The sequence below is a fragment of the Corvus hawaiiensis genome, chromosome 8 (assembly GCF_020740725.1).
Source record: "Corvus hawaiiensis isolate bCorHaw1 chromosome 8, bCorHaw1.pri.cur, whole genome shotgun sequence".
In the NCBI taxonomy this organism is placed as follows: domain Eukaryota; kingdom Metazoa; phylum Chordata; class Aves; order Passeriformes; family Corvidae; genus Corvus; species Corvus hawaiiensis.
In genome coordinates, this window is record NC_063220.1 from 5,669,211 (window position 1) to 5,779,522 (window position 110,312).

Sequence of the window (110,312 nt, forward strand, 5' to 3'; positions counted from 1 at the left end):
AGCATTAAGAATGGTCTCTCCATCCCTGATTCCTGCTGGACAGTTTGAGCTGGTCCTCAGAGGATGTGCTGCCCATCATGGGACTTGCAGAACTCATTTACCAAGGGTGGCTTAAAGAGTGAAATGCTGGGAGTAATCCAGGGAGGCTGCTGTGTGGAGAGAGCCTGCAGGAGCCTGTGATGGAGCCACTTCTACATTTTAATTACTCTTGCTCTGAATAACACAAAAGGCTCCTGCCAAATTTTCATTAAGCTCAGACCCCCCCTTTACTAAGTCCTTTCTCCTAACTGAAATCACAGGGACAGGAATCCCCTTTTTTACTGCATTTTCCTGTTCTAAACATGAGGGGTTTTGCTGTACAGCCAATCTGGATATTTTGTCTCTTCACACTAAAAATGAGTACTTATTGTGAGAAACATTTTTGTGTATCCTAAACCTGAGCCAAGCTTGATGCCATTTCAAATCACTGATTTCTTTTTTTGAACACTAAAAATGAATATTCATGATTTCAGCTGACTTGTGCTGCATTACTGTGAAGTGAAGCAACAAATACGAGGAAGAAAATGAAGTCTCTCTTCAAAAGGCAGCTGGGCTGGAATGCAGAGTTGGGTTCTAAGATTGCCTCAGAGGATGGTTTTGTGCACATAATCATCTCCAATATTTCACAGCCAGGGATGGGACAGTTCCCAAGCTGGAAGGACATTGAGCTGGAGAGGGACAGGGACAGGACAAGGGCTGCTGACTTCAAACTAACAGAGGGTGGATTGAGATTAAATATGGAGAAATTCTTCCCTGTTATTGTCGTGAGGCCCTGGCACAGGTTGCCCAGAGACGCTTTTTAGAGTTGTAGCAGCACCATTTTAAAAGGATAAAGAACTGAAGCCATGGCTGGATCCCTTGACTGCCAGGGGCTCGTGTCTGTAACTTTGAAACAAACACCCAGAGCCCTGCAGTCCCACATCCCTTAACATCACATACCAAACCCATCTTTTGATTCCACTTTTTTTATTAAAATATCTCATGTATATTGCTCACATTAAAATACAGCAGTAGTTTAATTTTAAATATAGCCACAAGTATAGACACTCAAAAAAAACCCAAACCCACATCACTTTAATAAAATAAATAAACCAAATTTGTTTATCAAAGTTTCAGACCATAGGGTTAGGTGATAAATGATTTCAGACACAGTACAAGTCCTAAGACACAGAGCTACCCTACCCAGGACACGACGTTGTGGGGACACCACGTGCAGCCTATCTACAGTACAGGGACGAGGACAGAGGCACTGGGTCTGTCGGGGTGGTTATAGTCACAAACCACAGCACAGGAAGGTCCTGCTTCACAGCAGCTTTTGGACAATGTCCTAGACTAGAGCATGGCATGGCAAGGCATTCCTGGGAAAGAGCATTTAACAGATGGGATCCTTTGACACACCGAGAGAAGGGATTTTTTATCCAGTTCCCAGCACGAGCAGATGCTTTACCCTGCGAGTTGCAAAGCTGGAGTTGGTCATGAATTTGGTCTTGAGCAGATGCTGACAGCTGTGCTCTAATGCAACACTGATCTTACAAAGCAGTGCACTGGCCTCCTGCTCTAGATGCTAGCTGGGATTTTGCACCTGGGCAGCTAGGATACATTTAAAGAGAATCCTAGCACACAGGGACACAGTGCTTGATGGGCAGGTATCTGGCTCGTCTTGCTTTACACAGAGACAAAAAATTAGAGCAAATTGGCAGAGTTTGGAATTTTAAAAAAACAGAATTGCTTTTAACACGGGCAAGACAATTCAAAGACATTTGCTTCATTTCCCTCACCTCAAAACATGTGAGGAAAAAACCCAATCTACAGAAGAAATTTGCACCGCAGGATTGTGGATATTTCAGATTGGGTCTTTCAGTTTTATTTATAATGAAAGTGTCCCAGGATGTCTGGAAAGAAAAGGATAGCAAAGAAATCTTACTTTCTGGTTAACATACTCAAATTCAACAAAAACACATCGGTTCCCATTGTAGAGGCACAATTCATAGAGCTGCATCTAGAACTTCAATGAAAACAAGTAAAAATACTAGTCCAAAAATAAATAAAATGTAATTTACCGGTACTTTATTTTGCTGGTGTAGTGCAAGGTAAGTAAGGTCAGAGAAGTGCAGTATCACCTTTTGAGTATAAATACCTTCTACATAATTCAGAGGAGCTACAAAATTAGTCTCGAAAAAATAACTGTGCAACACATCTAAGACAGACAGCATGCTTTATTGAATCCCAGTGTCTAAGCTACCTGTTTAAATACGGTTTACACAGGTTCTGTCTCACCTGCCTGAGGGAATTCTGAAGCTTGATCAGAACCAAATTCATTTGCATCTCTCAGTGCCTGTAAACAAATTACCTGTTATCAATCCCAGTATCCAGTAGCAGTTCATGCCACAATAGTCCTGATGTCATTGTGTTACTTTATTAGAAGCCACAGCTAGAAGAACACTTCCCAAATTAGCAACTAGATCTGAATTATTCGTGTCTGGCATTGCGTAAACATTTCTCTCAGTTCTTTTTGTTTGATTTCATTTAAAGCTTCTGGTTCTGCAGGGCTCTTCTGGACCTTTGCCACAGCAAAATTAATCCCTTGAGTCAATCCTGCCTGGGTGATGTTGGCAACCTGGACCATGGAGCTGCGGATTTTAGCAAAGGGAGACACGGCCCTGCTGCCGCTACCGTCAGCAGGGGAAGGAGTGGTGTGGAGTCCTGGCTCGTGGTTCCCAGACACAGATCCCGGGCTTCTGGGGGATTTACTGAAGTCAGGCCCACCGACAGCCAAGAGCTGAGGATTTGGCTCAGAAGACTGAACATCCAGCTTGGACGGCCTGGAAGGAATGTCTGCAACAGCTTCAGCCTTAGGTTCTGCCCTCTTGGCTGTGTTCCTGCTGGCTCCGGTCAGTGTGTGATGGGGCTCTCGAGAACCAGCCTCGGGCTCCAGAACATCGGACCCCTTGCTCTGGGCATCCTGCACGAACCTCTGGCAGTACACATCCATGGGCTTAGCAAACTGCAGCTCTGCGCTGTCAGCAGAAGGCATGGGCACGTCCTCGCAGTCGGAGCGGCCGGCCGGGCAGCCCTGGCCCTCAGCCGGAACGGGAATGCTGATGCTCAGGTCCGTGCTGCTGATGGACTGCGAGCGGCTGCCCAGCCGCGGGGCCGAGGCAATGATGCCACAGCTGGGCAGCACATAGTCTGTGGGGCCAATGTTTTCCAGGGAATCCGTCAGCTGGGTGTCCTCATCCGATTTGGAGTTAGTCAGGAAGTCATCGGAGTGGAACGAGTCATTGTCCGAGCCTTCTGTGTCAGATTCACTGGGGGCTTTAGCATCTACCCCTGGATTATCCAGAGTTTCAAGGCTGCTGTCTGATTTCCAAAGATTCACTTTCAGATTTGGCTTTAAAAAATTGACTTTTACTTCAGGTTTGGCAAAGCTGCCCAGCTTCCGAAGGTTGCTGATGTTTACATTGGATTTGGTTTGTTTCACCTTTTGATTGAGAGAGGAGAACTTGCTCAGTAAATAATTCTTGCCTTGGGCCAGGGACCCTCTGTTCTGAGACCGAATGCCAATGATGTCTTCATGAGGTTTGCTGCTCCTCCTAGAAGAGGAAGAAAAAGATCTTTAATGTACAATCAAAGCAGTCTTTTTTATAAGCACCAAGTATTCATTGTCTTCCAGTCTATTTCTCTAACAGACATGGACATTTGCGTTCCTAAGTTACCTCTTCCTTAGATAAGTAATAAATTTAATCCTTTTTTTACATAATAACATTGTACCCATATAAGCTAATCAAGCTCAAACCAACAAAAACAAAGGAGGGCTGATACAGAAGAGTAGCCAAACAAGGGGAGCAGGCAGTTTCTCCAGTCACTTTAGTTTTTGATGAAAAAGGATTTGAATTCTCCATTTTTGTAACCCTGACTTTGTGTATGCTGTACTCGATAGCCATATTTAGCAAAGGTTCAGTCTGCAATACCTGTAAAAAAAGATTTTTTTGCTACACTTTCTACTCAGCTGGGAAAAGCAGTAGAGTTGAGAGCAAAAGTGGGATACAGAAGGTTCACATCATTTAGGTACTCACCTCTCCAGCTTCTTCTCAATAATGGGCACATCCATTCCCATTGCTTGCTTTGTGATTCTCAGCATTTCTGCAATGCACTGAAGAGTGTCTGAAACCCAAGCAGCAGCCTGTCAGACCCTTAAAAACACCCTTAAAAACCCATATTCCACAATCTACAAAGTAACAGGTCTAATTTTAACATAATTTTGTTTGATTTTATTGGTTTTTTTTTTCCTTTCACCTCACAGAACGGTTGTGCCCTACAAATTGCAATTCTCATTTAAAGCTTACAAAACAAGCCTAAAGAATAAACTCTCCTTCAGCCCTAAATACTCAGCATTAAGTGGATCACTGCCACGCTGCTTCATTTGGGGAAGGAAGAGAAGCAATTTTATTTATTCTAATCCTTGTTGACAAAACTCAGTGCTCCAGGTATGAAGTAATATTTTTTCCCCTGCTAGTGTTCATTTAATCTAGATAAACAACAAGCAAGAACATTTCCAAACATTGATTTCACTAAAGAAATCCATTTCTTTACCTCTTTAGGAGCTAATTTTAACTTGATTTTGTAAGTTTTTGGAGCAGTTAAGACCTGGACAGAAATTCTTCCAGCTCTAGAAAGATGTATTGCTTCAAAGCTGTATCTGAAACTTATTTTCCTTTCTATTAGAACAGTGAACATCTGAGTGATTTTTTTAAATTGTTTTCCCACTTCACACAAATGGATTTTATTGGAATGACTTCTGAAGAAGGATAAGAGCAATGGAACAATTGTTTTTTAGGGAAACACTGATACCCTGAATACACTTTTATGTCTAAATCTTTTACATAGGATACAAACCTTTTCCATCCTCTTCTGGGCTGCGAACCACAGCCCTAAGAGTGTGAAAATATCCACTCATTTCTTTGTATTTGTAATGCAGCCTCATGCAAGAGAACTTGGGTTTGCCAAAGAGAGTAGGCTCAGGCCCTGAGAGAGAAACCAGATTAGAAATCTTTAACCAAACACTGAAAGAGATACTGCAGAGTCTGTACCTAAAGGCATGACTGCTGACAGTCTTTTTCAGCCTAAAAGGCTTCATGTTTTCATTAGAGCAGGATAGACACTTTAAATGAAAGATTTGCACACTAACTAAACAATCAATAACTTACAAAAAGCAATTAGACTCTGTGTGTCTATTACAATCCAGCCTGATTGTTTATTAAAGATCACCCTTTCAAACAGAAGGAAAAAAAAATTTTACACTTTTTGCATCCTGTGGGTTTTTTAGGGAATGCTCCTGCAAGGATTAAAGGGAAAGCTAATATATTTTTATCAAGAGGACATAATTTAAGTTTCAAGATTTAGATCAAGTACTTCAACTCTTCAGTGCACTGCATCATTTACAGCATTAAAGGAGGTGTAGATGTAGATGTTTCTCTCCGTTCTGTACCTCAGGATACAGCTCTCCACAATACACAAGTGAGGGAGACCTCTCCCCTGAACTCATAGAAATTGCAGAGACACAGTGAAAGTTACAGTCAGGGGATGATGACATCACTGTGTATTGTGTAATGGAGGATTAAACTCCATCAGGGGGCCACACACTCCCTTCTCTCCAACTGGATCACCTTTCTCATGATCCAAAGACATCACATCTTTAATGCTTCCAGCAGAAAATGCTGAATTTAGCCTGCAGATATTACATTCTATAGCAAATAACTTAAATCAGCATAACCAGGTGCTTTTGTAATAGCATGTTTGTTATCAGACCTTGAGAAAGAAGTTTTACAAAGCTCTGAAACAGATCTAAAGTCCAATTCCAAGCCAGCTGCTGTGTTTGGATCAAAGGAAGAGAGCACTGAATGCACAAACCCATGACTCATTGCAGAAGTTGATCAAATTGTTACTGCCATGTGATAAATAATGAAATCTGTTTGGATAACTCTGTGGTTCTTTCCGTTTGAAAGAGGGAAAACTTGAGAACCCTTCTGGTGATCAAAGCTTCCACCTGCAGCAGTAGGAAGAGCCTGGCATCTGTTATCAGCCACAAGGGCCATTTCTAGGTGGGCTGCCCAGGGTATGTGCCACACTTCAAGGACTGCTGCTTCAATGCAGCTGCAGGATGCTTTGGTAAGTGATCAAGCCATCGTTAAGAGCACTCAAAAAAAGACACAGAGTGACTGTTTTCTTACCTATCTCTATTTTTTCCAGAGCTTCAAGACTTAACCTTTGGTACTGATTCACTTTGTCGATTTCATCATCATAACTAGAAGAAAAAAACAGAATTTAGTGCTTCCTGCTAATCTAAAGCAAAGCTACTAAAATAAACTACACACAGTAAGGGAAAGTGGTAACTTACTAAGCCACATAGTAGGCAGAATTTGAAAGTAAAAGCAGCACATCCACATCCCTGTGAGTGGCATCGATGAGACTGAAGGGAAGAAAAATAAATACAGGGTAGAAGGTTTTATCTGCAGAGCTGTAACCCATGCCCAGTGTGTTCTGGGGACAGTCTTTTACAGCTGACCACAAGTTACAAGAAGCTTCAATCATGGTGTGTTATCAAATGGATCCATGTGAGCAACACTCTCTCTCAAACCTGAAGTTAGCTCAAATACGTCACCAGAAGGTCCAAAAATAAATAGCCCACAAGCTATTAAAAATGCTACCAGAGAAATGGAAAAATACCTCAGACTCAGTGAGGGTGATGAGTCTGTGCCCTGAATAGCTGTTGTAACAACCAGCTCTGTGCTGGTTTTAGGTGCTGACGTTTAACCTGCAGGAGATCTAACCACTGTTTTTCTCTTACAGGCTACTGAACTCTGACCTTGATAAGGAGTGAAATTCAGAGTTTATGCCCATTACTTTCCATGAACAGAAATCTAGACTGACCTACTGCTGACTCATTCCCCAGGGATTCAATCTGATCAGTCAAGGTGCACTTCCCCTATAAAGCAATAACGAACAGCTCCTCAAGCACTCCCTTCTAACCCTTCTTAGTTCCCCTCATGGTACCTGCCACATTTTGGCAATATTAACCAAATGCATCCATTTCCAGATGACATCTCAAAGGTAATTCCAGCATGCACCGTTTTTACAGCACTTAGGGAAAAGCACATGTTCAGAGGACCTTTTCTTTTATAACTTTAAGTATTCAAACCCTTCAAGCATTCTTGTCCTTCTACAGGAACTGTCCACTTGTTTTCTGTTTACACATCAGCTATCAAAACCTTTTAACATCAGGAGTAATTAACAGAGGTGTCAGAGCAGCAGCTGATCAATTTTAACTTTGCTCAACAAACCTGGGATCACAGTCAATGAGTGCCCAACCTCCATGGAATTTTTCATCATCTGGCAAGAGCAGTTTCATGTAGCTCTGCAGCAGCTGGCTGATCAATTCCTGGTGGCTCCTCAGGCTCTCCTTGTGCAGGGCTTCGTGCTCCTTCTCTTTTGTAAATATGGAGTACAGGTCCTCTGTCACAGGGATACCCTGCATCAAATCTAAAACAATCCATAACATACCAAACAAGAATGAAACAGTTAAAAGTGATAGATAGCAACAGTTCTGTAAATTCCTTCCAAATGTTGCATTTTAATGATGCTCTTGGTAGTCTTTCTGAATAGAATGTTGCCTGAAACTGAAAGCTCAGTAGGTATAACCCTATTTTCAGTGAAAAACAAAGAGTTCCTCATCATTTTAAGAGACACTTGCTACATAAATTTAACTTTGTCTTAAAAAAAAAGAGATGCTACAACACATTTAATGCTAAAATGAAGTTGAGGCAAAGTCTCCAATGAGTCCCACTGCATGCCATCACACTGAATTGAGTGCTGCTTAAATTCCAAAGTGAGTGAGACTCTTCCTTATAGTGCCCAGCACAGACATGAAACACTGTACACACTCAAGGTGCTTTTAAGCAACAGGGAAAAAAAAAACCCAGTCAGAAAGATGCCAATATGATTTAATAATCTTTTCTAAACACCATAGCTCAGCTTGGTTGAAATTGTGCTCTTACCTATGACTGCTTGCCTGTAAGCATCCCTGAAACGATTCAGGTAGTATCTGTTTGCAGAGTTCACTCCATCCTTCATCACCCCTGCCAGCTTCCTTTCACCAGTCCTTGTGAAGTCACCCTGTCACACACAACATGCAAATACCATGCAAATATGAAACTTCGGAGCAGCAGGCTGAGCTCAAAGGATCTGGCACTCTGAAACTCCGAACTGAACAGATGGCAACTCAGGAATTATCTTCAAGTAACTATTTCATATAGAAGTTCAAAATACTGATTTTTTTCAAAGAGCATCTTCTGGCATTGTTTGACTCTGCAGAGAATCCTGGTTTTGACAGACTTAGAATTTCAGTAGGAAATTCCAAGAGAAAACAAATCTGGACACATCAGCCAGCTAACACTGAAGCAGGACTTTCAAGACATCAATCACTGTGATGCTTCAATACCCCAAAAAGAAAAAATCCCTTTATTTTTCGGCCTTTAATGTAACAGGAACACTACTGGAACAATAGAAAAGCCTGAAGCTTACTGAAAAACGGTTTTCATCTTCTCTGCTTTTGCTACCAAAACAAGACAAGCATAACATACTGAGGGAAAGCAGCACATATCCTCACAACCCCAGAAACAAAAGAAAGTTTCTAGGCCACAGAAGGCTTAGAATTTGAATAAAAAGCTGTTTTGGTAGTTACACTTCATTAGAGGATTCTATTTTCAGAGACATTCTAAACACTGGCACAGAGCAGTTCTAAAAGCCACATCAACTCCTATGAAGAATATTTCAAAGTGTGTTTCACTTTCAAATTAAAAGAAGTAACACAATTAAAATTAATTTAATCCATGAAGCTCAACAGTGAGTAGAAAAATCTTCCAGCAGAAGGCCTGAAAATGTAGATCTAGAAATGGAGGTCTGAGCTTCAGATTTAAAGTTTAATATACTCAATGAAAACAAGCATGTCAGGCTGGTTTTTATATTTTTTTTAAATATTAGTGCAATCAACTAATCAAAGATCAGTAAAGATACTTAAAGAGAGATTTAAGTGTTAAGCATGTCCACCATAATTATTTTTCTTATGCCAAATGCAAATACTACTAAAATTTGTTCCACCAGTTATACACAGCAAATTTGAGTAAATTCTATGACTTTTCAGAGCAGTAGAAGTACAGAGCAAGGAGCTTTATGCTTAATCTTGGTAGACAGAGTGCATTACAGCTAATTAAGGAAAGTATTTAGAAAATGTAACTAATTAATATCACCCTACTACCTACACAGCCTGATCTCCAGAACTTTGGAGAATTTAAGTATTGTAACTGCTTAGAAGTACTACAACCATGCTAAAATTTAGATGGATGTAATAATTAATATATATCTTAAACTCTTAGCTCTGCTTTGTACCCAGACATGAAGGGAACAGAATGCAGGTAAAGTGCAGGGAGCGCTCAGCTCTTCTCCGATTCACACCAAGTGCGACACAAAACATTCTTCTGTTGCAAAGCCTCATCTCTCCAGAACAAAACCACACAGAATATTTGGTGAACTTTTAAATATCCCAGGGTTTTCCAACGCACATGAGCCCTGTAACACAAGACATTCCTGAGGGCAGGTGAGGTTCTCTCCCTTACCTTCAAGGCTGCAGTGCCCGCGTACTGCCGGCTTATGGCATCGCCGTTGTTGGCCCACATGATCTGGTAGATCCTGTTGCATTTCATTGGCAAAGGCTGCTCTGGTGGCATCACACCCAGTTTTTTGAGCTGGAATTTAACATGTGTATTAATTCAATGCCCAAAGTAAAAGTCATTCTCAGTATCAGAGCTTGGTAAAGAAAATGGAAACGCTTGCCAAGCGTTTGTTAGATTTTGTGTGATCGGGGAAAGGAAGCCATTGTGCTAATTTATCAGATTAAATTAATGAATTGGTGATTTACTGCTGAACATCGTATCACTGGAGGCAGCAGTAACATGAATTATGGATGTTAAGTCAATCATCAAAAAATTAGCTGAAGGCAAACAAGTTACTGTAGATTCTCAAGATACATTTTTTAAAAGAAATTTTTTAATAGAGAATCCTCAAAAAAAAGACATCACAATTTTAAAATAAACAAGTTAATAAGTCTTCCATTGCAAAAGCATTCATGACGTCAAGGCTCTGAAAACAAAGAAAAATAACTTCTGTTGGTTTATTAGTAGTGCTTGCACATTTTGGACAGTTACTGTTTGACACTGATACTAAAGTAAGATATCTCCCTCTCAGAACAACCAGCCCTTCAGTTTTCCCCAGATAAGCCTGGGGTACAACACCAACATCAGGCTTTGCACACACCCTGAGTGGATGGAGCAGCACACACACAACTGCAATGCAGTCACTAAATGACAGGGATAACTTGGAATAAATCATGGGCAAACTTCAATCTACAAATGAAACCAAATGTTCAAGCACTCTTTGCAAGTTAGATGAAAATTGACACAAAGCTGCTCATTAACTTTGAAAGCCCTATCGAGTTTCCAGATGAGAGAGAGCAGGTCCTGTGGTTCCAAGGAAGAGAAGGGTCAGGTAGGTGCAACTCTCAGTCCTTCACTCCACGGCATCGACCCTGCAGTGCTCAGGGCATTTCTCAGTCATGAACGGCCTCCCAAGGACTTCAGCTACAATACAACAATGATGCAGCACATCACAAGCTCACACTTCAGCAATGATTACTGAAGCCTTTTCACAACAATCTATCACACTCCTGATTTTGAAAGAATTGCCTTGCAACTCAAGAGTTACCGTGGATAGAAATCCTATTCTAAAATAATGACTGTGGGATTGCTGATCCCTCCCCTTGTCCTCAGTACTCCTCCTGTGTCAGGAGCTCATAACAGCAGATGACAAAGAGGAACTGCCAGATACAATGGTCAGAACCATTCACTTTTCATCCTAATAAAGGATCCATCCTTTCTCCTTCACTTTAACCACAATCAGGTTTGCTCATTTTGGGCTGTGACTGGGGCTTTGAAGTTTCAGTTACAGGACATTAAGTCTGCACTTTGTCTGTAGCAGTACAGTATCAGTGAAGTCTTCACAAGGGAACAGAGTCACCACTGAGCTTTTGGAGCAAAAAAGCAAATGGGGCCAGGGCAAAGAGAAAAACTAAGGGAAAGTACTCTCAGTCTGCTCTGTACAGGGAGAATTCCACAGCACAACAGTCACAACCATCACAGCTGTTTACATCATGAATTAATTATTCTTCTACACACAGAAGGGACAACTAATCTCCCTACTTGCTGCATCACAGTATTTCACTTCAAAGCACCTAAAATAGCATCCAACTTGTTAGATGTTAGTCCTTTAACATCATTCCAGCGAGGGACTTGGCAGGGGAAGGTGTCTTGTTTCTGAACTCTGTATTCCTACATAACTTAAACTGAAATAACTAAATCCAAACAAGACAATCCTCTCCCAAGGTGTGGACAGTCAGTCCTTTCTGAAGAAGGACATGAAGCATCATTGTTCTATAATGATTTCAAGTCTTGCATTTGTATGTATTATTCCTCTCAGCTTCATGGCTCTTCAAGCATTTTGCAAAGATTTGTTAGTAGATGTTAATTTAGCATTTTTCAAACACACAGATTTCTCTGTGAACACTAACTAAGGTGTGAGGCACTCAGTACTTGACCCAGCCCCTCAGTGATACGTGCCTGCTGCTCCATGACCACTCTGGCAATAGCAGCCTGCACAACGTTGGTCCGATCCAAGCAGTCCATGCAGTTAACCCGGAAAATTCCTTCCTGCTTACAGATCACTCCAGCTTGGTCAACCCTTTCAACAGGAAGAAAACAAAAGCACATTGAGACATTCAAAATCCAGTGTAATTTGTCAGCTTCTATCAACAGTAGAACATTTTACACTGGGAGCACTATTTGTGGTTGCACTCACCACCCCAGCCACACCCCACTCTCAATTAACTCCTCTTGTTCCAACTTATCCTCCTCTTTAATCTAGGCTGGATGTCAGACATAAATCCTACTGGGGCCACAAACTTGAGATGCAATCAGATGCTGAATTCAACTCATGCATACATAAAACAAGCTTTCAAGAGCAAAGGCATTTAATTTCAAGAACAGAGAAGCCAATAATAATGACAGCAATACAGAACAACAAAGAACAATTGACTGAGGCTGCAGCCACACTTGTTACCCAAAGGTATGAACTTTAATCAGTTCAAACCAAAGGTCACACATGTCTACTTGCTGTGAACAGTAAGGCTGCCATTCTAGAGTTTCTGGGTCAAATAAAAAGTGTTTCACATCAAATGTGAGTGACCCTAAAAGTGTGAAATGCAACAAATCCAGGGCAGGAAACAGCACCTGAGAATTTTTGAGTTCACATGGGTTGAACACCAACACTTCAGAACACAAAATCTCTGACAGACAAGCTGGACACCAAAAGAGGAATATAAAACACACTGGCTGGGAGAAAATTAAGGCCTCTGAATATCTACTCTTTGTTGGTGTTTTCCTCTACAAATGTTCCCTACTAGTCTAAAAACAGTGAAGTACCTACCAGCACCACTTCATGTCAAGAATAATATCATGAATGGCATCAGTCAGTGTTTGAACATTTTCAAATTTCATTCCTCGGCTGAAACACAGAATTTCACAAAAGTTAGTTTGAACTAGAGCAGTGACTTTATTTAATAACTTTATCTTATTTGTAACGTTAACAAAGAATGCTTTGGCTAAATGAGAGAGACAAGCATTCCCTCCTGCAATGAGCTTTAAACAGCAGCCAATATTCAGAACTATTCTGCAGTACAGTTCAACATCCAAGTCCAAGGCAAGAGGTTAAAAGATCATGAAACTCTCAAGGATTTGCACTTTTTAATGCTGCTTCCATTAGGAAGAATAAGCGTGCAGCTATTCAGGCATGTGCAACATTCTGTTCTCATTTTAGTCTCAATAAAAGTAACTGCTGTAGATTTGGAACTGGGATGGTGAGTCCTGCTTTGTCAGTGATTGTACAGAGAAAACCACCTATAGACACATCACCCCGTCCTCCCCCTACCCTATCAGGTTATTTTTCAGGATTGTTCTCAATTCACTTCTGCTCACAGTGCAGAAACAGTCCTAGTCACTACAGCTGTTCATAGGAGAAAAGTGAATGAAGGAAAATGAAAGCTCCTTCATACAAAAGATTAATTATCAAATCAATCCAGGGTGCCAACAGCCCTACAGAACTCTCAAAGGCCAATTCTGTTCTGAGAGGGGTTTCACTTCCCACCACCCCCTCTGACAAAATCTACTAATGCCATACTCAGTCAGCCAGTAATGCTCCCCCAGGCCAGCTGCAATCCCTAGATTAAGTTTGGAAATGAAGATTAAACCAGTTTAGACCCCACACAAATGCAGCCTGCTTGCGGGGAGCAGGAGAAATACATGCCTGTGACAGATGAGATGCTTGGGCACGTGAGCACTGCTCTAGAGCATGGCAGCATCAGAGGGGAGTCATGATAACAGCAACTACTCACACCAGATTAAGATAAAATCCAGTGTATTTTATATTGAAATAACAGCATCGGGCTCCTGAAAGATCCCATCATGTTTTTATAGGAACAAGGAAGAGAAACAGAACTAATGAATTAAAAGCCAAATACTACATAGCTTGAAAAAGCAGGTCAGCCACAGCTTTACATCCATGGCATGTTTAAGGAAACTCTTTAAAATGTGTGAGTCAAACTGCCCAATAAGTGACTGCATATTTAACAGGTCAGGGACACAACATCACAAACAGCAGTGCTTGGTTACCCAAACTTTTAAGTTTTATAGTGCTTTAGTTTAAAACCTGTATTCTTGTTTAAAGGAATTATTTCTGTTTCATGCAGAAGTAGAAATAACAATGGGTTTTCTCCTCCCTTATACTCACCTTCCATTCCAATAAAAAAGATGCAAAGTGACATTTTTTTAAAAGTTTCTTACCAGTGCTCATGGAAGTCAAATGAAACATAAGTCAGATTTGCATTGTTGTAGAGAAGAACTTGTTTAAGGTAAGCATCTCCAATAATCTTCTCTCTGCCTGTCTGATCCACCAAATTAATAATAACCTGTTCAAAAGTTTAATTATTTAACACTCATCATCTGCTACATAACTTGCTTAGATTTACACCATGCAATAACAAATACCTCAGGAGCTAAAGATTTGTAGCAATCTTGCTGAAGTTACAATCTTTGCTAGATTGTACCTAAAACAAATGAGCTCCAACAGCTCCCTGCCTACACAAATTTTCATACAGAGAAGCTCTGAATGCACCACACAGGTACACAGAAATAGGGTTTACACATTTCCATAAGTTATTCCTGAGTTTTACTGTTTACTTACAAGGATATTTGAAAAACCTAAAGTAAAATTCTGTTTATGTACCAACCTTCCAATTGTCAACAAGCTTCTAAAAAAAAACCCACAACACATCCCCAAGAAAAACAACCTAAAAACATCAACCTTCATCCCCTGCATTTTCACGAGATTACTGTTCTGTCATGTAACACGCACCTGCTTTTTGTAATTTTTTAGCTGTTCTTCAAAGTGCGCACGAAAACAGGACACGGTTTCATTTTCACCTGCAAGGGGGAGCAGTGTTAGACAGAAACAGCCTGTTCAGCAGTAAGTCCTGTTTGATGTATTAAATCATGCCCAGATTTGTATTCTAAAAAACCAAGACAGCTTAGCTTAAAGATAATAACACATTGTACAAAATTACTTTAAAAGGCCTTTCATTAATCTGCTCAGCTTCAACACTGCTGTTATAATCTAGTGTACAGCAAACACATTCTTGAATTTTGCTGCATTTTGCCTTTTGTGCAGAGGAGATGGGACAAAAATTTCACTTTTAATGAACCTGCTTCATCCCTCTACACATGCACCACACACCCACATAAACACCTCTTCCAAAAGAAGAGGAGTGGCAAGGGACCCCTGATTTTTAGGTTTTGCACCCAAATACTTACTCTTGTCCAGCCGGGGCCGTGGGTTATATCTGTACCCAACTTGGCTCCAGAAAACAGGCACAGAGCCTCGTGTTTGGATATAGGAAAGGGTGTGATTATGGACATGGATCAGTTGCTCTGTCTCAACATAATTTGCCACATTTCCATTTTTATCAACACCTCTCCGCTTATACCGCATTCCTAGGGGGAATGAGAATGGGCAAGTCATCCTTAAGTATTTGTCTTAAACATTAATAACTTGCTGTCTGTGACCATGCTAACACAAGACAACAGTTCTAGCCCAAATCCGTGACCAATGGCAGAAGTCACTCCTATCCTACTTCATTCCCCAGAAGTTATCTTGACTACATGGATAAAGTTTATTTACTGATATACTATGAGCAGCAGAAAGTAAACTGACAGGGCAAGGCAGTTTAATGGCACTATAAAGTCACAAATACTTCTGGTCCACCTTAAAAAACACATTTCTGCCTGTTCTGTCACATTTAGCACAAAGTTTTACTTTAGTACTCAGTATTTTCCATGAACCTAAAGGCCACTTTTAGTGACAGAGGCTCCACTTCTCACAGAGATCCCACAAGCAGCTCAAAAAGATTTGCATGTTCCACTAAACAGAAGGCTTCCCCTCCTTGTTTTAACCTGTGTAACGAACTCTGCACATTAAGAAGAAATAATGCTCCTCTGACTACAGTTTTATGCCTGCCCAGCTCTGCACTGCTCATTAAACAGAGAAGTTTTTGCATACATATCCTTGACTCAAAGGAGAGTACATCATTATTTCAGAAAGAATGCACGTGGTAGCAAAGGATGGGGAAGGAATACGAGAGTTGGAAAAATATTCAAGGTCATGGAAATTCAGTTCCAATTCCTGAAGTAGCACTGAACTAAACTTTTGATCTGAACCATGACAGCACAAAGGGGAAGAGATTAAAAGTAGGGAAGGGAAAGGAATGCAAAATACCTGTAATAGGGACCTTTATAGAGAGATTGTCAGAGCAGCATCACAGCCTTTAATCAGACAGGGAGAAAATTCTACACAGTTTATGCTCTGGACTAGCAATCAGATGAACAAAGTGATATTAACAGTAAGAAGGAATCAATAAGAAATTCTCCCTCTAGAATTCAGTTGCTGTATCTGTGTAACAATTTAGTATTAAAAAAGCAGACTGCAAACTAGATACTGCTCTGGAACCCTCAAGTATTTACTCCAAGTTGTTCTGACAAACCATTTTCCTTGGAACTGAATTAAACGCATCCAAGTGAGCAGTGGTACGAAGGCACAGTCCTGTAACAGGGCAAGCTCAACAGGTTTTTTTCTAGATTTTCTGACATGTCAAAAACCTGTGTAACAAAAGGAGTTGGAGACATTGAAGAATATCATCATAAAAATCAGACAGACTGAAAAGCCGAGTTGAACAGGACCTATTAAAAAGTAAAGTGATTCAATCTTTCTTTCTGAGATCCTGAGGGCAGGGAATAATTTCTGTTTGCCTTGCTACTCTAAGTCAAAGAAGGTACAAGCCCAAAGCATGGTCACATTTCACACCTTGCCCCTAATAAACATCTCCTGGGACACAGGCATGCACACACATGACTTTTCAAGTCTCTTTAGCTGCTGTCAAAGCCCTAAAAGACATTGAAAATTTAGCTCCCATCCAAGCCTACCAAAATATATCAGCACAGAGCTATAAGCAAGGTCCTAATCAGAGGGATCTCTGTAAAAATGGAACTTTATCTCAGGAATGTGACCTGCAAGGATGCATATCTCCTGAGCAGACCTACTCACTTAGCAGCCACCCCAAGTACCAGCTGTGCAGTGTCGTGGGCACTGCAGCCTCTCCTCTCCCTCTTCCCAAGCAGTGCAGGCTGCAGTACAGACTCTGACAGGGGCTGACCATCTGCTGAGCAACTCAGCACTCTCCAGTTTTAGCATCTGCATCCCTCTCCAAGGCTCAGAGAAAACCCCAGCACCCTGAACTGTGCTTGCCTACCCGCTCTGTGCCGACTCCGGCGCGAGATAAGCGCCACCAGAAATGTTGGGTGAATGTCATCTACGCAAGATGATTCCTGAGGAGGAGTTTCAGGACTGCTCTTATCATCATCAGAAGATTCGCTATAGTTTACTACAAGTTCTTCAATTTGCACAAATCCTTGAATGATGGGGATAATCCAGAAGTCCACTTCAGCATTCTGAAGGTTACAAAAGACAATTACTCTCCTGTTGGTCTGACATTATCTACAATTATTTCTGCCATTTCTCATGTTATGTTTATAGAAACAGTTGCTTCACATGTTTTCCATGTTTTAATTTTCACCATATCCTTATTTCTGTAAGAGGTACCAGCATTCTTCCTCCATCAGTCATAGGGCTTTTAAATCAGGAAGAACAAAGCAAGCAACTTTTTTACCTAGTTCCTGCTTTAAGGCAGTTTTAAAACCTCTGTGTGGACACATACTGTATCACATTTATACAGGAAGGTAGATGTTAGCCTGTTTTCAGCAAAACATACCACCAGAAAGCTTCATAGGGGCTAAGTTAGTCCCCAAGACAACTGGTTCAGGGCTCTGCACCCTAAAACACCCATTTCCTAAACAGCATTGAGATCTGAATTCCCCACTAACTCAAGGTTATTCATTTATATTTTGTAACATGAAAAATACAACTCATTAAACTCCTGCATTACACACAACTTTTCACAGAGGGCACAGGTTTACCCTGCTGTGACTCCATAGCCATTTCATTATGGATAATTATCAATGAAAGAGAAGCAGGGCATAAGGTAAGATGTTTCCTGTCATCCCTAAAGAAAATTAGACTTGGCCTAAACTGGCATACAGAAGTTAGCAACTTAGTCCTTGATCTACAAGGTCAATTTAAAGTGATGGAAGATCATACATTGAAGGAAGAGTGGTGGTTTTCTGTTTCTTTATGTGCTCATTAGCCAGGAAAATGTTTTATTTACTCTGAGAAGCTGTTCAGAACAACTTGTTCTACACTGTTTTTACACTGATCAGCTACTCTGCTCAAGGAAAAAAAACACTATTCTCCACTGTGGAGGACCAAAATCTTATCTCAGGGAAACTTTGGAATTCAGAGGTTATTTCTCTTCTGGCTCCTCCTTATTATCAAGTTCAGCTCTGTTCAGGAATAATCTATTTCACATAAGACTACAACTCAAATTTACCTTCAGAAATCAGCACAAACATATCATACCAAGTTATTCTACGCTACTTTATTGTAATAAATTTTTACATTTAGCTGAAGTTCACTCCTTAGAAATGATCACAGGCTGACTGGAAGGCTGGCTGGGGGAAGAGGGCAGTGCCAGCTGCTCAGCTACAGAAGGCACAGCCCTGATCCTGACCTGTCTGCCAAGCAGGTTTGTAATCAAACTTCTACAAGGCCTTAAGCAAACATTTCAACTAAAGCTAAAGAATGGTTCTCATAATACACATTAGAGATAAGACTCACATCAATGCTGATGAGATCCTCAATCATGTGCTTGTTCCAAAAGAATCTGTCATCCACCTGTTTAAAAGACAAAAGGGCAGTTTTTGCACGGCTGTACGGACAAGTCAGTGCTTTTAATAAAACACTCCAGGTCATGCTGCTGCAGACTTGTGTCTCCTTGCACCTGAGCTGGTGACAGGACAAGGGGTTCAGCTGCTGTAGAATGTGACCAGCCAGGTTTGGACCATGCCCATTACTGGGCAGCTCATCTCCCAGGTGCAAGAAGCAAACACAAAGCACTCACTTTTCGCCACAGGGGTAAGTTGGTTTTCTCACAGGCGCTCTGCCTCTGCACAGAATTTGTCAGGTCATAGCTCAGGCTGTAGTAAAAGGAGTCTGAATCCATGAACATTTTGAACAACTCCTCCAATAATCTCTTCTCCAGTCTCTCTTTCTCTTTGCTTTCTCTAATCTGAAAGAAAAAAAATGGCTTTCTTATGTCTCTCTCTGTGAGTGAAAAAGACTCCAGTCATATTTTCCATTTCTAACCTTGCAGGACAAGCATTTTCCCAGTGATGAGTAGGACCTTAAAATTCCCAGCAGAGATAAACACAAGAGACAGCAGCCTCAGAAATATAATTCTAATTTTAATAACTATTGTTTTGACTTCCTAATCTAAGCCACTATTGTGTTAAAAGCAGTTAGATGAGATTGTATGGTGTTCTCTGAGGAAATAGGCACCAAATTTTGAGTCCAATTCTACATCACAAGAGATACTTAGGCAAAGCAATTTCTAGAAGTTTAGAACTTCACTAGAAGCTAATCCTGGTAGAAAAGAACTCTATTAGCAATTCTGCCAAAATTATGTCATTACAAAATGAAAAACCACAGAAGAGCCACAGCTAAAAAATTTAAAAAATCAAAGTGGGTATCAGGACAGTAGTTCCACATTCTGCAGTTTTTCACTGGGGTTTTTTTTTAAAGTCTTTGTATTCATCCACCACATCCTCTGAACTGTAAACTAAACATTTTGGGAAATAAAACCAAGTAGAAAACTTTACCTTCTTTTTATTTGGAGCAGACACATTAGATTTAATTTGAGTAAGAGTCTTCAGCAGAAATTTTGTGTCATCTGGGGACTGTGTAATCTTCTCTGGCTTGTTTATCCCAAAGTGGTGCTTTTTACAAAGCTAAAATAATGACATTGAATTAAAGCCAACATTTAAATACTCTTTAAATAAAAAGTTCAAAGAAAACTGAAAGTCTACAAAAGCAAGATTTTGATGTCCAGAAACCTAGGGGAGACACTGAAATAGAGGGGAAACATCCAGGTTTCCATCTACAGCCTAATTGTCACCATTTTTTGTAAAAGGCATTTCCTCCTGTGGTTGTGAGAATCTCTGCCTCAATTTGACATCACCTGAGTGCCCAGACCCACCTCAACTTCCCATCCAAATTACATTACCATTATTCATTTTTATTTTTGCTCCTTTATCCATTCTCTTCTGGGAAAAAAACATTTGCAACATCTGAAGTAAGGATTTCCCTTCAAGCCAAGCTATAGAATTAAGATTCCAAAATGGGATGAAAGCCAAAGGATTCATTAAAAAAATATATACTTTCTCCAGGTTCAGTACATCTTGTTCTTGTGTGGTATTCTCAGTGATCTTTATGAAATTTAGGTATTATTTTGTTGCAATTTCCCTCCCTAGCAGAACCTGTGATTTCTGTTTAAAAAATAGTTTTAATCAAAAAAAAGTATTTAAAAAAAAGCACAAAATATTCAAGATGTCTGCTTATACCAGGAAAAAAAGACAAGAGGCATTTAACTTTTATTTCACTGAAGCAGGAGGGGGACAGTCAGAGTTCCTTGAGGACAGCCATACCTCCAATTCCAGATCCTGAGGTTCTGTCTCAGAAAGTGGAATCACCGCAATCTTTGTTATTTTGCAAACCTCATGATCTCCTGGAAGTTTGCCAATCAATGCTTTCTGACGAATTAAAAGGAGCCACCATGGTAAATCTGGGAAAAAAGAGATCAGTAGATGCTTTTATTTGTCTTGCCAGGCATTTATTTTGATTAGTGTGCCAGAAACCATTTGTCTAGAAGAATCCAATGAATGATGATTTGTTATTATTGTGTTTTGTTATTATGCATTGCAATAAAATAAAGAAAAAAAAAAAACAAAACTGAAAAATATTTATTCAGTCTCTAATATAATAAGAAGATTAACTATTTCACAGACTTACATTAAGGTTACCCCTGCTTCCCCTACAGCAATCAGCAATCTCTAGGATGATGGCCACTCCACTAATGGCAGCACAGTCTGAGAACAGCTGCAGCTCAGACAGCAAGTGAAGAATTTCCCTTTGCTGTCTGATACATGACAGGAGGTACAAACAAGAGAGACACAGGTAACATCTGATTACGAGACTCATAAGTGAAGAAATCTGATGAGCAGTTTACACATGTTTAAGGGCTCATTAAATCATTCCTGAGGTGCATAAAGTGGTGGAGAAATTAATGAGATTAAAGTTAATGAAGATATTGGTGACAGGTGCACTCCATACACACATCCAGCCCACAGCACTCGCAGGTATAGCACCCACACTTTAATGAGACAGGGAAACAGAGCAAACATTCCCACTGGCTGCTGAAGAGTGCCTGGACATTCCTAGATTTCAACCCCTTGGTTACAGCAGTAGTTGAATGCTGGGCTTTTAGGAGTCAAAAGCAAAAGTTTTGTGAAGGGAGATGGAAAAGGCAGAGAAAGCCTTAGAAACAAACATACACACTCACGGCTTCTCCCAGCTGAGAAGCAGCCAACTGAGTTGAACTGAAAAGGTGATATAAATACATAAAAGGCTGTGGTAGACTTAAATATGCTCCCACACTTGTGATGGCAGATTGTGTCATGCATTATACTCTGAATATGATATACAGCCTTTGAAAAGTCTATTTAGCAGCTCTACAGCAAATACAAAGCCTGTTCTCCTTGCTCAGTAAATTCTAAACAGTATTTTATCCTCTGAATGCTTAAGAAAAACACAGAAAACCCCAGCAGTTGCTTTTATCTAAAGAACAGGAACAGTCATTGCCAACAGACAACTGTGCTATGACACTCCACTCCTCCCTCTGATTCTGTATTACTGCCTTTAAAAAAGAGCTATGTTTATGTTGGGTATTAAGAAGCCTTTAGAAATTTCAAATCCTCATAACAACACACGTGCTGTGAGAGCCAGAGGGTGCCTCTCAAAAGGGGAGGAGGGGAAGGGGAATGAAGACATGCACCACCACTTCTTTAATACACATGATCCTGTAAAGGGAGTCCTGTGCTATTCCTGAACACTGCAGCAGAATCATAATCTCTGCAGGATCAGAGACACTTCAGGTCAGGAGGGATCTCAGGGCGTCACCCTGACCAAGCAGAGCCAGCCCTGAGGCTGGACCAGGTTACTCCAAGCTGTCACACAAGCACAATCTCCTAAAACTCATCAAAGGATACCAAATCAAGACAGGAGTGTCAGCAAATGCCACTTAGACAGTGATCATCACTGACGAGCAGGTGCTGGAACAGCTCCTCTGTGCAGGTGTAGGGAACATGCCTTGGAGAACACCTGCCTTTGCCCCCAGCATCCCATCTAGCAGCCATGGGAAAAAGGAAGCTGAGGAAAATGACAGATTTTACGCAACAGTGAGAAGACCAATGAATAGGTTAAAAAAACCCTTTTGAAAAAGAGAAACTGAAATGCTGCCAAACCCACCAACAAGAGATGCCTATCAGTTCATATGAGAAGGAGGCCTACCCTTTTTATGTTGCTTTCTAGTAGGCAAACCCAGCAGTCTCTGGCAAGCCAGGGCAATCCAAGCTTTTAACAGAAAGGAAGTACAACAGGGCATCCAGGCAGATATTCCTGCTGGGCAGTCCTATAATCTCATCTATTCCCACCTACAGAAAGTTAGCCACGCAATTTATTCCTAGGAGATCACCAATGTATGTCAACAAACAAAACAGACACTCTTTTAAGAAAGGTGACCATCTAGAGCTCCAATGAATTCTTCAATAGGGTTCTGTTAGAGATAAGTATAAGGTAAAGGCACTTCTGAGCAGATATGCCACAGTAAAAAACCAGAAAAGGAAAAATCTCCACCCAATCTTCCCTTTACCTAGATTAACAAACCCTGGCAGCAGTAAACAAGAACTTAGGAGTTTAATACAGACAAGTGAGTTGAGTATCCTTTTGTCATTTTGCAATGCACTGAAATGTCATGGTGTACATTGCAAAACTCTTTGTATTATCGCCAGAGCCACAGAACATTGAAAGAAAACAGGAATTCCCCAGCAGATCAAAAGCAAACAGTCAGGAAGTAATTATGCAGATAAAGTATGCCCTGAAGTAAAAGCTTCAACAATAACCATAAAAGCAGCATATTATAATAGCCAGCAATTTTTAAGTAACTGAATCCCTAAATATAGAGCATGTGCTTCTGCAGTCAGAAAGGAAAAAAAAAAAAAAAAAAAAAGGCAATTCCACAGAAGATTAGTTATTGCCTGCTCAACATGTGAGGGATGGTGTGCACAGCAGAACAGGACAGTGTACACCATTCCAGAAAAGTACGTGTTTCAAGTCATCTCTCAGGATCTAATGTTCATTTTCAGTGTTTTATGAACTATGGCAGAGCAGATGGCCACAACTAGTTTGATGTATTGCATCCAAAGGAAGCTATCACCTCTCATTCCTCACTAAAATGGAAATTCACTCCTCTGTTGCTTCAACACTGTCAGCTGTTTTTCTCTAATGCTTCCCAAACAATCTAGCATTTACTTTCCCCAAATGCTTTTGCAGTAGCTTTTCTTAAACTGTACATGAGTTTACTAACAATGCTGCTTTTTGCAAGTATTTTGATTTTAGCCAAGAAATTCTATGCTACCACTTTCATACTTTTTGTTACTTGAACAACTTAAAAATTGGCAGCATGCAAAAAGAATGCTTTAGTTTGTTGATTGCAGGAAATTCAGTTGTATCTCAGTGAAGAGATTTCAGATGCTGAACAGCCTGTAGTTTCTATCAAGATTCAGTGGAATGCTAACAAAAAAAAGCTGGGGATAAGGAAGAAAGAACCCCATTTCCCTCCTGTTTATAGAGTCTGTGGAAACTTGTCAGCAGCATTTAACCTGGGTCATAATTAACCAGCACTGGAAGAATGCTCCAAATGAATACAAGTACACACACTGCACTGCACAGGGATGGGCTCTGACCAAGAAACAGAAGAAGCTGTGGCAGAAATGATTGTGTTAAGTGGCAGCTGCTGGAACTGGTTACAAAATCCAGCTTTGGTTATAGTCAGATATACTGAACACCAGAATTAATACTCTATAAAGGAGGTGCTTTATGCAAGAGATGTGTTTGCCTCTACATGGGAAGATCATGCAAAGACAGTTTTAACTGTGCATCTTACCAAGAAAATGTGCAATTATCTGTTTCAGTAACATTTCCACAATACATCCTAAAACCTTTTCCTTTTGTTCCCCTTGCTACTCTGCATTTTCTTATAAGTTATCTTAGGAAGGACCAGAAAATGGTAAGTGATCATATTCTTACATTCTGATATTCAACCAAGGTTTTATTGTTTGGGTTTGAGCTCCCCACACACAACAACAACAAAAAAAGTATCTGAATGTTTAAGAAAATTCACTTTGGGGAAGAACAAAATACTACTTTAAAGAGATTTCAATCTCAAATGTGAGCATACTGTTATGTTCAGAGGTACAACTGCTCCCTCATGTCAAAAATTCTTTAAAGAATTAAAAAGTAAACCATGTAAAATTGGCTAGCTGGTTTCTACGAGACAGCTTCCCTGTCACAGCAGCTTTCCTACAAATTCTCCTGTATGAGGCAAGCAATAAAACCAGCAAGATTAAAGAGTAAATTAAAACCCATTCCTAGTTACAGCTCATTGGCAAGGGTATGCCAATGCTAAATTACAGACAGCCCATGACTGATTACAGGGACATTTCAAGGTCACCTTAGACAATTCCTGCATTCTTGCAATAAGCAAATCTTTCAAGCCCATATGAGGATCTATGTCCAAAACGTTCAAGTGCATACAGGCTTAGTGACAGCTCTAGAGTGCACCAGTAGCAACTCCAATACTTAAAAAGGCATTTGAAGATTCCAGCACTTGTGTGTGCTAAGGACTTTTAAAACCTCTTTTCAACAACAGCTGGTAACAAGGCTCTGAGCAGGACAAGCCCAAATTCACCAAATGAGCTTCAAATTAAGTTTTCTGATCCTCATAACCTGGGGGCAGGGGAGAATAAATCAGAGCAGCAAGTCCTCCTGTTGCAGGTCAGCTCTGTGGAGAAAGCATTTCACCCAGCTCCTGCAGCACAGTTCTCCTACTGAGTCTGGACAGAACGGTCCAGCAATGTTAAATATTTATACAACTTCTGCTGATAAAGTTTCCAGGTGACAAAGATTGATACAAGAATAAGTAATGAAGACAGGTTACTGTTACAGACTGCTGGATGAGTCAGCGTGAGGATAACATCAAGCTGCACTTGAATATGATCAAGTAGGAATTTTTTACTGAAAACAGCAGGTTTGAAGAGACCTATGTAAGACATCTCAGTCAGCCCTCTCACTGTGACTGCAGCCTGATGGATGACAGTCATCAGGAAATGTCAGCAAATTCAAGGAGTTCTCAGAAGAAGAGCAAGGGTAATAGCTGGAGGCTATCTTTCTTCAGACATTTAATGGTAGAAAACAAAACACCATTTATAGGACAGCTGCATCACTAAGTACCAGAATATCTACGACAAAAAGGATGAACAGTTTGTGATGGTGTCATCTGAACAAGGCAGAGACAAAAGAAAACACTTCCACTGGCCTAAGCAGCAACTGAGTGGAATGCCTGGATGATCTTAATTGATTCAGTAGCTCTATAGGACACATGGAAAGAAGAGATATCAGTCTTATTACCTGATAATCTTAATTTACCTGACAACAGCAAGCTGACACCTATTGAAGTGTCACAGTCTGGGGAAAGTTTCAACTCGGATTTCATAAGCAGAGGAAGCAGCTCACAATAAACACACATGCAAGGATCTTCAGTGGCCACAACATACTAAAAAACCTTCCAGAAAGCATTTGAGGTCTCCCCTTTCAAAGGCTTTTATAACTAGACTCCCTGGAGAGAAGGGGAGGGAAGGCTTTTGTGTACCCAAGGGACTGGTCTTAAAACTAAACACCACACCCCACACAAACACAAAAAACATGTGTCAGAACCAATCACTGAGCATTTTCCCACAGCAGAAAAAGGTCATTACTGGAGTTTAGCCATCATTCATCATGGACAGCACGTGCTGAATAGCACAGACAACCTGGATGAAGAGAAGAGAAAGTGAGATGGCAGAGTCTGAACCATTCCATATCACCAGATCTGAAAAAGGGTGGCTGAATAAATCTGTAGACTGAGCACAGACAAAAATATCAGGTGAAATTCAAAGAAGATGAAGTGATGCAACTGGAAAGATGATGTGGTCATGAAATTCATGGAGAGATGGGCTCTGAACTATTACTCCCAGAAACAGGACCAGGGGTGTCAGTACCTCTGGAGTCACACAGTTCCTACAACTAATCTGCCCTACACTCATGCCAGGGTGTCCCAGTTCCCTGTCCTCCATCCCATTATTGTCAGTAGGATGCTGCCATCCTGACCAATCTGTTTCTATTCAAGGGACCACAAACATCTGATCCATTTCAGCATTTAATCCATCCCGCTCTCCTGGAACACACTTGAAACTTTACCTGTATTGATCATATTGCCAGGCACTACTTTAAATGCAGGGTCTAAGCACTCCCAAAAAGAATGGCACACAGCAGGAGTTTATGGCTACCTTTCCTACCTGCCAGTAAATAGACAGCCAGAGCTCTATTGGCAGAGGTATCTTTCTGGACAAAGCTGGTATATATCAAAATAAATATTTATTATGGCTACAGGAATTTGCAGCTGATAAAGCAAAAGGAGTACTGAGTTTATTTTACAGGAAAACATTACTACTATCAGTTAGAGACAAGCTTATCATTGAAATAACAATGAATTCTACACCTGCTTGAATTGTATAGCTGTCATTTAATGGCAAGCAAGCTTAAGTGTTTCTTTTGCTTTCAAATATTCCTCTAGCAATGTAGCAATTCTTATTTAGGTTTTTATACAGCATCAAGAATTCAGGCCTTATACTTTTGTGAAAACTTCCTTTATTAGTTTTTGTACAGGAATCTCCTTGAATGGATTATTCCAAAAAGTTTAAGAATTTTATAAATCCCACAGAGCTTCAGAAAGAACTTCAAACACAAGCTTCTACTATTTATGAATGCAGTTCTCTATTTTTACAAGACAGTGTCAAATCAAAATACATACACTGGAGAGCAGAGTGAATTTATATGTGCAGCTGTAATACAATCACTTTGACAAGTCCACATATTTGAGGAGTGCTCCTCCAGAGCAAAGAATACGACATCATTCCACTTGAGCTGTGCAGTATTATTTGCAATATCACAGAAGTTCAGCAGTAAACAAAACAAATAAAAACCCACCAAAACAGAACAAAGCACATACCTGTATGAAGCTGGACTTTACCAATGACTCCCTCTACCAGGCCCAGACAAATGGGATTCCAAGCCAAAAGAAGATCAGTGGCTGCAAAAAAGAACAAAGTTCCTGGTTTTAAACAGTAAACTCAACAGGACAATTAATCCAGGGACAGTCACCCTCTCCACTTTCCCCACCTTAGAGGGTAGAACATGTGCAATGATTCCAGCAATAATAAGATGATGCACACTTCCATTTTTGCTTGTTACCAAGTAGCTATGACCAAATGACTAAATATCCAACAAAAACCCTTATCACAGATATTTTCCAGATTTTTGAGGGGGGAAAAGTAGCTTTGGGGTACAGTAATTGAATTTAATGGAGGCTTAATTCTCCTAATAACCACTAGAATTTTTGACGTAAGCAAAATTTTACATGGCTGTAGTGAAACTGAATAGCGGTCACTGAGTTCACAGCACAGCTTCAAAACCCAGCAGATGTTGACTTGCACTCCCAGCTCTCTCCCATTTGTATCCAATTACTATTACTTTCACATCCTCTTTCTATAAACATGCACACACAGACACTTCCTCTTTTGTTAAAACACTCTCCACAACTACAAGGAATATCGAAGTACACAAAGTTAAGGTTTAGGTTTCTAGTTCTACTCTTAACAAATTCCAGTGAACCACCTAGGAAGTAGAAGAGAAAGCAGGAAGAAAATGAGTTTCTAACAGTGGTGCAGTACCTGTTCAAGGATTTGAGAGTGGGGCAAAGAATAAAATTCCTAATTCAAATCTTTAAAGTGAAAACAAATACTTACAAGCAAATAACAACTGTGTAGGAGAGAAAAATCTCAAAGGAAAAGAGGTTTTTCTATACCATGAAGGACAAGCTTGTTATTATTCACCAAAACACACTTGTTCCAAGGTAAAAATTTCTCCAGTTTTAACATCCAGACAAATAAATATCTTAGCTATTGGTGTAAGTAGATGAACATTTGAAAGAACAAATGCACACAGCGCAAGAGTATAAATCATCTACATAAAAACACTTATCTACAATACCTTCATTCTTCTTGTAAATCTGACATCTGCAGGTGACAGCTGATAGTATGATTATTTTCTTTACATACTTATTTTAAAACACTGAATCATCCTTGAAACATTTGTAACTAAGACCTTGATATTCTAAGAACATTCTTTTCCTAGCTTCCAGCACAACATTTAATAGTACACTAGAGTCAGCTAATTTCCTCATTAATACAAGTACTTCCATGAGCTACAACAGAAACGGTTTGCAGTCAGGGTAGATCTGGAATGAACTCATTAAATGGGATGGATCACATGTGCCTGGACACAGACAAGCAAGAAATAAAAGCCCACAGCAGTAGAATTTAAAGCAATATTTGCAGCAGCAGTGCAGGGCTGCAATTAATGTGTGTAACCAGGCTGGACCAAGTTCCTGGTTCTTCCTTTCTCTGTAGGAGTGCTCTGGACAGTGACTTGATCTGCACAGAACCTTGTGTGACCCATGCCAGAATGAAATGGACTTTAAAGAGACTAACACAGTTGAGCATCAGGAAATCAGTGATGCTCGGTACGACAGAGCTGAACGGTTTGATGTACCCTCAATCCCTGCTGAAGTACTTGAACACATCTTGTATCCTCCTGACAGATTTGTGCTCAGACAAAGTTCTAGAACAGCCTGAGCTCAGTTTCACTCCAAAAAACACATGGGAGTATCTCTGTGCTGAGTGGGAAATCTGCACTATCAGCAAAGAGGAACACAGGCAGCCTTCCTCACTCCCAAACCCTCCACCATCTTTCCCAGTTCACCCACACAATCCCAGTTTTGTCTTCACCCTGGGACTCTTCTAGAGCTGCACTGTCTCACACTTCATCTACTTCTTGCTTAGTAATTAGCTTTAAACTCATATTTCCACCATGATAGCAAGCATAGTCCCGGAAGGGACGTCCGGTTCGGTTCAAACCGAACCCGCGACAAAATGGTGGAGAATGCGGGCTATTGATGAGAACTGTGAGATAATGATTAATTAGGAGGAATACTGGGCAAAGCAAGTATTAAGTCATAAGTTAAGTAGCACGATAGTGAGAAACTTATATTGTAATTGTATTGAACTATCTAGGGGTGGAATATGGTAGAAGTTGAGTGTAATTTTGATAATAATTCTTAAATGTGTCTTCACAGAGGTGAGGGGTGGAGAATGTCATAGGTTAGCAAGCATAGTCCCGGAAGGGACGTCCTTGCTAAGGGGTGCTTACAGTTTCCTCTGGGAACTGAAAGAACCTATCAGCTGGCCAGTTTGAATATGGACAATTCTCTAAGCCACTTAAAGTTGTGACCACCTCTGTGATCCACACTTAAGAATAGGCAAACTCCCCCTCCAAGCTCTCTCTCATTTCCGGCACTGGCACAGGTGGCTGCGGGCCCCATGTGGGGGCCAGCGGGCCCGGCCAGGCCCTGCTTGGGCCAGGCCGGGCCACGGCCATCCTGGAGCCATGGACCTGTTCCAGCCGTGGAACCCCCCCCACTGCCTTGCTGTGGGCAGCCGGAGCGGCTCGGCTCTCCCCCCTCTCCACTTCGACAAGAAAAATTCAACATTCCAGCTGCAAAGCTGCAAGGCCGAGGTGAGATTAACCCTTTTATTGCTGTGAAGAGCTGAAAACCCTAGGGAAGAGAGAGAGGAGATGCTTAAAGCTGAAATTCTGTTGTGAAGCTATGATATATCAGAGTATCCCGCTGTAATTTCATGAAGATCTGGGGGGTAGAGTGTTCAACTCGTAAGCAAAAGCACCTGTGCTGAGATAGGCAGATGCTGATGCAGCTGTAATTTCATGAGAAGTTTGGGCAGGGAGAGATGGACCAGATGAGGACTTTTGCTCCAAATGGGAAAGGAGAAAACCTCAGTTCCTAGAGATGCTCCCAGAGATAGTCCTAATGATGAAGATGATGAAGACCCTTTGCTCCCAGAGAAGGAGAAGGGCCTCTGTTTTTGTTTCTGAACGGCTCAACCTTAAAACTGTACCCCAAAAAACTTCAAGAGTGGACCCTCGAAAGCAGTTGCGGGAAAAGCTGCAAGTCGGGGGAAGGGACTCACATGCGAGCAGAGAGACTCCTCTTCCTAAATGGACTGAACAATATTTGGAAGTGGGCGGCTGTCTCGTTGTGATAATGTTTTCATAGCATGAGCAAGAAGAGACTTCTCTTTCTAAATGGACTGAACAAGGTTATTATGGCAGTGGTAAACAGACTGAACATCTTAAGGGTTGTCTTTTTACATTGTCAGTGGGAGAAGGGAGGAAGGTGGGGGGAGGAGAGTTCTGAAGGTGGTAATTTTTTTTTTTTCCCCTCTTTTAGGTCTGTTAATAAACTTCTTTATATTCTTTCAAGTTTGGTGCCTGCTTTGCATTTCTCCTAATTCTTATCTCACAGCAGATAAACAGTAATGAGTATTTTGGACCAAACCACTACAATATCTAAAAGCCAGCCAGAGGTATCAAGCAGCAAACAAAGCCAGGCACAGGAGGAATTTAAAGAACCAAATCAGTGGAAGTTAACCGTGGCTACTATAAGCCTAGTAATCTAGAAGACCTTCTATGTCTTTCTAAAACACTGATTTCCTGCTGTGACAAGGTATTAGCAAGAAAACCTCACTTGCTATCCAGAGCCTTCCTCTAGGAGTTTACAAGAGATTAAAAAATGAGGAAACAAGGTTTTGTTTTAATTAGAGGAATAAGGAAACAACACTTTAGACCTGCCTGTAAAAGGACATAAGAAAACTGGTGTTATAACGGGACTGTACAGACAAGTGAGTCTTACACAGCTGCTCTATTGTGGGTTCCTCTGACAGAGGCAGCACCAGACAATCCAAGACTTCTACAGGAATCCTACTACGCCAGCAGTAGAGACACAATGAGAAAAGGCTCTAAACTTTAAGTACAGACAAGCTTTGGAAAAGATGAGAGTGCATTTGGAAGCAAATGCATATTCCACCTTCAGAGTTTAAAGGCAGCAAATATGGATCCACCAGCTGGGCAGCACTGGCTCTTGAGATAAGTGTGATTATCAAGCTACTAATGGTAAAGGCTGACTGCTTTAAGAAAATTTTCCATGGGGAAGGCAGAGCATAGGGGGAAAAAAAAGATACCTATTTAGCAACATATAAGGAGACAAACATGTTTTTTTCAATGTCCAAGAAAACCTAGATCCAAAGAAGTCTTATGGGAGAAATGCCTACAGGCTGTGACCAATTGCAGAATCACACTGACTTCCTTTTGGTGACAGCATCACAAAATTTGTTTTTCTCACACTATTTCTAGAGGACGTTTTACAGGAAAGTTTATGTGACAGCACAGAAGCAAGCCAGTTGTTCTGACTAAATAAAATATATCTGGTTCCGACCTTCTGATTAGAACTTTGTTGTTGGTTAGAGTTCGATTTCCTGTGTGACAACCCCAGCTCAGAGCCAACACCCAACCATGCTGAATAAATACCACTACAGTAAATACCAACATGAACCTCTTGCTCCTGTGGAGTGCACTCTGGAAACAGGAAATGGATGAACTAAACAAATTAAATTTAATTATCATTCTCTCATGAACCCCCAAAGATGGGCTTTCATGCTGAGTGCACTCCTATTTACTCTGTATAGGAAGAAGCTGTCTCCAACTTTTGTGTAACACTAAAATTGTTCAAGACTGTTCCCTTGCAGCCATTTGGTCTGTCTGGTAAATCTGGCAGCAGCAATCTCCAGTCACTATCTTGTATCCTTGAGAATTATAACCACTCTATATTTAAAATCATTACATAAGTAAAGATTCAGAGACCCAAGTAAGTTAACTGCAAGCCTGTAGGTTAGTATTTAACTGTAACATATTTTACCGAATTTAAGAGGCAGCCTAAGATGGTAGACAGTGATAATGTTACAGAAGGTATCCACATCCTCTTAAAGTCATAAAAAGAAAATAACCATACAAAACAAAACTGAAAATCCTCAGTTAAAAGTTTTCAGATAGCATACATGAGACCTGGCCACATTTCTGACTGTTGAATGCTGAAAGAACTCATGACAAGTTTGATTCTTTTTTCTCTTTTAAGGAATCTATCAAAAAACATTAACCACCACAAGGCTCTATCAAAGGAAACACTGAACTTTCCTTACACATTCAGACAATGTTTTGAGATATAATGTGAAATACAATTTATCAATAGTTACTCTTATTTCCCTATTCAAACTTATCTTCCTATAAATGTCATACTAGTCCTCTTTTGAACCTCAGCGAGCCAGGAATAAAGACTTATCAGCTTTAAACTGCAACACAATGATGTTGAAACAGACTTCTTACAGTATTGTGCTGATGATAAAAGAGCAGTGTCAAAACAGTCATTGTTCCTCATAACAGAAAGTCAGAAGCTGTGTCCAAAAAGAATCACTACGAGCAGTGAGATGAGTCCCACAGAAGATCTTTCCTGACTTGAGGCATTCTCTGCTGTCCTCAGTGTGTTTAAATTTGATAGAACTGCCAGTGTTTGACAGGCCTTAACACTCTGATGTATACACTTGCTCACTAAGTTTCCATCCTGAAGTACAAAATTGCTCATTCCTTGCCTTATCCTACTAAATAAATTCAAGCTACTGAAACAAATATTGGGGTTTTTTGCTGATTCCTGTCAGAGATTAATGATCACTGCAATGCATTTACCATTCACAGCGATGGTATCAGCATTCAATTGCAGCACAACAGAACTTCTGCCCCAAATTCAGAACAAAACCAGCTTTGATGTGATTGACTTCCACCACCACCCTCAGCGCTCACCAGCAGCGATGCAGAGCCGTGCAACACCAGATAAAGTCTCTTTAATTCTTTGTGTTTACAGCAAACATAACCCTGATAAAGGTGATACAAAAGCAACTTGGAAGAGCATCAAAACCCAAAACTGCTTTCTGGCTCTTTCTGCTGTCTACCCACCAGCTGAGTTGATCCAAGGTCAGGCACAAAGTCTGATAAGAAAATAAACCGCTGCTTTGGGATAAACCACTTGCTCAACACAGAATGGCTGGAGGCAAGCCTGAAGAGTTTGGGGAGGCAGGCTGGCAGCTTCCTTTGGAAAAGGCAGGAAGAAAAAAGATTAAATTTTTTATCATTTGAATCCAGCCCATACTACTGAGCTGCTGCCTGGTTCAATCCATTGAGCAGCTGTAACTATTTCGCTTCCAATCTTGCTATAGGTCAGAGGGCATAGATGCACCCCTTATCTCCCTCTTTCTTGGCCTTTGGGAATGAACCTCAGCTAGAAAGTGTTTATATCGACAGTGTAGTCGACATAAAAACATACACACCATCACTGAATTCCCCTCAGGTTACACCTAAGTGTATAAGCACAGACATTAATGGGTCATTTCTCATAAAGTCTTCCTGGAGTCTGACAGAGCACTAATTCTCAATCATTTTCACCATTCGACACAAGCCATAGATATCCATTTACAAGAAATAAAAGCAGGATAACTCACTATATATATAGCCAAAACAAATCCCTCAGCTCTGCTAATGTAAATTTTAACACCAGAAGTGTTAATTTTCAGGAAGAAGCTTCAATACTATTTTTAAATAGATTTCGGGTGTTTTTTTCTTTAAACCGTGTCTGCTCTAGATCAAAAACAACTGTAAGACTTTATTATTAGCATTACTTGACCTTTATGATGTCCTGTGGCTTTTCAAAAGAAAGTCTGCTTCCAAGTCCCAGCTCATCTTTGAATAGTGTTCTGGAATTTTAGCCAGGATTAAGAGATTACAAATTAACTAGGAAGTCTTAAGAGTATAAAGTTGAACTTCTTTCTCTTGGAGGAAATAAATTACTACTTATGCAAATAAAACTTAGGCTAATTGAGCTTTCCTTTCAACACAGATTTCCAAAACTGTATTCAAGCTACTTGCAGGAAGATGGAGCATTAAGACATTTAGTACTACAAGCTCTTAATTGTCATGAACTGTTAACTTTATTTACTTGCATATTCCCCTCCAAACTTTGAACAAATTATCCCTTCAGCTAATCACCTGACTAAATATAATTTGTCATTTATACAGCTTGTGCTGTCTGTAGGTGTTATAGTCCCAAGAGCCCTCCATCACTTAGAGATGAAATGCTTTGCTTTGGAAGAGAAATGGGATCACCACTGCTCCCCAGTCTGGCCCTGCTGTAAGGAGCCCACAGAAGGGTGACACTAGGAGGATTAAAAGAAAAAATCCCCCCTAATTCTCTCATTCCTGCTGCACCTCACAGCCTCCTTAGAGCACCCGTTTATCCTCCCCTCATGGAAAGCATGTTTTCCAAACAGGAATTCAGTGCAAGGTTTACAGTGCCTGAGTCAGGAGCCCGGCACACTGCAGAGCACACACCGCCCCAGCTGAGCTCAGAAAAATGAAACAGTTTATTTCTTTTATTGGGACACTTCTCTCCAATATCTCAGCATTAGACTGGATGAACACAAACAGGTCAAGCACAATTTAGTGACAGATTTAAAGCAGTGGGGATGGGAGCATACAATACACATTTGTACTGCTGCTGCCAAGGCAGGATGCAAGTCCCAGAGAAAGCACCTAAAAAAGAATTCCTACTACTCATCTTGATAAAGAAATACTTCTTTGTATTCTGGTGCAGTCAGAAAATCCCTTGAGTCACCAGGCATTGCTTGGGAAACTGGAAAACATACGGGAAATGTTCAGTTGTCTGGAGAGTATCCAATGTTACATGGAATTACACAAGGAACTCCTGTACTAGAAGTGGAAACAAACTGCTGTTACCAGTGTTTGCTCCAAACAGAATCTGACCCTGTGCATCAGTGGCCTCCAAACTTTCTTATCAAGTACCACACCAAGAAAAAATAAATTAGGACGTGTCCCAAATACGTATATTTATTTATAAGTCCAGTAGAACATGTAACTCATTTACATTGCATACATTATAAAACACACAAAAGATTAGATGTTTTTAATGGGTGAATAAACACTATTTTAAAACACTGTTTATTTTTATTAACGGTACAAAATATTTTCTTCCAGCACCCCCAATGGACTGCCTTGAGCACCCACAAGGTGGTCTTTAGAGAGGTGGCTAAATATATGCAACAAGTAGTAATGTGCATTTCTACCACTTGAACTAAGAATCAGCTCCTCACATCCCTTCCACAAACCTGTAAATACCATTCAGAAAACCACCCAGCAGGGACTCTTAAAATGCAAATCAGTGCCAAGCCACTGGAGCTCAGAGGGTTGGTTCTTCGCTTGGTTGGTTTGGCTTTTTTTTTTACTTTAGAGCTTCCCTTTATTGTTCACATTGCTGAACTCTGTTAGCAAACTCATTTTCTCAGAAGTGATACAGAAAAGGAAAAAATATCTTTTATCCTTCCAAAAGCAACAACACTGCACTAATTAATATTATTCCACACCAACACACATTCATTCCCATTTTTAGCTGGTATTTCAACAAAGCTCAAGTTGTTTGAGGATATACCCTTAAAGCTAAGAAAGCAGTAGGTTGTCTGCATTTTTTTTTTAATCCTATTTACTCTTCAAGAAGGAAACTATCAATCAGGCAGGAGAAAGATTTTATTCAAACCTACTTACAAAACTGTCAGCTTAAACACTATGTTCACTCATTCTGAAGATTCTCTATTAAAGGTCTGCTCAGCTACAGCTATACTGAAAGAAGAAAGCAAGAAAGCTATTCTATCCTCAAAAAATTACAATATAAACAATAACTGAGCAGAAGAATTTCCCAATTATGGAAATTAGTTTGTTTTACTAATCACTGAGCTGACTTATGCTAATGCTTCTTAAGAGCCATGAGAGAATTACAGTGTGAGCCAAGTCTAAGCAAGGTAAAGCTTTCCCTCACTGTCACCTGTTCTTCTGACTCCATAATTAACTTTTCTCTCTAATTGTCCAACTAATCAGGCTCAAAGCACAAAAAGAGTTATGGATTGGAAACAACCACTTCTAACACTAAATAAGGGAGTTATACTCAAAAACTTGGCACATGTTTCAGGAACAGACAGGAGTTCACACCACACACCCCCCATATATTCCCCCCTTTATTATTTTTTTTAACTGTTGGGAACAATTTGACTACTCAGACAACAAGCAGCAACATATTTTTTAAATGTTACTGGAAGACATGCAAATACAGGGAAAAACTTAACCATCACACACCCATATGTGCAAAAGTTGCTGTTTTTCCTTAACTGAGAAGCAGACAAGGAAAAAAACTGAAAGATAACAATTAATGACAGACCAGCATAATTGCCATTCACATTTTGCAATTACCTCTTGGGCAAGGTCATTTACTTTTAAATTTGGCTCAGAATTCTGTTTTCCAGTTCAAAGCATGTTCAAGGGCCTTGTTTTCAGTTTTTCAGAGACTCAGCAAACACTGCTCCAGGGCTCTATTCAACTAAGATTTCTCCCTTAAAAGGAAAACCTCAGTGTTCCAAGTGGTATTTCATTCATTTGGGTTCAGCTTTTCAGGCAAAAAGTCCTCTCCCAGTTTTTATTGGGGAAGATATTTGGAACAAGAAAATAGATTAAGAATTAATATCCCTGTTTACTAAAGCCAAACTTTAATAAAAAACAGTCTTTGCACTATTTCCAAATTCTTCCTCTAGAAATACAACCAAAAATTTCTCCTCCTCTTGATACTCCATTCCTACCACTTGATTTTCTATCCCATTCCAATCTGCAACAGTTGTTTTGAAAGAACACAAGCAGCATATCAAACAAGTGGCTGCCTTTTCCTGCAGTTCAAAGTTTAAAACTTAAAATCACTAAAGTTTTAATGTTTCCTTGCATATACAGCTGAAATATTACCCACACCATTAAACTGTGAAACAACCTAACAAGAAGAACAGCATTCTCAGATGAAAAAACCACAAGCCCTTGGTACAGATGCAGACCTTTCTTAATTGAAATCAGTGTCTTCTGTTCTAATTATTTTAGTTGCAGTTAGTCTGCAATTTCCTATTCAATATTTAGTTAATACTAACTCATGAGATCAAAGATGAGTCACCTCTGCCAGCAAAATACAAGCCACAGAAATCCACTTGAATTAGATTCATTTTAATTCCAGGGGGAAGGCAAAAAAAAAAAAAAAAAATTAACCAGCCACACCAGAATATCAAGATATCAAGCATTAGGAGCTTTCCATGTGTTTAAAACCTCAGGTCATTCCAGCACGAGCAGGCTTTCCAAGACATCTACACATCTGAGTTGGGACAAGTTTGGCATTTTCAGAACTTTTCATAGAAGGAAAAGGAGACAAAAAAAAAAAGAGACAGGAACACCCTTGTCATATTCAACTCATCACCTGCTAAGACTCAACAGGAAAGTAAACACTTCACCTCAAAGTTTATTTAATTCTCACCAGGCCAGGCTGTAACACACTGTCAACCCACTTAAGTCTCAGTTTTGGGTTTACCATGCTCTATAAAAAGAATCATGGATGGAATTACAAAAAGTAAAAAATAATTTCCCTCTGAGAAATATATATGAAGATCTTGTCTCAGAGTCAGAAGCTACAACAGTGACTAATGTATGCAATATTTAACCAGACGAAGGATATAGAGCAGCCCAGCCCACTCCCCTGGTCCCCTCCGTTACCTTTCACAAGAAGGAAAAAGCAGCAACAGGGACCCAACTGCTGAGGATTTTTTCAGCCTACGTTCTCGCTGGGCTGCAGCTAATGCAGATCAGTTCTGACATCTGGTTTGTCACATACGCCACAAGTACGTGGTGCTGACAACCAAGAAAGAGTAGGGAAAAGAGGGAACAGAATGAGCAAGCAAGGGTGAGAAACAGTGCAGTACCCATTGCAGCTAAAAAGGCGTCAAAAAACAGCTTGAGGTTCCTTATGAAGTAACTTGAAATACGGAGAGAATATTTCTAAAGCTACAGCCTCCTGTGGAATTCATTTCCCAGAATAGACAGGCAGTTTCCAAGACATACTACTGAAACTCAGGAAGGCAATTTTGTATGAAATAATTCAGTAGCATGACTTCACACTCAGGCTGTCACCCCTCAGAGCCATGTCTAGAACTACTCTGTAGACTTAAACTTAGCAATACGTGCTTTGGTGGCAGTGGCATCACTCCTTACACCATTCATTAGCTCAAGGCCTTCATTGAGCACTTCCAGACTTCCCACAAAGAAACTTCCTCCTCCAGTCTACAGACACGAAGAACAGCTCAGGAATTCTGACAAGTCATTTCTACACAACTCCTGCAATGCCTTTGAGGAGTAAGGCGAGCACACAGCTGGAATATTAGACAGCCTTATAATTTGTGATTCAGACATGATTTCACGCTATCAGACTAAGACACTTAACCTGAAATCTGTCCCCTGCTCCTCTGAAAATACTGTTTGGTAACATGTCCCTCACTAAAAGTATTTAAAATGCATTGCTTCAGTTGCTGACTCACAACCATTTTCAACAGATAAAAATGAAAACTGTAACAATAAATTCCTAAAGTGTTTGAAACAAACAAATGCTCATTTGCCTCTAGTTTACAGCTCCAGAGGTAAGATACAGCTTAACCTATCTCACTCTTACTGGTGGAGGCAATGGAGTCTTTGAGCATGACACCCCCAAAAACTGTGTTAGATTAATTCCAATCTGTGTATCCTTCAAAATCTGGTAGGTTTTTTTTATAGAGTGCTGGGAATCAGCATAACTACAAGAAATAGTTTTAGTAGCAACTGTTCCCAATCTTATTTGACATTACTGCCTGGAATATGATCAAGGCCAGCACAATGATAATAGAAGCTTTCACACCATAACAGTCTCAATCCTTTTTGTGCTGCTAAAAAAACAGTGAGAAGAATTTTGTGTCTTCAATGCTTTTTATCCTTTACACACACACATATAAAGATGTATACATATGCAGATATAAATACATAATTTATCCAAACATCATCAATAAAACGATGTTTGTAATCTGTATAAAACTACCAGTCAGGAGAAGCCACACAGAGCATAAACAGAGTAATCCCAGAGTGAAATCCTGACCAAGACCTGATGTAAGGCATTTAAGGCATGATTGAACAGCACATGTTTTTTCACTACACTGAAAAAAGTACACTCTAGACAGCCAAATTCTTTAAAAAAAGAAAAAAAAAAATCTATGATGCCAAAGTGATTCATGGATTTCCTGCAGGTGACTCATTAGTGCTTTCACTTTAGAGAATAAAAAAACCCCAGCAACATCTTGTAAACACAGGCTGACAACCTTCAAATGAGGGCCAACCTCAGACTTTGCTTACGGCAAATATTTATCAAGATTATTTGCCTTTTTTTTTTAATTCAAGCTGTTAATCTGCATGATCCAAAGAGGTCAGAAATACAGCTTTCAACATTAGCAAATTCCTGAACATGCCTTTACAGTTGAGGAAGGAGAGTATTTTAAAGCTTAGCATCAGCTCTTTAGATTCAGACCTACCATCTCAAGCAATGATTTGCAAAGTTTATCAGTATTATCTATTTCAACCCATGAACATGCAAAGATTAATTCAAAGCAGCCCCTGTGAGACAGAATAAAACCAAAGCCTCCAAAACCAAGCAGAGACAATAGTTAGATCACAGCCTTTTGACAGATTATTAAACATGTCAATGAACACAAGTTATGACTTTGGTTTTTTTTAACATGGCAGTGACTCATCACACAGAAATCCATCTACTCATTTCCGGGCAGTAGCCTCGATAATAAATGGTCAAATGTAATAAAATTGCAAACTTGAGGATATGCAGTTTTGTCTTAATACAAGAAAGAGCTATTGATCCAAGAAACACTTCCTGTGAGAGAACTGTTTCTTTCTTGGGCTTACTTTCAACCCTAAGGATTTCAGTACTAAGGCACTTCATTGCACAGCCCTGGAGTCCACTGTCAAGAAGATGATCCACAGACAGGGCTGGAAAAACAAAGCTGCAAACACGTGGAAATGGGAAAGCATTGCTACCAATTGAGAGTTTCAAGCAGACCAAGGGACTTCAATATCACATTACCTTCCGTTAATCTGCAGGTCACACACAATAGGGATCACATGTAAACTGCCTGAAAATGCAGAGGCAGCCTAAGGACAAAATGCTGCTGGAACAGCAGGCAGACAAACTGCTGGGCACTGGCAAAGCCTCCAGGAAGTAAAGGGACATCAAGATAAAATAAAACACAGCAATGGCTGCATGAAAGCAAGGGATTGATGCTTTCAAAAGTTAAAGTTATCAAACACCAGCCTCCAGAACTACAGTTCACTACTTAGTGTTTTAATTACTGTGGGTCAAGTAAGAGCTTTTATGCCCACGCAGATGGCTGTAACCATCACAAACCTAAACCTGAGGGGTTTTCCCCCCCGTGAAAGCACACATTTCAATGACTAGCAGTACTGTCTGATAGCTTAACATCAATTATTTTCTAAGATCTCTTGCAAATCAAAGTATTGCTGGATTAGCGAAGTTGATGGACAACAGTTAGTCATGCTAACTTGAGACAGATTGCAACTTTATCTGAGACGCAAACAAATTGCGCTGAGAAGACACAACTCTAGGATGAAAATATAACAAGAAAGCGCTGTGCAAAAAACAGTTCTTTGGAAAAACACAGATAACAACAGTATTCAATGTTTATGTTTAAAGATTGTCCAGCCTTTCACAGAAGCTCATAAAGCCTACCGTACTCACATAGCCAACCTGGCCATATACATGTTTAGCCACCTTTTTTGGCCTAACACAGATCCCAGTTTTAGAAAGCTGTAAGTAACATCTGTGCAGCCTGCCACATGTTTGGTGAAATACCCAGCTATTTGGAATTTCTTTCATATATAAGCAGGGTCAGCATGGTCCGTTGCATCAAAGCTATGCATCAGAAACACAAAGAATGAAAAAACTCACAGAATGCTTTGGCTTGGAAGGGACTTTAAAGATCATCGTGTTACAACCCCCTGCCATGGGAGCCAATATTACACAAAGCAAGATAATTTCCACGGGTGGCATTTTATTTTATAGACACCTTTACTGACTAACCTCCTAGGTAGGATAAGATAATTACCATTGTTTCAAAATTCCCTTTTACACAACTCATCTCAATTTCTGTTTGCCTTCCCTTCAGTCTTACCTCAATACACAGTGGAGCTCTGTGTAATTGTCGCTTACACAGCCTGTAATCACCGAAAAATTTAGAAGCACTTTAGAAGCCACAGAATCACAGAACGTCAAAAGCTTGGAATGGACCTTAAAGCTCACCCAGTCCCTACCCGGCGTAGCCACCTGTTCAATTCCTCCTGGAAGAGGCGACCACGGGACACATCTGCCCGAAGACGCAGTGCCCATGCACCGGGAGCATTCCTTATGTAAGGCTGACACCGGCCCCACACGGACCTTCGCACCCCGCGATGCTCCCCGGGGACGCCCAGGTGCCTCTCGACACCGGCACCGATTCGGGTCACGCCGGGCGTGGAGCCCCGGGCGGGGACAGCGCTGCTTCATCGTGCGGGAAACAAACCCGCGGAGAGAGAAAGCAACGCGCCAGCCGGGACCCCGGGACACGCGTGACCTCCCGCGGCCCGGGGGGAGCCGGGGCTGGTCCTGCGAGCTGCGGGGCGATGGGCAGCGCTACCGAACCTCCGCGGTGCCGCCGGGGACACGGCGCCCCGGCCCCGCCGCCCCCCCGCCCGCCCCGGCGCTCGGGTGGGTCCCAGCCCGCCCTTCCCGGCGCAGGCAGCGGGCGCGGCCGCGGGGGTCTCACCGGCTCGCAGCTGCAGGCTGCCGTCCCTCCGGCTGCACCACAGCGCCCGCTCCCCGCTCTGCAGGATGTAGTGGTCCTTGGCTTGGAACAGCTCCATCCTCGCACGCCGGGAGCCGCCGGGAGCCGCCGGGAGAGAGGGTCGGAGGGACAGAGGGAGGAAGGGGCGCTCCCGCCGCTCCCGCCGCCGCGCGCGGCCCCGGGGCGGAAGGGGGAATGGCCGGCACGGGGCGCGCGCTCCCGAGCAGGCGCGCGCGCGGGGGCGCGCGCGCGGGCGCTGCCCCGGAGCGCGAGCGGGAGGAGCGGGCGCGAGCCCGGGTTCCGCTCCCGCCGCCGCACGTGACAGCGGCCGGCCCCGCCCCCCGCGCTCTTAAAGGGACGGCGCAGCGGGGCGGGGCCTGAGGGGCGGGGCCTGAGGGGCGGGGTCTGTGTGGGACGGGGCTGCGGGGGTGGGGCTGCGCTCCTGACCTGCCCGACGGACCGTGGAGGTCCCTCAGCGCCTTCCCCTCAGCCCGGCTCCCCTTGGATCTGCTTCCATCAGCCCCTTCCCCTCAGCCCCGGCTCCCCTTGGATCTGCTTCCATCAGCCCCTTCCCCTCAGCCCCGGCTCCCCTTGGATCTGCTTCCATCAGCCCCTTCCCCTCAGCCCCGGGTCCCTCAGCGCCTTCCCCTCAGCCCGGCTCCCCTTAGATCGGCTCCCATCCACCCGTCTCCTCTCATCCCCCTCATTAGTGATGCTACAAAACACGTGAATAAAGGACTTTAAGAAATGAGAAGTCTCTTTATTAAATGTGAACATTCAAGACCCAGGCAAGAGCTTGATTTTGGAAGGCACTGAGCAGCCAGTCTAGAAAAGCATTTAAGTGCAGGCATGACTTTAGATGTATAGTTTAAATAATTGAACATTAACATCTTTTAAGATGAGCATGTGCTTCAGAACTTTTCTGCTTTAGGACTAGGAACTGAACTTCTCAATGGGTCAAAACATTATTTTTGCTCCTATGTCTTTAGTCTGCACTATCATTCACTAAATATTTATCACTTACAATATCATTTCTATTCTGCTTGCGTTTCCCAAGTAGTTCAGTGTTGTAGCACAATGCATAGGGTTGCCATTAAAATGTTTGCAGGGATTTCAAGGACAGACTTTTGTTTTGCCCTTTTTCACGCTTTGATCAGAGCTTTTTTTTTCCCCCGTGGGTAGTTTTCTGTTTGCATTCAGTGTGTTTTCCATAGATTCACAGCTGGGTGCTGTTTTTATGAGCCTGTCAGACTTTAGTTAGCACAAGGGGAAAAACTGGAAGATTAATTTTGCATTTTTGCAATTCATTGTCACTAGCTAATGGTAAGGAAATGCGTGGGCTGACAATTAGTCATGCGCTCTCCCAGTATTACCTGATTGCCAGCAGCTTGATTTCAAGTTTAAATGTTGATTAACAGAAAGGGATGTGATTTACGAACACTCCACACTTGGAAGTACAATTGGCTGGATAGATTAGACAAATACACCACTCTTCCTGAGGTGAAAGGTACCAGACCTGGAAATGACACTCTAAACAGTGTGAGGAACTTTATTCCTAGGTGTTGCTCATTAAGAAGTCATGGAACAATTTTTTTGTTTGTTTGGCTTCAATGCTCCTGGCAGCTTCCAGAGAAACATTAGAAAAATCTTGGGTCATCTTTTTTGATGCCAAAGTAACTACAGAAGCCTTTCATGTTACCCTTCATACTCCTTCTCAGTTTTTAGTCCAGCTGTGCTTTGTCATTTCTATTTTCATCCCTGTGTGTCCAAGGCAATGCCTCTGTATTCCTCCTTGGCATTCCCTACCCACTTGCACCTTCCATGTGCTTCTGGTTCACTTTGGAGCTTAGGGAGGTTCTCTTAGTGAGGTTACTTTCCTCACTATGATGATAACCTCACTCTTAGTGAGGCTACTTTCCTCAATATGTTTTTGAGAAGGCTTTTTTTGTGTGTGTGCTTTTTAGAGAGGGTCTGTTATGCATTAAACAGAGACTGAAGAGTCTGCTTTGAGAAGCAACCTCCTCAGAATAAGAGTAACACAAGAGGGTCTCCTGACAGGCAATATAGTGGATAAAAGAGATTTGTTTGGTACTAGAACATTTTCTGAAGTGCCTGTAAATGTACTACTGAAAAATAGTTTTATGTTGTGTTTTATAACAGAAAAATATAAAACTACTGGCATGAACATTAGCTTTTTGGCAAGAAAATGAAAACTCTCAAAAACCAGAGAAAGCAGTTCTGCAAAAGAATTTTTGCCTGAATTTATTTTCAGCTTTCTTTTCAGTGAAGTAACTTTTCGTGGCAGCTATAGTTATCTCTAAAGGAAGAGGAACTCTGGTATTCCCTCCTTCCCCATGAAAATCTCTTACTTGCAATGGGAATATTTCCATTTCAGTGAGCACTAGGAAAAGAACAACCTTTTCCCTTCGAAGCAATGTGTACGTGGTTAATATCTGCAATATACTCTATGGCCGATGGACAATGTATTGATTTCCCTCTGCTGCACTTGCTGTTAAGAGCAAATCAATGGGACCACTTTCAAAAATAAATGAGAATGTTTTGACTGTCTACAATTCTTTTATTCTAGAATTGCAAATTGCAGTTTGCAGACTACCAAGCTACTGCACATAAAAAGATTCCTTGCTGTGTTGTTGGGCTGCCTTCCTCAGTTAAAATACTATTTATACTATACCATGGACACAATTCATAATTTCTCCACAGTAAACAGCAGGCTGTTCTTCATGGCCATTGTAATAAAATTTGCATCTCATTTAAAACAGATTGTTCTTGCTTTTCCTCAGTCTGAAAAAGTTAATGGTTTTATTACCCTTTGGAAGAAGTTATCTCCCTTTCTTTACATCTAATTTAGGCCGGGGGTTTTTTAAACAGAACAATAGCTCACATTACAAAAAGAAGAATTCTGCCTTTAAAAGGATGAAAAGTAAGATTTCAGGATCACTGGAATTTAATATGTCTTTTAGAAAAAAAAGGGTTTTTTAAAGGGGGGGTTTTTTCTGCCATTTGGCCAATTTGAATCAATTTTGCAAGTAGCTTTCTTGGAAGTTGCTTTAATTTCCCTAGGGGGTTGTTTGTTTTTTTTTTTATTATAGTGTTATAAAACCAAAAAACATAATCATCTTTGTAGTTTTACTGGTGTTCACTGAATCTAGCTTTAAATCCTCCAGGTTTATCAGTAGATTAGACAGTAAAATAGCAAAAATAGCCAAATATATGTATTCCATTTTTGCATAACTAACTTTATGTGCTGTGAATACTGTGGAGGCCAAGCATCAGATGACACCTGAAGAGCAGCAATAGTTGCCAAGTGCTGAAGTGTTACACAGCTCGTTTTGTCACTTTTCCCTGGTTTTGGCTGCCCTAGGAAAAGGAAATGTATTAGATATTCAGTGCAAAAATCTGTCAGTCATATGTGATGGAAATAAATGCAGGAAAAGTGTGGGGGGTTGAATCACTTTCCTCTTGCTCCCTGTTCTCCTGGCACTCATTATTTTATACAATATTTATGAATTATTATGCATTGTTTGCATTCATGTCATGCCCAGGAGCTCCAGTTCTGAATAAGGACCCCCACTGTGCGAGGTGCTGTGCAGAGCCAGCAATGTCTGTTCAGATTCCAGGGATTTAGAACCATTACAAAAGGCAAAGCCAGTGACAGAATGAGATGTTTAGGGGATGAACATAAGAAAATGAGGCATTTGTCATCAGCTTCAAAGCCAGTGGTCGCAGCATTCCAGGATTTCAGCGTTACTGAGTTGTGATGGAAAACATACTTTAGTACTCCATTCAGTTAATAAAGTTTTAACACAAAATATTTGTATATAATTCTCTCTCTATATATATACATATCACTCTCTCTATATGTTTATATATCACTCTAGTAGACTCCACTCTACATATTGTGAATACCTTGCTTTCAAAATAGCACATGTACAGCTGCAGCAAAATCCTATGCAACCAATTAACTTGGGGTCAAACTCTCCTTTCCTCACCCCAGAAGTTTTTCCAGAGGGAACTTTGCAGAGTAAGGTCTGACACGCTGTGACATTCAGCAACAATACTGAACACTGCTAAAGCCAGCTTAAATAATCCTTTCCTCCTTCCCAGCTGTGTGTTTCTATTCCTGTCCCACGCCTGCACTGGATAGCCACAAGCATTTGTGCAGTATATTGTGAACTGGATTTGCAGATGCACAGTAACCTATTAAATACTATTTATGAAACTGGACTCTAAATCACAGTAACTGAAGTAGGAACAAACTTACCTGACCTTACTGAGCAGAAGGAGGGTCAGGACTTACCTTAGTATCACTCAGCCAGTGCCAGTGTCACACGGAGCAGAATCAGATCATGTCTATAATATGGATATGCTAATGCAAACTGTGCCTACGTTAGGAAGCAGTGACACATAGAATTGGAAAGGATTTGGAGACCTAAACAGCTGGTGCTGAGGATCCAGCTTCTGAACTATGCACATTCCAGGAGTTTTATTTAAGATTAGATCCAGTTTTGTCCTACAGACCCCTTAGCAGCTGGAGCCTGTCAGAGGCAGTCCTGGAGTGCATCTCCTGTTTGCTGTTGCAACTCTTAAGGAACCCAATTCATGTGCTCACATATAGAACAGCAGAGTCTTGTGATGAGCCTCAGAGAGTGTCATCCAAAGGAGCTTTTCCAGTGACCATCACCTTCCCAAATGTCATGAGCTGGAACAGGAGGAGTGGTCTTCTGGAAGCCTTGCTGTATCTTAGCCAGATTCACCAACACACAGATGAGCTGATCGTTTTTAACACTGTGAGTGAAATTATTCTGGCAGACATTTGGAGCCATAAAAAACCTCATTGACACACCTACCTACAGGTCTCCAAGAGCACTCATATTTACACAACCTCATCCTCTACATAATGCTGCATTTACACTGCAGATACACCTCAGTGTTTAAGAGTAGGGATGTATGAAGTTCCAAGAGTGACACACAACCCTCTCCTCCCAAGAGCAGAATCTCCAGCTGCCAGGCAACAATTTAGGTCAAAAAACACTTATCAGCTTTTCCTTCATCTGCGGCATGTGGTTAAAAAAGTCCTGGTCAGATCTTGCAATCCTCAGGCTCTTGATGCTCAGTTAAGGACTGTGCCGGTAATTAGAATTCTTATGACTCTCAAAGGGCTAAATCAGAAGATTAAAAGAACTTTATTTTCCTGTGAGATTATATGTTCTATACTTGAGTGACTGGGATAGATGATCATTGCTATATACAGGCTAAAAGTGTTTATTGCTGGCTTTGCTTTTCTTGTGCAATGCTATGTAGGTCATTGTCAAACCGAGGGAAAGAAGACAGACATGAGACTGAAAAAGAGGACTGAAGATCAGAAAGTCTGAGTCCTTGTCCTTGAACACACAGCAGGTTCTTTGCACCACACTTTTGCATTTAGGACTAAAGGTAACATTTGTTCCCTGCTGTGCACAAGTGTTATAGCCTGACTATACTGATACGTGTAAAATGTTTTAAACCGCCATGGTGACAGAGTTTGTACTCATATTTATATGCAGATAAATAAAATCAAGGTCTATATTTTATGGAAATAACAATAAAATAAAATGTATGTAGGATCATTCCTCAGACAAATCAGGGAAGTTCTGTATTTTTGTTGGAGTCAGCCAGGTTCTGCATTTGTGGGGGGGACTGCCAGTGAGAAGCAAGATTGGAGAGGAGCAAGGTGGAATCAGAGCCGTGTGAAACACTTGGCAATGTGCTTTTCACTTTGATATTTTAATTATATCACAACATCTATCTATCTGAACAATTTGTATACTGCATTTCTAGAATAGCTTTTTACCCTGGCTCTGTGGCTATGTGTGATAAATCAGAGGGCTGTAACACTATGATGGATATGGAGCTACACAAATGACTCCACTTTACCTGATGTTTCTGAGATAAAGTCAAAGGCATTCCTAAACAAAATTTTAAAATATCCTAGACACTGCATATAAATAGTGAATTGTCTCTTTGGAGATGAGACACACAAAGAATTGCAAGGCACTCTTTCATTTATTAAGGCATCCTAAGCCTGCCATATACACCATTACACCATGTAGGATGTAGGAGGAAATAGAACTATCCCTGAGTAATTATTGCAGGGAAATTACAAGCACGTGTTGTTGTTGCAGGAGTTACACTATGTCATCAGGCCGGTAGGGCCAGGTGGAAACATGATCAGCTTGGAGAAATAAGTGCTGATCTTTGAAAACTAGCAGAGAATGAGGCCCCAGAAAGTAGGGAAAGTATTTGGGCTTCTAATTTCCTATTGTTTTCCAATGTCTGTGAAACCACTGGGCAGTTATAACTTCTTATATATTGAGGAATCTGTGCCACCATCCTGACCTTAACAAAGGGAAAGTGGGAAGAGTCACAGAATTTTAGATCAGTCAGACCCTTTTCTTAAATGAAAAGAAGGAACAGAAAAAAAATTATCGAAGTATGTACTTTCAACTACCTGCAAGACAATGAAGTGTGAACAGTTAAGATAATAAATGTGAGATTGAATCAACATCCTTTCTTCTTACAACAGTCTAGCAGTCCTGGGAAATAGCTGTGTCTGCACTTAATATGACCTTTGATCCTGTTCCTTGCGGCTTTCACATAGCTATCTAAGGAAAATGGTCCACTTATGACACCTCCACAGTTGTAACATTTGTGAATTTTCTCCTGGACAGTGGTTACTAATGGTTAACACTCTAGTTTGGTACTATCCTGTACCTTTGCCAATGGCCCAAATAATGGAATAACAAGTGTGCTTAGTAAATTCATCAGGCTAGAAGGGTCAGAAAGCCCACTGCGCATCAGGATTCCATTATGAGATTATTGTGCTAAGTTGAATAAATTACCTGAAATGAATGAAATGCCTGGCAAGAGGAAAAATTTTCAAGAACAATAATCATCTGTATAAATACAAGCTCAGGAACAGTTGGTTAATCAGGAGTTCTGGGGTAATCCTAGATCATAAATTGATAAAAGTACCAGTAACAAAAAAGAAAAAAAAAATCCATTTGTACTACAATGAACACACAGGAGCGTTATACATAAGACCTATGCAGTAATCCTTTTACTCTGCTCTGAGTCAGACCTCAGTGGGAATTCTATATTCAGTTTGATACAACCATTTTAAGAACTATCTATAGAAAACAGGCCGAAGGAAATCAAGGGTAATCTGAACTTTAAAAGCTTTGATTTATTATGTAAAGAATAGGGATTTGTTGGACTAGTTTCTCATTGGAAACAGGAAAACAGCCTTGAAATACACAAGAACTGCTGGAAAGAGGACAAGAATAACTGGTTTCTTTGCCCCGTGTTGCTGAACCATAGAATGGTGGAGGCTGAAATGTACCTGTGGTTCGAGCCCTCTGCTCACAGCAGGATCAGCTAGAGAGGGTTGTCCAGGTTCATGGCCAGTGGGGTTTGGGTATCTCCAAAGACAGTCACTCCACATCTACTCTGGGCAATCTGTGCCACTGTTTGACCACCCTCACAGTGAAAAAAATTCTTAACTTTAATTGGAATTTCCTATATTTCCGTTTGTGACCATTTCCTTTTGTCCTTTCACAGGATATTCATGAGAAGAGTCTGGCCCCGTCTTCTTTTCTTCCTCCCATCAGGCATTTACACACATCGAAAAGGTTCCCCCTGAGTCTTTTCATTTTGAGGCTAAGCAATTCCAAGTCTTACCCCAGAAAATACAAGTACTGAGCATAATCGCAGGAAGAATGAGTTAGGCAAACACAGAACGAGTTAGAAACAAAGCATTTGGCTAAACAGGCTTGGGAATAGACTGCTCAGTGACACTGGCTGGGCACTGTCCACCCACTGGTGTTGTTTAAGAACAGGTTAGGCCAGCCAGGAATGAGGTAATGTGATCTCTTCCTATTCACAACTTACGAGGACTTGCTGCACCCTTGTTTTTTTGAATCTCAGTCTCTTTGCCCATTTCCACATTCCTTTAGCCTTCTTTTCACCCACTCCCATTCTGTCTTTCTTGTCTTACGCATATGCATATATCCGTCAAGCAGCAGCAGAAGCTTCTGCCAAGGTGTAGCAACCCCACAGAACTGCAAACACTTGCCAGCTACAAGAAATTGCAACACTCACCCCACTTAACCCTCTCTGCTTTCTGTGCCTATTCCGGCTGGGTTCTGGGCCTTCTGAACAATGCTCTTAATGCCATGTCCCGTGTGCAGCTCTTGTGAGGTCATTTAATTGGACACTGGCTTGTTATAAATATTGTGCAAATTTAGCTTAGGCAGCCAGATCCACCTCAGAAATGGTAGGATTGTCACATTTCAGGCCGGCGGATTCCAGCCCTTCCCTAAGGCTGTAGATACTTCATCAGAAGGTTTGGGCCACAGCTTCTCAATTTATTGTTTTAATTGAGAAAAGAAAGCCTCCTTCATAAGACTTTCATTTCTTTCTGTGACATTTATCAATTTTTTAAATTTTTTCTCAGGCAGCTGTGGTAAGCAAAGTAAGGAAAAAGGAAAAATAGAGGAAAAAGGGGGGAAAAAAAAAAGAGAAAAAATGCTGACATTCCATTCCCCCCCCTTAGCCATACTTACTTTCTTACAGAAGCAGCAGCTCTGAATGTGCCATAAAAAACCCACCCCAAAAAATGAGAAAGCAAACATGAGTAAGTCCCCAAATAACTTTCCTGCTCTAAACCAGTTTGAAATGAGGTTTCTGAGACCAGCTGGTGCATCACACAAGCAATTGTTCTGTTTGGCTGATTTGATTTGCCTCGAGCTGTGATGTTAATTACAGTGAAAAAAATAAACACAGACTCCAGTTAAATTTGCTAACAATCTTAAATATAGGTGCTCCTGCCCTCCTCTTAAACAAACCCAGCATCCAAAAGCAAACACAATTTAATACTAACAAAACCAACTGTGGTCATAGATTTGATTCTCAGTTGGAATAGGTAATTTTAAGTATCAGTTTTGTTTAATATATTCAGATTCATTTTAAGAAAGATAAAATAAAAAATTCATGTCCTACCACAGTAGTATAATGCCTATGGGGAAAGGATTTGGGAAGCACTGGGAATCAGCACCACTGGGTTATACAACTGACAGTGCAAATAATTTACTGTGCTACTTGTCAGCTGGAATAATGGGCACATGACCTATGCCCATGGAGTATTTCATAACTGGAAAGCACTTTGGAAACAGGTAATTAAAAGACTACATAAGTACACACAAGAGCATGCAAAGTCCCCTGAGATAGAAATTAGGTGAAAAATAACCCCCAATAATTGTGATAATAGGATTAATTTATGTGCACAGTACTCCATCATGCAAAGACCAGTTTTTGCTCTATGCTTTACATATTCTTACAGTCCAATGTGTTCAAGGGAAGGCTGCCTCAGCTATCAAATCATAAAGACTGGAGCAATCCTTAGAGTCAGATGGTTGTGACTCCTTGGCAGCTTTTATTGGTGACATAAGTTACTCTGAAGGGATATGCAATCACTTCCTCTCAGGGAAAAAGTGGCTTATGTGAATGCTGACCCAGCCTGGCTTTGACCAACAGCACCCTCAACAAAAAAAAAAGTTTCACTGAATAAATTGATTGTGATTTTAATATCTTGCCCTTTCAAAATGGGTCTTTCAGAAATCAAAGTGTAGCTATACCAATGCTGGTCAGAAGCGACCTCTGGAGATTGTTAGCCCAACCTTTCACTTGAAGCAGCACTTGATTTAAAAGCAGGGCTGAAATACTATATTTTGTTGCTCCTCACAGTACATCTTCCCAGTCTGTATAAGGAAAAATACCTGATATGAAGTACTAAAACTACTTAAATCCCGCTCTTATGTTGTAGTTTTGAGGTTTGAACCGTTCAGCCACCTCTAAGAACAACACCTGAGCCAAAAGCAATGTTTATGTGCTGAGCCAAAAATGATGCTGATGTGCCATCAGACTGATACAAGCATCACCTTCTCTGGCCAGACGTGCCGAGCTCAGTGACAGCCCCTGCCCCCTGTGCCGGTCTCAGGTGCGGTTTTCCCGTCACATCCCCGTATTTCTGTAAAATCGCTGGTTTTTGGCTGCCATCCGCGGGGCGCTGCTGCCCCCTGCCGGCCGCCGCCCGCGCTACGTCACGGGGCTCTGACGTCATACCCGCGATAAGGAGCGCGGCGATCGGCCGGGATGAGCGATTGGCCTGGACCTGCCGCTGACAGAGCTGCGGCTGCCTCGGGTGGCCCTGAGAAAGGTGATTTTGTGACAGAACTGTGGTTTAATGCTAATGCTGTAATGCACCATTTTCTCGGTGTACCTGCGTAGAGTCACAGAACCCCAGAATTGTCGGGGTTGGAAGAGACCTTCAAGGTCATCCAGTCCAGTTGTCCACCCCATAACCACAAACCACATCACCCAGCTCCTCTTGAACACCTCCAGGGATGGTGACTCCACCTTCTCCATGGGCAACCAATTCCCAATGCCCGAGAACTCGGAAAGTGAAAAGAAATTTCTTCTAATATCTAATCTGAATGTCCCCATCTCAAAATCTGTATGATGAATGCTAAATTACCATTCACTGTCAGGTTCTTCTGAGTGGATTTTGCCTTTATCAGAGCATCATGTAGCAAAACAGGAAAAAGTTTCTCAGATCAAGCCCAAGGAAATTCAGGGGTTTAGACTTTAAATTTGACAGACTCTCAGAGTTTGGTTTTGCCAAGATGTGCCTTCTGCACATGACCTGCCTGAGTCACACTTGAATGTCTATTTGAGCTAATACAAAAATGGAGTCTTTTCTTGCTCTGTCATTTACATAAATGTATCAGGCTCTGTTCCAACTTCTGGCAGCAGAGGAAGCCTTGGCTGTCCAGTCCTTGAGACAGAAAATCCACCAGGGAGGACAGGGGAAATCATAAGCACAAAAAGCTCCTTGAATCTCCTGGCCCTGAGAGAGAGGAGAGTTACAGGAAAGGAAGCAGCAGGAGGGGATTACACTGATGGATCAGGCTTCATCAGCTACCGGGGACTCAGGCGGAGTTCCCAATGGAAAACTGATGGACAAAAAGTAAAAATATCGCCATGTGACACTGGGAGAATTTCACCCTCCTGGTGATGTAGTTTGGATGGTACAAAATGTGAATCAATTATAAAAATAAATTCTTTAAGCCTCTCCGTAAAAATCTGAGAACACATGTTTAATTTTAATGTAATTAAACCAAGAAAGCATTGCTTATGGTAAAGAAATAAAGAACTTTTATCAGATTTATCAGGGGGGAGCACTATACACACAAATGATAAAGATGTGTCTCAATTCTACCTTCCTCATTTGATAAAAACACAAATTCAAGTGAGTGTGTAAAATCTACCAACTTTTTCTGGGTGAACTTTGATATAGGGCCTGGTTTTGCAGCTGCCTGATTCATTCTCTCCTATAGAAAGGCCAGGCCCATCACACCAACGCTGACCTGCTCACTAATCTCAAAATTAGGTGTCACTGAGAGCAAGGTCTTTGAAACCACACCTTCCCTCAGAGTTTTTCCACTTCAATTTACCATCCTTTCCCTCAGTTGGGTTGTGCTCAGTTTCAAGCCTGGAGGAAATTAAGAGCTGCTGCTTGTGTTCGGTCCAGAAATGCTGCTGGAAAAATTCTGGTTTTGTTGTCTCTGAATCTGCAGGCTTGTATTTCTTTCGAGATTGATGGATTAGGATGGTTGGTAATTCTGAGGTTTGGAATGAGGATTAGAGCTGTGGTTATGGAATAAAGGGGTGCAAAAACGAGCCAATGGCTTTCTTTTGAGTTTATAAACCGTGAAACAAATTCTAATACCTGTGCTAGGGGATTATCTTCTTGTAGACCCCAGACTGGAAATGCCTATTGGTTTTATGTGAAGCTCAAGAGTGTCATGTGCAAGCAGTGTTCTACAAAACCCAGTTTGGAAGCCAAATCTGAAAGTATCCCCTGTTAAAATGCTGGACATGTCAATGTTGTTTGTTATAACTGGAACTGCAGGAACCCAGGGCCTCCAACACCCTGCAAACCTGACACCTTTTATAAGTTTTGAAAAGAAATCCTAGGAATGCAGGCATCCCCCAGAGCCCACCCCCAGCGCAGAGAGCATCCTGCCAACACGGTGAGCACATGCAAGACGAGAACGTTCCCTTCACTACTACAGGAAACCATTTTCCATCCCAGTCCTTCTGCTTTAGCAGCAGGGCAGGAGGAAATTCCGGCGCCTGGCAGGCGCGGGGGCGGTGCAGGGAGGCGGCAGGGCCGCGCTGTGACCCTCGCGGTGACACTCGGGTGGCTTAGGTGACATCGGCAGCGTCCAGGGAGGCGAGACCCGCCCCTGCCCCGGCTCTCCCGTCAAATGACATCGCGTAAGGTGCCTCAGGTCGCCTTGCTGCGGGCCACAGCGGCCTCCGATGGCAAGCACAAAGCAGGGATGTGCGCACGGAGGGGTTGGGGCAGTCGCAGCGAACATCCGAGGAACCAGAACTCACTGATGCAGTTTCTCTCAGCTCTATCAAATCCACGTCCTCTAATTTCACAACCGTGGACTGTTTCTTAGCGTAGTCAAGCACAAACTATTTAAGGCAGGGATTCCCTATGCAGGTATTGTATGTTATATAATAAGAGTTATGTGTCTAATTGTTACTGAGGGGAAAAAAAAAGTACAACAGTAACAATTGCTAGGACTCCTGCCTTCTCTAGTAGTGCCTATTTTCCCTGAAGTAATCAGGGACTTGTTGCTAGGTAGTTAATATTAAAGGTACCTTAAATATTTTAATGTGTCTATGCCTGCTGTTTCTAGGCAGCGATATTTGTTTATGATATTGTTACCCAACCCTACCTTATATCATTTATTCAGTGTAATCTAATATATCCATACAGCTAAACTTCAGTCCTGATACTTCCATTTGTCACAGAGTAGCATATTGAAATAACTACTCTTTAGAATGAAAAGATACCTCTGATGTAAAATATTTAATCTTTGTCAGGGTGCTAGTTAACAATCTTAGGAACTAAATGAAACACTTAAATAAGGCCATTTAAAATTTGGTAGTGCTTCACTGCACTTTCAGCACCAGCAGATGCTTACATCTGCCATAGGTACGTAGAACAAATTTCCAAAGCTTTAAAGTAAATTATATCATTTCACTCTTTTGGGTGGAGAAAAGCCCGAATTGAATTGATTTACAGTTTTTTCTGTACTTTCATCCTTGTTTTCTTGCTTCCAGGCCTCTTCCATCTTAAGAGCTGGCTTTATACTGGATATGCAATCATGAAGAAACTTTGATAAACGTTTCAGTTTATTGGCTCAGGATCAAGATCGCCTTTAATTGATGAGACAGGTTAGAGTTGAACTCCCAGCGCTTTTTTGGACAAAACTCTAACTTTTAAGAGAACTCTTAACATGCAAATCTGCTCTATCTCACTCTTTTCTCTAAGTGGTAATAGGTCAGGGGAAAGAAACATTTCATGGTTGTTGGAAATGCAGCTGGGGAGAGTAGGAATGGAGATGAGACAAGAGCTCATCATCAATGGTCACACAAGGGAGGGTCTTGGGGACCAAGTACTCACCAACACCTACAGAAATGCCTAACTAGGGCTGTGTGCTATCATTTCATCAGTCTTTGGAAGTAAAAATCTCTGTGTGGCTGCTGGGCAAAACTGCTTTAGGTTTTCCTTGCTTTAATCTCATCTTGATTTAAATAAAATAGGAAAGCTCACACTGGGTTAAACATTATGGCTCTTACTAACAGATTTTACAGTCTGAGCTGTGCACTTGGAGTGGCAAGACAGACTGCTGACAACTCCTATTCTTTGCCATGGATCAGTATGGGCTGCAGGAAAAAAACACATTATCTGCCTGCCAACCCCGTGGGAAATGCGCAAGGGAATTATTCCAGACACTGCTCATTTCTGCAAATGGAAGGAGTGGAGCTTTCCTGACAAGACAGAAATGGATGAGAACTCAAAGTTCACAAAATGATGAAAAGCAATAAGTCACGTCTTCAAGTAACCCATGTGGATGATTTTGCAAATTTCATCTGTTCACTGTCAGGGGCTGCAGAAATGCAGTAAAAAAACAGGCTAAGTTCCATATTCCCTTTGTTGCTAAATTCAGTGTATTTCTTTTACTGTTTTAAAACTCAGATAATGCCCATTTTAAAAAACTATTTTATATTTGTGCAGTCAGATGAACAGCAGACAGAGCATCTATCCAATGAGTAGATGTAAGTAATAATACTTCAAAGTTTGTTACATTTTCTTGCCTGCTCACCTGATTCCTAACATAGGTACCGTATTTCATTAGAGGGAGTTAATTATTTTCATCTCTGTTCACGCCCCAGACTTTTTACCAAGACTTCCAGCAATGTTATCCCTTAGTGCAAACCCTATCAGTGATTTCTGTGTTTGCTGTGGAACACGTCAGAGAACATTGCACACAGTCCTTTAATAGATGTCAAACATAAAGAACCAGGGATGAAGAACTCCAGATACTGTGTTTAATTCTGAAACATGAACTGTGTGCTTACAGATCAATGCCTCTCAGAATTATTTTCTGAAATATGTGTGGCAAATGTGCTTTTCTTCTTATGATGTGAAATTTAACATAAGGTACTCCACTTCTGCTTGCCCTGCAATTTGCTGGTGCAGGGACACATGGAAACTAAAGGCTGGCTGGACATGTTCCTTCCTTTCATGCAGATTTCCAGCTTCTGGAGTGGAAATTCCAGCAGGAAATAACTGAATTAGCTTCTTTATTTTTTTTAAGTTGCTTATTTATAAATGCTGGGAAGGTGTTTCACTGAGAATTGGTGTGTTCTCCTGCTTTGTAACCAGCCTCTCGCCCATCTTAAAATAACTCCTGCTCTGGATTACAGGGGCTGGCATTCAGTTACATTGGTCTCTAGTGTTACAGAGCGTGGACAGACCATCCACAGCCCCTTAGTGGTTCACTGATCCCATGCACAATCCTATGGATGTGTTCTTTGGGCAGAGCGCAGGAACCCAAATTATCCAGTGTTAAAGGCTGTTTCTTTGTCAACCAGGCTAATGTATCTTAGTGTCATCCTCTTGTCTTTAAGCAAATCATTTATCTTTAGAAAAAAATTGTTTAAACACACTTGTTCATTTGGCTCTCCTGTACCATTGCATATAAACAGGTGAAAGTGCCAATTAAACCACTGTGTCTACTGCTAAAATGATTGTGTTCATGTTTCATTAATGGCAGTACTGTATCTACCCAGAGAAGTTTGGCTTTGGAGTTTTAATATTTAAGGCTCCAGGAAATGGTATTTTGTATGGTTAACTTCTGGCTTCAATCTGTATTCCACAGCGAGTGCTGAGCTCAGATTAGTTTTTCCTGAAGGCTTCCTTTACCCAAGTGGCCCAGAAGAGCTGGATTTGTTTCTGTCAGAAAAAACTGCGTTACTACTGGCTTTTGTAACAAACCCAAAATTTTATGTATTAAACTTTTACAGCATTAAGGTTTGTTTCTAGGACACCTGCAATTTATTTCTTGGACACAACAGGACCAAAAGCACAGAAATTACTGTCAATTACTAGACCTTTAGTCCCATTTTTTTCCCTTTACATTTGTGTACATCTTATTTAAGTTCATGGTGAAGTAGTGTCCTCTATTTGGTTACCTGAGTATTTAAAAAGATCAATACATGTACATTTAAGGAGGGAGACTGAAAACGTAGCAAATTAAACCCTTCTCATAAGCATACCTTGACTGAGATTTGTCCTCTTCAGCAGCTGTGTGCCAGCCACCAGAAGCTATTTTTTATTATTATTACAATTATTTTAAAAAGAGATACCCTCACTGAGGACACTGGGATCAGGGCTTTCCTAGGCTGCCTTACCTTGACATGAGGTGCAGGGGCAGAACCTGCCTCTACGAACTGCTGTGCTGCTTTCCTGCCTGCTGGGTGGAGTGTGATTTGTACCCCTTTCCTTCCCCACCTTGCCTGCAAACACAGCAGAGCCAACATAAAGTTGAAAGCAAAACATATCCCAGATAAAGGGTTTGTGCCTCCCTCTGGAGCCAGGGAGGAATCAGACACCAGGCCTGTCTCACCATGCTCCTGGGGGCAATGTAACTGCTGTCCCTTCCTCGGGGCATGATGCGGTTTGGCAGCGTGCAAATAAATAGCCAAAATGCTATATTTACAGAAACACAATGCCTTGCTGCTGTGAGGGTTTAAATATAGAGAACAGGCCACTGCTGGCATTTAAAATAGCACTAGCTGGGCAAGATAGTGCAATCAGAAAATAGCCTAAGATTTTACTGTGGTTCTGTGGACAGGCTTTTCATATCCTTCCTGCTACTTTCAAACAAGCTGAAACAGGCATTGTTTGCTTTTTGAATAAATTGCATTGCTTGACATTTATTCAATTTTTTGAAATGGCTACTGCAAATGCACCACGTATTTGAAAACCCTGCTTTGAATGGCACATTTGCTGTTTGTTGTGCAGGGCTGGATTTGAAAAGTAATGTAACATAATTCTTACAATTTTAACCTCCTAATTACTTTCTACCTGAGTTTAAAAGCCGAGTTTCCAGTTGTTATCCAGGGTCAAAGCACAGAGCAGGTACCACCATCCTGCAGAAAGGCAAGGGAATGAGGAATCCCCCTTCCTCTCCTCTGCCAGCCCCACAGATCATTGGTACCAACACAAGGCAGCAAACAGGCTCTGCACAGAGTAGAGCAGGAGCTTACAGGGAATGGGTGGCAATCTTCAGCTGCTTCCTCCTTGGCTACTCCCTCCTCCCAGCCCATATGCAGGATGTGTAGCTATGCTGATGTGTCAAGACACATAAGCTGGACTGGGCACAGCTTAGTCTTGAGCAAGAGGAAACAAAGAGAGACTATGACTCAGAGCACCAGTCTCCCAGCTAGGCAGCTCCAGGGCAGCCAAATGTACTTTCCCTTATTAGGCCACATCATGAAACCTCACTTTGTTTTGAGTTGTACCTAATTCTGCAGTAGTAGCACCCACTTCAAGGATCAACTTCTAAGGCAGCACTTGGCAGAGGTGCAGCTCTACCTCCAGCTTCGATTCTTAAAAGAGCCCCATCAGTTGTAATTGAATTTGACTCCACCTACTCCGACCAACACTGAATAGTGGAACATGAATCAGGCCCCATTAGCAGCAGATGACACATATTAACAATCTAGCACCTGTTTAACTCCTGTAAATACTACATTTTAAAGACTATAATCTTAATTTCCACTCTGCCACCTCAGTTAATGGGGTGGTTTTGATCTGGATTATTGCAGTGGGCTATGAAGAGAAACCATTAAGAGATAGGGCCTTATAGCTCCCACAGACTTAGCTTTGAGAGCTCAGTTCTAAAAATCCACAGCTGATTTTCCTCAATTTAAGTATTTTTGTTACATGATGCCAGATGTGTCCTCAGCTGAAACGTCACGCTGCATGAGCAATGTGCCACTGAAGTGAGTTCATGCAGGAATTATGCAGGCAGCTGAACTTTCACACCTCTTCTTCCAGAAGCCTCAAATGCTGCTCCCAAAGCTGGAGGAACCAAAAGCTTACAAGACATTGTGTATTCTTACATGGTGCTGTTGACTATGAAAACGAAACTAGAAGAGGTATCAGCCTTCTACCTACATCTAAGCAGACACTTCACCATCCAAATGCTGCACACATTGCAGTATAATTTACATGCTATATTGTTACTTTAAAATAAAGAGTGACAGTTCTCAATGACCACTCTCAACCTGCCTCTTAAAAAGAAGAGATTTTCAGATGGGTTTAAACCCATTTCCAACCCACTGTCCTGATTCTAAGTGTAGTTCAGTAAGTGATCAACTACCTTGATCAGATCTATTTTCGTATTCATAAATTTGCATGCTGCAAACATGCTATCAGGTAAAAGATTTGCATTTGTAAAATTAACAAGTCAAGTGTAACTTCTGGATTTTAGTTAGGACCCCTTCCTCCCTTGCACTCCTTCTGCACAGACTCTGCTGCCTTCATTTCACAGGGATGTAGCTGAAAAATGGTTTATCTCCCTTGTTTAAGGGCAAATTACTAATCACTTAGAACAAAGTATTGCTTCACAAAGTGAAAGGAATCCTATTGAATCTATAAATACAAAATTATTTCTAAATACAAGAAAGTGTACTTCTGCATACAAAATCCAGTTAGTTAATAAAAGAATAATGTCTTTGCAGTAGAAGTTAAGATCTGTAAACTTCTGTAAAACAACCACAGCAGACACAGATCTCAATGTTATAAACATCTCTGTTAAATGGTGACTCCCAGGGTGAGGGAGCAGAAATGCTCAGCCAAATTCCTTTCTCAATCCATAGATGTGACACAGCAACAACATCAGAAGGGAGGACATGAATGGAGAAAGGTCTTGATGAGCTGTCAGACTTCAACTATAATGCTGCACCAACGAATCTGTGTTCAGAAGAGTATTTAAAACCAATTATTGCCTTTACATTTCCAGCTTATAAAATCACAAGACTAAATTAGGCTTCCATATTATTTTATTTCCCTCTTAAAATATAGCATTGAAGTCCTGCACACATATAAATATCCCTACAGTTTCTTACACACTTTCTATCCATTATTACTTAAAGTGCCCAACTGTGAACATTAAAAGTAAAAACATTACTGTTAAGAGTGGCTATACTTGTAGGAGGACTGGTATTCTGACAATGCAGGCCACTGATTTTACAAAAATCACCTGCAAAAGAATACACCTGAAACAACACGCATCAATATTAACCCTGAAGTCATTTTCTTTTCCCATTCAGCTGATCTAAAAGCAATTAATGTACAGGGTTTATTTTTGAAACATGTCTTTTACATAGTGTAAGAATAAAGGATAAATGCATCACTTTCTTTCTAGTTCCCTCCTTTCCCCACAAAGTGTTTACTGTGTCCCAAGCTGCTATGTTGATTAAAACCAGTTGAAAAGAGCTCTGGAAATGCATGCAACTTAAAATTCACTTAAACACACTTTAAGTTATAAAGTCTGAGAGATTTTAATTTCAGCACGTGGCTACGGTTCAGTTGGGTTATTGGGTGTGTTTGTCGTGGTGGCAAGATTGGTAAACACTTCTTCCTTAGTTTCAGGCTGATGTCTTTCCATTTTGGTTTCCTCTTTAGCATTTTTATTACTGGGATCTCCCTTGCTCTTGACTACCACAGGTTCAATCTCCATGATTTCCTGTGGTGGCTTAGGCTCTGGCAAATTTGGCTCAAGTCCATCAACTTGAACTGGTTCTGGGACATCTTCTGCTTTTTGTTCAAGTTTTTCCAAAATGGTCTGGACCTTCCTTACACCATCTCTCCTGGCCTGGCGCACATCCGCACGACCCTCAGGGTCCACTGAGTCTAGGGCTAGCAACTCTTTGGTCAAATACTCTTCAATCATCAAGTACTTTTTGTCAGTTTTCTTGCCTTCAAAGGAGTTGACTGCCTGCTCAAGCATTTGTACTTTCTCCAGAATTGCTTCCACTTTCAAAACACCCGGATGCTTTTGAGGTTCTCCCGTTTCCATCGTCTTTGGCGGTGCCACTTCTTCGGGAGGAGGCTTTTCCTGTGGGGGAGCAGCCTTAGCTGGGGAAGGAGCCTTTTTATCAGCTTTCTCTGCCATGGCTGGAGGCTTCTGGGGTGGTAGTTTAGGATCTGGTTCTTGGTGGGTGACCTGAATTGGGATATATGTGGAGGGTGCCTCTGTTTCGGGCGGTGGGGCTGCCTTGTTGTCAGGCTTGATTTCAGGAGGAGGTGCTGGTCTTGGTGGCTCCTGAGCTGGGACTTGTTGCTGAGAAACCTGGTGAGCAAGGCAAGTTTTGTGTTGAGACACAACACTCCTTATTTCCTTCTAAAGAAAGAGTACTCTAACATCTAATTTTCTGTTCTCCTAGCAGTGCAATTTCACACACACGAGATGATTAATCTTTCCTGAGCGTCACTGAATTTTACTGTTTTCAACTGAAAAATAGCACTGTGCTGAACAGCCATTATTATTTTCACCAATCAACTCTCACAAGCATTAGATTTCAACCCACCAAATCCTGCCCATGCTCAGCAAAATCAGCCCCATGAGCAGTTCTAAAAGATAGGACCTTTGAGCAAAGCCTTCACCTAACTGAAGTCACTGAGATTCCTTGCAGCTGACTGCAGCACAGTCAAAATTTCATCCCCTGTATCACTAATTAAGGGCTCATCTTTCTGGAAAAGCCAACTATTTTGCTGAGTTTTAATCACATTTTCGGCTATTCTCATCCTATTCCTGTTTTCAGGACACTCCTTTTTTTGTTAGTGCTTATTTTTAATCTTTAACCTATTTACATGCAGAGGTTACTGTGTCAATCTTATTACACTGTAGCTATTAGAGACCGTCCTTGGGATTACTCCAGTTTTAAGCCATCAAATCAAATCTCTTGAAAATGAGATTCATTTTGAAATCTGAGCAGAAAACTGAAATTTGTGTTATCTGCATTTTCCTCCTCCTGACACCCCATTTACTTACATTGGGCACAGAAACAGTGATTTTGAAAGATACTAAATCCAGCTCTCACGGATTTAAATGGCTGGAGTAAAATATCTGTATTTTACTTAAACCAAGTAAGTAAATGGCCTGCACTGAAAATCTGTTACTGCTTTACCTGTTAAACACAGAATTTGATTAGTGAGTGCAAACTCTCACCCACAAAAATAAATCAGCACTGACCTAGAATATGCCATTAAATCTTGCTTGAGTCTTCCTTGATTTGTCCTAGCCTGGGTTTTCAAAAATATTAACCTAATTCTGCTACTGTCATTTTTAATGTGAAACATCTCCAGAGAGGAAATCAAGGCTTGTTTCTGTACATACCCCCTTCCACACACTCACAGTTGTCTAATTCCCAGCTGCCTTTTAATTGGAGTTTTAGTAAGAACTTTAACATGGAAAAAATGTTCAATGAGCAGCAGGTTCTATGATCAAGAGCATGCTTCAAGTCACAAGAATAAGAAGCCCTAGATTTTGCTTATCCTCTTTCTTCATAGCAAAAATTACTTTGTGCATCTGATGCTATCCCCTAAATGGTTCTGAGACATCAGTGAAGTGTATTTACATAGATGTCACAAATCCCACAGACCTGTTTTTTTTTCTCATAAACATAATGCAACATCAGTGACCTCAGTGTAATTACACCAAATTATACTCTGACAAGAGAAGATTAAATCATGTGTTAAATCATATTTCAGTGATCCACCACAGTCCTGACAGATGGAAAGGCAACTTGCTGCTTATCTCAGGATCTCCCAGTCTGTTTAAGTCTAGCAGTGGAGATTGCTTTATGTGCTTTTATGTATGTGTTAGTACAAGCTCATTTTTCAGCTCTAGCCACGCTCGGGTCCCTGGCAGGTGATTCACTTCCCCATTTTACATACCTGGGGTCTGTCTACTACTGTCTGCACTCTGATGGGAGCTGGGGGCTGCATCTGGGTGCTCACTCTGGCCGGGGAACTCTCCCGACTGGAGGAGCCTCTCTGAGCCACTCTGAACGGAGACTGCGCTCGTGCCGCCTTGGGCTCCCTCTCCTCTGGCTGGATTTTGTGGAACACCGGCTGGTGGGCTTGGAACTCGCTCTGCTGGGCAGGGTAGTGGGTCTTTTGTGCCTGGTGGTAGGCTTGTGCTGGCTGGCGTGGCATATTTTCATGGATCACAGGGATTGGAATATAACCGCGAGGAAGCGGATGGCTCCCTGCATTGGGTCTGCCAGAGGTCTGAGGGGAAACTGTTGGAGAGTCAGATGCTCCAGGAGGTTGAGGCTGCCATGAAAACAAAACTCCATTATTAAATTTTAACCATTTCGTGCTCACATTACTTTTTATTTCTACAAAAAAAAAAAAAAAGGAGGCAGTCATCATAGAAACTGAGCCCGTGTTTCCAGCATGCAAGGACTCCATTTCCCTGTTTTTTTGGCCAAGAGCCTCTCTAGACAAACCACAGAAGTTGTGAGAGCATCATTATTACAAGTAGGAACCTGAGCTACAGCATTCCCAGCCCTGAAATGAGCAGGGAGTGGATGCTCTGTCAGAATGTTTGCTGCTTTTGCATGGCTGTTCCTGTCTAAACCTGTTAAATTTGAGGTAAACTTAAGCTAAGCAAACAAATTACATGCTGGAAACAAACCCAAACCCCTAAGAGCACATAATACTTACTTCTGATCTGGCCACAATAACAGATTTATGTTTTGTTAGGTTTTTTAGAGCATGTCATTAATTTGGTAATGCAGATATGGCTAATTCCCCTTTGCCCCCTCTCCTGTGAAAGGATGGAACTGGGAGAGCAGAAGGCAGGCAAAGCAGGAGAGAAGGGGAACAAGACCCCTCTTTTGCTGCTGATAAACTGCTCAAGGAACAGAAACCTTGAATAAATAAACGCTGGTTTGCATTAGAGCAGCTATCAGTGGCACTACTGGTGGCACTGCTGACATGCAGTGTAGGGTCACCAACACAGGCTCTGGTCACTTGGCACTCACACTGACTGCCTGAGCAGGTGACAGCAAGCTCTGAGGTCCCCCCTGGTTATCTCTAAGCAGCACAGAAGACACATAACTAAAGCCACTCTGCAGACAAGGCAAAGCTGTACAGAGCTGGGAGAAGGAAAAGCTGAGCCTCTTGTCCAGGTAGTGCATGGACAGGCATGGTTAGTCAACAGAGATGAGAAACCTGCCAACAGGATTTTAATTACATTCTTCAAACTCCAAATGGGTTTCAGAGAAGATGCCACCACTGTTGAATTACAGACCTGATATGTTTTCAGCTTGGTGAAGGCTGAATTTCCTGCTCATCTTACTTTGAATAAAAATGAGGCTTATATTTCCATATATTACAAGAATACCAATTTGCTAAATCTCTACAGAGAGCAGGTCAAAAATCCTACCTTCTGAAACACAAAACAAGCAGGGTGACTTTTTTTCCTACGAAGTTCATAGTCTGAAAATATTTTCACATGTCACTGAAGGACAAAAATACTTTACATTTCACTTTTAAATCCATATATATGTAAATACATTTTATACAGCTGAAATATTAAATTAGGAAGCAAAGAACTTCTGAAGTGGCCTGGGTTGTTAGCTGACTGGACACTTGTCTCTCCCACTTTGTTCCCCCAGTTTGACTCATGGTGCAGAACAAGAGGCTAGTATGCATCCTCCACTTGTGGGGGAACCTGTACAAACCCTAAAACAACCCTCCCCTGCCACAGGGCCTGCTCAGCTCTGCATTTATCTCTGCAGAATCATTCCAGAACAGAAGTGGCTGATGCTAGAAAAAACCCATACATATTTATGATGCCATGACTGTGCACTTTCAATACTCCGGGAAATGTTGGGAAAACGCAATCCTGTGGCGAGCTGGGCTTTCTGAGGGCTAAGCTCCCCGTGTGACATTCAGGCCATAAATGCTGCAAAGACCACTGCAAGCAGAGCCCAGCCCCGCTGACGCTCACCTCGGGTCCATGCGTGGCCGGCGCCGGGGCCGCCGCAGCTGCCGGTGTCTGTCCACATTGTTTATCGGCCGCCGCGGCCTCCGCCGGCCCCCTCGCCGGGGACTCGGGGCCACCATAGGCCCCCCTGAGGGGGGGCTGAGCCTGCCCCGGGGTGGGCACGGCCTCTGTCTTGTACCTCTGCAGCCCTGGCTGCGGGGCGGAGAAGCAGGGGTGCTGCTGCCGGCCGTCGATGCCCTCGTGGATGACGGGAATGGGGATATAGCCCGCCCGGAGCTTGGGGTATCCCACGTGTCCTTCTCGGGCCGCTGGCTGCTTGGGGCTGTCACGGGATGGGCCATTTGCTGAGGACTGGCCTTCCTGGAAGTGAAAAACAGCACAGAGCACTTGTTGGTAGCTCAATAAACATGGTAAGAGAAAGCTGCTGTAAAGGTCTGTCCCCAAAAGCAGCATTAGCTGTGTGTGAGGAGCTCAGACCCTCTCAGGCCTGTGCAGGGCAGCCAACAGCAGGTGCCAACACTGCAGGCAAGGGGAGCAAGCTAAAAAATCTGCTAATGTGTGGGGCTTTCACCCCCACTTCTCATAAGCACTCACTTGTGCTTTGAAATACCTGCCTAATTCCAGCTGGATTTCTTATTTATCATGCATCACTAGCACTTAGCCACCAGCCCACCCACCCTCTTCAGAGGGAGCTCATCCAACTCAAACAAGTGCCCATGGGACCAGAAGCATTTCCTCAGCACTGCTCAGAGCACATCTGTGCTACATCTGAAAAGACACTTGCAAGGAAGACTAATCCCAACAGAAGCACAAGTTTTGTTGGTATCATTCTTCCCCCTGGCTATTTGAAGAGATACTAACACTGCACGCTAAAAATGTATTCACTTCTTGCTAAGGAGGCTCTGGTTCAGTAAATATTGAGGGAGAGGGAAGGGGAAGACAGGATAGCTTAACAAAGAGGAAAACATTGAAAAGCAAGATTTAAAAATCCCTGTGTTGTCTGAGTACACTCACTGGGCAATGTCAAAGCTCTGGCAAGGGTGGAAGTGGTTTGCACTAAGAGCCCTCACAAGTCCTCTAGTAAGTTCTTCCTGCATCGGTCATTCTATTTTGAGACTCTGCGAGGGCCAAGTTCCAGATGTATCTCTAAGTCAGATCATATAACAAGCACCTCTGTCATTCAGAGGGTAATGTCATTATTCAGTAAGAGGAGAATTTAATAAGGGGACATATGGTGCAAGTGTTGGAAACCCTATTTTTAAAGGGGTGTTTAAGCTGCAAAAATATTTCATGTTGCTCCTGTACACATTAACATACTAATTCATTAGGAATTTACTGTTTTACCAACCAGATTATCAGAGTCCTTCCTATATGATAGTATCACCTTAAAAAGTGATATCTGAGAATACCACTTAGCAGTGAAACTGCAGAGAATAGAGGCTGTTATTTACGTAAGCTAATGAAGACAAAAAACATAGAAACGAACAAATTCAAAGTCTAAGCCCCACTGTTCCATTTCCTTTTACTCATTAAAAGGAAAAAACCCCCCACAGAGGAAGAATTCTGGAAGAGGCATAGAGGAGAGCCAAGCCTAGAAAGTTCGCAGAGAGTAGCAATCTGAAGTCTTGGCTTTCCCAGCTGCAGAACAAGGATGACCTCATGCCAACGTCTGCACCGGGATCCACAAGTGAGTCATTTTAAATTCACCCTACCAGGAAACCACATTCCTCTGCTCCACGCAGACTGTCCGGGGGCTTTCAGAACCCCACACACCAACAAGCACTCGCTCTTTCACCTCCCACCAGCATAACCCCGGCCCCACATCTCTCCCGGGATCCGGAGGGACACGCCGTTACGTCAGCAAACTGCATTTGCCGGAAAATAAATCTGAGGTGTGCTCAGCTGACAACAATGCGAGGCTGTGCCGGAGCCAAGCGTGCACCAGAGCCGGGCTGGGAGGGGACCCGATGATTCCCTGGCGGGAAGCAGCACCTTGGTGCTGCGCTGACTCCGGGCATTCTGCGAGCGCCAGCTGCTCGGCACAGTGTCCCCGCCGCAGTAACCTGAGCGGCCACCCCACCTACAGCCACGGCTCCCACCGCTATAAAAAGGAGATTCTCTCACTTCCAGCAGCTCTGCGGGAACGGTCGGTGCTGGGATGGGTTTAGGAGCTGGGTGGGCCAGCAGCACCTACAGATGCCCTGGCATGAGAAAGTCGTCAGCCAAACCTGCTCTGCTCCACCTGGGTGTACAGAACTGCCCTAAGGGAGTAGTTGTTTTGGGGTCTGCGTTGTCTTTAACAGCTCCATTTGGGGATAAGACCTCCAGTTTTCTGGAGTAATCCACAATGATAAATCATTCAATAGGGACAGTGTCCCACTCCCCCCACCCTCCATGAACCCACCCCCAAAGAGTCCAGTCACAGGCTTCCCCTCCCTTGTCTTCATGTTCAGAGCCATGAGGCTGCCCTTGTTTTGAACCTTCTTAGCAATCTGAGAAATCTGCCACTGCAACTTAAGCCCTGGTAAGAAATACGAAAGAAGCAGCCCAAACACAAAGCAAAAATCAGGTTGGACTGCTTTTCCAAGTGATCCAGTTTATAAATGAAGTAAAACTGCTATCAATACCTTGGGGTTTTTTGTTTTGTTGCCTTTGTTTTTTAAATAGAAACACTGGCCCCTCATCAAGTGCCACAGCATGAACTATACTCCCATGATTTCTCACATATTCTTACAGCTTCAGACAACCTGTGCTGCTCCTGTGCAAAGTTAGTATTTCAAGCTGGCCCTTTGTTGCTGGCTTTTTTCCCCTGTAGTCAGGTCTAACCACAGAGGCCTCAACTGCACAGTCATACTGGAGCAGCCCTCAGTAAAAGAGCAAATGCAGTGTCCTTGTTTTTCCCCACCATCAGTGGCTCCGAGGCACAGATCAGGTTTAGGAAAGGTGCTCTCATCACAACTGCACTTCCTGATCTACATTGTTCCCTTCAACACTTAATTAATCCTTAACTCTCCACGCAGTTGCTTACATTAGCCAGTTTGTTTCGACACATCTTTAACATTCTTTCTTTCCTGTTTCTTTTCTTCCCACTGCCCTACAATCACAAACATGGACAATCCAGGTGTTCTGAAACTCCCATCGCTGGGGAAAGACACCACAGCCAAAGACTATGGCAGCCCTGGGTTCAGGGAGATGCTGCCAGTGGTTTGGGTCTGTATTTAGTGAGAATCCGACACAACAGTGAGTGCGTGCAGATCCCAGTGTCCCTGTCTCCAGACTTCTGGCCAAAGCAGTTCTGTTTTGTGCATGGGAGCCTGTTTCCAGCCCGGACAAACAGGTTCTGGAAGACTTCAGGAGAAGCTCAGGTGTGCCTGGGGACACTTTGGCAAGGGGGAGGAATGGAATCAAGCTCTGGAAAGCTCTCATTGTAACACTATGGAAAAGAAATTCATGGATTCCCTCCTAATGCTTTAATTCCACAGCACAGCCAGCACAACAAAAAGTAACCATTTTTTGGTTTTGCCTTCTATCGCATACAGTTCTTGCTTGTTACATTAACAAACCTGCTACCTGGAAAAAGCCCAGAGTTCACATTTAACACAAATTTGCACAGAGAAATGACTAACAAATGAATGACAAGTCTTAGTCCATCATCCTTCCTGGTTTAAGTATAAAAAAAACCCAGGAACCCAACTTGGGTTTCTGCATTAAAACAAATTGTAGCAAACTTCTCCTGCCCTCATCTAAGGAAACAAGAAGTTCCTTAAAATTGACAGTACATACACGCAACAGAGTATCAACTAATTTTCAGTAAGTAGAAGGACTGGCTCTCAGCAACCCCCAGCTGTGATCACACACCTAATTTATCTTTAAGAGATAGAATCTTTCAAAAGGAGGAAGCACAAAAATGCAAAACTCCCTTGAGCAGCTCAGAAATTTTCACAACAGCTCCAGCCTACATTTCAGGTAGCCTGAAATACCCACAGGAACACAAATCCAATCCAGCACTTCAGGAGGTGCTGAGGTAAGTCATGACATCCAGGCAAATGAGAGTTTTGGGCCAGCCGCAGGAGGGACAGTGGAGCTGTGCCTGGAGATCTGCTCAGGAGCAGTGACAGCACTCGCACCTCTCGGGACAAGGACGAGCGTTTGTTGTGAAGCCATCACCAGGATAAATAAAGGTGCAGCCAGCACGAGTTGTGCAACTGGAAAAAAACACTTCATACCCCCAAAATCCTACTGCTGGCTTCCCATGGGAAGGGCACTGTCAGGACTGGCACTAAAATCCTCCAACTTGCTCACGTTTTAAGTGAGTTCTGAGGCCACGAGCCAGCGGAATGAAAAAAGCAACAGCAAGAGAAAAAGCACAACCTTGCACCAGGATTCTCAGTACAGCTGTACTATCTGGAGGGGATAATGGATAACTCCTAGTGCACCCCAAGTATGCTCAAGTGTTATTCCAGACTCAAACACAGAAACCTGCAAATTCAGTCACTGCTGATGCTGGCAAATTGCCACTGGAGTTTTCCAGACAGCTCTACCCTTCAAATTAAATTTGTCACAATACACTGTATTCATGTTAAATGACTTGAATAGTTGTATCAAATTCAGAATCTCCCTTTTGAGACTCCTTACATAATACATTTGTCATTCCTCAAATACTAAAATGTTCTGAAGAAAAGTCTAAGAGCCTCCTTTTCTGCCATTGCAGTCTTGCATTTTTCTTAACCTGTACTGATGTTATTTGCACTGCAGTCAATCCAGTTCTCTAAAGCACGTTACTCCCACATGTAGCACCCCTGTAGCTCTTGAAGAGCAGTGCAAGTATTTAAATTGTACCCATTTTGTAAATATTATCTAGCAACAGGAAAATAAAATTTACCCACACTGCCAAGAGATTAAACAACTTCTCTGTATGCAAACAGATGGTCCACTGCCTTCAGTGTCATCCCAAACTTGTAAGCTGCTGCTACAGACTACCATGCAAACAATTATTCTTGTTGCTCAAATGATTGAGAAAATACCAGTACCTGACAAAAATCTTACTTGAGAACACAACTTCCGTAATTTTAAGCCCAGATCCTATATATTTAGGAAGGGAATAGCATGATTCTGTTCTTTCACAATCAAATAAAGCGACATAACTCAAATGAGTGGCATATAATAAAGTTTTCTTCGCACACTTGCTCAAACCTGTATTTTATCAGAAATTGCCATGAATAATGAAAAAAGCCAGTAGTACCCAATATTCAAATCTAAGAATGAAGTAACCACTCTATTTATTAGAAAAAACCCTTTTTTGTCATAGAAAGGCAGACCTTTAACCATTAGAACTAGATTTCACAACCACTTGGACTTTACTTTCAGCCAGACCTTTTTTCCTTCTCTGTTGCATTAACTACAAAAGTGCTACACTACCTTTGCTACCAACAGAAACCACCATATCCCAAGTATTTCTAAGAAGCTCCTCACCAGTGCTGTGTGTTTGAACATATTAATAGGACAACATCAGCATGAGCTGGGTTTTACTAGCACTTCCCAGAGAACTACACAAGTTGGAAGGTACCCAGTGATTTGCTCTCAGTGCTGACTCCAAACTTCTTACAGCCCTGCCTCAGCTGCTGCAGACATTTGCATTCTCACCCTTTTACTCACAATTTATGCTTAAATATATAGACTGAGTGCATAGGCATTTGAGCAAGATATCATTAGCTAATGACTGAAGGAAACCATGAATAAGCTCAGTTGCATGAGCTGTCTCAGTAGAGCTTCGTGTCAGTCGCATCATGTAACCCAATTACAGGCCAAGCTGCTTTTGATGTTCTACTTGCTGAATGCTGAGTTTTATTTCCCAGCATACACAGGTGTAGCCAAACAGGCCTTTTGTTCTCTCTTGTAATTACCAAGTTGTATTATACAAGCATTACATTAACATTTGCTCTAACCGATGCCATTAGAAATAAATAAACACTATTAAAAACTGAAGGAGAAAACTAATCCTAAGCTTTTCACAACAGAGAGCCTTACTGGAGCAGATGTATTTGTTATCTTGCAGATCCATCTTGTTCCAGGAACAAAACCTGTCCTCTTTTAATCACTAGGAAGATTCTTTCTTCAGCTAAAATGCCTTGGCAGACATGACAACACCTGCCCTGTGTGCCCATGAGCGGAAGTTGGCACTGAAAGCACCCAATGGGCCAAACTGAACACGTTTGAGAAAGAAACAATGACTTCTCCCTCTGAGGAGCAGAGTGCTCTTGGGAGAGCTGGGATCACCACCCACCCTGCCAGCTTTAGTGGCTGGAGTTAGAGAAAAGCCCTTTAGAGAGCTAACAGAAATATCCTTGTCAAGGGCGATAGGAATGACACTTTATTCAGTTATTTCTGTTCACTGCCTCATTACCTAAGAAGCAGGTGGTCAACTTGTTGCTTTCCTATTAGTTATGGCCCAGGAATCTGAAATACATCAGAAAGCACAAGCCTCAAGAATTAGCAAAACAAGCCCTCATAAACAAAGGAGACTAAGCAGATAATGGTTGAAGAGTGGGCTGTGAATTTCACAGTTTATAGTTAGGCTCCACATTTTCATCTAAAATTTCATTTTGTACACAGCAGTTTTCTGACTTCATCTCCTCAAAGAGCAATTTTCCAACACTATAAAAGCACTTGCTACATTGCACCCCATTTATTAATTATAAGGATTTGCCATCAGCCATAAAAAAACCCCACACTTTCGTGCTACCTGGCCTACTGGGTGATGTCAGACAAGTCTCTTTCCCACCCCATGCCTGATTTTCCTGTCTGTAAAAGAAGGAAAAATAAAAATAATCAAACCAACAGCTTCTGCAACATGTTTAAGACACAGCATTTTTCTTTTTGCCTGTAATTAAGTAATGTGATCTGTGTGAACGAGCCACTTCTTCTAATTTACATTTACCTTTACCTTGGCATGGAGGGAGACCACAGCTTACCTAGAGAGTGATACTGTCTGTACAGCCCAAAGCATATTGGATTGTTACCTGCCTTATCATGGCTCCAGTGGGAACAATTCTATTTTTGCCACATAGTCATGGAAAAGTTCTGCCTGTGCACACAAGTGTTAAAATTACAGCTCCTAGGTAAGAATGCTGCCACTTGGCACAAGTATTCTTCCTTTGTCCTTTAGACACGGGCCACACAGTGCCAGGAGTTACACAGAACCCTGCAACACCTTTTCTCTGCTTTTCCTCCTGCATTATCTCCAGTATCATTTCTTCGTGTTCCTGTCTCTTATTTCTGATTAGATCCACCCCTTGTTTTCAGGTTAATTGATATGTCTCTAAGTTAATTCCCTGCTCACCATGTTCTGTCGGGGGGGGCTTTAAATAACTACACAAAGCAGCTGCAGGGAATCTGGACAAAGCCAGAACACAACCCTCCAAAAATCCCCTACAGATAATTTTACCACTCCTATCTATTATGCCTTTTCTGTGCAGTACCTTTTTAAGCCAGTAACTAATTTATTAGCCTTACAGAATGCACATCACGTTAGGAATGTAAAAACACTGCAGGTGAAAGAGACCTTAATTGTTACTACGTTGACCTCAGATTCCCTTCCCCTGAGGGGAAGCACTGCAAGAGGTGCAGCGTCAGAGGGGCTGCTCTGACCTCTCAATGCAACTTCTAATTTGGTCTACCAAGGATTTTTCAGTCAACTGGACCATGAGAAGTCAGTGCTCAAAAATAAGTCCACTGCTAAAGAGATGCGAATTGAGTGACTTCAGACTTATTTGGGGAAGCAGAGAAGAAAGAGATGCAACAGTCATGATGGGAGAGGATGAAAACTTAGGTGTAGTTAGCTGTTCCCCAATGAAGCATCAGGAGGGTGAGATGGCTGCTTCTTCCTTTGTTCAGGCCTGTGCACTCATTGCTGCAGCCAATACTTATCATAGATCACATTTATGACTGCTCCCTGACTCCTGCCTGGCTGCTGCAGCTTTTATCTCAAACCCAAGGCACCAGTGAGCTATTGATCACTTCAATATCTGTTAGTGAAGCTCAGCACAGTCAATTCCTTTGGTTTATTTTTAGCTGCATTATTTCCCAGGGGGTTTACTGCATGTGGCAACAACACATAGAAGGGGCATCGATAAATACCTATACAAGCCTTCTTTTTTTTCTTCTTTAAATGCAATCTATTTTTATCAACACTTTGCGGAACACCAAGTTAACAATTTAATCCCGTAAGACAATTCTGCAGGAAGTATGCAGAACTGTGATGCCCTAAGTTAGCACAGAAAATAATTACAATAAGTAAGCATAGGAAATGAGTAATTCTATCAAAATAATAATAAAAAGAAGTGGCACTGCTAGTAAACACATTTTTTACTAAAAGTATGTATGTACATCTTCACTGTATTGATTGTACCTTACTCTTTAAACGTCTTACTGTTAACTAATCAGATCCTTCAAAGAAAATCATTAGTCTACCAAAAAGCTTCATTAATAAATATTTTTCTGTCATTTTCAAAGTCATCCCTAATTTCTCACCGGAACAACAAGAGATTTTTTCCTCTTTCTCATGAAGCACTCCCTAATCCATCCTTATGCTGCAGTGATTTCTCACATGTAACAGAAACAAACATGCAGAGGAAGAACACCCATCCTTCATGTGGGTAAAAAAAAAAAAGTCAGACTGAATGAGGAAATAACAGAGCCATCTGAATTCACAAATGCATCTAAAACACAGAGTTAAATGCAAACTCAGGGTCTGGTTTTGTTGCTTTAAAATGGCTTTGTCATGGGTTAAAGTTTCAGAAGAGCCACTTCAACTTTTACCTGATTATGTATCTGGCACAGATTACTGCAGTCAGCATGGCTACACTGATGTTAAGCCCAGGGTAAGTGAGAAGAGCAAGATCAAGCACTTGGGAACAACAGGACTTTATTATGACACTGTCTCAGCTCTATTATTACTGAGCTAGAAAAGCTCGGTTAGCCCTAGATCTGTGCTCCAGTCATTGTCCACTTACAGTGTAATGCCTCAGTTCATTGCCTAATCTCTTCAGAAAGGGAACAAACATTCACAGAGAATATTGGTGGATATAGTGCAAGACCACCTTAAAGGTAGTAAAAAGATCACTAATTTCACTGTCAGATTTCAGTGAAAGCAACACAATGATAGAGTCAGCACAAGTTTGATCTTCGTATAATCATCCTTGAAAAGAAGCATGAAGTCTGACACATGCAGTCAGCTTTTTTGATTCTCAGATCACTTCTAAAAGCCCCAAGTTCTCATTTGAGCTGGGCTGAGAATGAAGGAAATCAGAAAACTCTCCTCATCAAGTCTTTTTCTGCTTTCATCTGTGGTCATGTCCTTCCAACCTGTTCAGGTATTAACAGAAGTCTGGTGTCTTCAAAAATCCTTGCTGGATTTGAAATTCAATGTCAGTGAGTAATTTGCCTTCCTTGGCATTACCTAGCCAAGAAGATATTATTTAGGAAAAGACATATTTTTCCTTGGCCCTGATTCTAAGACTTTTTTTGCTAACTAGTACCTGTCCTTGTGAAATACACTGGTACTCAACAAACTAATGATTTCAGCAGCTGTCCATGAATTCCAGCAGCCACACTTAACTCAAGGCTCTGACAAATGGCTCTGTGAGAGCAGTTACACACCACTTCTATCCTCATAAACTGGAGGATTTTTTTAGATTGGAACTCCCAAAAAATCAACAGTCCATCTCTGGGGGCATTTCTCTGTCTCTCAGTGAACAAACCCAAAGCACACATTCCTGCTTACAGCCAGGAGTAACAGATTTTCCTGTTTGGAAGAGAACGCATCCCACAAGAGCTGTTCAAAAGCAGGTGCACCTTTTTGTACCTGTGACAGCCCTTGCGAATTGGCAGAAGAGGCAGAGGCACTTCTCATTACCACAGATTTCACACGAGATAGGGGTGAAAATTTGTTTTGTTTCAGGCACCCACTCAAGCAGAGGGCTTATCCATCAGAGAACTTCCAACTCTCTTCACACAATTATTGAAAGCAGCTTGAGTCTGACTGTTCTGTTAAATAGGCTAAATCTCAACTGGTATTCCTGGAACAAAAGCCTTTGAGTAAACAGCACACTTTTATTCTCAAGTACATTCGATGGTTATAAAAATCACACTATTTCTTATTTTTACTACCATAACTGCCAGCGTTAGCAGGTGCCTCAAAAAAGGAGATAAAACACTTTTTCCTATGCTAGTCTCAATATTCCTATTATCAAATTACATTTTTCTAAGACCCCTGTGTATTATTACTAGAAATTATTTATAGATCAAATGAACTAGCACTTAAAGTGCTGCAAAGGGGGTTAATTTGTGATAGAGAAGTACGTCCCTTCCTTTTCAAGGCCAGCTGCTCTCACAGCGAGCTTTCAGTCACGGTCTGCACTCGCAAATCGGGCAATTACTATTTTAAGAAATAGTAAGTTCTTAAAATAATTAACACTTCTTGAGCACTTCGCTCCTCACGTTGTACGTAAGGCAAGGGGAGGAAAACTTCCAACGGGTCTGGCGCAGCCGCATCCTGCATCCAACAGCAATCCCCTTCCCCGCAGCCCCGTCCCTCGGCTCCGCCGGGGCTCCCGCAGCAGCCGCCGCTCCCCGGCGCGGCCCCTCCCCGGCGGCCACCGGCCCCGGGCTCCGGTCCAGCCCCGCGGAGCTCCGTGCCCGAGCCCCTTGCCGGGAGGGACGCCCCAGGAGCGCGGGGGAGCCGGGCAGCCCGGCGTGCCCGGCGTTACGCGATGCTCCGCGCGGAGAAGCGCACCGAGACCCCGGGGAATGGCTTTCCCACCAAGCAATTCCTACTTCGCTCAAGTTTCCAGCACTTTCTGCCCTCAGCCGCCGCGCTGTTGGGTCAAAGGGATGAATTCCCCCAAGGAGCGGGCTATATTCCCCAAAACCCGGAGAACCTGACACGAAAGGGTCATTCCTCGGGGCCCCGGCAAAACCCCGGCCGCTCTCCCCTCCGCGCCTCTCCTTCCATGGACATATTTGGACTGAGATGCGGCTTTTCCCTGAGCGTGCGGCACAAAACCAGAGCGGCAGCTGCCGGGAGAGTCTGGGACCAGGGAAAAAGAAAAAGGGGAAAGAATAAAAAAGTCAGAGTCCGTGCTGGATCTCTCCTTTTATAAAGGCATTCACCGTTTGGGCAATTCACAGCTGAAAAATACATCAGGTTCGCCTCTCCCCTGGCAGGCCGGGCGGACTTAACCAACTTTAAATAAACATTACAGGGCCGAGGTATCAAATGATTTAATGCACAAAAAAGGGACTGCAGTGCGTCAGAGACAAAAGGCAGCTCCTGCCCTCACTGCATCGCCACGCGCGGGGGGAGCGCGGCCCCCCGACCCCCTCGCCCCGCCGGGACACTCTGCCCGGGCAGCCCCGCCCGCCCTACCTGCGGCGCTGCCCGCAGGCGCGGGTCGCTCCAGGTCGTGGTGCGGCTGTTGTGATCCACGAAGAAGGGCCAGCCGGTCTGCGGGTCGATCTTGATCTCCCAGCCGGGGGGCAGCGGCTCGGCGCTGCCCTCCATCTGCGGCGGCGGCGGGGTCTGCGCGGCGGCGCTCATGGCGGGCCGGGCGCGCCGAGCCGGGGCAGTGCTGGGGGGGGGCCGCGCCGGCCGCTTTATCCGCCGGGGGCCGGGGGGCGGGGGCGCGGGGCTGGAACTGTCTGGAAACGGCGGCGGCGGGGGAGGGACGAGGGGCGGGACGCGGAGGAGGAGGACGAGGAGGAGGGCGGAGAACGGCGGAGGAGCCGCCGGCTGGAAACTTCTGGCTGTGTCCGGCGCGGCTGGGCAGACCCCCGGGGTGCCGGGCACGGCTCGCTAGGAGCGCCTCGGGAGCCGCAGGCGTCCCCGGGACGGCGCGGCCGGCTCTCTGTGCAGGGAGAGCAGGGCTGCTTGCCACGGGCCCCGCGGGGGAATGTACTAGCCGGAGCTGCCCTCCCGCTCCGGCCGGTCCCTGCTGCACCCCCGAGCCCGGCCTCGGGGAGCCCGCAGCCCTCCGGCACGGTCACAAGGCAACTCCGACTTACTGCCCGGTGTAGTGAGAGAAAGCTCAGAGCTCCTCCCCAAAACTCCCTGCCCCGTGACTGATAATTCGAGGTTATAGTTGATAAGCAACAAAAATAATGCTTCTCAAGTAAGGGTGTGGGGCAGGCGTTGTTCTTCAGATTCAACTGGCTTGAACTTTCTCAGCACCTTGCAACTGCGTGTCTCAGTCCTCAGTTTCACTTAGAAATACACCTGAAGGCTAAGAGTGTGTCTGTGAGGTTTAAAGCAGTGGCTTTCTCATGGGTTCTCTATCAGCATGTCATGCACTCAGTGGGTTTGGTTTGAGGTAACTGTGCTTCACAATTACACCACTTGTAGTCATCTGACAGTCACAGGAGCAGCCACAGATGCCTGTTGATAGTTACTCTAAGTAGAAGACTGGATGCACGGTGTCCCTCAAATGCAGAAGTTACCTTCTGCAAAGCTGTATGCTTTGAGGAATTCAAAGTATGAATCCCTCGGAAATAGGTGCTCGTTACTGACGTATCTCTTATTTCAAAAAGACCTCTGCCTCTTCAAACCCCTGAGCACAGCCAAGATCTCCTCCTGCTCGCGGCAGGATCAAAGATCTCCTGATACTGCTTGACACTGATAGTCATTCATCTTTTGACAGGGGGTTTTGTTTATCACACTGACAAACCAAATAATCGCTGACACTCGCTCCTTCATTCCTGCAGCTCTTCCATCCTGCATGTCCCTTGCTCTCAGAACCACACTGCTCCATCACAGACCCATTTTCCTGTCCTCACTTGTAGTATGCCTTTGACTCCTAAGTATTATAAATAATAATTTTTCCCAGAGCATTTACTTGAAGATGTCTGTATTGTCATCACCTTTTCTGACTCACCTATTTTCTAAGCAACAAATCCCATAACTTGCTCATCTCACATCAGTCCTGGACTGTGGTGCCTCTCCCTGAACATGTTTCCTACCTCTGCTGCCTCTCATGCTCTCTCAGGGGCATAAAACCTCTGCTCAGCCTCACCAATGTCAGCAGTAGCTTCAAAAGGCATAATATCAGCAATTTATTCTGCTTCCAATCTGCAGAGGAATTTCACTCTCAGTTTTGCAACAGAAAGGCACACTTAGACCATATGTTCCCTGTAGCATATGCCAGAGTCTCTTCCAAATCAACAAAAGCAGCTGATTCAGACACAGGGGACACAGATGTTAAAAAGGTCCTGCAGGAAAATTGCTCTTGTAAATTGAGGAAGTGATACAAATGGGGTTTTTAGCTGAGAGAATGTAAACAGAGGCATGAAGAATGGGGGGTCTTTTATTTTGCCGCAGTAGGCAGCCAAGCATATACTCAGCAGAGCTAATGAATAAGGTCAGCAAGTAGGTGAAAAATTAATGAAAGGAAATATCAAAGGATATCTAACTTCAGTTAGACATTTTTGTGAGGGCATACCCTGCTAAGAAACAGAGGGGACTGCATTTCAGAGAAATTATCATGGGCGAGTGATTCAGGATTCACTTGAGCTGCTGCAGGGTCAACAAGCATCCAGCTGGAGAGAGAACAGTCTGGGCTGACGAGGAAAAGCCTTTTAGTGGTTGAATTTAGTTGGCAAGACATCATGTTTTTTCTGTTAATTAAATGGTCTTTCTTGACAGGTAGGATTTAGCCTGGTTTCCTGTGCAGGTGAAAGAACTGCCAGTGAGGCAGGTTACACAGGATATCTGTACAGGGATTCACTGTTTGTTCTCTGGTGCTGGGGTGTCGCTGGGCCATAGCTGTGACCCTGAGGCAATGTGGCTTCTAGTTCATATTGTCATTAGCCATCCTTCACATCAGAATGATTTATGAAAATGTTCGTGTAGGGAATACTGCCAAGCAAAAATCTTGGCTTCAGGAAAATCTGTTATTAAGATAAGTGAGTCTCTGTAGTGTCTGGCTAATATAAGATGAGGCTCCAGGCTCAAGGTCTATATGTTCTATTTCAGAAGGGAAAACACTCAAGAAGCATTTGCTACTTTTTGTGTTCTTCATGTAAGTGCAAACACAGCACTCCTGACTTGTCCAGGTTCCTATCTGCACAGAGCTTCACACACCCAGGAGTACCAAACTAAACACTTGCTCCGGGGTGTTCCGCTACAACTAGAAATGGTGTAATTGGAGTTACCAGAGTTGATACGCTCTACAGGGCTTTCCATGTTTCCTTGTCTGGAACATGGGCTGCAGAGAGCTCCCTCCCAGCTGCTCGGCAGCTCTAGCTCAGGTTGTACAGTGCAGCACTGTTGTAATGGAATTGTTATTCACTGCATTAATCAAGCAGGTATCTCTGGTGGGTGAGGAAACAACACGTCTTGCAGTAAGATCTAAATTGGCTTTCTACCTCCTGAGTACCTGCAGCACTTTCACAGGTCACCTGAAAGAAAAGGCTCTGTTAACCAGGACTGGGAGTTCAAGTGTTTGTTCTGGATCAGTTATTGCAGAGAGCTGGCATTGATGAACCTGGGTAAGTGACGTGTCTGGCACGTGTCGTGTGCTGTGTTCCGAAGAAGGCTCCAGTCCAAGTTCTCTGCTGGATGCACTTAAGATTGAATCATATGAACACTCTGTTAATAAATGCAACAGACTTTCTCAATCTTCAGATTCAAGAGACATGATGAATTTGGCCAGCATGATTTACACCACTTGATGTTTCACCCAGAGTATCACTGAATAGCCCAGGTCTTCAGTGAGGGTATTTTGAATATCCTGCTCCAGGTGTATGAACCATTTCAGCTAAAAGCACAAAGGTCTCACCTAGCAATTGCTATAGCCAGAGCTGTACAGATGTTTGGCTTCATGGTTTGTTCAGAATCATGGAGTTGTTTGTTGGGCCCCTGATACAATTGGGCCCTGCCTTTAAGAAAGTTAAAGATGCAAAGTGATTGATAATCTTGTACTAATCTGCCACTTATGCTACAGACCACTTCAGACTCGGTTTCCAGTGTTTGGTACATGCTTTAGAGTGACTGATGGTGAAGTACAGAGCAGAAGTAGGTGGATGAAGCCATCCACAAACGGTCTGATCTCACTCTGACTGCTGCATGGTGCAGACATTGTTTGGCTCTTAGAGCTTGATCATGCCATCTGCTTATTGGAGTCACAGTAGCAGGCAAGTCATTTGATAGATAAATATATTTCCTATGAACTTTAACAGAAAATTCAAAATATTAATAAGAAAATAGAGTGCTAAGTGTACTGTTTAAATGGAAAAAAGCTTGTTAATGTACATGTTGCAATCACACTGCAGCTACACTAAAGCTGGACATTTGCAAAGCACATACTCAGATTTCAAAATTTCAGATTTTTTGAACCTGGAAAATATTGCAGGAGCTAATTCCAGCACAATTTTTACATTCTTTTCCCTTTTTATTTCCTCCTGGAATGCAACTTGTCATAAATCAGGGAGCAAATCTGGCTGTGAACATGGCAAAACCAGCTTTAATTTCTGTGACCTGTATGCAGCAAAAGCAAAATTCAATTCCAAATGTAGGCAGCAAAAGACAACTTGAATGTTTAGAGCTACTCACTCTCTTAATATGTCATGAGTGGCATATGTAAGGTAAATTAACATTTCCAGAATAGGCATTATTGGCTGCTCATTCCCTGTTGTTCCAGTGTCAGTCAGGCAGAAGCCCGTGGAGGCAGCGCTTTGGTTTAAGAGGTGTCTGGGTCTACCCAGGGAGCAGAACTTTGTCTTCCTTAGAAATCAGGAGGATGAGCGAGAGTCAATCTGAGCCGGCTGCTTCAATTGCCACAGTGGCCAGCACCCATTAGAATTGAGAGGCTCCCACCTAGTGGATATTCTGCCCTGCTGTACTCCGGGCTGCCATGACTCAAATGTGCTTTGGAACATCTGGGTTATTTTTCCAAAGTTTACTGGCAAATCTCGGTCCAAAACAGAATCATTTCCAGAGCTGAGGATGCCCAATAGCAGACACAGTCCAGAGTCTGGAAAAAACAACTGAAAAGGGAGCTTTAAAACCCTCTTTCATGAGCAAATCGATCCTTTTATGAGCAGAATGTGGCACATGTGGAGGCAGAAGTATTTCTGTGGGTACTGCAGCTGATTTAATTATATTGCTGCTCTGTCCCCAATCCTCCCTTCCAAATATTTTTATTCCCTTGAATCGAAGAAGCAGATGCGGAGCTGATAGCATCTCTGGCTCTCTCCCTGGCACAGTGGAGTCTCAAAGGAGGCAACAGACTGAAAGGAAAGAGAAACAAATACACGTCCTTTAGTCTCTGCTCCTTCTGGCTCTCCTTGGAGCAGTGTCTGCCTGGGAATTCAGCTTTGGAAGTGCTAGCATTTCCTAGCCATACAAAGAGCTCTTTGGGCCCGTGCCAGGAATGCAACCCCTCCACTTCTTAGGAGTGTAGTTGGCTGCTCAAGGCTGGCTCGCTGATAAGAGCAGTTGAGAAGGGTTGGAAGGAGCATTAGTGCCTCCCCTCCTTTCTCCTGGAGCTGTTTCCTGCTGAGATCTCACCCCAGGCCTCCTCCAAAGATATCCCACAGCTGCAGTGCCATTTTTACTGTTTGCCTACCTAGGAAATCCATCATCAGGGGCTGGAGGGCTGTACCAGCAGGATGGGCAGATGTATGGGGAGGGTTTCTGGACAGTGTTACTCATCACTGCATCAACTATCTGATCCACGTAGGCATTTACACATCCACTCAATGCTGCAAACAAGTCAGAAAAACTAAAACCTGAAAACTAAAATTCCTGAGTGGCACAGAAGCCACACGTTCCTTTAATGGAGAGTATCACTGTATCTCTGCTGAAATTTGAACCAGCCAAGAAGTCAGCACAAACCTTCACTTGCACAATAACCTGGAGTTATAAACAAAAGCACGCTTGCAGGTATCCTCATGCAAAAGTGAGCTTTGCCACGGTGAATTTTAATACACAGTCTTCAGCAGTAAAGAAATCGAAGTGGAAAATCTTAGTCTGCATACTCCTGATAAAAGCAAAACAACAGCCAGAGGAGGCATTTATAAAAGACTAGTTATTATAATAATTTTCCTCTAATTTCCTTGCTAACAGAGTTGAGTAAAAATCCCATCTCTAGCAGTGGCAAATCCCCTGACTGATGTTCAGGGGATGCTTTATGTTGGATTGGATGGCTCAGTGATTCCTGCAGCAGGGCCACAGAGGGAACAACCTGCAGGTCAAACTGAACTGTCACTAACTTCCTTCTTAAATTACAGCTGAGAACTGTAATCTGCAGCTCCTGATCACATTTTATCTTCTTCTGCCATCCCTGCCCGAGGGTCACCTGATAGGGCAGAGGGGTAGGAAACCAGGGACTCGACTTCTGCTCCAGTGGCTGAGTCACAACTGCGTCTCCAGAGATTCAGAGGAAGACAAACCTGGATAATGCATAAAACCTGGAGTTCAGAGCAGCTGTAGGGAAATACTTTCCAAATTTAATCAATTTTCTGAAACAGAAGATTAAGAGATGCTTATCTGCATTTACAGAACTGCAATTTTGGTCTGTAGTAGCTAAAAGGATTTTTTTCAATCTTTGGCTCAATTTACCCAGAACAAAGCTGTTTTCCTTTCCCACTGTTTATATTTCTAAATAGTCCAGGGCTCTGGAAAACTAGATCTTTGTTTCTAAGTGCATATTGCAGATATTCTCATCTCTTTCTAAAGTCTCATATTTTGTTTTATTTTCTCTTTTGGCTGAACACCATCTATTCTGTGGTTTAAATATCAACTCTATTAGGAAAAAAAAAAAATACAGATGGTGCAAAACACAAAAACAGCGGATTTTTTTTCCAGAGGGTTGTAGTGGCATGGAAAGATCCTTGCTAAGCTTTGGGACAGCACAGCCCTCCTTGTGTTCTCTGGTGCTGGGAATGTGGCCTGGCAGTTAAATGGAGCAGATCACTTCCACTCTTCAGCACATCCTGAGTTGCCAAAATAGTCTGCCTTGGCAAGGTGAGACAGCCAGAGCAGTTTGAGAAGCAGCAGAGTGCTGCCCTGGTTTCTTCTTCCATCCCAATTGTCAGTGATCCTCACCAAGAAGGAAAAATCTTTACTTTATTTGTCTTTGTGTAGAAAAATTAAAATATCATCCCAGAATAATCCCATGCTTAGGGCAGGCACTGGGTTGTGGCTCAAGTCTCGTGGCTCTTACCCAGATCAGAGACTTTAACCTTTATTTTTTGCAGCCCAGTTCAGTTCTACGCCACAAGATCACTGCATGTGGGTCTTTTGTCTTTTGTCTGAGAATTTTACTGGCTCCATATCTGTGTTTCCTGAAGTCCATCCTGCATTAGGTGCAAATTTTTGCTTTGAGAATTCTGTTTTAAGCCTTCACCCTCCACTGCTTTAATCAACAGAAGCAGAACCGAGTTCTGAGACTGAAGTTCTCTGTCTTTCACCATGGTTTTTTAGCTCCACATCTTCTCTGGGAGCAATGCCAAGTCTGAACATCCAGGAAGAACTTGCAAGAGAGGGAACTGAGCAGTCTGCAGGAACATCAAGCAGGCAGCAAGACTCAGCGGAGCAATAAACAGATTAAAAGAAAGACTCTTTCATGACTGAAGCCTTGTACTGAACACACAGTGGGGGATGCTGTGATCTGATAATGTCCAGACAACTTTATCCTACATCACTTTCTTTCTTCTCTGATGTGAATGCAGCCAGATTTCCCAAAAGAAAATACGTGAAGAGAATTTCAGGTTGCAGGTTTACACCCTCACTAGTCAAAGAATATCCAGGTGACTTTTGCACAGAATCCCCACCCTGTTTTTACAATACACATTTATCTGTGTGCATGGTTCCCCTTTTTGCTTGTTCCAGGGCTAAAATTTTAGAAACAAAATTTTTGTAAGAGTTTGTGCAAGGTTGTACATTTGTAATATGGTGCATTTATGTGTCAGTAAGTTATGTTTTAATGTACGATCAACGAGAACATTCTTGTTCATCATTATTTATCATAATTAAACAAAGAGTAATTATGTTGAGTGATTATGAAGTAAACATAATGGACAGAAACACATTTAAAAAACAAATAGGTTTGGAATAACAATTCTTTTGGTTCTGAACAGGAAAATGAAGACATGTCTTATACAGTTCTGCTTCATGCTTTTGGTATAACAAACTCTTGAACTGCAAGAATCAAAGTTTAGGGTAATTGTGATAAGCAGTCTCCTGTTAAGATGTTGAGGGAGTCACATTCTCTTGGATTATCTTTGTTTGGTTTAATGACATAAAGACTCTGTGAAGTTTCTGGCTTTTGGAAGCAGCTCCAGTCAAGACAGAGGTACAGCTTTCAAAGTTTCTCTCTGTGTACCTCAGGAAAGCACCACTGCATCCGTTTGTCTGTGTAGTTTACTCCCTGATTTTGCCAGACCACATTTTGATGCTGATCCCATCCAATGCTTTTTCAGAGTTTAGACTATGATCTATGCTCTATGATAGGAGCAGTGTGACATAACAGAAAGTTTTCTTGTATTTTAGAACACATTTACAACCTTGCTGCAAACAAGGAAGCTGACAGATGACAAATTCTGGATGGCATTTGAACTAAACTTCCAGTAGATTGGCAGTGCCTTTATGTTTATTTTTAGTGGAATGACCTTTCCATGTGTAAAGGCTCTAGATGCTTCCTGGTTAAGTTATACTTCCACATGAGAAACTTTCAGCTCAGAGGAATTAGGTGGGAGCAGGTGTTGAAGAGATCTTTTCCTTTCTCACAGCCTCCTGCTGAAATTTTAAGAAAAAGGGTGTTTCCCTGAAACATAAAGCTGTAATGAAATTTGCTTTTTCTTGTTTTATTTGGTTGCTGTCAGTTATTACAAACAGATTTTTAGACGAGTTTGATGGGCTTGATGAGCTATGAAAAAAAGAGAAATTACTCTTCTGGTTTTGACCTACAGGCAAGATATCTTCCTCTTAGTTAAAGGTAACTGATATTAAAATAAAAGAGCATTTTGATGCAGCTAACTGATCCTTCTTCACGTTTTCTGATTTTTAAAAGTTTTAATTATTTGACAATTCCTTTTTTGTTTACTTATGAATTATTATTTAATTTGTTTACTTTGCTCAGCTCCCTTCCTGACCTAGGTCTGATTTCCTACCTGTTTGCTGTGAGAGAGAGAAAAGCTTTGGCTATATCCATGTGTGTGTGTGTGCTTAGCAGTTGCAAAATTCAAATAGCTCAGACTATTAGCCCTGTCTCCTTGTAAATGTCAACCTGCCAGCTAAGTCAGGTAAAACTAAATACATTCCATCTAGATGAAGCATTAGGTTTTGGGGGAGAATAAACATATAAAATAAAAAACAAAAAAAATCAAGGTCAGGAGTGGAAAGCATGTTTTCAGGACATGATTTAAGTTCAGGCTCTTTTCCTGGTTGTATTCCATAATTCTGTGCTGCTTCCCAGTTAGCTCACAGGAGTCTGACCAGTCTGACCAAGGGCTGGGTAGCAGCTGTGAGGAGACCATCAAATTTTGCCCCAGGTATTTCTGTTGCACATCTGAAAGCATCCATTTGAAGAGTTATTTTAAGTCTCACTGCACCTGCTGTTCTTCAGAAGGATAATTTGATCTGTAAAGAAAGAAAAACCAAAGCAATTAGATTTAAAAGAGGCTGGATATCAAGACTAACCCTCTTGCTATTGAAGTAAAGATGATGGAGAGCAAGAAAAGATTGTATTTAAGTCTAGCTTCCTTCTGCCTGCTTCCCATCGGGGCTCTGACCTCACTGTCCCACATCTTACAGCATCTCTGCTGCTCTGTATCGTGCTGGGTGAGAACAGCTCCTCAAAGATGCTCTCCCAGATTCCTTCCCTCCTGCCCCATACCTTCCTTCTCCCTTCTGGAAAAGCAGCAGTGCCAGAGGCAGCACTGGCTTCTGCCTCCCAGGGTGTCCCTATTTTTAATTCAACATTGCCCTCCTAGGGCAGCTTGTGCTACCCCCCAGTTGGACCTACAGTACCCTGAGGTACTGGTTAAGAACTCAAACCTTTCTTGTGTCTTGATTTTCTTCATAAATCTGTAAAATGTGGGTTTGGTAGGAAAGAAAAAAAATTAAAAGTGCCTTCATTTTAGAGCTGAATTGAAGACAAGTCAGCAAACCATCTCTGCAAGATTTCACTGCCACAGCAGAGCTGCCAGACTTGGAATTAAGAATAAGCTATGCAAGCTAACCATTTCCAGTAGATGAGCTGCTCTGACAGAGATAAATCAAGAGGCAAGTCCAAAACCTTTGCTAGAGTCACTACTCAGTGAAAACTGTAATGTTGTTGTACCATCTGGGCAACTCTCTGGGCTCAGCCGTCCAGCCAGGTTTTTACTCACCCAACAGAGCCCCTGTCCAAGCCATGGACAGCCAGTTTCTCCAGGAAGATGCTGTGGGAAATGGTGTTAAACTCTTTGCTGAAGTCCAGATAGACACATCCACAGGCTTTCCTCATCCACCGGCTGGGTCTCCCTCTCATAGAAGGAGATCAGGTTGGTCAAGCAGGTTTTGCCTTTTCCTAAATTCATGTTGGCTGGGTCTGATCCCCCCATTAACAAATCTCAAAAAAGGTACATGTTAATGGGAAAACACAGCTGCACAGTGGAGTTTCTTCCAGAGAATTTCTCCTGGGATCAGTGCTATCCAACTGATTTGCAGTGAATACTGCAGATCTTAAACCCAGTAGAAAAGCTTCATTCTCAGTACACACTTGGAGAAGATTCAGTCCGTGTCTAATTGCTTTATAAAGGGCTTCACTCCTTGGATGTTGCTGTAATTAAATGTACACCCACTTTTTGCAGGGACCTTGAATATCTCTGAAAATGAAACTAACCTAAGTTTATTTTTTTTATTGCTGCATTAGACAAAAAAAACACTGCCAGGGACTTGGCAGTTCAGGCAGTGCTGTACATACTGATGCTGGTCAGTTCTGGGTGCCACAACACCATTCTGTCTCACAGCACCTCACCAGTCCTGCTGCACCATCTCCTGGAGCTGCAGGCACTGGAAAATGTCACAACACTCAGAGAATTCCTGGGATTTGCTGCCCATAGACCAAACGTGAAATAAACAACAAAGTGTTTGATCCCTGCTGGACATGCAGATTCCTTGCCTGCAGATCTCCGGCTATTCAAAATCAATGCTTAAATTACCCCACTAATTCCTTATATTTTCAACCTTCTGTGTTTTTAATAAATTTTTTAAAGTCACTTAAGCCACCTCTCTGCATCCATGTCCTAGAACAACTTCTTCCAGAGATATGTGCCTAGCAACAGTCTTGAATGTTTAAGTTAAAGAGAGGAAAACACTACTGTGAGAGCAGCAGGCATGAAAATATTGAGTTTGATAACTATATAAGCAGTTTTCTCTGTGATATTACCATTTTGGAAGAGGGGGGATATTTAAGAGTCCTTGAATATTCAGTGTATGTACAAATTGAATTTCTTCCAGAGTGAGAGTGCCGCGATTATTCTGCAGGAGCTGCATGTGAGGATGCTCATCCTCTGCCCGTGCAGAGCTATCCTTATCCATTTCCTCGCTGACAATTCCTAACTTGGCTTCTCTCGGTGGGCCCCCTAAGCATCACACATCTCTTAATCCTTGCAATGAACTCATACGGTGCCTATGCTCTGCCAGGCTGGGGTGGTACCTACACATGTATGCGGGTGGCACATGACATCAGGATATATTCTTGGGAATCACGGGATCAGAGTGGTTTGAGCTGGAAGGGACCTTAAAAAACCATCTGGTCCCGACTCCCTGCCACACACAGGGACACCTTCCACTAGGCCAGCTTGCTCCAAGCCCCATTCAGCCTGGCCATCCTTTTCCAGAGGCTGACGCTCGCCGCAGTGACACATCCCAGTGTAACTCAGCCGCTCCCGGCCGGCACAGGCCATGTGGAATGGCCGGGATGAGCCTCGGGGCGCAGCGGATCGCGGCGTTTGTCCTCCGCACACGGTGACACCGCGCTCCAGCGGAGCCTTGGAACCTCCGTGCCGCTCCACGGGGCCGGGGCCGAGCCCCTGGTTGGAGCGGGGATTAGCGCCGGGATCGGGATCGGGATCGGGATCGGGATCAGGACGAAGCGAATCTTCCCGGGCTGCCGGCGGCCAATCGCGGCCGCCCCGGCGCTCCCCCGCGGCGCCGCCGCCGCTGGGCATGCCGGGAGCTGTAGTTCCCGCCGTGCGACGCCGCCGTTCTGTGCGCGGCCGGCCGAACTTCAACTCCCGGCAGCCTGCGGGGCCCCGCCGCGCCGTGCCCGGCCGTGCCTACGATCCCCATCGCGCCCCGCGGGGCCTGGAAGGAGAAGCGGGTCCGGGAGCGCGCGGGGCGGCACCTGCGCAAAGCGCGGCTTCCTGAGCGTCTGGTGGCGGCAGCCATTTTGTGGTGCCGCTTCCCTCTCCCGCTCGGGATCTGCGGCCGCGGGACCTGGCGCGGGGGCGACGCGGAGCGGGGGGAGCCGGGGCCGCCCGCACCCTCCTCACCTTCCCTTCGCCTCCGTGCGCCGCCGAGCCCCTCCGGCGCTGCCCCCGGGCGCGGCTGCGGAGAGCGGCGCTCGCCCACCATCATGGAAGACGACGGGCAGCCCAGGACCCTGTGAGTGGGGAGGGGGCGGCGGGGTGGGCAGCGGGCCCGGGGCGGAGCGGGGCGGGGGCAGGGATGCGCTCCCGGGGAGCGGGGCCGGGGCCTCGAGGGGTGCCGGGGGAGCGGAGGGGGCTGAGCAGGACACAGCGTGTGCGGCAGGGCCAGGAGCGGGGTCCGGGCTGGGGGAGCGGGAGAGGAGCGGGAGGGGAGCGCGGCGGCCCGCAGGGAGATTGCGCTGTACCGATCCAGGGAAAACACGGGCGAAACGGAGCTGGACCCGGGGTATAACGGGGTCCATCCCTGGAGCCTCCAGGGTCTGTCCCCGGAGGTTTGGGGGTACAGGCGGGGGTCCCAAGCCTTCCCCGGGGGGCACAGGCCGCCCCCGGGCCCCCCCTGCGCCGCGGTCCCGGCGCTGGGAAAGTTCTTTGTGCTCTCCCGGCGCTGGGTGGGATGGGGAGCGCCGGGAAACCGGGAGGGATCGCTTTTCCCTCCAGCGTGTCACGGTGTGGTTCAATAACAGGGCATCGGGCCCAGCAGAAAGAAATAACTGTGTGTTGGCCGTGTCTCTCCGGGCTGTTTAGTCACTTGGTGGCTGTCATCCGTTTTCTGTTTAAAAATACAAATTTGAGCGGGTTTGGGTTGCTGTAGGGTTATTTTCAGCTTTGCGGATATGGTTTTGATGAATTTTCTTTGTCCTGTTGGCGTAAACGGGGGAGGCTCGCACTTGTGGTTGGGCACTTGAGAGCACGGATTTTGTGCTGCTGCTGATTTTAACCAGTTCCCCGATTTCCAGTTCAGCTGCCAGAGGGTGTTTCGGGCTCTGTGAGCGGTGCCGCGTTCGGGCTGTCTCTGGGAGAAAGGCAGTCTCATGCTCGGGCTGCCCAGATGACAAACACAGCTCAGGACAGTGCAAATGAAATCTTTGTCTATTTAGCTTTTGGGACAGTAGCCTTCAGAAAAGCTCTCAAAGATAGTCTGGACTGAAAGCCACTCTAAAGAAACTATTAAAACAGAGTAAAATGTCTCATAATTCTGTTTGTTCTCACGTTTCTCTCAAAATGATGACATGGCATTTAAAGGCTTCTCAAGGCAATTTGTGATTTTTCGTCTATGTCTGCAAAAGTTCTTTTAACTCGTTTATAGTGTAGTATAAGTCCTTAGTCCTTGCTCCCTGAGATGCGTAGTTTAAATAGGCATATCTGAAATGCTTTTTGTGTTGATTACCCAAATGATCTGAGTTTGCTTGGCCCTGAGAGTGGATCTAGGTTTCAGTGTTGTTTTAGAATAGGAGGAGGGAAAAGGGCAGAGTCACACAGTGTTTTATTCACTTTTATTTTCAAGGTTCTTTTCTTCATGATTGGCTTTTTTTCTTTCTTTTTAATAACTGCTATATTCCCACTAAGTTTTAAAATGTTCTTTTAATGCTGACAAGCTTTGCCACCACATTGGCCATGGGTTCTTCCCAGTAACACATCCATCAAGGGCCTGACTTAGCCCACTTAGTCACTAACATGAAAAAACCAAATTCCTAGTAAGATGTCTGAAATAGCATCTCTGCAGCTGCCCCACATGGTTTATTGCACACGTGTGACTGTTTCATTTGTTAAACTAATAAACAACATGTACATTAATTTCCTAGTAGTTTTGTAGTAACCACAATCACAAAGGGTTACTTTCCTGTAGTTATTTGTAGGCTTTTTGCATGGAAGACAAAAATTTCACTGGAGCATTTTTTACATTTTACCTTCTTGTCCCTACTTTTTGTCTGAAATGTCTTAAATTTAGAATTGCAAGTTGTGTTTCAAAGATTATTATCCTGAGCAATGCCTTTAATATAGAGCAGTTGTAATCTCATAAATAAAACTCACTGTCCCCTAAGAACAACAAATAAAAATATTGTTAGTTGAACTTGTAAGTTTTCATTGTTTGGTTTATTTGGGGAGGGGGAGGGGCAAGAAAATGAACAAATTGTTTCAGTAGCTGTTTGACCATGTGCAAAAGCACTTGATTGATCGTTTAAGCAGTACTTTATGAATGTCTTAGTTTTTCACTCCTGAAGGAATAAATGAAGTCCAAAATCTGTAAATTAGGAAGGAATTTTCTTTTTTAACAGTTGCAAGCCAGTTTTTTTTTTAACTTCTAAAAAGCAAAATGTACCTAACCACTGTTCACCCAATGTTTATGCCCATCTTAAATAGCTCAGGAATAAGGATTGTTTGTTTCAGTTTGCAGTACTTACAGGGGTGTTAGGTTGTTTCCAGTCATGAACCTGTAAGAATTCAGAATATTTTCTGAGGCTTATTATAGAAAGCTGACACCATTTGCATTTTTATTTCTTACATTTCTTAACTTTATAGAAATGTGAAGAATAACCTTCCATATTTTCTGCCAGTTTGGGAAGGGGGGTCTTTTTGCATGATTTTTTACATGTAATTTTTTAGCTGGTCCTAAAATGAGCTGTGAGCTTCTGATTTTTTTTTTGTTCTCTTTTGTTTTGTTTTAATAGAACACTTGAAAGCTCTCTTTTCTGTGAGTACTGTTAGATTTCACAGGCTGTATCAAAGTCCTGCTTCCACTTTAAGGTGGAAACTAAACTATCAGAAACCTGATGTGTTGCTAACGTTATCAGCTCTGACAGACAACCAGAAAAGTTCCAAAGTTGTATATTCTTGTTAATGCTTTTAGGAATATTTTGTGTGGTCTGTAGGTATTCCGTGACTGCTCGTGAAGTCACTGCATACCTACAGTTGTTATCTCATCAGCCATGCCATGCTGTATTCCAAGCCTGGAATGTGGCTAAGGTGCAGGAGTAAGGCTTCACCCAGATTCACTTCTCTTGAACTTTTTTCAGTTCAGCTCTTGTATAGGAATGTTGTCTCCTAGAGGAGGCTACAGAGTGGATTTTTCTTGGTATCATTTTATTTCCATTAGCTCACAAGCACTAGGCAGAGTTGCTGCTAGAATTTCCATGGGCTCTTGAGCCTTACCTTACCTTATTGCTTACCATAATTTTGTCTTTTAAATATGGAAACTGCCATTTCTTGCATGTTGCCTGTGTGAGAGAGAAATCAGATTTACTATTTTTCCTCAAAAAAGGATGTAAGGAAGTTTTGTGGACCTAAAAGTAGTGGCTGTAAATGTTCCTTTCTTACCTCCCTGTTTAGGATACAATACAAATCTGTTTACTTTCAAAGAGAGAATTTTTCTGCTCAACCCAAAGAGTTGAGTTCTAAAACTCATTATGGACTGATACGTGCCTTTGGTGTTCTTTCGCTAGTTCTACAAGATCTCTGAATTTCAAGTAGTTTGTTGTTCTTTGTGTTGTCAGCAGCATTCAGAAGTGTAATAGATCAAAATTTATGTCAGGACATCTATCTCTCTATAGGTTGTTGGGGTTTTTTGTAGCTGCTTATTAATTGGTATTTAAGTGCTTCAGGCTTGCAGAAGGGAGCAAACATTATTGCCTATATGCAAAAAGCCACAACTTTTGCTGCCCCTGTCACATCATCCAAGACCACCTATAAAAGTTTAGTAAGTGCTTCTGCTCTGCTGGGTTTTATAATTTTTTTAAAGTTTGCATAATATATCCTGTAGATTGTATCAGTCCAAAAGGATTGAAATACCATACAATAGCATTTTAGGAGTCATGTGGTTTCTTGGGGTGTGGTTCTGAAAATTTTGATTTCCTAAAGTAGAATAGAAGATGCTGTTATGTTACATCACGTGTAAGTTGAGCTAGAAAGGGGAAAGCTGACCATGGGTTGGCCGTGTGTAGTGGGTGATTAGCGTCAGCGCAGCCAAGTTTTAGGTTTCCAGAAAGGTAAGGTGTCTGTTCCTAATGTGGTGAATATATTTATTTCTTTAGTTCTGTAGTATTCAAACATTCACACCAAAGATGTTTGCTTGTATGTTTTTGTTAAAGTCATCTCTAACTTAATGAAGTTAGTAGTGAAGAAGGTGATGTTACTGCAGTCTGCTTAAAGACATGAAAGTAACCATCAAGTCTGTCTTTTTAGGATATTGTTTCAAATTTGTAGGGGTTTGTATTCCCATGTTTTACATGCAGTTTGAGTGAATTGGGTCTCCAGTTGTTGTCCTTGTGCATGAACCTTTATTGTGCAGTGTTCTCAGTGTGTGTGTTACTGAAGATTCAGACTTTTAGCTACTTGGGAGAGGTGGGAAGGCCTCTCACCAATGTCAATATTATGCACCAAGGCAATATTTATCATATACATTTAGGGAATTAATGGACCAGTAGGATTTCACATCCTATCTGAATTTAGCAGTCAAGGTGGTTCCGATTTTTATGAAAAGGCAGCTTGTTTTGTAGCTAAGGTTTGTGATGCAACAGTCTCACAACTATCTTGCTGAAGGCATGGTGGTATCAAAAGAAACCTTAGTGTATCTTATATCTTCTAGCAGTTTGTGTAACTTTTCTTACCTTAGTAGAATAGATTGCTGAGGAATGGCTTTCCCTGGCCTTTATTTTTTTTAAATTTTTGTCAGACCAAGAGGAATTCTCCAGATTGATTTTTAGACTTCTTGTATTGTGCAAATTCATGTTAATATTATGCAGAAGAGGATGATATTTGGGTTTTTGTTAGTACTAATTGTACTCCTTACTGTATCTGATTTGCAGTAGAAATAATATTAATAAGACTTCACTCTATTTAATTTCATGTCAGTGCTACTGTGTCAGTGTGCTGTGAAGGCTCAGTATTAATGAATACTGTTCTGCAGCTTACAGAGGAAACCAGTACTAGCAGTAAGTTCGCAGCACCACTGACCCTTCATGTTGGAATTCCTACTGGGATACATATTTTCCATCTGATTTTAGTAGTATCTGCAAAGGTTAAAATTTCCACTAAAAGCTATTAGTGATTTACAATTTAATCTTGGTGAATGATTAACAAAAATTTAGTTAATATTTCAGAAAGAAGGTATGGATAAATGTTTAACTACTAAGTTCTCAGGATAGAACTGGAAAGTCAGTGAGATAGACCATTTGTCCTGTAAGGGGTCTTAGAGTTCTGCAGGTTTTAACTTCTCTAGTGAAAAGCTTCATAACAATACAGGCTTCTGTTAATGACTTGTGTTAATTCATATGTATTTAATAAGAAAGTAGTGAGTACATGAAGGATTTTAGTGGACATTCTATATTCAGGTGCTGTGGTACTTCAGAAACTCACTCTGGATCTTGTAGCATTGAAGTCCTGACTGAGAAAGTGCAGAGCTGTCCCATAATTGCTGAAAGAAGAACAACATAAACAAACATTTGTTGATAACATTGTGTGATGTTCTGATAAAAACAAACACGTCCATTTTAATTTTGCTGATCCGGGTGAAAGTCCAGCTGTCAAACAGAAATTGCTTTTCAAAAAATTTCAAGGGTTGTCTCTCGGAGCAATTTCAGAGCACACCTTTAGTTTACTCAAAATAAATTGGTCTGTGCACAGACTAAGAAATGCTGGTTAACATTTATGTGTTGAACAGTATTAGTAGCTATATTAATACTGTTAAACTGTATTAACAGCTCAGGCTGACTTTAGTCTGCAGTTTTATGACATTCTGTAACTGACCAGAGTAAAATAAATAAAATGTATATTCTTTCAACTTCTAAAACACAGAAAGTTCTACTCATCTTACTGGTTGCACTTGAATTCTTTATGCCTTGACAGGCTTATTTGTAAAGATGATGAATGTCCCTCTGCTGATGGCTTTTGACATCTGTTACTGTGACAAGCCTTTCTCTTAACTGATCACTGTGTTTACAGTTTGATTGCATATTAGTCGCATTGTTAAAAATAATTTAGTTTAGGATTCATGACTTTCTCAGCCATTATTGTGACCTGGTAAATCTAGGATTCTTAGCTAAACTTGCTAAGTATTTCAAAACTTGGAATTATTTCTCAAGATTTACAAACCAATAAAAATGAAGAAGTCTGAGTGATATTAAAATAACACTGTCAGAATTTTGGGGGTATTACAAAGGTGGGAGCTCTTGAGATAGATGCTGTACAATACATTCCTGTGGCATAATGCTGCATAAATTGCCTTGTCTGTTGGTGAGTGGGCTGGCTTTCCAAATGTTCAGGAAAACAGAAAAGTTGAGTTGATTGCTTGCAAGGCAGCACAATTTGTCCGAGAGCTGCTCCTGAGCTCATGGGAGTTAGATGTGTGTTTGTACCCAAATTCAGAAGTACTCTTTATGAGATACTCAGTGGGAAGGGAAACTTAAAATATCTTTGCCCAGTTGGTTGCTTGTTCTACACAACATTCTTCAGCAATGTTCTTCATACTTTTGACATCTCTCTGCCAAGGACATGATTGGCACTAGGTGTTGGTGTCCAGTGTTACGTCTGAATCAAGCTTCACTTCTCAGTTGTGTGGCCAATGTTATAATTTAGAAACCATATGAATACTGCATTAAAACGATGAAATAATTTGTAAATATTGTCTTTAAAGACACCTGAGATGTTTTAAAGGGAGATTCTTCATAGTCGTTTAAGTTCTAAAAACTATAATTACATTTTAAAAGATGATGATTTCTGGTTTAAAATCTTGGTTTTTTGTTTCCTTGTGTAGCTATGTAGGAAACCTCTCCAGAGATGTGACTGAGGTTCTCATACTTCAGTTATTCAGCCAGATTGGACCATGCAAAAGCTGTAAAATGATAACAGAGGTAAGGCCTTCCACATCCAGGGGGGGTAGCAAATGTAATGTAACTTTATCCTAAGTTGTCCAAAATAAATGGAGTTAAGGGCTTCTTTTAACATTACTGGCTGTGACTGTGTTTGGCTGTGACTGTGTTTGGCTGTGACTGTGTTTTGTGTGACTGTATGTGTGCAGTGCTTTTGCCTGTAGCTGTGACATACCTTTTATCAGCTGATGATGAGATTCCACTTTATTTAAAAGATTGTTACTCCTCTTTTCAGAATCACATTGTTCTGCTGATCAGAAACCTTATTATTTCAAATGTTATTCATGGCTATTTTGTGCATTTTTCACTTTATTTGAACATGAGCCTCAGTAATTCTTTTCCCTCTTGAATAAATGGTTCTTTGCTATGGATGAAAAGTAAAAAATCCTTCAAAATAAGCTTGGCTCTTCCTCGGACTTTTCTGACCCAGTTCAAATAGCTCTTGTCTGCACCAGTACAAATAGCTCTTGTCTGCACCTGTCTGTTCTTAAATTATTTTTTTCTTGAAACAAAGTGACAAAATTTCCATAGTATTCCAGACAAGGTCTTTTGCACAGAGTGTTGGTAAGTATTAATGCTTTCTTGTCTCTATTGTAAGTACTCTGGTACCTTTAGGGTTGGTAGCCATTTCTGTGAGCTTGTTGACACATCCCACAAAACTTCTCTCTCCCTGATATTTTTCCTTCCTTTTACATTTATAACTGGTAAGCTTTGAGCAGGCAGGGATTAATCAGAGCTTCTACCAGGTTTAAGCTTTGGTCCTTCATCTCTGGTTTCTGTATGCTCTTTGTACTTTTTGCTACATCTTATGCTTCATACTGATTTGCAATTACAGATTTCCTGAGGACAGTTATATTAGTTTTTGTCAAGATTGTTAAGGAAAGTATTAGAAGGCAAATCTTGTGACCAGACTTCTTTAGGAATGCTACTAGAAGCTCCCCTGTGGGCTTTGTTTCCTTTCAGTGTGTCACACAGCTTGTTTGTTTCCTTGTTTTTAGCTTATCATCAACTTGCTGCTTGTTTCATCACTCTCATCCTTGTCTGGACTAATAATTTCCCATGTGACACTTTTCCCTGCTGCATTTGCTTTAAGTTTATTGGAGAAAAATAACAGAAGGCTGAAATATCACAGTTGTTAGTTTTTCTCTGAAGAAACAGTTTTGATTGTCGTGTGCTCTACAGACATAAGGTGCTGCTGCTCCCACCTTTGGCTGGTTGAGACATGTTGGCATCAGTTTGGTTTCTTGAGGATCAGATGACAAATTCCAGCACTCATTTCACCTTGGTTGAGGCTTTAGGGTTTTAAGATCTTCCCATAAGTGAGACATCTTTATGAAACTGGTAGATAAACAAAAACTGCTGGCAGCTGTATTCAGTCACAGAGGTGGATGCATTGGGCTGAGCTCAGCACCTGCCACCAAGCAGTCACAGCAAATGCAGGTTGGATTCTAGACTGGGATTGGCCTGCAGCTGTCACAGGACTTGTCCATAGTGTCCATCCTTCTATGGTGTGTGGTAAACCTTTCCTAGGAACTGAGTCATGGTTAGCTGCTTCTTACCATTCTTACTACCACCATCACCTTTTAAAAACTCGTGATTTTTCCATTTTAGCCTGGTTTATCAAATCATTCTTTTTCTTTCTTAAGAGTATGTGACATGAACACGTCAAGTATTGAAAGATTTCTAGTGTTCGTTTTGGGGTATATAGTACTCAGGGTGGTGAGACAGATTTGTAGGTAGTTTGAACACCTGACTCTCTTTAAAAGAGATTCTTCTTGTGTTCAGACAAGTTCTCAGTGCTAAAGAAGACCTTCCTACAATCTAAAAGTAAGGTTGTGCTTCATTTGAAGCATAAACTGCACTAAATTTTCTAAGTCTTAAATGGGCTTTCCAAAGTAGTGTGGGAGGAGAGGTGAATTAAGGCTTTCTCTTTTGGGGCATCTGAGGTGAATGTGCTTGTAGAGAACTTTGTGGCTGAAACTTTTTTTATGATCTCAGGTACATTTTCTCTCATCTGTTCATTGTGCATCGGTTAGAGGCCCCAAGTACTGACTGTTCAGGAGGATGACTTCAGACTCCATGATCATTTCAGGTGTATAAAGGCCTTGTGATCCATTCAACTGTTGCATCTTAACAGCTTCAGAGGTAGACAGAACTATGTTTGAAGCTGTACAATCCAGCTGTAGGGAGAAGGATTAGAATTGTTCATCAGTGTAAGTATGTGTGAGTTGTCAAAAGTTAAATAAGAATGCTGGAAAAGAGTTCTCTTAACTTGTGTTACTTACAGCTGTGTTCTACCTGGCACTGGGGGAGATTGATAGGTGAGAATACTGATGCCAGAACAGTTTCTCTCTGCTAGACCCTTCCCTGTCCGTGTGAGAAATAATTTGTTTAGTGTAATATTAGTGTTTGTCATCTTTAGGTCCATGCATTTGCAGAGTGGTTAATGGAAATGTTTTGGTTAGAGTTTGTGTACTCATTACGTCTTGGAGGTAGATCAAAATCCAGTGTTCAAGTTGGCATTCTAGACATCCTTTCCACTTGATCAGCTTTTCAGAAAACTCTTCTGTTCTTTGCACTTTATACTCTGGTACATTTATTTCTTCAGTGACCTCTGTCAGTGAGTATTTTTAAAGGTGATTTGATAGGCCATCCTACAAAAACAGGTTGTACTCAAGGTTTAACAGAGTTAACAGTCAATTGATTAAGATCCTTTTCCCTCAGTCAAGCTATTTTGAGTTCTTTTAAAAAGTTATTCCCCAGCTGTTGGGTATGACATTTTTCACTTGAGACTGAGACTATGCAGCTTCCAGGTTGCTGCCTGCTGGTGGTTTTCAGTCAAATAAATGGAAAGACTTCTTAAGTAGAGCAAGAGAAAATTGTATCTGGGGAATAAACCTTTCTAGCTTTGAGTATTTGCACAGGGCAGTTTTGTTCTTCTCTCCATTCTTCCCCTTTTTTCCCCTCCTTTCCATCCAGTCTGCAGATCACTTTTCTTATAAGTTATTTTTAGTTCAGTAAACTTCAGTCCTCATTCAAAGCAAACTATCCTTCAGAAATTGCTAGACCTTTAATAAAAAGTCCATCTTAATAATTCTTGCATTTAAGTGTAATGTCAAAGGCTATTTCATAAATCTGATGCAAATAATTCTGGAAGTTTCTAGCTATAAGTAATATATTTTCCTGGATTTTCTTCTCAGCAACCCGATAGCAGAAGGGTCAACTCTTCTGTTGGATTTTCTGTTTTGCAGCATACAAGCAATGACCCTTATTGCTTTGTGGAATTTTATGAACACAGAGATGCAGCTGCTGCATTAGCTGCTATGAATGGGAGAAAAATTTTGGGAAAGGTAAGTTGCTCACATGGTAATCTTAGATTTAAAGAATACAGATTTGTGTGAAAATATTAATAAAACTGTTGAAGATGTTTTACCAAGATTAAATATTGATGGAATAATCTTTTAAAAATATTGATACAAAAAAAGTAAGTCTTGTTTAGGAAATGTATTGTTTGTGATGTTCTAGTTATGATGGTGTTTTATACTGAATGATGATTTGTAAACGTTGACAGTTTTAACCCACCCTTGAATGAATTTATAAAATGTAAGAATTTTATGAATTTTTACTAAATCTTGTACTTGTTTTCAGGAGGTCAAAGTAAACTGGGCAACAACACCAAGTAGCCAGAAAAAAGATACATCCAGTAAGTAATGTAAAGCCACAGTATCACTTGTACACAAATACTTCACAAATTGGTAATAATTTATCATAAATGCATTTAAACATAACTTCTCTCCTTCCCATCTAGTGTTTAATAGAATTTTGCAAACTAATTCTTCTGTTTCTGCTTTACAACTGGGGAAACCGGAGTGGACAGATTAAATTGCTGCTGCTCTTCACATGGAATCCTGAGCGTTCCTGTTCCCAGTGCTGTGTGCAGAGCATCACTTTCTCAGGAGTTGAAACTTTAGATAGCAGTTAAATATTTGATTAGTAAATTATTTATTTTCAGATCACTTCCATGTGTTCGTTGGGGATTTAAGTCCAGAAATAACAACAGAAGACATCAAGTCAGCATTTGCTCCTTTCGGTAAAATATCGTAAGTATCATCGTAAACATTTCCATTGTCAGTTAGAAAATATGATAGTGAAGATGTGTTTCTAAGTTGAAATGTTATTTTTTATCTATTGAGATAATTTTTCTGCTGTTCATTTCCTTGTGGTGGGTGGGTGGGTAGTAAAGAGGGGTTGTATCTCAGTGTGTCTCATGGTGTAAATACAGTGATGTAATTGTGCTCTGGTTTGCTGAAAGCATTGTGCTTTTAACCTAATCTTTATGCTAATGTCCTTCATCTTTTTATTAAAATTTAATTACTGCTCTAAGTGTGACTTTTTGGTGTTGAGAATGTATACAGAGTAGTGACTTGACAACTGGTATATGTTGTATCCTGGGTGTGGTTTATGTGCATTTTTGCTGCATTTTCATAGGCAGTATGGAAAACTGGGAAAATTGGAATATAATTCTATAAAGCAGCTAGTTAATAACTTGGGAATATTTTGAAAAAAGCCAATACTAATAAGAATGAAATCTGTTTTTTTGGATGATAATGGGATGGCTTACAATTATAATACCTTAAATGAAAGAATAGTGGCTTTACATTATGTGCACATTTCTGCCAGTTACGAGAATGTTTCTTTAAACTTCTCTTGGACAATTCAGGTGATACTAAATGACCTGGTGTTCTAATTGAACATATTTAACATTACAAAATCTTTGAGAGTGCTAAAGTATATATGTCCTAAAGAGTACTGCTACAGAAAAAGTCTGTTATCTTCTATCAGTTTATCTTTATAAAAATCAAAGTTGCACATGAACGTTTTTGTACTACTTTACAGGAATATATTGCTAAGAACAAAATTCTTATTTTTTTCTCTTGTTCTGTACGCATAGTTTTAAATGAATCATAAATCTTATTTCTTACCTCTGCTGTTTTGTTTACTTTGCTTTTTTGTCTCTTAATGTGGTAAGTAGTACTGTTTTAAAAATCAATTTAAAAAGAATAATTCAGGTTTCTGTTTCTCAATCTATATTTATACCTGAGACCTGCAGTTTTTCTAAAGTCCAAGTCACAATTAAAAGTAATAGCATTCTGGTTATTTTGCAGAATTGCTCATAAGAATGGACAGGATCTTGAAGGCTAACTGCAAGGAACTGTGCACACTGGAACTCAGTTGTAGATTTTTTCTCATTTCTATTTATTCTTATTATACATTATTTATATATACATATTTTAGTATTTACATTTTAACATTCTATATTCAGTGCAGTTCTATATTTCCAATCATTTTAACTTACTCACTAAAATTTCTGTGTAAATTTGTTGTTTTCGTACTGGTGTGCTTAGCATTGTTGTTAGTTTTATTCTCCTTTCTTAAATTTCTGAAAATGTCAATTTTTCAAAATTTACAGCTACCCAAACTCCAAAATGATGGTAGAGAATTGACCAAGAAAAATAAAGAAATCTGTTAACAGGCCATGTATGCCTTTTAATTCCTATTTTTTCCTCTTTTTCGATTTTTTTAATATTTCATATATTTTGTATCACTAGGCAGAAGACATTTAACTATTTAGAAAATGCATGGTAAATTAGATAGAATTGTTGCAGTAATTTATAGAACAGTAAACCTTAGAGGACCCTAGCCAATAGAATATTAGAAAAGGAAACTTTGTTTCTCTTATACTTCAAATTTGAACATTCTAGTTATAGCCAGTATAGGTTATGTGCATAGGTTGCATGTTTATTACATGTTATTTTTTTTGTCCTACTGCTTTTTTCTAACAGGTAAAGAAGCAATAGGGAGAGTTCAGGAATGACTGTAGTTTTAGGGCTAACTGAATTTATAAGAAAAAATTATGCTCACAATACAGTGTGTGTGGTTCCTTTTAGTTTTTATTTTGCAGGTTATCAATACTACCCTCATATAGCTGTGCTTCTTTTCACAGGGATGCACGGGTAGTTAAAGATATGGCAACTGGAAAGTCAAAAGGCTATGGTTTTGTATCTTTTTATAACAAACTGGTGAGTAATCACAATGCAGGTTTAAAATAGTTCCTGTCTTCCATTTTTAGTTTTGCCTGTTTATGTCTTTGCTGTTTATTAGACTTCACCCAGGGAAACAAATTCACCTGTACAGGAGATGTATGTATGTTTGGGACAACGTGGGGGAACTGTCAATCATTTTCCTTAAGTATTTTGCATCGGAAAAACACACAGTTTCAGAATTTTAGGCATATAAAGCCTGTTCATGTGATCAGGAGTCTGACATGTCAGATCTCTTTTGATCATCTGTAACAGTTACCTGGAGCTGTCATAATCAGAAAAAAAGTTTTAATTTCTTTGGATTTGCCAATGCCATAAGATACTGCAATTGAATGCCTTGATTTAGTGTATTTTTCCAGTTACACTTTGTTTGTTCTGCATTACAGCTGAAATGGGCAAGGAGTAGCTGTCTTATTTCCTTGTAATCCCTCTTCCCAGTCATGGAATGAAAGTTACTGGATTCTTTTCAGACTGAGCCATAAAAACTCCAGTTTGAAATTTGTATTCATTCTACAAAATCAATGGATGAATTCTAAACATAGTACTAAAAAGTACTCTCAATTTTAAGTCCTGATTGCTGTTCATTCCCACAGCAGCTGGACCTGTGGGGTTATGGCATGACTGTTCTGAGCTGGTATTTTAAGGCCTGTTTTTCAGAATATATCATTCTGCTAGGTTTAGGGAAGTGGGATATGCTCCCAGACTTCAGGTACTCCAGCCTGAGCTCCTAATGCATACCACAGTTAAGAGAAAATGGAACTCCTGCATTGGACTGGATCAGTTACGGCTTAGGCTCTGTTCCATTTTTGTCATAGCTATGATCCTCAAGCAGAATAGCAGCAAGATTCAGCAGAGAATTTTTCCTTTCCTAGTCAGTTCATTATGTTGTATTCACCACATTTTGGGAGCCAAGGGTGCTTGAATAAATTGGGGTGTTCTAGTGTGTGGTGGTTTGGTTTTGTCTTTTAGGTTGGGTTTTTCTTTTCTTACTGGTCATCTTTCGTAATTTCATTTTTGTATTTATGTGTTTTCAAAATGAGTACTCAATGTAATTAAAACCTAGAAGGATCAAGGTCCTGAGTTTGAGAAGAAAATTCCAGCTGGGAGCAGCTCACCTTTAACTTGTCCACATTTTCTTTGTCTCTTGCGCTTGGCAGGTTTTTTCTTAAGCTTTGTGCCCTTGGAAAAGCATTTAAAACATGTACTAACTATTTGCTCTGCCTGTCTTCTTCCAAAGCAGTTGGGAGACAAATTGCTCCTTGCAGCTGTTAGCAAACTTACCCTTGCTTACCAGATGTTTCTGCTTACAATGTGAACTCAAAGATTGTCTTCTGTTTCATGTTCAAGATAAAAATTACTCTGTGTGGGCCATGGACTCTCATGTGTGTTCATACAATAGCTTTAACACACAGAGAGCTTACAAAGCATCTGTTGCATGTCTCCAGGGAGCAGAAGAAACATTTAATGATAGTTGTTTTATTTCAGTAATTGGTCCTGGCATCTGTATGACCTTCCTGCTTTTTTGGGCAGCTTTTTGAACATTCTAATGCAGATGCTTGTATAGCATATGTATATATGGTATAAATATGTGTGTGTACATGTCTGCATAGGGCATATATACAGGTAGTATGTGTAGGATTGCAGTTGGCTTCTAGCCTGTGTAGAAAATGTGTGTGAGGAAGTTTTTACCAAATGACTTCTCTGTAACCAGTTGCCTTCATGTTAATTAATGTTTGCCTGCTATGATTATTCAGAATTTCATACTCTTAGTACTGTTACTGGTTTTCTCAGTAAAATTAACTGATAACCAAGTCTTGAGAGTAGATTTGTACATGCTTCTTGTTTGGAAGTGCTACAATCTCTGTTTTAATCTCTTCAGGATGCAGAAAATGCTATTGTACACATGGGAGGCCAGTGGTTGGGAGGCCGCCAGATCAGAACTAACTGGGCAACAAGGAAACCACCAGCCCCCAAAAGTACACAAGAAAGTAAGAGCTTCATGTCCCGCTGTGTTGTGTTTGCTGTCTTGTCACTGTTCAATGGGGGAATAAAACGTAAGCCAATCATGTAACTTAAATCGCATATTAGCTTGCCTTCCAGATCTTGAATAGAGTTTCTGGTATGTTGTATCAACATAGTGGTGGCACTACTGGTCTGTCATAAAGTATTGAATGTGTTTGTTGAATGCAAAATTCATGCTTGTGTACAAGGTAAGTGTCTGGGTTACTGTCAGCCCACTGCTGAAAACCAGCCTTCTCTCTTTATAGATAATACAAAACAGTTGAGATTTGAAGACGTAGTAAATCAGTCAAGTCCAAAAAATTGTACTGTGTACTGTGGAGGAATTGCCTCGGGGCTAACAGGTATGAAGTGTTCTATTGTTTTTTATTATTGAAACTTTTTGGACATCAGGATGATTATTAATTCAAAAACACCTTGTGTTGTAGATCAACTTATGAGACAGACTTTTTCACCGTTTGGACAGATTATGGAAATAAGGGTGTTTCCAGAAAAAGGTTACTCATTTGTCAGGTATGGACAGAGAAAGCAAAATCTCTGGGTCTGTGCATGTAGTAATGCTTCATCTCTGTGTAATTTCTCTGGATTGAACTTGTCCTGATACAATGAAAGCTGTCACCATATATTCATAGAATCATTCGGAACTTGTAAAAAGGGCCACCAACATTTTTACCTGAGAAGATGAATGTTTGTGAAAGCAGATGTTTTTCTCTGGATTTCCTGTATGTATGGAGTCTGTTTTTTAGGTAATCAGGAGGAAGTACTGTAAAGCATAACATTAGTTTGTTTTTACATTCTTTAGGTTTTCAACCCATGAAAGTGCTGCACATGCTATTGTTTCAGTTAATGGAACCACAATTGAAGGACATGTTGTTAAATGTTATTGGGGTAAAGAATCCCCTGATATGACTAAAAACTTCCAACAGGTAACTGTACTTAACCTTTTCTTTGTATTACAAAAGCAATTGTGTTTATACCTGTAATGACTTCCCAGTTATAATGGCTAAATTTTGTGGTGGAGTTCTTATGAAATTCCATGTTCTGTCTCAGTTATGTTCCAGTTCATCAAATTGGGCTAGTGATTTTGATGGAATATCTGTTACTGTCTTCTGGATATGATCCAAGATAGGGAGAAACTTTGAGGTAATTCTAATTCTTGCTGTTTTGCTAACTGCAGATTAGGTGGCTATCCAACCAAATAGTCTTTGGGGTTTCAAGCACACACAAATACATTTTTCAGTACAAGGACCTAGTTAAGTCAGAGTGACATCTTATTTTTCAGATCTCGTTATTGCTTGTTTTTGCTCTCTGATTGATATAGCCAAAACTTTGCCTTCAGCAGCACAAATGCAACATAAACCATCTCTAGAACCTGAAGTACAATGGATTATTCTCTCTGCAGGTGGATTACAGTCAGTGGGGGCAATGGAGCCAAGTATATGGAAATCCACAGCAGTATGGGCAATATATGGCTAATGGGTGGCAAGTACCATCGTATGGAATGTATGGCCAAGCATGGAATCAACAGGGTTTTGGAGTAGAGTGAGTAATTCTATTTAATTTTTTTAGAATATTCCAAGAATGCTGTATCTTAAGTTTCATGCTCATTTGGGTCAAGAATTGCGCAAGGTTTAAAACCTTAGGGGAACTCCTGTGTGCTTAAAGCTTATGTTCAGTGCTTGCCATGGAGCTGATACTGGGATGAGTTGCTCTGACTTGTACTCGGTGGCACATTTCGTGTGTGGTGGAGGCACAAAGACCACCCAGTGTGGTAAAATTTTGGGTGGTGGTCGGTCTTGTCTGATATCTAAATATATTCTGGATTCTTACTTGAGGTGGTGAGTCTGAGGCAGGAGCCTGGGTATTTGCCTGCAGAGAGAGAAGGAACTACACACAGACACTGGAACTGGTGCAGTTTCAGAATTTGGATGGGCTTTTAATTATGGATCTCTAGAAGACTGAAGTCTTCACAAGAACTCTTTGTTTTAACATAATTTTGAAATAACTTGTTTGCCTAGTTCTTCATTATCTGGTGCCAGTTAAATGTATTGAGCCCTGTTAAACCTCTCACTGGCATTCATGCCCATGAAGTATTGGGTGTATTTTGCCTTTCTGCATCACTGATGTTGAGTTCCAGCCACCTGTGGGTGTTCATGCCTTTGGAGGCAGGTGCCATATCCAACTGGTACCCAAGGTTTGTGGGGCTTTTTCTCCTTTGTTCTTAAAAAGCTCATGATATTTTCAGGAATCACATGTTGTAGTGCTTAACCTGAATTACTCATTAAAAAGAAGAATAAACTGTTCTATTTTGATACAAGTAGTTGAGTAGGAAGTATGTTTTTATGTTTTTGGGGGTTTTTTTTAAGTTGCTTTTCCCTACTTTTTTTTAACCATCCTGTTTCTTTTTAAGCCAATCTCCATCTGCTGCCTGGATGGGTGGATTTGGTGCTCAACCTGCCCAGGGACAAGGTGCTCCTGTAATACCTAACCAAGCTGGATATGGTATGGCAAGCTACCAAACGCAGTGAGCTGGGACTCTGTTTAAAAGTGTGTATTTCATGATAGGCTGCAGTTTCCAGTGACATTCTGAAGACTGGAATGTAGACAATGAAAAAAAAGAAAATATTTATTTTAAAAATGGAAATGTTTGGAACCTTTAGCACAGCTTTGCTTTGGTGAAGGACACAAATGTCTTCTAGTTCTGCCTTTTTAAGTTTTTGTTCATGATGGATATGAACATGTTTTTCTTTGTGTACAAAAATTAAAAATAAAGTCAATAAAGACAATTCTGACTACAAATTTTGATATAGTAGGAGAAATGGCTAATGAATTTGATATTTAGGTTACCATTCCATTTTTTTTTTTGTTTTGTCTTCAGTGTTTTATATCATTGTGCTTTTAAGAGAAATGACATTGAAAAACAGCGAGTTGCTTTCAGTTGAACACACATCCTGAAATAAACTGTGGACCAATCACCACAACCTGCGAGACAGTATTGAGTTTTCAAGAAACCTACGGACATAGCTCTAAGTATATGGAGGTCTTGGAATAATTTTTTTAAAAAATATTTAATTTTTCTACATGCTTACAGAAAACAGTTGATATGATGAATAGTTGAGTCTGAAATGAAAAACAGTACTGTCTGAGAAATTTCACATAACTTTTACTGTCCACATTCAGGCACACGTTGAAACTTTACAGAGCTGGTTTGCTTGTTAAAACTGTAGTGGTTTACATTTAATTTTGAGAAGTAAAAACGTTTTTACAAGTATGTTGTTTGTATTCAAATCAGACAGTCATACTTGGGCTTTTACATAAAGTTTGAAGGCTACACATTGTAAATATTTCATAATTACAGTGTTTCAAAAGCATGCTCAAACATAGAAGTAGCAATGTAATTATTCAAAGTAATACTTAATATACTCTACTGCTTTAATGCAGTAGATTGACAAGAATGTGCAAGACTGACATTTCCAAAGTTGGCTATTATGTAAAGTTACATAAAGAACTATAACAAAGAGCCTTAATTTTAATTTCATAAATCTTTAATGCATCACCTTTTTGTCATTAGAAATACAAATTTTTTGCTTTACATTATTTGGTATGTAAATACCTTGGTTAACAACCTTGTAAACCTATTTCAAGGTTATTATAAGTTGTATAGTATCTTGAGTGTTTTGAAAAATCTTGATGTTTTTTAAGTCTAGAAATATTTTGCCCAAGAATTTTTTAACAAGATTGTTAAAAACATCTTATTTTAGAGAATATTCAATGTGCCATTTGGTAAATGGAGATGCAGTTGAAACAGTACACTGAGTTGTGACTTATTTTTAATTAAAGTTTTTGTCTTTATGGGTGGTTTGCATGTGATGAACCTGTACAGAGGCTGGGTTGTATGTGTACTGAGTGTGTAAATGGATAAATCATGAAGCTGTTTAAATGGTATACTTGGGTTATTTCTGAATTATTTTATGGATACATTGATATAAACTGCCTCAATAAATTTGAAGTTGAAAATGAATGTAAGTTAGATATAAGTAATGTGTCCTCCCTGTGACAGCTAGAGGGTGCAAATGCCTCAGCTGTAATCTGGAATGCTGAGGCAGGCACGGTTGGAAGGGAAAGAGTAGGATTTGCAGTGGTAGTTCAGTGAAGCAAACTTGCATTTTAAAAGAAACAGAAAGTTTGATTTTTAGAGATGATAGTTCTAAGTGAGTGTCTGAGAAGCTGTATATTTTCTCTTTTCTGTTTCTGACCATGCAGGTGTTGCGAGGTAGAATAGTCTGTTTTGAAATGGAGATTTGCAGGTGTGTTAAACCCAGCCAGGTTGTGCAAATAACTACATTTATTGCTGTAGCGAATCACATGAGGGTTTTCTTTCTCCTCTTTTATTGATGTGTGGAGTAGTACCTTGACTTTCAGATTGGGCTGAAAGTGAGATGTAGTGGAAGAGCAGTTTAGTCAGTTGGCTCAGCTGCACCAGAGGTAGCTGTGACTCTGGGCATCTAATGCATGCAATAATGACTGAAGGTAGTGTGGAACCACGAGTGCTCGTGATGGCAGAATTGGCCCTTTATCTCCATTTCTCCTTTAGGGTATATGTAGTGTCTTTCCACTCAAGATAGGAATCTTGTCTACAGGACTCTTGTTTTTCTATAAATTTTGTACATATGTGTATATCTACGCGAGGATCGGCCTATACATTGTAGTTTGGACAAACCTCACAAGTAAGTCTGTGTTTTTGGTACACTCAGCTGGTTTAAAAAGTCACAAATCAGTAGAGATACAAATTGTGAGTTTCTTTAGGATTTCTTAGGCTTCACTTGAAATCTGGGGTTTCTACATCCTTCTAGGTGTTTGCCATACGGCTGTTCTGGGTGCATGCTGGTGTGGAGGCAGTTTGTTCTTTAGGCGCTACTGAAGATATAGATGATGCAAGTACATTGCCACATAAATGCCCATATAAATGGGTGTGAGATTAAGGCAGTGATCTTTCAGGTCTCAATGTGTAGATCACTTTAAATCTGATTATTTAATATGCCTGCTGTAGAGCTGGGCCGTACCTGACCTGTATTTCAGGATGAAAGATAGGTTATACCTTCTGATTTAAGTCTTTTGTCATTGATTTTTATACAGCTTTTCTGTAATGGTGATATTTCTTCGCAGACTGCTCAAGATGTGGGAGTCTCCAGTGTCCTTTAATGTTTCTCTAGCACTGCGAGGAAGAGTTGTAAATTAGATTGCTTTTTACTCAGTAGCATTCATAAATGCATCACTGACAATTTTTTGGCACCAAAGAGCCTCTTGCACCATACTGCTTTTATGAGTGACACTTACACTGTTGTAATTTCTCTAACTACAGAAATCGACCACTACCTAACCTTTACCACTAGGATTTGGATTTCAAAAATACTGATTTATTATGGCTTAAGTTGATGCGTGCAACCTAAAGCAAGTGCATTTGCAGAAAATGTTCAATAAAAGTGAAACATGATAAAGGGCTTATCCTGTATTTGTCATCTGTCAAAGCATTGTCCCTCTTTGCTGTAAAACTGACAACAGGCAGACAAGGCTGAACTTGTAAACTATGCACTTGCCATCATGTAAAAGATGTTTTATTTAAAAAATTTTCATACAAAATAATTTTGTATTTTGCGGAGTTGCAGTAGTAAGGCTGTAAATCTAAGGTAGCTTCTCATCAGTCCTGCCTCCTTGTGTATATTTGCTAACAGTTTTTAGACATACTCTTCCTGCAGAACCTTCTTACTAAGATAACTTCATGAGAAGCGATTCACTGTACCAGAGCCATTGCCTTCATTTCACTCAAAAAAGTCTCACAGTGAATAAGGCTTAGTTTTGCAGAAAATAGTGATTTGTTTTTCTTGTGTTTGTACACAAGGAAGCAGACTTAAACTGTATGGACATGATTAGTGTCTGATACTTCTTAATTATCTGACTGTTTTTGAACAAGGGCACAAGTGTTTGTTTTAATCACATGAAACTGTTTCCTGGTCAGCAATAAAAGATTTTGTTGCACTGTTCTTACATTGCAAGATACAGGCAATCTTTTGTTCAGTATACTTCCAAAAAATGGATGGGGTTTGTGAAGAACTGCCTTGTTCCAGCTCAAATCTTCATATATAGATATAATCTGGGATCTGGATTGCAGCTGTAATAGCAAAAGGAAGTTCTTCTCTTGAAAGTAAGTGAGAATTCATTTGTTCTGATCACATGTGGTGTCTGTCCCACAGTGATAAATTTAAAGGTTTCACTATTAACGAAGTTTCTGTTCATATAAAGGCAACTGCAAGGCAGTAGCTTCTAGGAAGATCTTTGTCGTGTTTCATTTCAGCTGACTTCTATGAATCCAGTTGATTGTTTAAAAAAACCTCTAAAAGTTGTTGT

At 41.5% G+C, this 110,312-nt stretch overlaps 3 protein-coding genes across 8 annotated transcripts; 1 reads left to right on the forward strand and 2 right to left on the reverse strand.

Moving 5' to 3' along the window:
* Positions 1-988: 988 nt before the first annotated feature.
* INPP5F (inositol polyphosphate-5-phosphatase F) lies at positions 989-42,133 on the reverse strand. 3 transcript variants are annotated; one of them, XM_048311095.1, is made up of 20 exons: positions 41,925-42,130; positions 27,143-27,223; positions 20,406-20,542; positions 19,581-19,709; positions 18,824-18,991; positions 18,541-18,597; positions 17,060-17,258; positions 15,069-15,248; positions 14,614-14,681; positions 14,043-14,167; positions 12,631-12,708; positions 11,766-11,886; positions 9,711-9,839; positions 8,094-8,211; positions 7,380-7,578; positions 6,437-6,508; positions 6,270-6,343; positions 4,936-5,064; positions 4,116-4,203; positions 989-3,632 (listed from the first exon to the last, which is right to left on the reverse strand). In XM_048311095.1, exons 1-20 carry the CDS (start codon positions 42,019-42,021, stop codon positions 2,498-2,500), a joined length of 3,384 nt encoding a protein of 1,127 aa, XP_048167052.1. In that variant the 5' UTR covers positions 42,022-42,130; the 3' UTR covers positions 989-2,497. The 3 variants fall into 3 exon arrangements, with proteins under 3 accessions (XP_048167052.1, XP_048167053.1, XP_048167054.1); XM_048311096.1 differs by lacking the exon at positions 15,069-15,248; XM_048311097.1 differs by lacking the exons at positions 989-3,632; positions 4,116-4,203; positions 4,936-5,064; ... (3 more) ...; positions 8,094-8,211; positions 9,711-9,839 and adding an exon at positions 10,245-10,730 and having other exon boundaries at positions 41,925-42,133.
* Positions 42,134-60,476: 18,343 nt separating this feature from the next.
* On the reverse strand, positions 60,477-77,078 carry BAG3 (BAG cochaperone 3). Its single transcript, XM_048311631.1, has 4 exons — positions 76,881-77,078; positions 65,459-65,815; positions 63,394-63,774; positions 60,477-61,786 (listed from the first exon to the last, which is right to left on the reverse strand). The coding sequence occupies exons 1-4, from the start codon at positions 77,049-77,051 to the stop codon at positions 61,013-61,015; spliced, it is 1,683 nt and encodes a 560-aa protein (XP_048167588.1). The 5' UTR covers positions 77,052-77,078; the 3' UTR covers positions 60,477-61,012.
* Positions 77,079-88,861: 11,783 nt separating this feature from the next.
* On the forward strand, positions 88,862-109,948 carry TIAL1 (TIA1 cytotoxic granule associated RNA binding protein like 1). Of its 4 annotated transcripts, none has more exons than XM_048310588.1 (12): positions 88,862-89,099; positions 95,673-95,769; positions 98,988-99,137; positions 99,436-99,490; positions 99,800-99,887; positions 101,792-101,867; positions 103,768-103,876; positions 104,156-104,251; positions 104,336-104,420; positions 104,710-104,833; positions 104,958-105,050; positions 105,310-105,416. In XM_048310588.1, exons 1-11 carry the CDS (start codon positions 89,071-89,073, stop codon positions 105,024-105,026), a joined length of 978 nt encoding a protein of 325 aa, XP_048166545.1. In that variant the 5' UTR covers positions 88,862-89,070; the 3' UTR covers positions 105,027-105,050; positions 105,310-105,416. The 4 variants fall into 4 exon arrangements, with proteins under 4 accessions (XP_048166545.1, XP_048166543.1, XP_048166544.1 ...); XM_048310586.1 differs by lacking the exon at positions 104,958-105,050 and adding an exon at positions 106,318-109,948 and having other exon boundaries at positions 88,865-89,099; positions 105,310-105,449; XM_048310587.1 differs by lacking the exon at positions 104,958-105,050 and adding an exon at positions 106,318-109,948 and having other exon boundaries at positions 88,866-89,099; positions 99,039-99,137; positions 105,310-105,449.
* The last annotated feature ends 364 nt before the right edge of the window (positions 109,949-110,312 follow it).

Bases quoted from the DNA above. Each gene is read 5' to 3' on its own strand.
- INPP5F (XM_048311095.1), bottom strand. From the start codon at position 42,021: ATGGAGCTGTTCCAAGCCAAGGACCACTACATCCTGCAGAGCGGGGAG. The intron at 11,887-12,630 runs GTAGGTACTTCA...TCCTGTTGAAAG, and splicing joins CTTGACATGAAGTGGTGCTG to GGTTGACCAAGCTGGAGTGA. The intron at 5,065-6,269 runs GTAAGAAAACAG...TTTCTCTCTCAG, and splicing joins TCTGGAAAAAATAGAGATAG to GGCCTGAGCCTACTCTCTTT.
- BAG3 (XM_048311631.1), bottom strand. From the start codon at position 77,051: ATGAGCGCCGCCGCGCAGACCCCGCCGCCGCCGCAGATGGAGGGCAGC. The intron at 63,775-65,458 runs GTGAGCGTCAGC...TTTTCATGGCAG, and splicing joins CGGCCACGCATGGACCCGAG to CCTCAACCTCCTGGAGCATC. The intron at 61,787-63,393 runs GTATGTAAAATG...CTTGCTCACCAG, and splicing joins CAGTAGTAGACAGACCCCAG to GTTTCTCAGCAACAAGTCCC.
- TIAL1 (XM_048310586.1), top strand. From the start codon at position 89,071: ATGGAAGACGACGGGCAGCCCAGGACCCT. The intron at 99,491-99,799 runs GTAAGTAATGTA...ATTTATTTTCAG, and splicing joins CCAGAAAAAAGATACATCCA to ATCACTTCCATGTGTTCGTT. The intron at 104,834-105,309 runs GTAACTGTACTT...TTCTCTCTGCAG, and splicing joins TGACTAAAAACTTCCAACAG to GTGGATTACAGTCAGTGGGG.